The sequence below is a fragment of the Grampus griseus genome (genome assembly GCF_964374135.1).
Source record: "Grampus griseus genome assembly, chromosome: 11".
Lineage (NCBI taxonomy): Eukaryota > Metazoa > Chordata > Mammalia > Artiodactyla > Delphinidae > Grampus > Grampus griseus.
The window spans coordinates 7,455,817-7,594,476 of NC_139005.1; the positions used below are offsets into that span (position 1 = coordinate 7,455,817).

A 138,660-nucleotide genomic window follows, 5' to 3' on the forward strand; every position below is an offset into this window, starting at 1 on the left:
TCCATTTTTTGTTCTCAAGATTGCTGTGGCTATTCGGGGTCTTTTGTGTTTCCATACAAATTGTGAAATTTTTTGTTCTAGTTCCGTGGAAAATGCCAGTGGTAGTTTGATAGGGATTGCATTGAATCTGTAGATTGCTTTGGGTAGTACAGTCATTTTCACAATGTTGATTCTTCCAATCCAAGAACATGGTATATTTCTCCATCTATTTGTATCATCTTTAATTTGTTTCATCAGTGTCTTATAATTTTCTGCATACAGGTCTTTTGTCGCCTTAGGTAGGTTTATTCCTAGGTATTTTATTCTTTTGTTGCAATGGTAAATGGGAGTGTTTCCTTAATTTCTCTTTCAGATTTTTCAACATTAGTGTATAGGAATGCAAGAGATTTCTGTGCATTAATTTTGTATCCTGCTACTTTACCAAATTCATTGATTAGCTCTAGCAGTTTTCTGGTAGCATCTTTCACATTATCTCTGTATAGTATCATGTTATCTGCAAACAGTGACAGCTTTACTTCTTCTTTTCTGATTTGGATTCCTTTTATTTCTTTTTATTCTCTGATTGCTGTGGCTAAAACTTCCAAAACTATGTTGAATAATAGTGGTGAGAGTGGGAAATCTTGTCTTGTTCCTGAACTTAGTGGAAATGGTTTCAGTTTTTCACCATTGAGGACGATATTGGCTGTGGGTTTGTCATATATGGCCTTTATTATGTTGAGATAAGTTCCCTCTATGCCTGCTTTCTGGAGGGTTTTTATCATAAATGGGTGTTGAATTTTGTCAAAAGCTTTCTCTGCATCTATTGAGATGATCATATGGTTTTTCTCCTTCAATTTTTTAATATGGTTTATCACATTGATTGATTTGTGTATACTGAAGAAGCCTTGCATTCCTGGGGTAAACCCCACTTGATCATGGTGTAGGATCCTTTAATGTGCTGTTGGATTCTGTTTGCTAGTATTTTGTTGAGGATTTTTACATCTATGTTCATCAGTGATATTGGCCTGTAGTTTTCTTTCTTTGTGACATCTTTGTCTGGTTTTGGTATCAGGATGATGGTGGCCTCGTAGAATGAGTTTGGGAGTGTTCCTCCCTCTGCTATATTTTGGAAGAGTTTGAGAAGGATAGGTGTTAGCTCTTCTCTAAATGTTTGATAGAATTTTCCTGTGAAGCCATCTGGTCCTGGGCTTTTGTTTGTTGGAAGATTTTCAATCACAGTTTCAATTTCAGTGCTTGTGTTTGGTCTGTTCATATTTTCTGTTTCTTCCTGGTTTCAGTCTCGGAAGGTTGTGTATTTCTAAGAATTTGCCCATTTCTTCCAGGTTGTCCATTTTACTGGCGTACAATTGCTTGTAGTAATCTCTCATGATCCTTTGTTTTTCTGCAATGTCAGTTGTTACTTCTCCTCTTCCATTTCTAATTCTATTGATTTGAGTCTTCTCCCTTTTTTTGTTGATGAGTCTGGCTAATGGTTCATCAACTTTATCTTCTCAAAGAACCAGCTTTTAGTTTTATTGATCTTTGCGATTGTTTCCTTCATTTCTTTTTCATTTATTTCTGATCTGATCTTTATGATTTCTTTCCTTCTGCTAACTTTGGGGTTTTTTTGTTTTTCTTTCTGTAATTGTTTTGGGTGTAAGGTTAGGTTGTTTATTTGAGATGTTTCTTCTTTCTTAAGGTAGGATTGTATTGCTATAAACTTCCCTCTTAGAACTGCTTTTGCTGCATCCCATAGGTTTTGGGTCGTCGTGTTTTCATTGCCATTTGTTTCTAGGTATTTTTTGATTTCCTCTTTGATTTCTTCAGTGATCTCTTGGTTATTAAGTAGTGTATTGTTTAGCCTCTATGTGTTTGTATTTTTTACAGATTTTTTCCTGTAACTGATATCTAGTCTCATATCATTGTGGTCGGAAAAGGTACTTGATATGATTTCAATTTTCTTAAATTTCCCAAGGCTTGATTTGTGACCCAAGATATGATCTATCCTGGAGAATGTTCCATGAGCACTTGAGAAGAAAGTGTATTCTGTTGTTTTTGGATGGAATGTCCTATAAATATCAATTAAGTCCATCTTGTTTAATTTATCATTTAAAGCTAGTGTTTCCTTATTTATTTTCACTTTGGATGATCTGTCCAATGGTGAAAGTAGGATTGTGTGATTGTGTTATGTATGAAATGTATGAAAGTATGATTGGGTTACTGTCAATTTCTCCTTTTATGGCTGTTAGTATTTGCCTTATGTATTGAGGTGCTCTTATGTTGGGCGCATAAATATTTACAATTGTTATATCTTATTCTTGGATTCATCCCTTGATCATTATGTAGTGTCCTTCCTTGTCTCTTGTAATAGTCTTTGTTTTAAAGTCTGTTTTGTCTGATATGAGAATTGCTACTCCAGCTTTCTTTTGATTTCCATTTGCATGGAATATCTTTTTTCCATCCCCTCACTTTCAGTCTGTATGTGTCCCTAGGTCTGAAGTGGGTCTCTTGTAGACAGTATATATATGGGTCTTGTGTTTGTATCCATTCAGCCAGTCTATGTCTTTTGGTTGGAGCATTTAATCCATTTACATTTGAGGTAATTATCGATATGTATGTTCCTATTACCATTTTCTTAATTGTTTGGGGTTTGTCATCGTAGGTCTTTTTCTTCTCTTGTGTTTCCTGCCTAGAGAAGTTCCTTTAGTATTTGTGTAAAGCTGGTTTAGTGGTGCTGAGTTCTCTTAGTTTTTGCTTGTCTGTAAATGTTTTAATTTCTCCATCAAATCTGAATGAGATCCTTGCTGGGTAGAGTAATCTTGCTTGTAGGTTTTTCTCTTTCATCACTTTAAATATGTCCTGCCACTCCCTTCTGGCTTGCAGGGTTTCTGCTGAAAGATCACCTGTTAACCTTATGAGGATTCCCTTGTATGTTATTTGTTGTTTTTCCCTTGCTGCTTTTAGTATTTCTTCTTTGTATTTAATTTTTGATAGTTTGATTAATATGTGTCTTGGCGTTTTTCTCCTTGGATTTATCCTATATGGGACTCTCTGTGCTTCCTGGACTTGATTAACTATTTACTTTCACATATTAGGGAAGTTTTCAACTATAATCTCTTCAAATATTTTCTCAGTACCTTTCTTTTTCTCTTCTTCTTCTAGGACCCCTATAATTCGAATGTTGGTGCGTTTAATGTTATCCCAGAGGTCTCTGAGACTGTCCTCAGTTCTTTTCATTCTTTTTTCTTTAATCTGCTCTGCAGTAGTTATTTCCACTATTTTATCTTCCAGGTCACTTATCCGTTCTTCTGCCTCAGTTATTCTGCTATTGATCCGTTCTAGAGAATTTTTAATTTCATCTATTGCGTTCTCATTTTTTGTTTGCTCTTTAGTTCTTCTAGGTCCTTGTTAAACATTTCTTGTATTTTCTCCATTCTATTTCCAAGATTTTGGATCATCTTTACTATCATTATTCTGAATTGTTTTTCAGGTAGCATGCCTATTTCCTCTTTATGTGTTAGGTCTGGTGGGTTTTTACCTTGCCCCTTCATCTGCTGTGTTTCTCTGTCTTCTCATTTTGCTTAACTTACTGTGTTTGGGGTCTCCTTTTCGCAGGCTGCAGGTTCATAGTTCCCGTTGTTTTTGGTGTTTGCCCCGAGCGGCTAATGTTGGTTCAGTGGGTTGTGTAGGCTTCCTGGTGGAGGGGACTAGTGCCTGTGTTCTGGTGGATGAGGCTGGATCTTGTCTTTCTGGTGGGCAGGTCCAAGTCTGGTGGTGTGTTTTGGGGTGTCTGTGACCTTATTATTACTTTAGGCAGCCTCTCTGCTAATGGGCGGGTTTGTGTTCCTGTCTTGCTAGTTGTTTGGCAAAGGGTGTCCAGCAGTATACCTTGCTGGTCGTTGAGTGGAGCTGGGTCTTGGCTTTGAGATGGAAATCTCTGGGAGATTTTTGCCATTTGATATTACATGGAGCTGGGAGGTCTTTGGTATACCAATGTCCTGAACTTGGCTCTCCCACCTCAGAGGCACAGCCCAATGCCTCGGTGGAACACCAAGAGCCTGTCATCCACATGGCTCAGAATAAAAGGGAGAAAAAAAGAAAGAATGAAAAAGGTAAAATAAAATAAATTAAATTAAAGTTATTAAAATAAAAACCAATTATTAAAAACAATTTAAAAAGTAATAAAAAAAAAAAGAAAGAAGAGAGCAACCAAGCCAAAAAACAAATCCACCAGTGATAACAAGTGCTAAAAACTATACTAACAAAAAGAAAAAAAAGAAAAAAAAAACGGACAGAACACTAGGACAAATAGTAAAAGCAAAGCTATACAGACAAAATCTCACACAGAAGCATATGCATACACAGTCACAAAAAGAGAAAAAGGGAAAAAAAAAAATATATATATATATATATGCTCCCAAAGTCCACCTCCTCAATTTGGGATGATTCGTTATCTATTCAGGTATTCCACAGATGCAGGGTACGTCAGGTTGATTGTGGAGATTTAATCCGCTGCTCCTGAGGCTGCTGGGAGAGATTTCCCTTTCTCTTCTTTGTTCGCACAGCTCCTGGGGTTCAGCTTTGGATTTGGACCCGCCTCTGAGTGTAGGTCGCCTGAGGGTGTCTGTTCTTTGCTCAGACAGGACGGGGTTAAAGGAGCAGCTGCTTCGGGGGCTCTGGCTCACTCAGGCCGTGGGGAGGGAGGGGTACGGAGTGCTGGGCGAGCCTGCGGCGGCAGAGGCCAGCGTGACGTTGCACCAGCCTGAGGTGCGCCGTCTGGAACTGCCGAAGAGGCAAGAGACTTTTTCTTGCCTCTTTGTTTCCTGGTGCGCAAGGAGAGGGGATTCAGAGCGCCACTTAAAGGAGCTCCTGAGACGGTGCGAGCAGCAGCTATCAGCACGGACCCCAGAGACCGGCATGAGACGCTAAGGCCACTGCTGCTACCACCAAGAAGCCTGTGTGTGAGCACAGGTCACTATCCACACCGCCCCTCCTGGGAGCCTGTGCAGCCCGCCACTGCCAGGGTCCCGGGATCCAGGGACAACTTCCCCTGGATTTTTCAGTGTTTTAAAAAACACTGTGGGCAATTAGGAACCAAGATGGTGGAGTAGAAGGACGTGCTTTCACTTCTTCTTGTGAGAACACCAGAATCACAACTAGCTGCTGGACACTCATCAACAGGAAGACACTGGAACTCACCAAAAAAGATACCCCGTATCCAAAGACAAAGGAGAAGCCACAATGAGACGGTAGGAGGGGCACAATCACAGTAAAATAAATCCCATAACTGCTGGGTGGGTGACTCACAGACTGGAGAACACTTATACTACAGAAGTCCACCCACTGGAGTGAAGGTTCTGAGCCCCACGTCAGGTTCTCAACCTGGGGGTTTCGACAATGGGAGGAGGAATTCCCAGAGAATCAGACTTTGAAGGCTAGTGGGATTTGATTGCAGGACTTCAACAGGACTGGGGGAAACAGAGACTCCACTCTTGGAGGGCACACACAAAGTAATGTGCGTATTGGGACCCAGGGGAAGGAGCAGTGACCCCAGGGGAGACTGAACCAGACCTACCTGCTAGTGTTGGAGGGTCTCCTGCAGAGGTGGGTGGTGGCTGTGGCTCACCATGGGGATAAGGACATTGGCAGCAGAAGTTCTGGGAAGTACTCCTTTGGCCCTCCCAGAGTCTGCCATTAGCCCCATCAAAGAGCCCAGGTAGGCTCCAGTGTTGGGTTGCCTCAGGCCAAACAACCAAAAGGGAGGGAACCCAGCCCCACCCATCAGCAGTCAAGCGGATTGAAGTTTTACTGAGCTCTGCCCACCAGAGCAACAGTCAGCTCTACCCACCACCAGTCCCTCCCATCAGGAAACTTGCACAAGCCTCTTAGATAGCCACATACACCAGAGGGCAGACAGCAGAAGCAAGAAGAACTACAATCCTGCAGACTGTGGAACAAAAACCACGTTCACAGAAAGATAGACAAGATGAAAAGGCAGAGGGCTATGTACCAGATGAAGGAACAAGATAAAACCCCAGAAAAACAACTAAATGAAGTGGAGATAGGCAACCTTCCAGAAAAAGAATTCAGAATAATGATAGTGAAGATGATCCAGGACCTCGGAAAAAGAATGGAGGCAAAGATTGAGAAGATGCAAGAAATGTTTAGCAAAGACCTAGAAGAATTAAGGAACAAACAAACAGAGATGAACAATACAATAACTGAAATGAAAACTACACTAGAAGGAATAGCAGAATAACTGAGGCAGAAGAACGGATAAGTGACCTGGAAGACAGAATGGTGGAACTCATTGCCATGTAACAGAATAAAGAAAAAAGGATGAAAAGAACTGAAGACAGCCTAAGAGACCTCTGGGACAACACTAAATGCAACAACATTCGCATTATAGGGGTCCCAGAAGAAGAGACAGATTAAGGACCCAAGAAAATATTTGAAGAGATTATAGTCGAAAACTTCCCTAACATGGGACAGGAAATAGCCACCCAAGTCCAGGAAGCACAGAGAGTCCCATACAGGATAGACCCAAGGAGAAATACGCTGAGACACACAGTAATTAAACTGACAAAAATTAAAGACAAAGAAAAATTATTGAAAGCAGCAAGGGAAAAACGACAAATAACATACAAGGGAACTCCCATAAGGTTAACAGCTGATTTCTCAGCAGAAACTCTACAAGCCAGAAGGGAATGGCATGATATACTTAATGTGATGAAAGGGAAGAACCTACAACCAAGAAAAAACACTGTAGAGAATGGATATGTATTTCAGAAGGGAAATATAACATTGATAAAGAACAAAAGAAAAGACAGAGTTGTAAATGTCATAAATTTATTCGACACACAAATTTCATGTACTTCCAATTCCCGTCCCTTCTTTCTCCCACTATTTTCTCTCCTGATAAGTCTTTGTTCTTCATTTCTGGAAAAGTTCATCTGATGAAGTTTGTAAGTTTCCATCTTCAAGCATTTCCATGTTCAAATGCTAAACAGTAGAAGAAAAGTTAGAAATATTAGGGAAATTTTGTGATCTAATAAAGGAATAATTTTTCATATTTTAATTATAAATATTTGAACTTAATAAGTTTAATTATTTTTAATGATAAGGTTGTTCTCAGTTTTTTCATGTTTTAAAGTGGAAAGTGGAAGGTCTCACAGCAAGTGTTGTATTGTCAAAGATGAACACTGTCAATCAGCCTAAAGGAAGGTCTTGTAGATCACATCTCTTGTGCTGTGTTATATGGATAATTTATAGTGAACAGTTTCCTGACTTTAACTAGTATAAGTTTAGAAACATCCCAGAAAGGCTGTGGTTAATAAATATATCACCACTGAGTACAGAAACATAAACTAAATATTAGATGATTTCCCTTTTATATGTGGCAAATTCCTGGATTCATCTTCAAACAAGTCAACCCAGACACCAGTAATTATATTTTACTTGCATTTTTTTCTACTGTGAAATTCTATAATACATTTTAGATAGTTCAATTCATAAATGATTTACCAAGGAGTTTTATAATATGGTAAGGATATGCTCAAGAAGCAGCTTTACACAGACAACACATATTGTATTTATTTTCTTTTTGTTGGCATTAGATTTTACTGTTTATACTTTACCAGCACTGCAGGGAACACTGTACTCTTCAATGGTGAATTCCTCTGAAATGCAAAAATGATGAGACAGAGTGAAGACATTCAGTAATAGGCACATGAATGGTTACTTGTAAATAAAGTGTGTAAGCTACGAAAGAAAGTATAAAGCACAGTTACAGAGCCAATAAAAGGACTTACTTCTGTACTAAGCCTTTTGGGATTGGTTAGTGAGGAGCAAGAGAAAATTGGCCTTGGACATAAAGCTGAGGGGCAGATTTCACAAATGGATAACTGTCTTTCTATAGGACACTGTATAGCCCTTTTTCACAACTATGTTTTTCTTATTGGAGTTGTACGTTCCTCTCTGAACCTTTTCTTTTCTAAGAAAGAGTTAAAGTTTGAACACTACCAGTATGCTAAGATACTGGTAAGTTTCTACTTCAAAGTCATGAGCAAATGGAAGAATTTCCTGACATATTATACAAAGTTTCCCAAAATTTGTGAAACTATCTGAGGCCCAAATCAAAAACAGAACAAATTTTGGGTCTCATAGCACACATTTTTAGTTATTGCCACCCTTCTTTTCTTTCTGGAATAATTCAGTCCAGAAAAAACGTCATAGGGGAATTTAGAAAAAATTGATCCCCTTATTGCTTTATGATCAATTTATAAGAATGATTCTAATACTTGTTTGGGGGCATAAGACAGATTAATATACAGGAATATGCTTATCCTGTGATCATAAACTCAACTCTTTCTTCCAGTGAAAGATTGTGGAGTTTTCTTTCAGTTACGGTGACCCTGTCCTAGTTAGTCATCTTTTTCCTTTCAAGGCTCAGCATGTCTGAATCCCACTCACCTGTCTCATAATAATCATAGGCCTTTACGGTAGCTGGTTTTAAATTCTTTATTGGGATGTTTTGTTCCACTGAGAAGGAGAAACTCAAGCTTTGATGGGTTAGCTGGAGAGACAGGAAAACTGAATTGGAATCAAAGATTAACTCAGTTACTCTTTTCTTAAGATAGTATCAAACCCTGTACTTATGCTGTCCTCTGCACCAAAACCTGTGGAAAGAACGAGAGGTTTTAAGACTTGCATAATACACTCAATGACAGATAAAAGAAGGGCAAAAAGACGATTCAATGGACAGTCAAATGTAGTAAATTGAGCTTTGTTGACCTGGCCCAGCTTCGTTTCCCTCTGTAGCTATTTTCTTTCCCCACAATTCATAAATGCTATACCAGGGAGTTTTATAATACGATAAGTTGTGTAGGGAAATACACTCTTTGGAACCTGGGTTGGTTTGTTAGAATCTGTAGTGGTTCTTCCAGATCTAGCAGAATCACAGAGAATCTTACCTCTTCAAAGTAAATCAGGATGTGGTTGGTGCTCACTTCAGTCCTTTGAATCTGAGGCCTTTCTTGGAGCTGTTGACCAAGAGGAAAGGCCAAAGATATGGGATGAGGAACTTGCAGGCTGAGGCAGTTTTCAGGTATTTACGTTCTAAATGGCTTCTCAGAGACATCCAAACACTAATTTTGATTTCTTCAAGAATAATAGTAATAATAATAAAAATAATAAAAATAATATTTATTAAACCCTCCTTATCTATCTATCATCTATTTAGAGAGGGAATTATCTTCCAACTATATTAAAAAAAGGAGAATATATGTATATGCTTACATATGATATAGTCTCCCTTTTTCTTTTTGTACATAGTTGGAAGATAATTCAATGCACTACACATTCCTAGAAGTCTCAGGGCCTGCTGGAACATTATTAACCATGTTTATGATTTATATCTTATAGTTGAGACCACATAGCTAGGATGCCCACTTTTAAAATGATGGAAACACACACTAGAGAAACAAGTTTGAGGGAATAAACCTCTTGGAGAACTGAATCAACAAAATAAAATTGACAGCATTTGCCATGACTTTGCTATCTGTAAGAAACTTAGGGTTTACCTTTTTCACTGATGCTTTCACAGGTATGAAGCCTGATACCATCTTCACATCAACAATGACCATGTTGGAGCTGGGTCGTTCCCCAGTATAACTATGAAGTCAAGGCATAGGGACAAGGCAGTCAAACAAAATTCTTTGGAATTCATTCAAGACAGAAGTCTCTCCTCTTTTATTTCTACCGTTCCTTATCCCTGGCTACCACTCAGCTTTGCCATCTACTCTATTTTCTTCTGCTATAGTTGTTTGGAAAACTCATTATGAATGCATACTCTGCAGGTATGGTAACATCATATTCTCAGTGTTAAGGCTTTTCAGTAAGAGTGAAGAAAATTTTCTTTTAAATAACTATTGCAAGAATTTCTTGTTTATTATGTATGACCTTGGACAGTGAAGATCCCCTGCACAAGAAACTCTATTTCACTATATTCTACAAAATGTCTCATAGTGATTTAGGATTTACCTAATGTTGATGAGAATCTGGACTTTGCTGTGAGCATTGACTCCATCACAATTCTTGGGGAGAGTATCAACTTTCAGAGTAAAGGGAGATTTTCCTTCTTTCTTGGGCAGGATATTATATCTCAGGGATGTCTAAAACAAATTGAAAAAAAATCCTTTATTTTTACACTCAAATAGTTTATCTCTTCTACGTGATTTATACCTCCCCCTTAGGACATGTTTCTTTTTCTATTTTGAAGTTCAAATGGAATTCTTGAGACTTGTTCTCCCATTTGTGGCATCGCCTGAACCCTGGCAGTCTCACCTGGAGGTACACACATCCCGACCCTGACACTGCCATGCTGTACTCCCCTGGAACCTCTGGCAAAGCGACCTCCTGCAGCAATAGGCGATTGCCTTCATCTACTTGGAATTCTTCAGAGAAGGTCTCTGAAGACTTGATGGTGACTGTAGCCGCTTTCTCCCTTTTAGTGAAAGTTGCTGCTCCATACTTGGAGAGCGCTTGGAGAGCTACCACTGTATCCTGAAAAAAGATGGGTTCAGAAAGCACAGGAGAGGAAGGTAACAAAATCATACCAGATGTAAACCACATCAACACTGTTCTCAGAGTTATTTAGTCATAAACACAGTTCATTCACTGGATTTCAAGTCAATTCAGACCTGGTTATTAATCATGAACTATTCTAGGAACTTTGGGGGAAATGAAGTTTCCTTGTTCAAGCAGTTTACAGTGTACATATGGGAATGAGACTCAATATTTGACGTAGAGGATATTTCAATAATTATAAATTTATATAACAACATTTGTTGGAAAAATTCAGAGAATGGAGAAGAAATTGGAGCTAGCATAATAAGAAAATGCTGTGAAGAAGCTGTGAAGAAGGTGAGAATAATGAGGTCTGAATAATGAGAAAGGTCTGAATAATGAGAAAGGTTTATAAAGACAGAAGAGAGGCATCAGGCAGTACCAGGGACGGAAATGTTGTTGTAGTAAAGACATAGAAAAGAGTGAGCCAATTCCAGAAAAAGAGAAGGGATCAGCCTTTTGGCCATGCCACGCAGCATGAGGGATCTTAGTTCCTTGACCGGGGATCGAAGCTGCACCCCCTGCAGTGGAAGCATGGAGTCTTAACCACTGGACCGCCAGGGAAGTCCCCAAGGGAAGTAATCTTATGAAAACATTGCTCTAGAAAGGTTGATCGACATTAGGGATGAGGATCCACTAAGGAGAGAAAATATGAGAGATTGTGCAGAGGACAGAGAAATAATCCATATATAAAATAATGAGGCTGGAACCTTTCTGGTGATGGAGGAATAGACAAAGTATAAATTAGAAACATTATGCAATTATTCAACTCCTAGAATGTGGTTGTGTCTACATGGGTATTAGTATATTTATTTTTCTTCCTAGAGTCTCTTCACAGACCTGAGTGGAGGAGAAGCCCCCACTGGGGTTTTGTTGCTTGGTGATCCATTTCACAATCCGTGTAGCCACAGACAGGTCTTCTGAAGATGGGGCAGGCTGGGCAGTAAGATAGGCAAGGAGAGTGTAAGCTGTCATCTCCACTTCAACAGAAGGAGCCCGGGGTTGATAATAGAGTGCATTAACTTCTTGAGGTTTCCCAGGCCGTTGCCAGTGGATTGAGTCCTCTTTGAGATAAAAAAGGATACAATCTTAAGCTTAGAGAACATTTTCAAAACCTAATTCATTAATGATCATTATAATTAGAGCTCACCTAGTGAATGGACATACATGAAGTGAAAGTATTAAATAATCACCAATCAAGCTAATCTTTGCCATGAAAGTAAATTGAGGTTCTAGCAAATCACATTGTGTCTTTGTGTCTATTACATACTTGTGTGATATTAGAAGCTGGGCTGTTTAAAGTCTATAATGTGTGAATTAATAAAATGATCCATGTCACCCAGAGAACTTAAGTGTTAGGTCAATAATAAATCATCATCATCTTCTTATAATAATATAATGGATAGAATATAATATAAGCATGATATGTGTGAATTTAACAGGTCCTCTCCCTTTGATCACTGGTGATTTTTGGAAGTCACTTTTGCAGTAGCAGCTCTTACCTTCTTTTACAGCCTCTTTGTCTAGTGATTCAAGCAGCTCACTTCGTTTGGCCTGGTTTCCTGCTAGAGCAAAGGCATAGGCCAATAATGCCTTGGTATAGACAAGACTTCCTTGGGCCTCTGAAGTAGACTCCCAGGCCCTTTCCAGGCAGAATAGGGCACCGCGGACAACTGGGTGCTATAAAGAAGATGGACCTTAAGATAGAACCAGGCTAATGAACTGCCTCCAGGGTAACCCTAGATTCAATGCCCCGAAGTGCCTGTGCAACATCACAGTCTGACCAGAGGGTAATTTTCTTTGCAGCTTCCCAAAGGATCTGTCATCCTTTATGCTCTAGTGAAATATACTAATATTAAATAACATGAAAATCACAACTCATTTTCCTCAGACATTCATAGTTCCATGAGTTTTATTCCTTACATTTGTGAGGGAGGTCCAGGGAGTGTGGTAGTACATACAGTGACAGGCAGTGGCTTCTCCAGCAGAGCAATGGTGATGTAGGCAGAGAGCGTCACCTCATCGTCTACCCCACCCTGTAAGGATCAGAGGCAGAGACACTCAAACACTCCAGTATTCATCAGCCAGAATCAGCTAACTCTATTTTCCCCTTGGCCATCTCCACTAGAAAGCATCTTTCCTTGGGCAGTATTATTGATTTTTCCCCTTCTTCCTTCACCCTAAAATTCTTAAATCTGTCCCAAATCACTTTCCCTCACTTCTATTAATGTATTGGAGCTTTGGGGGCATGCTATTTTCTTTCAATACAAACAACTAATTTATTGCTAGGTTTCAGAAGCTTTAGAGTCTACTTTCCTTCTCAGAGCTATGTCACCAGGACTTGAGGAATCAATAGGAGCATCGTAGCTCCTACATGTCACTGTCCTCAGGGCCCAGAACAAATTTAAAGGCATCACCTTAATAGCATTGTTTAACAATGATCCAGAACGCTGGAAACAACCATTTTCCTTTTGCTTCTGTGAGAGCCAGGTAAGGGAGTTCATGATGTGCGAGTCCTCCACAAAGATGTATGACTGGGCTTGAGCGAAGGACTTGAATACAAATGCAGTGAGCCTGTCCAGCAAGGAAGAGGTGGAGACCTGAGGACCATCTCACTTTTAAAGCTCACTGTGTGCAGTTGCCTCCAGGTAGCTTCACAGTTCCGTGGAGAAAATTGGTGGCAAAATGATACTTGAATACTGAATATACTCTTATTTGTCCAGCAAACTTCTGAATCTGTTTTAAAATGTCTCAACTTGATGGGTTTCTCCAGAGTCGATACTTTTCACTTTTTTTTCTCATAAAATGTTTGTGAAATGTGGTGCCTTCCCACCACCAAAATTGCCATTTTCTGAATGATTTTACTACATCACAGTCTCTTTCTGTCCTTCCCCTCCTCTCCTCCCTTAATGTAGAAGCTTTTTCCTCTGTCATTTCACATTATGACATTTTCTGCCTTCTATTTCCGTTTTGGGGGATCCTTACTTTACTGCTATTTACTATACTGTCAGAACAGTGAGCTTTCATAGATGAAATGGTGAGATCCTCCACTAGTGATGACACACATAGGAGTTTTTAAAGGATAACAAAATGGGCAGAAGACCTAAATAGACATTTCCCCAAAGAAGATAAACTGATTGACAACAAACACATGAAAGAATGCTCAACATCACTAATAATTAGAGAAATGTAAATCAAAACTACAATGAGTTATCACCTCACACTGGTCAGAATGGCCATCATCAAAATATCTACAAACAATAAATGCTGGAGACGGTGTAGAGAAAAGGGAACCCTCTTGCACTGTTGGGAGGAATGTAAATTGATACAGCCACTATGGAGAACAGCATGGAGCTTCCTTAAAAAGCGACAAATAGAACTACCATACAACGCAGCTATCCCACTACTGGGCATATACCCTGAGAAAACCGTAATTCAAAGAGAATCATGTACCACATTGTTCATTGCAGCTTTATTTACAATAGCCAGGACATGGAAGCAACCTAAGTGCCCATCGACAGATAAATGCATAAAGAAGATGTGGCACATATATACAATGGAATATTACTCAGCCATAAAAAGAAACGAAATTGAGTTATTCGTAGTGAGGTGGATGGACCTAGAGTCTGTCATACAGAGTGAAGTAAGTCAGAAAGAGAAAAACAAATACCATATGCTAACACATATATATGGAATCTAAAAAAAAAAAAAGGCTCTGAAGAACCTAGGGGCAGGTAAGGAATAAAGATGCAGACGTAGAGAATGGACCTGGGGACACAGGGAGTGGGAAGGGTAAGCTGGGATGAAGTGAGAGAGTGGCATGGACATATATACACTACCAAATGTAAAATAGATAGCTAGTGGGAAGCAGCCTCATAGCACAGGGAGATCAGCTCCATGCTTTGTGACCACCTAGAGGGGTAGGATAGGGAGGGTGGGAGGGAGACTCAAGAGGGAGGAGATATGGGGATATATGTACATGTATAGTTGATTCACTTTGTTATAAAGCAGAAACGAACACACCATTGTAAAGCAATTATACTCCAATTAAGAAAAAAAAAAGGATAACAAATTTCTATGCATGAACTCCAGGTATCAGAGAATAGCTATTTCCAGAATTCTGAAATACTGTGGATCTACAGAGAACATATGGAAATAATTATCTTACCAAGTGTTCCCCTGACTTCTACTATGATGATCCCCAAAGGTGCTGTAAGAACCATCTCTGTGCTTATAATTCAACTGTCTTTGGTAACCTGAAGAGGAAGTTTGCATAGATTTATGAAATAGCAGAGACATTGGAGAATGAATCAGGGTTTTCCTCAAAACTGGTTGAGGTGTCACAGGGAAACTACTATGTTACTACGAAGTCTCCAAGACTTGATGATACCATCGAATTTCCTGGTTGTATAGTGGGACAACTTGTTGGATATCACAGCAACAATAATTATTAAATCTTAATCAAAGGGATGTTGACTTGAGTTCACTGGAGGAGATATTTAGGGAATCAGTTAATGTTTTTCCTTTTGGGGTAATCTCTCACCACTGATGAGGTGGCTGATGGCTGTGGACTTGATCTTCTCTGTCAGCAGCCCTGTCTCATTCAGATAGTTCAGAACATAGATGTTAGGGGCAAAAAGGACCATATTCTGCTCTCCACAACCATAGGGCATCTGGAGAAGATTCTGAAGATTTTGCATTGCAGAGCCTAGTATATCACCTGGGGAATGAAAGATATTAAAAAAAAACAGAGGAACTCAGAGCTGATTTATGTTGGGATAAGAAGATAGATTACTAACTAAGTGAGAAGTCAAATCATATATAAAGGGGTGGAAAAGAAAGCATAAGAGGTGAAGGAAAACAAGAAATAGAAAGGAAAGAGAAATGAGGGAACAATAAAGTAGATAGTTCAAGGACGGAAAAAACAGGAAAAAATCTGAATGGTAGGATACATCTTTCTGATGAGCCACAAATCTGGTAAAAAACAATTATTTTTCAATCTATTAGGAAGCATCACTACCTAGCCAGTCTCTTGAAGATGAGGGCACAAAGAGATGGCCCTTTTTACTTTTTAGAGTGTGTCAAGGTATAAGATGTAGCACAACATCTATTCAACAGTGCAGTCCTTAGCTTGGTGTTCTTTCTCTCAATCCAACGCCTAGACTCAGACAGTTCATTAGTAAGGGATGGTGAGGCCCCATGCACTAGAATTATGGGGATGGACAACTGCTTCTTTCGGGCTGGGAGACTCACCCAAAACTGAATGTGTTGCCCTGGCAGAGCCTTCAACCACATCTGAAGGAAGTTTTAGTGACAACTTTTCAGGTTCTCCGGTTTCTAATGAAACAAGACAAATATATATAAGGGAGGGAAAAATGAGAGAAATGTTCTAGATTTATTTGAATTTTTTTCATCTATATGATCAAGATCCAACATCTCATTTCTCTTGGTCATTATATAATCTCTTTGATGCAATCCAAGTTTCTCCTAAAGCCACAATTCATCTCACAGTGAAGTTCATATTAATCATATATATTTGTGTTAAATTTCTATAGATTTCCTTATAAGTGTATACCTTATGTTATATTTATTTCTTTCTCTTCATTGTTTATGTTAATTTCTACTATAGTTGTGGTTGTAAAAAAATCATATTCACTCCATAAATATGTATTAAGTGTGTACCATAATCTGTATTATGTACCAGATTCCGTTTTAAGTGCAATGATATAGCAATTTGCAAAAGAAATTTCCCGACATCCTAGAGTTTTCATTTTGATGGGAGTAATAAAATAACAAATAAATATTTAGTGTGATAGATACCGGTAAGTTCTATAGAAAAAAATGAAGCAGATTAAGTGCTTATATGGGTGAGCTAGTGAGGCAAGGCAAATCAGGAAGTACAGGGTGTGGGGAGAAGGTTCCCAATGATAAAGCTCATTGATTAAAAAATCATAGGTGACTGACAGTAAGTAAGTCAGGGAGTAAAATTTATAGATATCTAGGGGAAGAGACTTGCAGGAAGAAGGAACAAAATGTGAAAAGACTCCAGAGATGAGAGCATGCTGGGTGTGTTCTAAAATCAGATTAGAGGAGCAGGGTGAGTAGGGGAGAGGGTAACAGGATATGAAGTCATGAGGATAGAAAGGCTTTGTAGGTGATGCTGGAGACATAGTCTTTAACTTTGAGGGATATGGGAGACTCGTGGAAAACTTTGAACAAAGGAGGGACATGATCTGAAATATGCTTTAAATGATCCCTCTTGTTGTATAGGAACAGGGGGAGATGACCAGGAGTCCAGTTAGGAGGGGACTGAGTTGGTCCAAGAGAGAAAGGTCTAGAGTAAGAGTGGACATGATGAAAAGTGGACAGATTTCAGATATATTTAAAGGTTCAACCAGCTAGATTTGGGAATGGATTGGGTGTGGAGTAGAAGAGAAAGGACATAATAATGGATGACTCCAAAATTTTTTATCTCCAGCAAGTAGAAGAATGGAATTTCCATCATCTGAGATGGAGAAAATTGTAGGAGGAGCAGGCTTATGCGACTAAGCAGAGGTTCAGTTTTGAACATGCTAGTTTTGAGATACCTCTTAGACCTCCAGGCTTAGAAATGCAGATGATAAGTGAGCAGCTGAATACATGAGTCTGAGTTTAGGAAAGAGGTGTGGACCAAAGATGTATATTTTGTGGTCTCTGGTACAAAGTTGTTATTGAAGTTCTGTGACTAGATGAGATTATCAGGGGATACTTATATAGAGAAGACAAGAGATCTGTAGACTAAGTGCTGTTCTCTAGATGATTTTAGATAGTGCAGAGTTGAATATTTTAATACTAATTTTTTAATGACTGTGTGAATATTTAAATGGTAGTTTTAAGTGTAATAGAAAAAGATTGGTTTTCTGTATATGTTAATGACCTAAAGTTCTTCTTAAAATAACTTGTTTAAATAAAAACATGAGTACACTTCAACTATTAACAGAATAACCAATAGTACTAGTGCCACAAAGATATTTCAATAGTTTGAAAATTGTGTTGGAAGAAGTTTGGGAAGCACAGGCATATTTGGAAGGAATCCTGTCCTATGGTCATCAGCTTTAGTCTTCATTATTAGGTGAGTCTCTTAACTTCTCTATGTCTTTATCAGGAAAAGATTGTTCTCCATCAAATGTCCTTTGATTTGCACATGGGATAGTATACTTGTTTCCTCTTTTTCCCCCAGAGGAAACATGCCCCAAAGAGCATTTCACAACTATATACTTTGGCAAGTGGCTTAACAAAAGAATTTTATCTATTTTTTGACACTTACCTGAAGCACAAAGAAGTGTGTTGAAAGTTTCCTCCTTTTCTATTCCTTCAGGCTTTGTATTGAAAGAAAAAAAATCAAAAAGAAAAGTGATAGTGAATGTAGATAGTGATAGAGAAAAAGCAATCACTTTAGGAGAAAAACTGTTAGTGAAAACTTGAGTTGTGGACATATTCATATTCTTGGGAATGAAATGTCACTGTCGCATACCTATTAGATAATGTGATTTACATAATAAGGCCTCTGAGGCTCAGAGAAAGTAGACTCGCATACCTCAACAAATAAGGACTTGACTACAGTGTCCTTCTGTCCAGGTGCTGGGACGTGGGGCACCTCATTGTCACACAGTTCCTGAGACTGCAGGGCTTCTGCAGTAGCTGTGAAATTCACCTTTCCTGGGGAATAAGATTCTTAAGGAGTTAAACAGTGATTCTATATTGAATGGTTTCTTCTTTTTAAGCCTCTCCAATATTTATAACGGTTTTCTTTCAATCGATCATTGTCAAAGGAGGAGAAAAAAACATGCATCTGAGTGAGAATGGAAAGCAAATCATTACAACATAAGAAGTAGGATTTGTGAACAACTTTACCACTCACCCAGTGACTTTGGGGTAACAGCCCAGGACACAGTTTTCTGCTTATTTCCACAGACACAGTGAGATTCTTCATTCTTTTCTACTGGGATGGCCAAGAAGGCAGGAGAGACCTCCAGCTGCACGCTGACCTGTCCCCCATTCCCACCCACAAATTTGAGAAGGAACACAGGGAAAAGGTCAGTAACAGGGGGAAGAAGCTTAAAGGGACAATGCATACTAATTGAGAGGCTTTGAGAAACTGTTCAAACAAGGTAAATCCTGTCAAATATTTTGTAGTTTAGATGTTTGCCATTAGGACTTTGAAAAACTGTCAGGAATCAGGATAAATACTCAGGATTTAGGCTTGTGCCAACACAAGGAAGAGATATTTTCTTTAGTTAGAGTGAAAAAATAATCAGGGGGAAGTAATATCTGAATTTAGGAATACACAAATAATGCAGAGTCCTGAATAAATATAACCTTACCACCTCAGACCTGTTGGGGAGCTTTGTTCTTAGTACTTATTCCATTCTAAAATTAGGCTACATCATGTTCAATTATGACTTACTAGGAGATTACCTGGGAAATCTAGGTAATGAACGGTAATTTTGTTCCTTCCTTCTACTTTTGCTTACGTCGAGAAGTGCCCTTACCCGAATGCAATGGGACACATAGCTGAATGCAGTGGCTTTCAGTGTGAAGGCTTCTCCTCGAACCACAGAGTAGGGAAGAGTGAGTTCCAGGAAGAAGGGCTGGAAGGTTGTAAGAGAGATGGTGGGGGAGAGGCCAAGCCCTGCTGTTCCAGACAAGCAGAGTGCGCCAGCCTTCCACTCCGTGATGGTGTCAGGGACCTTCACTGCCAACTCACTTCTACCCGATATGCTAGGGAGGGGAAAAAGAGGAGGAGAGTCAATGAGTCCCCTTTAGCAAGCACCACAGCTGATCCTAGAGCATGAAAACTTAGTGTGCTAAATGTTAAACTTGATATAAGGTTTGGTGTTCATAATGAGGTCTCTGAAAGTTTTTTTTTTTTCTTTTTAGGGTCGAGGGTAGCTTCCTACTTTCTGTTATTTTAAGTATCTCAGGACCAAATTAGAAAAAGAAGATTGCATTGTTTAGCTATGAGATAAATGAACTGTGAATCTAAATAACTACCAGAAAAGAGCGGAGCAGAACGGAAAGGATCAGGAACCAATGATCACACCAGAATTATAGAGGAGGATTCAAATCCTTTTATGAACTCAATTCTGGGCAACACACAACTTACTCGAGTGCCACCAAGTCCCAGATCCAGGTCTCAGGGAAATACTTCCGGACTGTCTCTTTCACTTCCACAGCTGGAGGGTTTTCTCTCCCTACCATTGGATAAGCTATCCCTGCATTTCCACGTGCTAGAGCAGAGACTTCTGGGCCCATTGGACCCAATTGACCTGTCGAGAGAAAACACACAGGGCCCAACATAAGCCTCAATTTTATCAATTTCTTACAGCTGCCTTATTTATCAAGTAGAATAAGATCATATGCTCAGGGAATGTTTATTATTAGAACAATTTAACCTACCGGCTTCTTACTTCGTTCACTCATCTACGTGTCCTATTGGAAGGCTAAATCCTATTGCTTCATCAAATGGTTTAAAGGTAACTGTATTTTTCTCTAGAAGTGAAAACAAATGTAGCTCTCCCTAAGCTGAGTTTTCAACTGGTGAAGGCAAAAATAAAGAGTAATTTAAAACAACAAATACTGCTTATACCCTGACGGGATGATCATGTGTTCTCCATTTGCAGTGAGAATCAAACAAGAGGAATTGATAGTAGCTACAGCAAGAGGATTTCAGGAATTTTTTTTTAACAGTTAATAAGATATGAAGACATAAACAATGATATAGTAAAGTATGGGTTATAGACAACAGAGACTCAATAAAGGACAGAAAATAAACTTTAGATTGGCCAGAAAAGACTCTACAAAGCAGAACTTAAGAAGACCATGAAAGGATGAGAATCACAGGGGAATGAAGAAGGCATTCCAAGGAAACAGCTACACATGTATGTACACAGAGGTCAGAAGCAATGCTCCAAAGGGATAACAAAAAACCCCTCAGGAGTAGAATGTCTATCTCGGGGCAGGGTGGGGGCATTTAACATAGCTGAGTAAATAGTAGGTGTACTTATATAATAAAACACCATGAAGGTTAGGACAAATAAGTTAGATCTGTTAAGGAGGCAGGAGTTAGGTTGATTTTTAAAAGTGATAAAAGCAACTATACTCCAATAAAAATTAATTTTTTAAAAAACTGACCTGCCAGAGATCAGAAGACATATAAAGATAGTATGTATAAATATATAAATATAAACATACATAAAATAATAGCATTGAACATGCTCTTTTAAAACCTTAAATATGATGACCTATGAATTCTGGAAGTAGCGATTATGTCTGAGAAATAAATGACATGACAGAAGCAATGTTGAAGGGTGATGCAGCTTTCACGGTATAGAGGCTGGATTGAAGTGGAGAAAGATGGAAGGCAAGGAAGGTAAATTATAGTGGCTTTTTAGTACTTTGGTTATGAAACAATGAAGGACAGGACTAAGATGATGTAACTGAACAGGAAAAGGAAAGAATGGAGAGGTGACGAATACCAAATGTAAAATTTGTCTAGAGTGTTACAGAATATCTGTGATAAGAATGTAATGATGGTAGTTTGTTTTCAGGTTTTTCTGGATCATTCCACCTACATGTTTTCACTTAAGATTGAAAAGAAATACAGTTGGTATTAAGGGGGATGTGAAAATAAAGTAATAATAATGTTTTTTAGTTTTTTTTAACCAAAAAACACTGTTATATGGAATCATGATTATATTTTTTTTAATTTATGCTCATGATACCTCAGTGACTTTGGTGTTGTCATTCTGACTTTCAACTGAGCCTCAAAAATGTTAAATGAGTCTGCAAAATTTTTTTTTTTTTGCCACACCACGTGGCATGTGGGATCCTTAGCTCCCCAACCAGAGATCGAACCTGTGTCCCCTTCAGTGGAAGAGTCTTAATCACTGGACAGCCAGGAAAGTCCCTGAGTCTGCAAATTTTCAAAGTTATATGTGTCATACCAGATAAAGGTATGATGAAAACTTGTTTTTTTTTTACTACACGAATTTGTTTCTGTGGAGGGAATATTCTTATTCATTCCTCTACTTTCATAACTTTACTCTTTGTCTTCCTAGGCAAATAATTTCGTCTGTATTAAATGTGTTTAATTTATTTTTTAAAAACACTTTATACCACCAAATTTCTTATTACAAAATGGATTAGTAGCCATCCCAGCATGCCTCTAGACACTTCTCTAGGCCTGTTAGCAGCAGAAAAGAAAATAGTCAGAGCTAGAACCTTTTCAACTTTTCCTCTTTTCTAGGTGTACCTGAGACACACAAAGAGACTAAGTATATTCACCAAAAGCTGAATTATTCTATTTTGTTCAATATGTCAAAATCACTCTGATTTCCATAAAAGAATATGACAGAGGCAAACAATATCTATGTAATCCTTCACATTTCTCAGCATCCCTTGCAGCTAGGGCAATGAGATATATGCCACTTCCACTGCTGGCCATAAAAGTCATGTGCAAATCTATTCCTTCTTCCCCGTGGTAGTAACCTTGAAAGGCACATTGGAGATGGAGTCACAAGATGAAAGCCCAATGAACCTCCCTGACAATGACTGGTCAGGAGGTGTTCTGAACAGCTACTGGACTCACAAGCAGTGTTTGTGAAAGGAAAAAATAAACTGTTATATACTTAGCCTCTGAGACGTGGGGGTTTGTTTGTTACTGCAATATAATGTATCTTATCCTGACTAATTTAGGTATTGAAGCCACAGTGGGTAAAGAGGATTTAAAGTACCAAGACTATTGAAGACTATAACAGAAAAGTATTTGATTTGGATGAGAGACAGAGAGAGAGAGAGGGGGAAAGAAATAATAATGGCTTAAAAATTATTTTTTCTGGGGAAAAGTATTATATGAAGAAAATTTACCGAGAAGTTGCTGCGGAGTTACAACATTCAGTACTTTAAAAAATGGCTTTTTATCCCAACCCAACGCAGCAAAGCATCACTTTTCTTCTATTATTTTAGCAGATAAATAATTCTCACCCTTACCTCCTGCATAGATCATAGATGCTCCTGGATATGGCTGAAGCAGCTGACAAAAATGTGGCTTGTGGATTTTTGAGTTGGTAAAAATATTTAATCCTACAGACTGGAAGAAAAATAATTATTAAAGCATACTGGCAATCCAGTCTGGAGACTAGAATATTTCCTTACGTTTGTATTATACTCTTACTATTATTATACATATAGCTCATAGGATCATGAAAATTCCAAACAATGGAGAAGAGAGGTATTTTATAAGTATGAAAATGGGGTCAAAGAAAGTCCAGATCATCCAGTTAGTGAATGGGAGCTGGGATTAGGATCCACTTCTGATTCCTATTTCTGAATTTTGTCTCCTATGTGCTGATGCCTCTTTAATTATCTTTTGCCTCCAAGAAACTTGAGTATTTTAATTTTGGATGTTTTTCTTTCCTTCCTTCCCCCCCCCCCCCAAACCAAACATTAACTTTGTGGCAGACAGTAATTTTTTGTTTCTTTTCCATTGAACTTGTAGGGCTGCATATTGGAGATTTTTCTTTCTAAATAGATTTATTTATTTATTTATTTATTTTTGGCTGCAATGGGTCTTTGTTGCTGTGCGCAGACTTTCTCTAGTTGCAGAGAGCGAGGGCTACTCTTTGTTGCGGTGCGTGGGCTTCTCATTGCAGTGGCTTCTCTTGTTGTGGAGCACAGGCTCTAGGCATGCAGGCTTCAGTAGTTGTGGCACATGGGCTTAGTTGCTCCGTGGCATGTGGTATCTTCCCCTACCAGGGCTCGAACCCGTGTCTGCTGTGTTGACAGGCTGTGCCACTATGCCACCAGGGAAGTCCTGGGGATTTTTCTTCACAGTCAGTACACTTTGTTTTGTTTATGTTTATTGGAAAATATTGTTTTGTTTATGTTTTATTGGAAAATATTCCTTTGCCTGAGTATCTATGTTCAACTCATCCCTTTTGTGATTTATCCTTTCCTTTTTTCTTTCTCACTGTCTTTTAAGTATCTTGAATCTCTGCATGCAAAACACAATCGCAGATGTCCACAGTAGCCTGATTCCTAGAGCCCCCCTGTTCCAAGCTTCCTCTTTCTTTGATATTAGTCACAAATACTACTTGCTGTCCTATCTCAGAGTACTTGGGAAACTGTGGGACACTGAAGCACAGTTGTCAGTGGTGGCAGTGATATGGAATGGGGAGAAAGAAGTCAGAAAGAAATGTTTAAAGATGCTGCAGTTAGCTAATAAACCGAGTCTTGTTTTTCTCCCTCTACCACCGTCTGATTTATGATTCTGGAGGCTCCAGAAGAGGGAGGTTTAAATTGTTCTCAGCTAAGCTGCAGACCTCATCAGCTAAGCTGATGTATGCTTTCCTCAAGGTATAATGAGAGTTTTCAGTCATTTTTGGTAGAGATAAGATTTAATCTCACAACCTGGATAAACTTCCTTTTCATAACTCTGCCTGATTAAAGATACACATTTGAGCTAACGTACCTAAGGCAAGCTAACGTTTCTACTCCAAGTTTTATAAATCTTTTCTTTATGAACAGCTACTTTCAGTTTTCCTGAAATTTTACTGCACTGAAGGTGTTGGCTGAAGTAATGTACTTTGTGAATTTAGTCATTTACTCAATCATTTATTTTTGTGAAAATGACTATTATAATGGCTGCCAATAGGGTACTCACCTTTCCAAGGCTGTCAGAGGTGCTATGGGAAATATTTTGTTTTTCTCACATATTGGAATCTCTGAGAATCACTGAGAGGGGAATATGACAGTGATAACTAGTTTTGGGATCAACTTGGTTAAAGTTGTGACCCTAAAAGTATACCCCTTGCTGTTTAAAATGCCACAGAAATTCATGATTGACTCTCTGTGTGTATACAAAGTTCTCTATGCCTCTGAGATTTCAATATTTTTCTGTTAATCACAGGTTTTCTTTTTGGTGAATGAGAGGAAGATCAGATTTTAGAGCTTAGAAATCTATTTGTTCTCCATCTTAACAAAGACTTAGAAATCAAATTTGGTTATGTTTTTGGAAGAAGAATTACCTCAAAGATACTGTAAACATCATCATCACTCAGGACCTGCTTTGGTGTGTAAATGATTCCATTGTGAGTTATATCTTCTGCATTGATGCATTCTTCCCCATCTTCATTCATGGGACCTCCATATCTAACACTAAGGACGCTCTTTACTGGTAGCAAATCATAGACCTGCAAAATAGAGAGAACAAAGGAAAAACTCTTATTTATTTTATTTTATTTTATTTTGAGTGTGATAATGTTCAATCTGGAGTTTAAGAGATCACGGTGCTTATTTAACACTCCCATACCAACATTATAAAAAGTGACACAGAAATCATGGGGAGATATTAAGGGTTATGGATCCTAATGCTCTTCTTGTACAAAAGAAATTAATACATAAGATATCAAATTAATTGATCAAAGACTCACAGCGCATTTTGGCTGAGTAAGTATAAAACTCAAGTCTCTTTGTCTCCCAGCCCAAACGCCTACTTTTAAAAGAAAGCAAAAATGTGGACAGTACAGAGAAACATCATGAAAGAATAAAAGTCATTCATACCCATCACCCAGTAACAACCTCTGTAAATACTTAATTCATTCCCTTTTCCCATTTTATATGATTAAGTTCTTACCAAGTTTTTTTTTTTAAGTCTACTATTTTAAGACCAATTTTAACTTGGAAAAAAACTAGGTACAGGGGTAACCTAGAAATAAATCCATTCCAGTTCAGTTTTCACCCAGAGCCTAGCATAAGGCTACCTGCTCAGTCATATAGTGTTCATTAAACACACAGTGACTCCATGCGGACCTGCTGTCATCTCTTATCTAAGCTACTACAATAGCCTCCTAACTGTTTTCATTCTTGCTCCCATACTCTGAGTGGCAAACAAGATCTTCTTACCAAATAAATCTAAATCACTAAATCACTCTCCTGCTTAAAACTCCTCAGTGATTTACCACTACATTTGCTGTCAACTCCTAACTCCACTGCAAGCTCACAGTACTTGTCATGATCTTCTTTACTTTCCATCCCACCTACCACCTCTACCATCCTCTTCTCTCACCATTACGTATAAGGTCATTACCTTTTCCTCTTTGAACACTGCAGACTTATTCTGACCGCAAGACCTACAGGCACGCTGCTTTCATTCTTTGTAATGCCTGCCCCTACCCCCCATTATCTGACAATCTAAGAAGACACCACTAATGACTATATCAAAAATTGTTCAACTCTTTTCTTTAGCTCAACATCCTGTTTATTCCTTAAATGATACTTATCAAAATTTAGAACTATTATATGTTTATATGCTTTTGTTGCTTGCTTGTTTAATAACTCACAAGACTATACGTCTAAAATGGTCAAAGACCACATCTGATTGTTCACCATAAAAACTCCTATTCCTGGAGCAGTATCTATCCCGTAATCCAGACGCAGGGGATATTCGTTAAATAAATAAATGGACAATGAAGATTGTAAACTATTGGGCCTTTTTGGAAGTTCTTCATTATAAGAAACATCTTTAAAAGACAAGTTTGGTTGGAAACTCTCTTTTGTCCATACTTAAAACCAATGAGTAAGTGCCTGTTTTTTTAGAGAAGACTTAAAAACCTGGCATTTCACATACTATCTTGAATTGTGGTGTGTTAGACATGGCATTGAATAAAATTTGGTTCAAATCCCACCTTTCAAATATAATTTTGGGGCTTCCCTGGTGGCGCAGTGGTTGAGAGTGCGCCTGCCGATGCAGGGGACACGGGTTTGTGCCCCGGTCCGGGAAGATCCCACATGCCGCGGAGCGGCTGGGCCCGTGAGTCATGGCCGCTGAGCATGCGCGTCCGGAGCCTGTGCTCCGCGGCGGGAGAGGCCCCAGCAGTGAGAGGCCCGTGTACCGTAAAAAAAAAAAAAAAAAAAAAAAATATATATATATATATATATATATATATATATATATATATATATATATATAGTTTTGGCATGTTCTTTCTATAGTTGCTTAATTTATGCTGGCTGTGTTTTCTTCATTCATAAAATTAAGGTAATAATATCCACGTTAAGGAATTATTATTCATTTATTCGTTCATTAAAAATGTGTTGAGGGACTTCCCTGGTGGTCCAGTGGTTAGGACTCCACACTCTCACTACCGAGTGCGTGGGTTCAATCCCTGGTCAGGGAACTAGGATCCCGCAAGCCATGCAGTGTGGCCCTCCCCCACCGCCAAAAAACAAAAAAAAGAAATGTCTTTTACATGTAAGGACTGTGCTAGGCACAGGGAATGTAGTAGTGAACGAGACTGCTCACTCTTTGATATGTTATAGCAGAGAATGAAGTAAGATGATCTGTGTGAAGCACCCTGTGCAATGTCTTTTTTGGAACTGAATTGAATCCAAACTCATATGTGACTTACTACACTATGCCTGACACTGTGAAGAACTTGTCCTTTGCAGTTATAACTTCCAGCTTCCAAAAATGGTCATATCATGTGTGCATTTTCTGATATGCAAGACTGAAATGGGACTCACTGACTGAGGTGAGACCTCAGCTTCAGGCTTCATTAGCAGGACACTCTGGTCCACCGCACGGAGGGCACAGAGGGAGTAAGCAGCAGCTGTGACCTTCAGGTTGATATCTGAGGCTGGCAGTCCCCGGGCTGAAGAGAAGTTCAAATTTACCTGTAAAGAGGATATGATTATAGCCACACATTTTCTAATTGTTACAATCTTAAAACTCTCTCCTACCCCAGGGTAGGACTAGTCCTTTCCACACTTCCTTTCTCTTCATCCATGTTAGAGAAGGGTTAAGAGGTGAAGCTGCCTGACGACTACCAGTTAACCATCTCTGGAATAAACTGGAAATGTGGTTCGATTAACTCAGGTTTCCCACTCTCTTTATAACCAGTGAAATATAAATTGATGTTGATCACAGTAAAAGAGAATCTTGAGTGGGAATTGGAATGCACACGCTAACAAAGATACATACCTATCTCCATGCAGTGTTTTTGTGATGAATGTGTGCAGTTTGCACGGGGCTGTGAAAAATCCTATTCCACCTCTAAGACCAGCCAACGAAGTCTCCTTCAGTTGGCCCTCTTAATCACCTGGCATTCTATAGCGGTGTAGTACTGTTTATCAGGATCAGAAATTTACTCATTAATTTAAAAAACTAAACATCTAATATGCATCCTAAGAGTTAATTCATTGACAATATTCAAAGGACTGTGAATAAAGAATGAGAACTACAAAATAATGAAAAATGTGCGTAATTTTTTTCAGAGTTTTGACTGGTTTGGCCAGTAGAAATTCATCGGTAAGTGAATCTATTGGTTCCTTATGTTTATGTTAGAATTTTTTGAGTAGAATCTTGAGTAAATTATAAAATAATTTGGAATTTAGTTACTGCAGTAGCATCCATTAAGCTTCCAGGTTCTTGAACTGAAAGCTGATTTGGACTGCAATGAAATAGTACATTCCGTTAAATAATATTTGACTTGGATTGCTGGATTTAACTATGATAATCTGCTATGTGGTCTATTGAATTAATGTAACACTTTGGATTCATGTATATCATAAGACATATATGAAAAAAATTAATTGATTTATCCTCAAGGTGCAGTAGTATTCATCTCTATAGTTCAATATATTATGAAAACACCGCTTTTGGAGAATTCTATTTTAAATATGTTTGTTTTTATTTTTAGAAAATTTAAGTTCATTAAAATATGTTTGTGAATGTCCATACCAAATGAACAAGTGAGTTATTTGAGATTATAATCACTGAAAATACTCCTAACCAAGAAATGGATATGCTTGAAAATGTAACATGTTCTACTGATATGAGAACCAGAAAAGAACTTTAAGGCATATTTTGAGAGCCTGTACCTATCCATATTAATCAATGTTATCCTTAATGAATAATTATTTCCAGTTAGGAACAACAATTTAAACTGTTACATAGTATTTAATCTGTATAATAAACCTGTCATTATTAAAATAAGAAAGTGGTATATGGATGGTGAATAGAAAACAGGTTTCTTCTTTCCAACAAAGATCAAAAAATTATTTAAAGTATATTGGTTTAAAGAAACACAGGTCTCAGACAGACCTGGATCTTTCCTCACATTCTCAACCCACTTCTTACTCTGCTCATCATCCTGTCAGGATGTCTCACTTCTAGGGTCCTTAATTGTTAACTTTAGTAACTCTCTAACTTTTAAACACACAGTCAACTTTCTTCTGAATACTGCGAAAATCTTCATCTATATTTATCATAGCTTATCTCCATCTCTGATCAATGATAAGTGAAAAGATATTTGATGTGAAGTGATTGAATATAATGTCCATGGACTTTTGATTCTATGTGGAAGTTTTATGATATGACACAGAAGCTGTCATATGTTTTTGCACCAGAGTGAAGCCACTGCTGGGATGAGTGTGCTGAAAGCTGTGGCATAAGATGGGCATTCCAAGGTTTAACAAAAAACTAACTACCCATGATTAGCAATAAAGACATTGAAGCTTGAAGCAAAAGTCTCTTCTAGGTTTATATGAAACACACAGAACATCGAAACAGAACACAAATGATGCTATTGGACATCTGTCCAGGTTTAATAGCATTCTTTAGTAAGATGGAGTTGAAAATTTATTCAGAATCCACTGTGTATTTTCTTAGATCATTGTATGTTACAAAGGACAATCTAAATGTAATTCTCATTGCAGAAATGTTCACTTCCTGTAAATGCATATTGTTTTAATCTTCATAAAACTCATGTCAGAGTCCTTGTAGGTATATTTTAAAAAATATATCTGAAGTCTGTGGATCCTAGTTGATTGTTAATGTTAAGAATACCCAGAAAATTCTGTTGGGATAAAGCTTATTAATATCTCAGTAGGCTTCTCATTACAGCTATGCATTCTTTGGAAATATAAGAAGATCCCATATGCAACTTAGATTTTTATGCTATAGTCATTATTAGAGTGCCCAGGCTATGTTTCTCAAAATGGGATACACACATATACCCCTGTTCTGTTTCAAATTCAAAGTGAATTTAACTCACAATAAATTACTGATTTCTGCAGTAGTACATGGAGGCGTGTCAGGGGGATATGAGAGAATAAAACTGACATCACTGTGAAGCATCATTTTTAATTGAAAATTTGGGGAACAAACATTTCAAAATTAAAACTATTAAAGGTTAATTGTAGAATATATTTTGAATTCCACATGAATTTTCAGATAAAGCAAGAGAAAAAATTGTGCTAATGGCCACCTGCTTTGAACTACTCCTCTAGACCTCCCGGGGCTTAGCATCAATCTTTCCTTTAGAGGTCCTTTGGCAGAAAGTTTTAGGAGCACTACATGGCAGTTTTTAAATGTACATAAGGTCCTTATTTTCCATACTTCAAAAGGGGAGATGAAGAAAAGAACTGGACTTAAACAAAACACCCACCTTATTGGGAAAACAGTTTTCAATCTCGAGTTTCTCAGTATCTGCAATAACTTCTCCATTAGGTAAAATAGTATAAATAAGCAACTGGGCTGTAGGAGCAATGTCTGATTCCACTTGAAAGGAGAAGGAAAATACCCCTTTCACTGGAGAGTAAAGAAAGTTCAAGATCATAGATTAGGAAGAGGGAAGAGTTTCAATTTTATAAAGAAGAGGTTCTCAAATTATTTAACTTATTTACATTTGGAGCATATTGAAGTAAGACTTGCATTTATACCATTTTGTGTGCATTAGTATTCAATAAATATATGCTGAACTAATGACATTTTCCCTTAAAGATGTAGGTTAAATTGTTCATTTCCTCTGCGGAAGTAGAAAAGAACATTTAGTGAATGTCTCTATTTTTAAATTAAAAAAAAGACGTTAAGAATTCAAGAGAGAAGAACTTTTAGACACCTTTAATGATCTCTATCTATGATCCAGTCAGCACAGTTCTTGTCATATGCATGAGGCCAAGTCAAAGAATGCAGCATAGTCTCTACCTTCAGGCCATTTAAAACACAGCCGAGATACAGGTACAAATAATCACATACAAAACAGTATGCCTCCGATTTTTATAAAAGAATTCAATGCATTTATCTTAGTGGTTACTTTCTGTGTGAATTACATAGTGTTTAATTCATGCATCTGCTTAATCTTCTCAAAAATGTTCTGTTTTATCTTTGTAGCATAAATTTCTTTAAAAACTATAGCCTTCCTGTATCTATAGAAGATCTGAGGGCAGCTTGTGGTGAAAATACACAAAAACAGCAGGGTCAAAATAAATTTGAAACAATGATACTGAAACCATATGAAATTGGACTTCTCAAGCAGGGTTAAACAGAGGCAGGAATAAATTTTATTAAGAAGCTATAACAGGGCTTCCCTGGTGGCTCAGTGGTTAAGAATCCACCTGCCAATTCAGGGAACATGGGTTCGAGCCCTGATCCCGGAAGATCCCACATGCCGCAGAGCAACTAAGCCTGTGCGCCACCACTACTGAGCCTGCGCTCTAGAGCCCATGAGGCACAACTACTGAAGCCCGCGCGCCTAGAGCCCGTGCTCCACAGTAAGAGAAGCCACCGCAATGAGAAGCCCGCACACCGCAATGAAGAGTAGCCCCCGCTCACCGCAACTAGAGAAAGACCATGCGCAGCAATGAAGAACCAATGCAGCCAAAAATAAATAAATAAATAAAAATAAAGTTCCCTCTAAAAAAAAAAAAGCTATAACAGATGGTTAAACACTAGAGTGCTTAAATTTAACACTGAGTTTCCCAGAAATCAAAGACAAATGGAAAAGCAACCATTTACATAGTCATCATCAAATAAAATGAAGTGTATTTTTTCTTAGAGAGACACTTCCTTCTCCCCATTTCACCTCTCAAGATACTCAGTATACTATATAGAATTTAAACTCTATTACAGGAACTGATTTTGAAGAAATTGCCTTAGGAGGCAGTTTGATTTTTGATATGCTATTAGGAACAATCTTACCTGCTCTAGAAAAACCAATATAATGATCAATCCCATAAAAATCAATGATTAAATGGAGAATTAGAGGGACTGTCCATATTTGAGTGCCTGAATTCAATTTTTTTAAGCAATAAAAAAAACTTTTAGCAAGAGAGATTTTACAATACATATTCTTTATTTTTTCTTGGAAGTATTGACTCACCTTGGGTGAATGGGCTTTTTGATCTTTCTAAATATGCTTTGTTAATAAATATTGCTTTAGTAAAATGATAGCCTATAACTATTCAAATGAACAGAAAAAAGGAAGCTACTTATGAGATATAGCCTGGGGACATGTAACAAATAAAGAGACTAAATGTACTTATCTTTTCATAATAGATTATTTCTTGAAAAGTTAGTTATTCTTCCTGGGATAACAGATATCAATGGATATTTATGATTCAAGAAAATCTAGAAGGAGAGTATGATCTAAAAGAGAGAGGCAGGAGTATAAGAGAGATTTGAAGATGGTGTGTTGTTGGCATTGAAGATGGAAGAAGAGGCCATAAACCAAGGAATGCAGGAGGTCTTTGGAAGATGGAAAAGGTGAGGAAACAAGTAACCTCCTAGAGTTCCGGAAGGAATGTAGTTCTGCTCACAACTTGATGTTAGCCTGTAAGACTTCTGATCTACAGAATTATAAGATGATAAATTTGTGTGGTTTTTAGCCAGAGAGCTTCCTACAGAAGCAATAGGAAACTAATACAAAAACATACAGAGTAAAATTTTTCTTTGGAGATTTTCTGCATTTTTCTATTATTTTCTGCATTTAAAAAATTTAATAAAATGAATATATTTTACTTTAGAAATAAAATTTACAATATAGAAATGCTATAAAAAAGTTCTAAATGGACTAAAATGAACCTAGTATCCTTCTTTTATCAGCTTCCTCAACTTTGGTTGATGGAAGAAAGCTGGTGACCATTTCCTCCAATGTAAGAAATAGCTTCATCTTGCTAAAACGTTTAGGATTTGACAATTTGAGAGAAAAAATAGGAAAATAGGAAAAAAAAAATAGGAAATCCTGGAAGTACTTACTCTCTCCTTGTTTAATGGACAACACATGGGCTCCTGACTGAGCGATGCTTCCTCTTGCTTTGATCTGAAGGCAGAAGGAAATACATGTATTATCATTTTAAAGGGTACTTATTAAACTTACTTAAACATATGTATAATACACAAATAAATAATAACTCGCTACTTCAACCCAGAAGTTGTTTTTGTTCACTAAATTTCTCTTTCAATATTTTCCTATACATAGAGTTTAAATAATAAATTTTACTTCAAACAACATACTTTAAATAAGAAACATAAAATTTTACAATGCTTTAGAATTTTACTTAATGTTACTACTTATCTTGAATATTAATATTTTAAATTTATATATTCTTTCAACAAATATTTTAAGCATCTATTATGTGCAAAGCAATATATAGTGAAGGCAGGTATAAAATATATGTAAGTATTCTCTATTGTTGCCTCTATTTAAAAAAAAAAAAACTATGTGCCAGGTACTGAACTAAATAATTTAGTTTTAAGATTTTTATTTAGTTTTGACTATAACTCTATGAAGTAAGTATAAATACTATCTTCAGTATTCAGATGAGATGATTGACATTTCTCTTTACAAATGAGATTAAGTAAATTACCTGAGGTCCCATAACTAGGAAGCAATAAAGCTAAGATTCTAACTTACTGTCAATTTTTTCACTTTTTTATAGAATTAAAAAAATACTATTTATAGTTAATGTTCCTACACAGAATTTCCTACACATAAGTTTTTCTTCTTAAAAAGACTTACTTGGATAACTACCAGCTTTGAATATTTTAAATTTTTGTAGATCAGTAGGTATACTGACCTGAAAAGGATCATATCAATTTATAATATGCCTGTCAATGTACTTTTCCCTGCAGTTACACCAGTTCTTGAACTTTGTAAATTATTTAGAACCTTTATAGGAATAAAATACTACTGCTTTATTCTTTTAATTTTCACTTCTCCAATTAATGTTAAATTGACATTTTTCCAGAAGATTGTTTATAATTTTTATTTCCTATTGGCTAAGTTCTTGATTTTTATCCTTCGCTTATTTATCTACTGGGTTCTAGGAAAAACAATCTTTTTTGTCTAACAAGGCATTTGTCTTAAGCTCTTTCCTCTTCCATTCAATAATTTTCCATTGGAACTCAGAAAAAAAAAAAGTTTTTAAAAGTTTCAGTGGAGACCAGAATATAAATGAAAAATTAAAGCATTAATTTGTTAGGAAACAACTTCTCTTCACTCATAAAAACATTATATATAAAGAGCATTACTTAGATAGGAACTCTATCTTTTTAGGGTCTACATAATTAGGAAGCACTACACTGGCCTTTATTCTTACCAAATAATAGAAGGTTAATTCTTTTTCATCATTCAGAATCTGTCCATTCAGGATGTAGTGTGCCCAAATCTCCTGGGTTTGCCCACAGGCAATGGTACCAGCCACAGGTTCAAGGTGAACATAACTCTTGCTTGGGGAAAAAATATGCTTTACAGTGTGCTGTGCTGGTGTGTGAAATTCTTCAAGCCACCAGTTATCAAAACAGAGTTTATTTTGCTTGTAAGTGACCTAATGGATAGAATAAAGGTCTTAAGTAGGTTATTTGTTATTAACATATATTATGTATATATTGGTCACTCTGTCATTTACTGAAGATTTTATTAAGAATCATGCTTACTTGGTTTCATTATAGGCTGCCTTCCCAAATAAAGCATAATCTCTAAAAACTTTCCCTTAAATTTATTTAAGTTTACACCATACTGATTTAGTAGGTATTATTCACTCATAATCAAGATCAATTACTTTTTCTTCATACCCTTAACACAAAACAAAAATAGTGGTATAACAAGGAAACAAGGCAAAATCTAATTTGTAATAAAACTGTTGAATTTTCAAGAGACTATCAAGATGTTCTAATATTTAAATGTCTCCTGAAACTAGATCATGCTGTAAACAGAGTCTATCTAAAGTAAAAGTTTCTGACAGAGAATTTTTCATTTCTTATTGTTTAGTTCTCCACATTGCTTAATTTCTGCTTTAGTCTTATCACCTTTTCTTTTCTCTCTGGAGTTCACCTGCTTCCCATGTACCCTTAAATTCTGTGGCCCCAGTGATCTGTGTCTTTTTAGTCCCAGATGCCCCTTCCCACTTACCAAAACTGAAATGAAAGAAGATGTGAAATTACTGGTATCAATGGAAATGTTCACCAAACCATGCTCATTCGTAGTAAAGCTGGCATGGTATGCAAGTACATCCACGTCGACAACTACAGTTTTATTGGGGATTGGCTGATCCTTCTCATCAACTAGAAGAACCTAGAAATAGGAAAGTGATAGCTGGTTCCGGGTGTTATATAGCAATAACATTTTCTACTCTGTCGTATTCGCCTCTTGACGCCTTGGCCACTGTCACTTAACGAAGATCTTAGAATATGAAAATAAGATTTGTTTTCTGGGCTCTAAAATATTTTTCTTTTTGACATTTATATTTAGATAACTTATGAGCATTCAACTGAGAACAGCCAATAGTGGACTCATGATGTTACCTTCCCAAATTTTCTTCATCTCTGGTGTTCTCTATCTCAGTATATAGGGCTTCTATCCATCTGGTAATTTATGCAGGAATATGTAGGGCCTTATTTTTTTGGTCATGTTCTCTCTTTCACTGCCTATATATAACAGTGCCTATATCTAACCCCTTGCCAAATGCTAACCCTTCCCCTGCTAAACATCTTTTATTCCTATTTACTTCTCTCCAAATCTACTGCTTCCATTCCAGTTAAAACCACAATATTTTTTCCCATCCGGTTTCCTATATCTTTCTATTTAAGTTTATGCAGTCCCCCCTCTGCTGCTCTGTCCTTGCTTCAAACCATTCTCTATACAGTTTAAACTACACTGCTCATGTCATTCTCCCTAAAACTTTCAGTAACTTCTCAATCCAAAATTCTGAACATAACCTAAAACACACTTGGTTCTTTGATCCTGAAAAAGCTGTTGTACACCTACAGCCTTGGCTGTTCTCTCATCTTTCTTAAATTTCTGGCCAAGTCATATTTATCCTCCAAGTCTTCAGTTTTCTCATGCTTTTCTCTTGACCTGAAATGGTCTTGCCCCATTATTAATTTCTTGCCAATTTGATACAAAATACTGCAATACCTTAAGACAATATCAAATTCGTATACATCAATAAAATGAGGAAATTGCCTGTAAACTGTCAATTCAAAGATTAGTTACTACAAAATAAAATGTAAAATGCCTAGAAATCTTACATTTCCTTGATAGTTTACTAAATTGGATATCAGTCTTATAATTTAGCAATATTATTATGAATATTGAGCCTTGAAACTAAAAAAATTAAAAAACTAACAATAATAAAAACACTAAATGAAAATATCTTATTCTTTCTATAGAAAATTATATTATAAAATCAGTTTATAAAGAGGCAATCAAAGAGTATGCAGCCAAACTATACAGGAAAAGTGTATTATAAAGGTGTGTTAGGAAGTTAATTAGTAAGAATACGCTTTTTCGGGGGGATTCTGTGACAATATTTGCCTTTCAAATTTGTTATATTCTTTTCTTACTCTAAATAAATATTCATTTTTATAATAAATTTTGATTTTGTGATATAAAAATTTGTTTTCTTAAAAGCCACATCCCCCCAATTATGATTATATTGAAAAGATTACTTTACCTGCCCAAAGAAAGGGAGCCCACGTCTGTAATGTGAATCCACTTTAGTAAATTTCAGTTTGCTTAAGGTGTTTGTGATTTTACATGATCCATGTCCAGTTAATTCCAACCCTGAAAAATAATTCAGTGAAGCTGAACTGTTCCATATATTCAGCTCACCTCATACTTCCATCCCATTTTCACTCCATTATAACAAAATACCATCCATATACTCTTTCCTTAGTCTTTCCAGAATTTCTCATGCTTAGAAAATCATTGTTATCCATACTTCCTCAATTCTCTGTTTTCACAAATATTCTGCTTGTTCCACACATGTTCTTGAGAAGTTGTTCACCTCATCTCCTCTGGGATCTTGCTGTATCTTTGTGTCTATTTCACATCCACGTCTTCCCCCAACAACTTTCTGCATACATCTTGATTCTTCACATTGGCCTAAAAATATTCTTAAATTTCTATCACAAACTACTTCCCCAGCAAAAACATTCTTTTTACCACGTGGTGAAAAGTATAGCCAATACCCGGTGCTCTTCCATTCAGTGAAGTGTGATCTGTATTTTAACCCCATCATCTAAAGCACCGCTCTATCAAGTCTAAAAGATCCTTTATTTTCCCCCAATATGGTATTCTCATCTCAGACCTCATTAAAATGAACTCTCAGAATTACTTCATACATAAGTATCACTGAAACCCTACCAGTGGCATCTAAGAAATTGTCCTTATTTCCCCTAACCTTGTGACTTCTAGTTTTATTTTGCTGACTTATCTGATACTATTTCCTAACTGCAGTTGTTTCTGGTCTTGGGCCCCTCGTTTTCTGCCTCTAGCCTCAATTTAGCAATGCCAAGTGAGCTCACTTTCAGAACACTTGCATTTACTCTTAGGAGGATCTGGACACAATGAGAACGGTTTCAGATTTACATTTCTCGTTCTGATTTTGTTCTGGCTTCCTTCTGAAATTGTCAAAATGAATTTCATTTTGACATGAATGGAATGAATCAACTTCCATTTTGATATTCCAATCTGTGATGAATTATCTTTGACACATTCTCATCACCATAGCTCTTTCTCATCTTTTCCTTATCTTGGTTAATGACATTTCTCAATGGCCCCCAAGTTGTAGTCTTTGGGGTCACCTTTGAATAGTATTCTGATGTATCACATTGTAACACATTTTTCATCTAGCCTGTCCTTCTCATGCCTACTGGAATTAACTTTTTTTAAAAAATCAATTTATTTAGGTCATTCTCCTTAAATATATCTGAAGATATCCAATGTTTTTCATAATAAAGTCTGATCTCTTTAGTACATGATTTACTTTTCTAAACACCTTAGCACCAGCCTACTTTTTTAAGATTCCCCTGGGACTGAACGCATTTGTTTTATGCCTATTACGCTTTCCTGGTCCATCACTATCTTTCAAAATACTATCCATTCTATTCAAATCTGCTCAAATGTTACTTTTCAAAGCCTTCTTCAGCTCTATATTAGAATTAACTCTCTCCATGCTCATTTGGCCCTTATTGTTTACATTTCCTGTGGAAATTTTATTACGGTTATATATAATACATGCATACATATATATAATTTCTCTTTAGATTCCTAATTCCTTGAAGGCAGAGACCATGTCATTGTCATAGTCCCCAGAAACTATAAAGCATTTTACGTGGAATGGAAGTTTGATAAATGTTTAATAAATTAATAACTATTTAAAAATAATACAAACCTGTTCCCTCCTCTCTGACCTTGGCTTCCACTAGTAATTTCATGTCATATCCTTTTTGTCTCAGATGAAATATTTTACTTTTTACTAGTTGTGTGAAACAGCCTTCCTCGTCTGCCTGAAGAGAAAGGAAGAGAATTCCTGGGTCCTCTGATTTGTGATTTAAAAAGTCAGTTACCAACCTATGAACATTTTGTGTTGGCCACAGAAGGAAATTTTACAAATGTTCTGACCATCTTTTGGGTGCTTATCTTTTCCCAAGCCTCCAAATGATACAAAATTTCTTCATTAATCATTGAGTTAATCATTGCCAACCTTTGCCTTCTCCCCTCTCTTCCAAAAGCCTATCCAATTTCTGTCATATTAAACTTCCTAGAGTTTCCCCAATGTGCCATGGTATTTTGTAATTCTATCTCTTTGTGTGTGTGTGTATGTTGTTCCTCAAATAACATTCTTTCTTCCATTCCCAGCTTGGCCAACAGTTACTGCTCTCCTAAACTCAGCTCAGACATAACATGTTCTAAGGAGCCTCTGTAATGACCTCCACCTAAATATCAACTAGGGACTGTATTTTCTTAACTGTGATATCTAGGTCATTAAAAAAAAAACATATATTCATTGACTAGATGAATCATTATAGCAATTAGATCTCTAAACTAAACGTCGGGTTTCCTATTATAATAAAGATTTGTTTTCATTTTTGTACTTATTTACATGAAAATATTTATTGCATAATTAAATTTAATCTTATTTAATGTACTTATATGCAGATATCATGACTCATTTGAAAATAGAAATTAATCCTAGTCTCCCTGATAATAATAAGGATTTTGGCAGCTAGATTTCTCTCATGTTTATCTTGCTTATCGATGTTTATCTTTTTTTTTTTTTTTTTTTTTTTTTTGGCGGTACGCGGGCCTCTCCCTGTTGTGGCCTCTCCCGTTGCGGAGCACAGGCTCTGGACGCGCAGGCTCAGCGGCCATGGCTCACGGGCCCAGCCGCTCAGCGGCATGTGGGATCCTCCCGGACCGGGGCACGAACCCGTGTCCCCTGCATCGGCAGGCGGACTCTCAACCACTGTGCCACCAGGGAAGCTCTCGATGTTTATCTTGAACTTCATCATCATATTCACCACCCTAGCCTTTCATTTATTTGGTCTCTACAACTTTGATAACTTGCTTTTCCAAACCCTTATAGTGTCCGCTCACGTTGCCACACCCTGGACTTTTATATACTCTTCCCCTGAAATCAGTATTCATACACTTCATTTGTTAATACGTGTCCTACTGCTGTTTCCCTTAGTTATTCTTGCTCCACTTTTTCTCTGATGTACTCGAGGCCTCCAGTTCATCATGCCTCTCAGTCCCCCTCTCCTCAACCTGAGGCTGGTTTCAGTCTCCGCTACGCAGGGTAGATTCCATAGGGTGTCATTTGATTCTCCCACTAGCCCAATTCTTAGTATCTGTCACATTCTTCTTCTATTATATTTGATAAAAGCCAACTTTGGAGACTTCCACATCCTTTTATGCCCATATACCTGGCATGTCAATTGCGGTCAGAAGGAAATTACAAAACTGGCCAAATAAATACCAGTATAAATCCATGAGCCCCACCCTCAAGTTGGTTCCGATCATTGCCAGGCAATCTTAAAATGTGTCCCTTACTCCACACTTCTCCCAGGTGACTATTTCAAACACTACTCTCATATTGTATTGTATTGTAGTGTATTCTCTATTCTATTATCAGCCACAAGAAAACAAGATCTGGTGTTACTGTCCTGGGGAGAGTGATTTCCATATACCTGTTGACTAAATTCTTCACAGATACTTTGTGAATGTTTTCCATGGCAGGTAGAACTGTATCGTGAATATCTTCTGCACACGTTAATTGTCACCAGACCACGGACAGGCTTTCCATATGTGTATCTATAACAGTAAAGAGTCATACAAAAAATACGTAACATAAATAACTCAGATGTTCTTCACAGGATTTGATCCATTCATATACCCATCTTACTCATTGACAGCAATTGTATTTCCTTCCAAAGCATTTGTACTTTAGAAGCACTTATTCTGAAACTGTGTCTTAATTATCTACAACTCTAAGAGAAAATACTTACTGAATACTGAAATACTTTTTGAAACTCCTCCAAATGGAAAAGTAACAATGCAGTTTTTTCTCAGATCTTCCTTCCCTCTCAGCTGAAGTTTTACTTCAGCTGAGAGGGAAGGAAGATCTGAGAAAAAACTGCCTTATTTCCTTCTTTCTCTGCTGTCAGATTATCTAGGTTATGCTTCTACCTTTGCCAATACCTCCTAAGTTGTTTTAGGAAAAAAATTAGGGAAGCATACACAGTGTATTTCTAAGTCCTCCCTAACTCATGTATATTTTAAGAGGATAAATGAGGAATTAAATGGGAAAGCACTAGCTATAGAACAAAAACATTATAAGTGAACAGTATCATGATGACAGTCGGATTCTGCCAAATATGATGGAGGGATGTGATGTGGTATGGTCTGAATATTTATGTCCCCCCAAAATTCACTTGTTGAAATTCTAAACCCCCAAAGATTGATAGTATTAGGAGGTGAGGGCTTTGGGAGGAGGGTGAAGTTCTCATGCATGTGTTAGTGCCTTTATAAAAGAGGCTCCAGAGAGATCTCTTGTCCCTTCCTCTATGTAAGGACACAAGGAGAAGACACCAGTTATGAACCAGAAAGAGGACCTTCACCAGAACTTGACCATGTTGGCATCTTGATCTTGGATTTACCTGCCTCTAGAACTGTGAACAATAAATTTCTGTTGTTAATAAGCTCCCCAGTCTGTGGTATTTTGTTATGGCAGCCTGAACAGACTAAGACATGATGTGAAGCTGAACTTAGTCTATTGTTTCTTAAAGTATGCTTCATGGATCACCCACATTGAAATTCCCTGAGATATGCAGTGATAGTCAGAGTCCCAAATCCTTCCTCAGATTTATGACTGGACTCTCTAGAGGTGGAGCTGAGGAATCTACATTTTAACTAAGAACGTCCATAGATTCTGATGCAGACTTAGATTAGAGACTCATTGCCCAAACTGTGAAGCCCCAAGCTTCCTCTTTTTATAGTTTCCCCCTCCAAAAAAAAAGTGCTGATAAAGTAATAAATTATTTACTAAATTTAATCACTTTGTTGAATCTTATCTTTAAATCTGAATCAAAAGCCTTTCCCTTTGATGGAAAAATTTATAGCATCAGAGCTGGTGAGAAGAATGAAAACATGTTTTACATGCTGTTTTTAGAAGCAAGAAGTACAATCAACCTCCTTGGTGCATGTAGGGGGTACTCTACTGCACTAAAAGGTAATCAGGGAAGAAATAAATGACATGTAGTTTTAATTCTACCTTATATATCCAGCCTTTAAGATAGAGGGTCTACTGAGCTTCTTTCTAGCTTTCCATAGTTTAAGAAATTGGGAACTATAAAAGAATGGAGATAATAGGACATGGAATAACATGGAATCTATGAGCATGGGCTCCAGAGTTGGATGACCCAGGTTCAATTTAAACCAGTGTCTGGGATATAGAAATATAGAAATGCTTCATGAAGCTAGAATTTTTTTTTTTTTACTTTCAGAGGCAATATAGAATAGTGGTGAAGAGTTCAGGGTCTGGAGTGGACTGTTGGATTTAAATTCCAGTCTTCTGGAATTTACTGTCTGTAGGAACTTGAACAAGTTATTTTATCCTTTAAGTGTTGCAGTTTCCTCATTTGTAAAATGAGGATAATTATCCCCTTCTCATAGGGTTAGTGTAAGAAAAAAATGTAAGTAAGTGCAAGGCACTTAAAACATTGCCTGGCACATTTTAAGTGCTCAGTTAATAATTTTTATTATTAGCAGTAGAAGTGTTGTATGCCACCACCCCTACTCCCTAGTCTGAGTTCAGACAAGTTGGGGAGAGAGTCATTCCTTCGCTAATTAAAATACTTCAAAGTCCAGTGATCATTATGGGCAATACAAATAAAGTAGGGAAAAAGAAATGAGGTGAAAAAAATGTAACTCACAGACTGCAGACGGATACCACAAATTCATCATCTAGAAAACCAATAGTCTTAGGCATTTTCACTTGGACTTCAAATTTGGGCAAAACTGTTATCAACAAAAGAGAAAAAAAATGGTGAGAGTGGGCAGGAGGTCCTGTAAGCATTAGTAATGATTCTACTACAGAACCTTGTAACAAAGGGTCACATAAAGTGATTTCAATTACAATAAGGGGCAGCAGGGCCACTATTGGCAAAGGAGATGCCGTCATAACCATGGGCAGCTGGTACCATGTTAACTTGGTTAAGCTGGTATTATGGTTCCTAGAATCTCCTTCTCTGAATTTGTCCAAGATTTCAAAGGTGGGAGGAAAGTAGCATCATTAATCTCTGAAGATCCCTATGGTTAGACGTGGTTACAGGGACAGAGGGGCCAGCAGTTTCCAGTTTGTCCTTATTTTTTCCCTCTCTGTGTCCAGCTCTCTTCCTCCCAACTTCTAAACCCTGCTGACTCACAGAGACCCTAGGCCCACCATCAGCACCTGGTTATAGAAATACTGGAGTGGTAGGTAGGGAGAGGTAACAGTCTTCCATTGATTCTCCTGTCAGTTTCCCTTCGTGTTCCACTCTGGCATCTGAAGGTGCCCTTGTGAGTTCTGATCTGTCCATCCCCACCAATGCTTCAGGAGGACTGGTTAGTAATTTCCTCTGATCTACTATCTCCTCCTGTTGGACTCTGACTTTTCCAGCCTCTCTCACAGTTGTGTATAAGGCTTGTTATTTCTATAATGAATCCCTGTTCTATAATTCTCATGGCAGTTCTGGTGAGTTTTGGGAATCCTGTTTTTGTGATAGGTCTCCTTATCCATGGCATGATATATTTAACTTAAGTTAGAAAATCCGCATAACTGATAACTAATAAGATGGTTTCAATGTCTGATTACTATTATTAGAGTAGATTACATGTAGGTCACACAAAGCCAGGTTGTAATCCCAGGAAATACCTCCTGTTATAAGATATAGATCACGAGATGCATGTAGATAACATAATGTATTGGTTAACAATTGATGTTTGAATAGGGTCAGATGGAACTATTAAAATTTCTCTTGCTTCTTGTTGGCTCTGTGATTTTGGTAAATTAGTAACTTTTCTAGTATTAATATGTTCGTTTGTAAACTGGAGAAGGTATAGGATCTGCTTCAGAGGGCTACTTTAAGGATTAAATGAGATAGTGCATGAAACATGCTTAGCAAATAGTTAAATAAATAAAAAGCCTTGCTGATTTTCAACTATTATATGCTAGATTTTTGCTTGTCACCTACATGTAAAAATGATCCAACCTTTCATTCTCTAATGTCATAAATATCTTGGACACATGCAGAATTCTTACCATATTCATTCACCTCGAAAGAGTGCTCTATTTTTTTCCCTGACTCCTTCTGCAGTATGACCTTGTAGGGACCCAGCGTGGGCTCCACAGAGAGTGGGAAAGAGAGCTGCTTGAGTCCCCAGTGCAAATTGACACTATGCCATTGGAAAATCCGGTTCTTCTTGGGATTCTATAGGTAAAAACATCACAAGTTCATAGAAGCAACTGAAATATATAATTTTGAGTAGAGGAACAGCTTTTCAGGGAGAGTGACATTGGGAGGTGGACAGTTAGCTGATTGGTAAATTGGCACCAGAGGTATTAGCAAAGGTTTCTAGGAATTCTAGACTGAGCAAAGGACATCTTTCCCAGCTATGAGATATGACAGCTGATAGCACCTCTTTTTGAGATTATGCATCCCCATCTTGTTTAGAAATATTGGAAGAGCCACTAACTTGCATCATCTCAGGGAATTTTGTTCCTTCATTTACATCTTATCTACTCTCCCCAGGATTTAAGAGAGAGGGAAAACAAGTGTTTTATTTAGTTTTGGTGAACTGCCGGTGGGGAAGGTGGAGGTGGAGCGAGGCAAGTTAACACAACTGGCAGTGAGTCCTCATCCCAACTGAGATACACAATACATTACCTACCTCAATATAAACCACTGGGAACTGAAAAGAAAGAAAGAGTATGAGTGTGAGATAGAGTTTAGAAAGAGAACACCATGACATTAGCATTAATACAGTATCGGGACCAGAGGAAGTAAGCCTGTTCATTTCTTGTCCAAATGAGGAGATGTGGCTCCATTTCATTCACAATACTTTATATGTTTAGTTTGGGACATACGCCTCTTAAGAAGTCATGACTTCCCTTTAATGAAATAATGTACAATTGAGAAACCTACATTTAGGTAAAAAGGTCCTAATAATAGTTTATTTTGCAGACGATGTTTATCTCTGAGAAATTCTCCATTTCTCTAGGAGAGAAATGAAATGCACTTATTTTCTTCAGTTCAATGAAAATAATTGAGTCTTTAAGGGCATAATTTTAACTGAATATTTAATTTGTTTAAAAAATGTAGTTGATGAACTGATCTCCCTTATTCTCCAGCAGCGATACACTTTTGAGATCTTTCTGTGATAGATTTAAGAATCTCATATTGGTCTCGGTTCTCCGAAAGAATAGGTTTTACAATTTTGCCTGTTTCTGCCAATCTTACCCACTGTTGTGACACTCACCATTTCATTCAAAGGGTGAAAATTGACATCCACAGAGACAATGCGGAATCTCACTGAAACACAGAGATTTTTCTCATGAAACCCTCCAGTGGGAACTCAGGGTGGTAAGACAGATAACAACGTGCAAGGATTTCCATAAGTTAATAGAGAACCACACTTCCAACCCTTCAAATTGCTTTTGCTCATTTGGTTCTTTATACCTGTTTGTCCTGGTTTGTAGATGGGTTTGTCTGTCTGAACAAAGACAAGGCTTTCTGCTTTTGTTATGTGAATCCACTTCCTCTTTATGAAGTGCTGGGTCGGCCCTTTCACCTGCACAGTGATGAACGCTGAGGAAGATGATGACTCCGGAATCTGTAAAAACGAAATGAGCTGAAGAATCTGCCCAGATCCACTTCTGAATGTCTCAGCCTTTGTGATTTTCTCATTTCTCTGGTTAGTCCCGTGAAAATTAGTAAGGGATAGGGTCAAAGGTGATGTCCCCTCTTTTTATAGATTATTATGATCGTGTAACGTGACAGCAACGAATTGTTGATTTGACTAAAGGAAAAATGTCATTGCAATAAAATGAACTAATTCTTCAACCAGTTATGACAATGAAGGCAATAACAAGCTCACATTTTCACAGCAATATGGTAGTATTAAAATAATTATTAAATTTTATTTTTCAACGGTCAAAATAGCATTACATATTATTGTTGGCAGTAAGCTGGTATGATTAACTATTTAATACTTTAAGTTAATTAAAGGTTACAAGGACAATACATTAACCATCAACCATCTGCGAGATCATAGAGAAGTCACTTAACTTTATGAATCTATGTGTTTATATCTGTAATGGCATGAACATTATTTTCCTTAGAAGTTTACTTTAAGAGCAAAGATAATAATGGTTATAGAAGTCCTTCCTATAACCATTATTATCTTTTGTATGTTGCACCAGTTCTGTTTGTAAATATTATGTAAGTTTATTCAGTAGAACTTTTATTTTTAGACTCTAATTTGAAATTTGCTCTATACTCCTCATTTTTTTCTTCCTTTTGCTTTTTTATTGTTGGGGGTCAGAATGCAAGGCATCAACTAACATGCTCTCTCTTTAATGCTCTCCCTTTTCCCAAGGAGGGATACTGACCATGAAGGAGCTGCAGTAGAAGGAGTGCTTCGCCCCCAGGTCCGTGAGGAGATTCCTGCTCTGCATCTCATACTCCAGAGTTACTGTCAGTTCCACTGTCTCATTCAGGTGATTAAGCACGACACAGGCCTTCTCGGTAACCCCAGCATACAGCTGTGATGGGACCAGGACCAGGTACTGCCTGCGGAGAAGAGGGGTCTGGGTCAACCATGGAAGAGTTAAAAAGACATCATTACTGTGGTTGTTTTCTAGATGATCTTTGCTATCGTCACCAATCAGACAGCAGAGCCAGATTTCAACAGGAGTGGAGAGGAGTATATTCTTCAAAGACCAATCCAGAAGGCCTTAGAAACTCAGAAAGCCCCTGCCAAGTTAAACATCAGTATGCTTCTCCTATACTGTGGAAATATTCACTCTCGATACTAGTAAACCTATTCATAAGTTATGGATAAGCACTCCATGAGTTGTTATATATTTTGTATAGAAATAATTTTCAAATTTAGAAATTTTCAATGAATCAAGTAAATGTGATCATACACACGCATGCGCACACACACATGCACACACACAAATATTATTCAGAAACCCTGCTGTTCATGACAACATGAATGGGCCTTGAGGGCATTATGCTAAGTGAAATGAACCAGATAGAGAAAGACAAATACTGATGGTATCTCTTACAGCATGCAGAGTCTTTAAAAAAAAGTCAAACTCAGAGACATAGAGTAGAAAAATGGTTACCAGGGAATGGGAGATGGAGGAAAATAGGGATAGGTTAGTAAAAGGACACAAACTTTCATTTATAAGTTGAATAAGTTCTGTCTGAGGATGTACTATATAACATGGTGACTATAGTTGATAACACTGTATAATTGAAATTATATAATTGAAATTTGCTATGAGAACAGAACTTAAGTGTTCTCACCCCCCCAAATAAATATTTGAGAGATAGATGTGTTATTCGTTAGATTAATCTATGTGATAGATTAATTAAACTCAATGGGGAGAATCCTTTCACAATATATATGTGTGTACACTTTAAATCTCTTACAAGTTTAATTCTCAGTTATATGTAAATAAACCCCAAAAAAACTTTAAATTTTTTTTAGTAACAAACAATATTATTAATCAGTTAATGATCATTGAAACCAGTAAGAAAACCTATCCACATGTGGTCTTGGGTTTCAATGGATGATATCACAAACCTCTTTGTTCCAGGAAACATTGAGAGATAACGATAATACGTGGAGAGGAGCTGAATCGTTTTTCAGTACTGTTTCAGAAGCAACCTTAGCTCTTTTCTTTCTTCCACTCTCTAGAGATGGAAGAAAAACTAGGCTAATCATCAGACATATTACCATATACATGCAGAAGAAAATATTCTCCTGTTGCGGTTTGCCCATCGTTTACAATCACCTAAATGTGCTGCACTTTGTGATGTTCTGCTGGCCCATGACTCTCTTTCTGAAGTGTCCTGGTGTAGCTGGAAAACTTCTATTGGCTTCATAAGACTCATCTCAAAAGCAACTTTCTTATGTGGACTTTGGTGATGCCTCTTCCCTTGTATCAGTTCCCATGAAGAGTTAGGTTATCTCTGAGTATTCTCACAGAATCCTACAATGCCTGGTTCTGTTTTTGCATTTTATTTCATTCGCTGTGCACCATCTCTCTCTCTCTCTCTTTTTTATACTATGAGGTACTAAGGGCAGGGGCCACATTTTGTTAATCTGTATATTCTCAAATCTAATGCCAGCCCGTAAAGTTTTGCTGAAGGATTGAGTGAAATGACACACAAACCCTGGCTTGTCTGTAAGTCATGCATCCATCGTGGGAATACCTGCTTGGGGAAGATACAGACTGAGTCACTTGACAATGGCCAAGACACTGCAGCCTTTTGCACCAGTCAAAAAAGAATTTATCTTTTTTTGGTAGGAATTCTACATTCTTATTTGATGAATGTTGTAGAATTCTATAATCTTATTTGGTAAATGTTTCACAAATGTTACTACCCTATATCTCTGAGTTTTCTAGAACTGGAGTACGCCTTTTACCACCTGTGCACTAACAATTTATCAACACTTCTGAGCTTTTTCAACAACAGATAATTTCAGAAGGAATCAGGAAATAAATAAAAAGACAGACATCAAGAAGCTGATAACACAATGGGAAGAGGAGGGCAATAGACTTTTCTGGAAATGTTGCTTACGGTTTGGAGGTAGCTGAAGCATCTCTGGGAAGGAGCAAGGAAAGCAGAATCAAGACTGGATTAGGCAGCTGACATCCCCTCATGGTGGAGAGAGGAATAGGAAAGAATGGGGCTCTTGAGTCCTTGATTCCTTGAACTCTGTTCTTGTTCCAGAATCACTGGTTTTTATTTTGCCTAATGGGCAGTAAAAGTAAATGGCTAACCATTTATTTTTGTAACATATTAACTACTTCCAGTATAAAAAAATCAATTGCAGATCACGTTCATCCACTTGCTCAAATTTTCTAAGTGCCTGAAAAATAGTACGTTGAGGCTACATTAGCTCTGGTCATTAATCAACACGTTAAATGTCTTTAAGAAAAAACAAAGTAAATGACATGATTTGATGAAATCAATCAATACTCTTGATCTTTTTCTTTTTTAACAAGAGCTATTTATGTAAATACATATTCCAAATCTCTTCTTGGTAGACCAGGGAGCATCACATATTCTCCCAAGCTTCATCCAATACAGTTATTTAATGAAACAAAGAAATAAAATTTATCACAGATTTTAAACAAAGTAAGTATGAAGATAATCTCTCCTTTGTTTAAAAGCTTAGCTTTTGCTTTTTACAACTATCCTTATATTTGTTTGTTTATAAAGAAAATGAACCCAGGTAATGCATTTTTAGAGTTTCTTAGTTCATTTAACATCTAGAATATAAAGCCAATAAATTTATTTTATCCTCTAAGGAAATAATCTTTATGTGATGAACATTCTTATTTATTTTACTGTGAGAAATATAAACATTTTATCAATAGTGATCATCATCCTATTTGCTTTTCTAAGGAGATGGGATGTTAGAATCAATTTTTATGGAATTCTGAAAATTAAAAAGATCCACACTATTCCATTAGTATAACTAGGACTCCACAAAATTCAAATGTGTGTGTTTTGAATAGAGAACTGGTTTAAACTATAAAATGCAATATGAGGAGAAACAAGCACTCCCCTGGATGAGGTATATTTAGTTCTTGACATGCATTTTTGTATACGATCTGAAAGAGTGAGAAATGAAGATACCGTACATGACAGTCCTTAGTGAACTATAAAACTACAGATTTGTAAGATATTAAAATTCACTATTTACACTATTTACAATAGCCAGGACATGGAAGCAACCTAAATGTCCATCAACAGAGGAATGGATAAAGAAGATGTGGTACATATATACAATGGAGTATTAGCCATAAAAAAATAAATCGTGCCATTTGCAGCAACATGGATAGACCTAGAGATTGTCATACGGAGTGAAGTAAGTCAGAGAAAGACAAATATCATACGATATCACTTATATGTGGAATCTAAAAAAATGGTACAAACGAACTTACAAAACAGAAATAGAATCACAGCTGTAGAAAACAAACTTAAGGTTAAGGGGTGGGGGAGGGATAATTTGGGAGACTGGGGCTGACATATACACACTACTATATATAAAATAGATAACTAATAAGAACCTGCCGTATAGCACAGGGAACTCTACTCAGTGCTCCATAATGACCTATATGGGAAAAAAATCTAAAAAAGAGTGGATATATGTATATGTATGACTGAATCACTTTGCTGTGCACATGAAACTAACACAACATTGGAAATCAACTATACTCCAATAAAAATTAATTAAAAAATAAATAAAATGCCAATCATGATAATATTTATTTATTTTTTTTTTTTATGGCCGCGTTGGGTCTTAACTGCAGCACGCAGGATCTTCGTTGAGGCATGTGGGCTCTTTGTTGTGGTGAGTGGGCTTCTCTCTAGCTGTGGTGTGCAGGTTTTCTCTTCTCTAGTTGTGGCACGCGGGCTTCAGGGCGCGTGGGCTCTGTAGTTTGCAGCACACAGGCTCTAGTTGAGGCACAAGAGCTCAGTAGTTGCGGCATGCAGGCTTAGTTGCCCCGTGGGATCTTAATTCCCTGACTAGGGATCGAACCCATGTCGCCTGCAATCTAAGGCAGATTCTTTACCACTGGACCACCAGGGAAGTCCCCCAATCATGATGATAGACTATGAGTGATATAATGCCAGGTCAGAGTAAAATGTAATAATACATTGTGCGAGCCCTTGGTAGTTGGTAAGTGCTTGCTGAATGAATATAAAACTCTTCTGCTTCAATTTGGTTTCCTCTCTCGTTAGAAACTTTATGCTCTCTCCACTTCCATCCTGCACTCCCACACTGCCATAAATATCTTCATTCTCTGCCAGCTTAATATGGAATAAATTAATTTACAATAAATAATAAATGACTTTTAAGAAGTCTCTATGTTACTTTTCACAGGCATAATTATACTTTTTGGATATATACCAAGCCTATATTTTGGCCAAATGCCTAATGACTAAGTATAAAAATCCACATTTGGATGAAGCAAAATCACCATTGTAGTTTAAACTTCTGGAATAGAAGAATAAATCTGAAGTAGTATCAAAACTTTATTGTTGTGATTTTTGATTGAAAATATTAGTAGATACATTTAAAATATTTATTGTAGAACATAAACAATATGTTCTCAGAATTCTCAGCTAAGGCTTACATATTCCTGTGGTCTTCAACTCTTTTTTCCTTGTATTCCCTAAAAGAATTTTATTAAGCATGTAACCCTGCACACATACTTGATTTCTAAAACTTCTCTTCACCAGTAAGATAACAAAAAGTGTATTATAAATACTGACATTTAAAAAATAAACTGTAATACGATTTTTAAAATGTATCCAATGAAATGTAAATACTGCAGTCATTTATGCTTACCATCATCCATTTGAAACATACATGAAGTCTTCTTTTACAATTTGGAAATCTTACATCATTCGTGTTTTTCCTTGATCTTGGATTTCCATTCTAATTCCCCAGATAATTTTATCCTGGTATTTTATGCTTCAATATACTTTAAAGGTCACTCTATCATACATTACTGAAACTAAAGATAATCGAAACTGTAAAAGAGGTTCTTGTACCTGTACAGTTCTGAGTAGTAATAAACTTTACTGGATCAAGTTATCATTACAAGTATTGTTAATATATTCTTTATTTTAAATAAATTTATTTTATTTATTTATTTATTTTTGACTGCATTGGGTCTTCATTGCTGCGTGTGGGCTTTCTCTACTTGTGGTGAGCGGGGGCTACTCTTTGTTGTGGCATGCGGGCTTCTCATTGCGGTGGCTTCTCTTGCTGTGGAGTCCTGGCTCTAGGCACGTGGGCTCAGCAGTTGTGGCACGTGGGCTCAGTAGTTGTGGCTCACCAGCTCTAGAGCATAGGCTCAGTAGTTGTAGCACACAGGTTAGTTGCTCCGCAGCATGTGGCATCTTCCCAGACCAGGTCTTGAACCTGTGTCCCCTGCATTGGCAGGCATATTATTAGCCTCTGTGCCACCAGGGAAGTCCCTGTCAATATATTCTTTATCAAAACTGTATATATATATACACACACATATATATGTGTGTGTGTATATATATATATATATATACTATTATCTCAATGTATGTTAAACACAAGAAAAAATCTTATTTGACAATCATTTCTTAATGAAATTAAAGTATATTCCATCCTTCTGGCTCCCCCAATCAGACCATGTGTCTTTGGATGAATATTAATTGCTGCTAGATTGACACAAGTTTCAACTATCTATTTTTTTGCCATGTTTTCTATTCTACTCTATTTTATTCTAGAATATTCCTATCTACGTCCTATCCTATAGATGTAAGCACCAAGAAATCTTGTTCACATAAAGAGAGAGAAATGTGAGAAGTTCCGTTATAACATTATCATTTAAATATTTAGGTGTCTAATTTATAAGCCAAAGGTCACACTGTAATCATCATTAAAGAAGAATTTTAATTACCTATCAGCTGATAAATCAAATATGATCTCCTTAATTCTATTGAAAGCAAAGCACTGGAAGCTAGGTCAATTGCAAAAGGGTTTGGAATTCACTCACTAGAGTCATTCTCATTCTCAGTGCCTTGAAAGAATGCAAAAAAGGCTTACCAGCGCTTATAAATGGTTACTAATTGTTACTGTCTTACTTAAAGACATCTGATATACTCAAGAACTTTGGGGAGATTGAAATATTATTCATTTCAATATACTTTTGTCAATAGAAAACCTCATAACGTGTTTTCTATTATTGTCAAAACTATGACTTGCACATGTAGCCGATTAAATTTCTAGAAAGCATCTACCAATAATCTGATTTGCAAAGCCAGGTGTCATTGTCCAGATAATCAGTAAAATTAGTTTTATGACCGATAGGAAAAATATTATTTCATTTTTAATTGTAATAAACCCACAAATATATATTCTTATGATAATTATCCCATTTCTGAGTTCTAAGATAAGGTAAAGAATTTTACTGGGTATTTGTTACCTGGATTCAATGTTTCTTTCCATGCTCTCTATTTTATTATTATGCAACTCTCAGGGGCAATACAAACATTGACAAGAGTTGAGGAAGGAAGAGGTGAGGTTTAAAATGAAAATTTTTATTATTTCTGCCATCCACCACCACAATATGAATGAGTACAGAAAATTCCAAAATGAGCCGAAAGTACCCATTTTTAATGTCATGCTTTTTTTTATACCAGAAATATGTTTAAGACAGATGGATGTATGAGGCCTACAATGGGCTTATGATTCCTTGATTTAAGAGACTTTGTGCAAATAGCAATATTTTGAATGTCTTTTTGTAAAAGACAAGCAAGTTTTTCACTCCAAGATATATCTAAAATACATATTATAAGTAAATATTCATATATTAAAATAAATACACAAGTCATGTCTTGATTGAATTATCAACATTATAATAGTGATCTTATATTATCATTATCTACAAAGATCATAAGATTATTGATCATGCACAGTTTTAGGGATTCCAAAATGACGTTGAAATAGGTTGAGGCCAAAACTGAACCTTAACGGCAGATTCTAGCCGAATGTCAAAGATCAATGTTACAGTATTCCAACTTTTAATAGTAGGTAGCCACTTAACTCACATGAATGAAAATATAGTAATGAAATTCCAGTCATCGGTTTAATAGGCACTCAATAAATATTTGTTGAGTGAAAGAACAAATAAAACAAATTGGTATCATTTCTTGTCTAAAGTAATGTTCATATAATCAGGGAAAACATCTGGAAAAGAAACAATCTGAAATACAATATGGGAATATTCTAACTGACCTAAAAGCAGGATGACATAGCAGTTAAGAGAATAGACTCAATTGTCAAACTCCTGGGAATGGATCCCAGGTTCGTCACTTACTGTACCATCTTGGACAAATTACATAATCTCTCAGTGCTTCAGCTCATATATAAAGTTGACTTAAGAGTAGCTCTCCAAGGATTAGATTACATTAGTTAACACACTTAAAAGTACTTAGACAGTATCTGTCATAGAGTGAGTGCTATATAAATGTTCGTTACTGTTAGTAAAACTGGCTTTCCAGTTTTTTATCTTAGAAACTCTTTTTTTGTGCAGGGGACATTTGTTGTACATAACTGATGTGTAAGATTCATGGTTTTGAGCACCAAGTGTAAATGACTGAGCCAAGAAATTCCCACACAAAGAGTAAAATTGCACACACCAAATCATTCACTAAAGCAAAAATTAATAGTCATAAAACTTGAGATGAACTGAAATGCTTAATAAAAATGAAGACACATGCTGTATATTGCCTTGGTAGAATCTATCTTACACATCTATCAAAATAGGAAGACTTTATCACAACATCAAAAGCTTTAATACTTACTGCTGAATAAAAAGGAACAAAAGCTAAGCTTTGACTATAATAATAGCATTAAATTTTGACATAAACTAGGAAGAGAGGAGAATAAGTAAAAGTGAAAAGAGTTGACTTTGTAATTGCTGATAATGCTGATACAATTTTAATTGTGTAAAAAATTGATTTTTTAAAATCTCAAAATGAAGCTAATATTTAAAAAAAACTCTATGAAAGACATCATTACCTTTGGACATATTTCTAAACTGTTACTTCCAAAGGAAAATATGTTTACAGAGCATTGAGCAACCATGAGTGGGTGAGAATGGAGGTGTCCTTGTCACTTAGTGTACATTGGGGGAGGTACAGTTGGAATCACTGGCATAAGTAGAATGAAATTGAAAATCACAACACAAATGGGACATTCGTACCGATGTATTTAATGAATAAAAGAAGAAGGAATCTCCTGGCTGTGATAGCCCTCCATGATAACTTGCTGATTAACCCTGTGTATATTTCCAAGTATTTTTGTGAGTACTTGGTCTGGTAGAGACCAACTGGAAAATGCTGGGGCTTATATGACACATTTCCATGCTTCGAGGATTTCCCTGCACCAATTCTGAGAGGCAGGACAAATGATAAAAAGAATATAAGGAATGTGCTCTTTTTCTGTCTTATTAGAAAGACTCACGGTTAATACTAGCATGCTGATTCAGAGATCAGGCCAGTGGACTTGTCAGCCCAGCTGTGCTTCCTCCAGCCCGCTTTATTCAAGACTGTAGTATTATTTTCTTCAGTACGCATAATGAAAAACTGACCTAGTGGCAAAATAATGTTCCATCCAGCCCTGTCTTCTTCCTCTGAATCATCCGTGGAAGTTTTGTCCAGGAGAATGACATTTTCCATGCCTGCACACCCCTCCCAAACGCTGGTACTCCCCCATCCTCCACCCCTCCAACCTGCTGACTCCTCTTGTCTGTTTCAGTCCTACTGATGCCTCGCTCTCCCTCAGCGCTTGAGAACCCTCCTATCTTAACGACTTGTGCTTTTGTTCCCTTCTCCTCTATTTCTCTTCTCCCAGGTGTTCACACTGCTAACTTCCTTACAATAAATCTTTGCTCATCTATCAACTTCTCAATGAAAAGCAAGTATCATGTCTCATGGGAACATGATTCTTCATTCATTTATTCAACAGATAATTTCCGAGTGCTTGCTATTACTGGATATAGTTCTCATTGCCAAGGAACAGTGAGCAACAAGACGAAATCTCTGCCTTATATTCCAGCGAGAGGAGCCAGGCAATAAACACAATAGCAAGTGCATTATACAATATGTCAAAAATGACAAGTGCTATGGAAATAAATAGAGCAAGGGAGATCAGTAGTGCCCCAAAATAGAAAGTTTAGATGCTGTGGTCAGCGTAGCACTTGTCACTTTCTGATAGTAGAATATTTCTATATAATTATTTTTTGAGGTAGTATTAAAATAAAGATTTTGTAAGATGATAAAACTCTATTTTGAGTCCAGCTAGCTTATTCCATATCCAGTGAATGACCAGAGAGTCAAAGGTCAATTGAAGGTCAGTTTAAGTAGTAAACAGGTTTATGTTTTCATGACTGATTTTGCAAGAAAATGATAGTGGATAGTGATAATTAATAGTAAATAATAAAAATGTGAACTTGAGAGACGCTAATCTGAAATTTCCTAGAAAGAAAATAAGCAGACATTTTTAAGGAACCACTCAAAAAAATAAGTTTATTGTTTTGGGGGAATGCTGCCCTATTTTGAAAATCTAAAAGGGACCCCTCAGTTCCCAAGGTGACATAAAAGAGCTCCAAGCTAGAGAAGAGAGGAGATGTTGGGAGAACAGTAAGTTAGACATGGCCTTATGCTCCTTCCCCAACTACTGGGCTGACTCAACGGGGCACAAATGACATCATGGAGAGTGCACCTCCTTAGGGTGTGGAAAATCCAGGAAGAGTTGCTGCCTAACTTCTGATCTGGGGCTTCTGAGAACAGCAAGCCCACTGAAGCTCTTCGTGTCAGGAGGCAAGGCAAGGACAAGCGAGATGGTAGCTTTGATACAGGAAAGAAGAGCATCCCTTCCCCTCCTTCCACCCCTTACACACACCAGCTTTCCAAGGCAGATCTCAAGGAGTGCACAAGAATTCCAGACTTTGCACAGATTCCTGTGGGGATTTATTTGGACTCAAGATTTTGAGATGACAAAATGTTGCCATGTTTTAAGTGTTTAAAATAAATTTCAGAAGATCCTCTTAAGCATTTCATTTCACATCTTTCCCTTAGTAATCAATCTAACATTTATTATTATTATTATTAGACATACTCATCATATCAGAAGCAGAAAAAAGGTCTATTTGTCAAAAATGTAAAGTAACAAAAGTAGGTTTTATTTCCTTAATTTTCTGTTGACAAACCACCTGACAAATTTACTACAAGAATCAGAGGCAAGCAACTCTCGAGAGGCTCTTGGAAGCAAGCTGGCTACTGTTTACAGTTAAATCTGGGGTTTGTATTTAATGTTTTTCTGTAAACTGTAATCTCTCTCCTATTTTGCTGTAATACCTCTTCAGGATTTAATCAGTACTGAGTGATTGTACATATTAGATACCATGTATTTTATATTTCATTTGTTCTCTTAGAAGAATTAGATTATATATTATCTGAAAAAATAAAACTACAGTGCCCACTAATGTGAGATATTAAGGGGCAGTGGTGGAAATTTTGGATTGTAAGTGTTTAGAATTAACCATTAAAAATTTTAGCATTGGGATTGGAAAAGGAGAGGCTATAGGTGAGATAACAGAGTGACTATTAAGGAAATTAGAACTTTTTTGAGGCTGAAAGAAAAGTCCAGGAACCAAAACAATTGTACCTTTAGAGTAATGCTTCCTAATGCAAAACAAATAAATAATTTCATGAAAATGTAAAATAAACAAAAACACACGGTTAAAATAGTGTAATAAACTACTAAAATAATAAACCACTTAAAATGAAAAATAAAAAGAGAAGCAATAGAATAAGTTTTAGCTAAAGAAAAAAGTCACATAGGTGCTTTCCAATGTCATCAGGCTAGAAATGTTACTGTAGTTTCCCCATAAAACATCTTTTTTTTTTTAATTGGGGTATAGTTGCTTTACACTGTCGTGTTATTTTCTACTGTACAATGAAGTGAATCAGCTATATGTATACATATATCCTTTCCCTCTTGGATCTCCCTCCCACCTCCCCCACATCCCACCCATCTAGGTCACCACAGAGCACTGAGCTCCCTGCATTATACAGCATGTTCCCACTATCTGTTTTACACATGGTAGTGTATATATGTCAATCCCCATCTCCCAGTTCATCCCACCCCCCATTCCTCCCCGCCATGTCCACATGTCTGTTCTCTATGTCTGCATCTCTATTCCTACCCTACAAATAGGTTCATCTGTACCATTTTTCTAGATTCCACATATATGCGATAATATTTGTTTTTCTCTTTCTGACTCACTTCACTCTGTATGACAGACTCTAGGTCCATCCACGTCTCCACAAATGACCCAGTTTCATTCCTTTTCATGGCTGAGTAATATTCCATTGTCCATATGCACCACATCTTCTTTATCCATTCATCTGTCAATGGCCATTTAGGTTGCTTCTATATCCTGGCTATTATAAATAGTGTTGCAGTGAATATTGGGACACATGTGTCTTTTTGAATTATGGTTTTCTGGGTATATGACCAATAGTGGGATTGCTGGGTCATATGGTGGTTCTATTGTTAGTTTTTTAAGGAACCTCCATACTGCTCTCCATAGTGGCTGTACCAACTTACGTTCCCACCAACAGTGCAAGAAGGTTCCCTTTCGTCCACACCCTCTCCAGCATTTATTGTTTGTAGATTTTTTGATGATGGACGCTCTGACCAGTGTGAGGTGATACATCAACACTCTCTGACATAAATCACAGCAAGATCTTTTTTGACCCATTTGCTAGAATAATGGAAATAAAACCAAAAATAAACAAATGGGACCTAATTAAACTTAAAAGCTTTTGCACAGCAAAGGAAACTATAAACGAGATGAAAAGACAACCTTCAGAATGGGAGAAAATATCTGCAAATGAAGCAACTGACAAGGGATTAATCTCCAAAATATGCAAACAGCTCATGAAGCTCAATATTAAAAAAACAAACAACCCAATCAAAAAATGGGCGGGAGACCTAAATAGACATTTTTCCAAAGAAGACATACAGATGGCCAAGAGGCACATGAAAAGATGCTCAACATCACTAATTATTAGAGAAATGCAGATCAAAACTCCATAAAACATCTTGATTGAAACCGACAAGTTTGAAAATAATAGCTAAATAAAAGACAAAGCAAATCGTATCTCCTTCCACTGAATGCATGTCTGGTGGTGAGAGGTTTCCAAACAGATATAGCAGCTCCACCTACATGAAAAATGGCTGACAGACACTTTATTTTCGCCTCATTTCCTGCTCCACTGTTTACAGCCTCAGGGTTGTGTTAAATTGAACAGTTATCCCTAAACTGTGTATGCTGTCTATCGGAGGAAGACAGCAACTCCATTATTGCATTTGATAGCAGCCTTTGTAGAGGCCAGGGCTAGAAGGGGCTGGGGAGAGGGGAAGGGGAAATGTATCTGGGTATCGAAGGAAGTTTGATGACATCCTGATGTGTAACAAAATGCCTGCATCTGAAGGTGGATTTGAGTTTTGTTATGCTGTAATATTTCACAGGATTATAGAAACAAGCAGTGGGACTGTTAAGCACAGCAGATTCAGCCAAGATCAGTGCTCTTCAAACAATTTTAACTGTGACTGCAGTAAGAAATGCAGTTAACATACATACACGTGTATGTACATACAACGGAAGACAGTGATAGCTGAGCAATATTTCAACAGTTATGTGCAATGTGCACTGACATTGCTAGCTGGGATTTCCTAAACTGATTTCAAGATCTGTTAAGAGGCTGGAATCCCCAGTTTGAAAAACACCGCCCTAGATGAAAGACTGTGGGAGGAAAGCACTGGGAATTGAGATAAGTGCTAATGACCACAAATAGACCTATAGGCATAGGTCTTGGAAAAGTATTCAACCCACCTATGTGTATATCAAGTGAACAAAACCAAGGGAAATCTACAAGCCTTTTAGCAAGTGAGTCTGGAAAGATTGCTGTTTGTTTGAGGATAAAGATGCAAAAAAATGGAAATACAAAAAAAATCGAAATATCAAGAAAAAATGACCAGAAAATTTAAGACTCAGAGGAAGAGCTTAAAAGTTTTTAAAAATAATTTACTAGATAAATCAGACAGAAATTTAAACTTAAAACTTCATCACCAACAAGAATCAATACAACAATTACTCAAGTGCATGTTTATTTATAAAGTGGAATACAATAGAAAAGAAGATAAGAGAAATGAATATATTCAAATATACTGAGCTGAAATAACATCATTAAAATTATCAAATATTACTTTAAAATTAAAAATTGATAAATCTGGCTCAAGGTAGAACTACTGACATAGATAGTAAGTATGAGTTAAGATCAAAATGATAATGAGGTTAAAGGAATTTGAAAAGAAATGGTTTTGATGTTCACAGAAAGATGATCCCAAATAAATGTAACCTGTGTCTTCCACAGCATCCTAACGAATGGAAAAAGTATTATTAGGAATATAGATGTCACACTTTGCTTTTAAACTGATCCTTCCCAAACTCTTCCAAAAAATTGCAGAGGAAGGAACACTCCCAAACTCATTCTATGAGGCCACCATCACCCTGATACCAAACCAGACAAAGATACTACAAAAAAAGAAAATTACAGACCAATATTACTGGTGAATATAGACGCAAAAATCCTCAACAAAATACTAGCAAACAGAATCCAACTAGCAAACAAAATACTAGCAAACAGAATCCAACAGGACATTAAAAGGATCATACACCATCATCAAGTGGGGTTTACCCAGGAATGCAAGGATTCTTCAGTATATGCAAATCAATTAATGTGATACACCATATTAACAAATTGAAGGATAAAAACCATATGATCATCTCAATAGATGCAGAAAAAGCTTTTGACAAAATTCAACACCATTTATGAGAAAAACTCTCCAGAAAGTACGCATAGAGGGAACTTACCTCAACATAATAAAGGCCATATACGACAAACCCAGAGCAAACATCATTCTCAATGGTGAAAAACTGAAAGCATGTTCTCTAAGATCAGGAACAAGACAAGGATGTCCACTCTTGCCACTATTGTTCAACGTAGTTTTGGAAGTCCTAGCCACAGCAATCAGAGAAGAAAAAGAAAAAAAAGAATACAAATTGGAAAAGAAGAAGTAAAACTCACTGTTTGCAGATGACATGGTATTATACATAGAAAATCCTAAAGATGCCACGAGAAAACTTCTAGAGCTAATCAATGAATTCGGTAAAGCTACAAGGTACAAAATTAACACAAAGAAATCTCTTGCATTCCTATACACTAACAGATCAGAAAGAAAAATTAAGGAAACAATCCCATTTATCATTGCAACAAAATGAATAAAATACCTAGGAATAAACCTACCTGAGGAGGTAAAAACCTGTACTCAGAAAACTATAAGACACTGATGAAAGAAATCAAAGATGACACAAACAGATAAAGAGATATACCATGTTCTTGGATTGGAAGAATGAATATTGTGAAAATGACTATACTATCCAAAGCAAACTACAGATTCAATGCAATCCCTATCAAATTACCAATGGCATTTTTTACAGAACTAGAACAAAAAAATTTACAATCTGTATGGAGACACAGAAGACCCCGAATAGACCAAGCAATCTTGAGGGGAAAAAAAAATGGAGCTGGAGAAATCAGGCTCCCTGACTTCAGACTATACTGCAAAGCTACAGTAATCAAGACAGTATGGTACTGGCACAAAAACAGAAATATAGATCAATGGAACAGGATAGAAAGCCCAGAGATAAACCCACGCACATATGGTCACCTTATCTTTGACAAAGGAGGCAAAAATGTACAATGGAGAAAAGACAGCCTCTTCAATAAGTGGCGCTGGGAAAACTAGACAGCTACATATAAAAGAATGAAATTAGAACACTCCTTAACACCATACACAAAAATAAACTCAAAATGGATTAAAGACCTAAATGTAAGACCAGACACTATAAAACTCTTAGAGGAAAACATAGGAAGAACAGTCTTTGACATAAATCACAGCAAGATCTTTTTTGACCTGCCTCTTAGAGTAATGGAAATAAAAACAAAAATAAACAAATGAAACTTCAAAGCTTTTGCACAGCAAAGGAGACCATAAACAAGACAAAAAACAACCCTCAGAATGGGAGAAAATGTTTGCAAACGAATCAACAGACAAAGGATTAATCTCCAAAATATATAAACAGCTCATGCAGCTCAATATTAAAAAAACAAACAAGCCAATCAAAAAATGGGCAGAAGACCTAAATAGACCTTTCTCCAGAGAAGACATACGGATGGTCAAGAGGCACATGAAAAGCTGCTGGGCATCAGTAATTATTAGAGAAATGCAAATCAAAACTACAATGAGGTATCACCTCTCACTGGTTAGAAGGGCATCATCAGAAAAATCTACAAACAGCAAATGCTGGAGAGGGTGTGGAGAAAAGGAAACCCTCTTGTACTGTTGGTGGGAATGTAAATTGATACAGCCACTATGGGCAACAGTATGGAGGTTAGTTGAAAAACTAAAACAGAACTACCATATGACCCAGCAATCCCACTACTGGCCATATAACTGGAAAACCATAATTCAAAAAGATGTATGCACCCCAATGTTCACTGCAGCACTATTTACAATAGTCAGGTCATGGAAACAACCTAAATGCCCATCAACAGATGAATGGATAAAGAAGATATGGTACATATATACAATGGAATATTACTCAGCCATAGAAAGGAACGAAATTGTGTCATTTGTAGAGACGTGGACGGACCTAGAGAATGTCATACAGAGTGAAGTAAGTCAGAAAGAGAAAAACAAATATCGTATATTAATGCATATATGTGGAACCTAGAAAAATGGTACAGATGAACCAGTTTGCAAGGCAGAAATAGAGACACAGATGTAGAGAACAAACATGGACACCAAGGGTTGAAAGCGGGGGTGGGGGTGGGGTTGGTGGTGTGAATTGGGAGATTGGGATTGACATATATACAGTAATATGTATAAAACAGATAACTAATAAGAACATGCTGTATAAAAAATAAGTAAATTAAATTAAATTTAAAAAAGTAAATCACCTTCCCCATGACACCTGTAGCAGACACAGCCAAGGCTCTTCCCAGATACCTTCCATACTTTCACTAGTTCTTTGCACCCACCCCCAGCTTCATCGTGCTTTGCTTCTAAGTTTGCATCTGTGAACTTTTTCAGAGGTTTGTCTTGGGCTCCTTGACAAGTTCCTAGGGGTTTACCTCTGCCTTGGGTGTTGTCCATCACCAGCGACTCCCTGGTGCTGGAGTATGAAAGCTTAGCTTCCTTTCCTAAAAGTGGGACAAACTCTGAACTGTAATTGATGCTACGGATCTTCCTGCCAGATCAGGCTGAAGTTAAGGCTTTGTCCAAAATCAGTTGCTCCCTTGCCTGGCTTCTTCCCTTCTATGCCCTTCTTTCCCCAACTCCTTTTTTTTTTTGGTGCCTTCTGGAGGTACTTTCTTAATAACCCACTGGTTCATTTTTTCCTGTCTCAGGATCAGATTTTGGGGAAGGTGACCTAAGAGAATACCTCCCTTGATAACTAAAATATGAAGCAACCATAATGCTTTCGTTCACTCATTACGTAATTAACTTATTCACTCATTATATAATATTATTCACTCATTACATAATATTTTTCACTCATATAATTCACCCAGTCACTCATTATTACCCAGAACATAACAAGTTTTTTATTATATTGATTTTTTTCAACCTTATTAAAATATGAAGTTTCTACCGGATACATTACTACATCATTCACTATTGATTTGAAAGACGGGGATTTCCATGGAATCATGAATAAATGTTTTTAATAATGTCAAATAGTTTAAGTAAGTTTTAAATTTTATTATAAATAGTTTAATATAAAATAAACATACTCCTTAAAGAAAATTAAGGGAAAGACTCCTAAGATGAAAACAAGTTAGCGATAAACAAATTATAGAAATATTCTAAAACAGTGCATGGCTTGTGTGCTTGAAATCTGTGTATATATTTTCCAAGTAAACTCTCCTTATTGATTCTCCACTTTTTTCCTTCTTTTAAAACTTTACACAGGCTACAATAGGTGTTTTAGAATGTCAACGCCCTGGGAAATACTTCAGATAGTACATAATACTAGATCACACACTGTTAAGTTTTATTACTATTTTTTCAATCAGAGGACACCCTTATTATAAGAAATATGCTTTTGAAAATCTCAATTTAAAACTCATTTAATTCACACTTATCTTGTTAAAAGATGAAATGTGTTTTTGTGTACTATTAAGTATAGTCCCCATGTGGCCAGAGCATCACTAACTTATAGTATACTCAGTTTGCTAACTTTAAAACTATGAAAATGGAAATATTTTTGTCAGTTTAAAAATATGAGGAGATATTTTCATTAAAGTTATACACACAGAGTGAGATTTTTAAAAATATATGTATTTTCCCATCATACTCTTTCAAAATCACCTAATTCAATTTTATATGTCATAGATATTTCTAGTAAAATAATGACCAGATAGCACAAAATTATCAAATTGGACAAAAAACTTTCTTTATGGGATGACAGCGACTGTCAGTATAAACATAATACTCTTTTCTAGCCAGAGGAAGTGCTATCCTTTACTCTGGTTAGTAAAGGTAACTGCAAATAAGCTCCACTTCTAATGAAATGAAGTTTAGAGGTTTGTTTTAGGAGCTTAAAATGTCTTTCAAATTTTTGATGAAAAACTTTTTTCTCTATTCAGGTTCCCAATCTCTTTACAGATTTACCTGTGAGTAAATCTTTCAAGAAAGAAAATTGCTTATTGTCTTAAATTTTGTGTTCCAACAAGGATAAACACTTTAAACCAATGCAATGAAACTCCTACTGTAGAATTACAGGACTCAAGGACTATTACTGGTGATTTTCTTACAGGAGGGACCTCCTGCAACCCGAAATCATGCGAGGTAAACATCTACTCCCAATTTCTTAAGGCCCGCTTTGTTGCCACTGCCTATAAGCTAGCAGGCAAATAAATGGTTATCCTGTCCTTGTTTCTGATCTCTGAGTTAAATTTCATTGTTTGCTTTTTCTTTGGTCTTGGCAAATTTGGGCAGAAGTGATGACAACACTCAAACTAGGTCAGACTAGGTCCTGGAATAGCATTAATTCCAAATGTAGGATATTTCTGTGCAGGATAAATACCAAGTGTGAAGCTGGAACACATAAAGTCAAAAAATGCATCTAGATAATTTATGGTCCTCTCTTTAAAATAATCTAAATAGCTAACTTTGCATCAACTTAGCCATCAATAACTTCCCATAAAATGTTTAGCCTGGATTGATGCTGTATCTTTTGTAATTTCTCAGAGGGCCAGAGCGAGATGAAGGTCTAGATATCAAACTGCAGATCCTAGTCACATACGAAGCTACAACAATCTAAATGTGCTTTGCAATTCTAACACAATGCAATAGTTAATATCACAATATACTTTGTTTTCAAAAGCAACATGACACTGGGTAAGCTAAGAATATTTGAAGCATTATATCTCAAACACTAAAGGTCAATTTTTTTGAAAACTGTATATCCCCAATTGTGTAAGACTCATTATTCATCTTTTGTGCTACATTATAACCCAGCGTCTTAGGCCCTCTACTAGAAAATAGATGGGATGAGGAAAAAGAAACTCATTGTAATTAAATTTTTATGTTTCTGGGTTGTTGGAAGTAGGCGGAGGTTGAAAAGAATCAACCTTTTCAACCTCTGCCTTCTTCAGCTCTTAGCAAGAATCCCAGAAATCTTCCAATTTTGTCCCTAGCCTTATTTGTTGAAATATTTCCTATCAGGAAAGGAAGCATATTATCAGTTAATAATGTCAGCTGCTAAGGATAATCTTCTTCAGCCTGTTTTCATCATTGTATAATCCCCCCCGCCCCGCCCCCCCGCCCCCCCCCCCCCCCCCCCCCCCCCCCCCGGTCTACAGAAAATAGCTCTTCAGCTCCATAGCCCAGGCTCTCCTGTAACTCTTTTATTCACTTGAACTTGTTTTCCTCCCTTCTGGTTTTTTTTTCTTCACTGCAAATAAGTCTATCCAATTCTCGTCTTAAGGCACGATTTTGAATTAATTCTACCTCTGTGCTTTTTCATGCAGCATTCATCTCATCAGAAATGTCTTCTTTTGACTGTAGTAATCTGTGCCTAAGAACTTCTTCTAGACCAAGGAGATGAGAAAAGACTTCTCAGCTTATTTCCATGCCATGCTGATCATTCTATCACTGGGCAATTCTTTAAGCGCTAGAGTTCTCTTACCTGTTCTTGATACTCTTTTTTTGTTTTGTTTTTGGGGTTTTTTTTTTTGCGGTACGCAGGCCTCTCACTGTTGTGGCCTCTCCCGTTGCGGAGCACAGACTCCGGACACGCAGGCTCAGTGGCCATGGCTCACGGGCCCAGCCGCTCCACGGCATGTGGGATCTTCCCAGACCGGGGCACGAACCCGTGTCCCCTGCATCGGCAGGCGGACTCCCAACCACTGCGCCACCAGGGAAGCCCTGTTCTTGATACTCTTTATTGCTGTTTTACTTATAATTCAACTGTCAGCTTATAAATTTGTATACGCTGTCACTTAGTGATTCCAAAACTTGATTATTATTCCAATCAACCAAGGAACGCTTTAAAAATACAGTTTCCAAGGCTCCCCACCCCAGACTTATTGAAACTAAATCTCTAGCTTTTATGCTACATAATCTATATTTTCAAATCCCTTTGTTGAGTATGATTGACATGCAGAATGCCATATAGTTAATGTTCAGAAGACAAGTATATATCTATGGGAAAAAAAATTGAAATGTTTCATGATTTTGTGTATTCTCCTTATATAGGGGGCATGCTAATCTTCTCTGTATCGTTCTAATTTTAGTATATGTGCTGCTGAAGTGAAAACTTCAATCTATATTTTTATTTTATATTTCAAGCAAACTTTGTAATGGATTTTAAACGACCGATTTGCTAGGTATGTATTGTGTACCATCAATTTAGATATCCTATAAATTATATTAGTTGAGTTTAATGAAATTTAGATGCACTCACCTTTCTGTCCAGGCTTGTAGATGGGCATCTGTCTGAAAAAGACCATGTTTTCTTGGGGTCTGATTGCTACCAGTCTTCTCTCTTCCTGACTGAGCGTTGCTCCTTTAGCAGAGAATGTAATGAAAGCCAGTCTGGCCTGAGGAAACTAGGGAGCAAATAAATACAAGATTACTGTCTGTTTTATCAAAAAATCCCTCCCTTGGGCTTCCCTGGTGGCGCAGTGGTTGAGAGTCCGCCTGCCGATGCAGGGGACGCGTGTTCGTGCCCCGGTCCGGGAAGACCCCACATGCCGCGGAGTGGCTGGGCCCGTGAGCCATGGCCGCTGAGCCTGTGCGTCCGGAGCCTGTGCTCCGCAACGGGAGAGGCCACAACAGTGAGAGGCCCGCGTACCGCAAAAAAAAAAAAAAAAAAAAAAAAAAATCCCTCCCACTATGCGTTGGCATCACTAAAAGTTTTTTTGTTTGTTTGTTTGTTTTGGTTTTTTTGTATGATATATTTTTGCATGCCAAATATATTCCGAATATTCCAAATTAAGAGAAAATAAGTAACCTCGGACCTCAAATTTTTAATGTAATGAAGATAAGAAAAATAAAGATAATAACCAACACCATTTATTATTGTTGGAATTACCCTTTATTGCTCCAAATAGTTTATGAATGTAGCAAGGTACATAAAGTGACACTTATTCATTAATTTATTCAGCAAGGGAAACTGCCACCTTGAAGCTATTCTTAGACTGTTCCCTTGAAATGGAGACAGAACGTCACCTATGTAAACATAAGGCAAGCTGACACCCACTGCTGCTGAGCAAGAATGCAACACAATGTTCACTAGTTGCTTTTTTCTTACTTCCTGCCCTCCCCCCATTACTTTTTTTGAGGTTGCACCTCTTTTTATTCCTTGATAAACAGAGCTCAGGGAAGTGGTGCAGCAATTTGCTTTAGAAACTTAAGAGGACTTCTGGGAGATAAAGAAACCACCTTCCTGTTCACAGTTAGGGAAACTTGTTGAAATGGATTTGTGTGGACTTAAGTAAGCCTTTATCAAGGTCTAGTGATCTGTAAAATAAAGGTCTCCTGGCAGAACACCGAAGTATTACTCTTTTTTTTTTGCATTGCATTCTATTTTTTCCTTTTCCAAGAATATTGCCAAGTATTTTGTGTTACTTTATCCCTAGGAATTTGACTCAATACGAAACACTTGAAGACGATCTCATGCTTGCTGTGATTACATCGCATATCACAAAGAAATCTTCCGCTGAGCTCTTCTCTAATATGCCCTTTTACTGTAAATGGCAGGAAATCCATTCCACACTACCAATAGACCAACTCTTTTTTTCCCCTAAAATGCAAATTAACTATACATGTCCTCTTTAAAAACTTCTGAATGGTCCATAATTACCTACAGGATAAATCCCAAACTCATTAGTAAGTTTCTTCTTAAGAAAGTTCTTAAGGTTTCCAACTTTAGCATCCACCACTTCCCCACAGACACTTTTTGTCTTTTTTCCATGAAAACATTAGCATTTTCTTACGTGAGCCACACACGTATATACGTGTGTTAGATGTATATACCTGTGCTAAATACTCTGCCTAGAAAGTCTCTCTCCATCATGACCTTTCTGCCAGGAATATACCTCCTGCTTCATGATTCACTTCAAACTTTCATGAATACGCAGATGAAATTACTTTGTGCAGCTTTGAACTCCCGTAACTTAGGTACATATCTTTATTACAGAATTTCACGTTCCACTATAATTGTTTGTTTTGATGTTATACCTGCACTAAGCTGTGAGGATCTTAAAAGCACTGCTGGTATGTTTTATTATGGTTAACTTCCAATGGCTGGAATATTATAGGCCCTTAATGAATGCTAATGGTATTTGAAACCTTTAATAAATGCAAGCGTCTTTTGAATCCAGTCTGGCTTTTAGCCAATTTATGATGTGTTTGAACTAACCACTTTTTCTTCAGTTTTATTGAGATATAATTATTAACACTGTACAAGTTTAAGGTGTACAACACAATGTTGACATACATATTGTGGAATGAGTACCACAATAAGTTTAGCTAGCATCTATCATCTGATATAAATACAAAAAATAAGAAAAGTTTTTTTCTTTGTGATGAGAACTCTTAGGATTTATTCTCTGAACTTTCAAATATACCACACAACAGTGTTAACTGTAGTCATCATGTTGAATATTACATCCCTAGTATTACATCCCTTATAACTGGAAGCTTGTACTTTTTGACCACCTTCATCCAATTTACCTCCCCCGACTCCTGCCTCTGGTAACTACAAATCCAATCTCTTTTTCTATGAATTTGGCATTTTTGTGTTTGTTTTTAGATTTCACATATAAGTGAAATCATATGGTATTCATCTTTCTCTGTCTGACTTTTTTTCAGTTAGCATAATAATGTCCTCAAAGTCCATCCATTTTGTCACAAATGACATGGTTTCTTTCTTTCTTTGGCTGAAAAATGTTCCATTGTATGTATAAACCACAAAGAATGAAGTACTCTTGATCTCCAAACTTTTAAAGCAGAAACCCATTTCTTGGGGCGCTTTCTGTCCAAGAATCAGACACTGTTTTTTTGATGCAGAAAGATGCAACTTTCCAACCAATAATACCTTCTGCTGGGTCCCACTGTTGCACATTCCAGGTAATTAAAAGGAGTAAAGCTAAACATCATCTGATATTCAGAGTGTGGTCAACTTAATGAGGTGTTATTTTGGTTTTTTTTTCTGTTTAACATCTTTATTGGACTATAATTGCTTTACAATGGTGTGTTAGTTTCTGCTTTACAGGGAGATATGTTCCCATATCTCTTCCCTCTTGCGTCTCCCTCCCTCCCACCCTCCCTATCCCACCCCTCTAGGTGGTCACAAAGCACCGAGCTGATCTCCCTGTGCTATGCGGCTGCTTCCCACTAGCTATCTACCTTATGTTTGGTAGTGTATATATGTCCATGCCTCTCTCTCGCTTTGTCACACCTTCCCCTTCCCCCTCCCCATATCCTCAAGTCCATTCTCTAGTAGGTCTCTGTCTTTATTCCTGTCTTACCCCTAGGTTCTTCATGACATTTTTTTTCCTTAAATTCCATACATATGTGTTAGCATACGGTATTTGTCTCTCTCTTTCTGACTTATTTCACTCTGTATGACATACTCTAGGTCTATCCACCTCATGACTAATAGCTCAATTTCGTTTCTTTTTATGGCTGAGTAATATTCCATTGTATATATGTGCCACATCTTCTCTATCCATTCATCCGATGATGGACACTTAGGTTGTTTCCATCTCTGGGCTATTGTAAATAGAGCTGCAATGAACATTTTGGTACATGACTCTTTTTGAATTATGGTTTTCTCAGGGTATATGCCCAGTAGTGGGATTGCTGGGTCATATGGTACTTCTATTTTTAGTTTTTTAAGGAACCTCCATACTGTTCTCCACAGTGGCTGTATCAATTTACATTCCCACCAACAGTGCAAGAGGGTTCCCTTTTCTCCACACCCTCTCCAGCATTTATTGTTTCTAGATTTTTTGATGATGGCCATTCTGACTGGTGTGAGATGATATCTCATTGTAGTTTTGATTTGCATTTCTCTAATGATTAGTGATGTTGAACATTCTTTCATGTGTTTGTTGGCAGTCTGTATATCTTCTTTGGAGAAATGTCTATTTAGGTCTTCTGCCCAGTTTTGGATTGGGTTGTTTGTTTTTTTGTTATTAAGCTGCATGAGCTGCTTATAAATTTTGGAGATTAATCCTTTGTCAGTTGCTTCATTTGCAAATATTTTCTCCCATTCTGAGGGTTGTCTTTTGGTGTTATTTATGGTTTCCTTTGCTGTGCAAAAGCTGTTAAGTTTCATTAGGTCCCATTTATTTATTTTTGTTTTTATTTCCATTTCTCTAGGAGGTGGGTCAAAAAGGATCTTGCTGGGATTTATGTCATAGAGTGTTCTGCCTATGTTTTCCTCTAAGAGTTTGATAGTTTCTGGTCTTACATTTAGGTCTTTAATCAATTTTGAGCTTATTTTTGTGTATGGTGTTAGGGAGTGATCTAATCTCATACTTTTACATGTACCTGTCCAGTTTTCCCAGCACCACTTATTGAAGAGGCTGTTCTTTCTCCACTGTACACTCTTGCCTCCTTTATCAAAGATAAGGTGACCATATGTGCGTGGGTTTATCTCTGGGCTTTCTATCCTGTTCCATTGATCTATATTTCTGTTTTTGTGCCAGTACCATACTGTCTTGATTACTGTAGCTTTGTAGTATAGTCTGAAGTCAGGGAGCCTGATTCCTCCAGCTCCATTTTTTGTTCTCAAGATTGCTTTGGCTATTCGGGGTCTTTTGTGTTTCCATACAAATTGTGAAATTTTTTGTTCTAGTTCTGTGAAAAATGCCAGTGGTAGTTTGATAGGGATTGCATTGAATCTGTAGATTGCTTTGGGTAGTATAGTCATTTTCACAATGTTGATTCTTCCAATCCAAGAACATGGTATATCTCTCCATCTATATGTATCATCTTTAATTTCTTTCATCAGTGTCTTATAATTTTCTGCATACAGGTCTTTTGTCTCCTTAGGTAGGTTTATTCCTAGATATTTTATTATTTTTGTTGCAATGGTAAATGGGAGTGTTTTCTTGATTTCACTTTCAGATTTTTCATCATTAGTGTATAGGAATGCCAGAGATTTCTGTGCATTAATTTTGTATCCTGCTACTTTACCAAATTCATTGATTAGCTCTAGTAGTTTTCTGGTAGCATCTTTAGGATTCTCTATGTATAGTATCATGTCATCTGCAAACAGTGACAGCTTTACTTCTTCTTTTCTGATTTGGATTCCTTTTATTTCCTTTTCTTCTCTGATTGCTGTGGTTAAAACTTCCAAAACTATGTTGAATAAGAGTGGTGAGAGTGGGCAACCTTGTCTTGTCCCTGATCTTAGTGGAAATGGTTTCAGTTTTTCACCGTTGAGGACAATGTCGGCTGTGGCTTTGTCATATATGGCCTTTATTATGTTGAGGAAAATCCCCTCTATGCCTACTTTCTGCAGGGTTTTTATTATAAATCGGTGTTGAATTTTGTCGAAAGCTTTCTCTGCATCTATTGAGATGATCATATGGTTTTTCTCCTTCAATTTGTTAATATGGTGTATCACGTTGATTGATTTGCGTATATTGAAGAATCCTTGCATTCCTGGAATAAACCCCACTTGATCATGGTGTATGATCCGTTTAATGTGCTGTTGGATTCTGTTTGCTAGTATTTTGTTGAGGATTTTCGCATCTATGTTCATCAGTGATATTGGCCTGTAGTTTTCTTTCTTTGTGATATCCTTGTCTGGTTTTGGTATCAGGGTGATGGTGGCCTCGTAGAATGAGTTTGGGAGTATTCCTCCCTCTGCTATATTTTGGAAGAGTTTGAGAAGGATAGGTGTTAGCTCTTCTCTAAATGTTTGATAGAATTCGCCTGTGAAGCCATCTGGTCCTGGGCTTTTGTTTGTTGGAAGCTTTCAATCACAGTTTCAATTTCAGTGCTTGTAATTGGTCTGTTCATATTTTCTATTTCTTCCTGATTCAGTTTTGGCAGGTTGTGCATTTCTAAGAATTTGTCCATTTCTTCCAGGTTGTCCATTTTATTGGCATAGAGGTGCTTGTAGTAATCTCTCATGATCTTTTGTATTTCTGCAGTGTCAGTTGTTACTTCTCCTTTTTCATTTCTAATTCTATTGATTTGAGTCTTCTCCCTTTTTTTCTTGATGAGTCTGGCTAATGGTTTATCAATTTTGTTTATCTTCTCAAAGAACCAGCTTCTAGTTTTATTGAACTTTGCTATCGTTTCCTTCATTTATTTCTGATCTGATTTTTATGATTTCTTTCCTTCTGCTAACTTTGGGTTCTTTTTGTTCTTCTTTCTCTAATTGCTTTAGGTGCAAGGTTAGGTTGTTTATTTGAGATGCTTCCTGTTTCTTAAGGTAGGATTGTATTGCTATAAACTTCCCTCTTAGAACTGCTTTTGCTACATTCCATAGATTTTGGGTCGTCGTGTCTCCATTGTCACTTGTTTCTAGGTATTTTTTGATTTCCTCTTTGATTTCTTCAGTGATCACTTCGTTATTAAGTAGTGTATTGTTTAGCCTCCATGTGTTTCTATTTTTTACAGATCTTTTCCTGTAATTGATATCTAGTCTCATAGCGTTGTGGTCGGAAAAGATACTTGATACAATTTCAATTTTCTTAAATTTACCAATGCTTGATTTGTGACCCAAGATATGATCTATCCTAGAGAATGTTCCATGAGCACTTGAGAAGAAAGTGTATTCTGTTGTTTTTGGATGGAATGTCCTATAAATATCAATTAAATCCTTCTTGTTTAATGTATCATTTAAAGCTTGTGTTTCCTTGGTGAAAGTGGGGTGTTAAAGTCCCCTACTATGAATGTGTTACTGCTGATTTCCCCTTTTATGGCTGTTAGTATTTGCCTTATGTATTGAGGTGCTCCTATGTTGGGTGCATAAATATTTACAATTGTTATATCTTCTTCCTGGATCGATCCTTTGATCATTATGTAGTGTCCTTCTTTGTCTCTTCTAATAGTATTTATTTTAATGTCTATTTTGTCTGATATGAGAATTGCTACTCCAGCTTTCTTTTGATTTCCATTTGCATGAAATATCTTTTTCCATCCCCTTACTTTCAGTCTGTATGTGTCTCTAGGTCTGAAGTGGGTCTCTTGTAGACAGCAACTATATGGGTCTTGTTTTTGTATCCATTCAGCCAATCTGTGTCTTTTGGTGGGAGCATTTAGTCCATTTACATTTAAGGTAATTATTGATATGTATGTTCCTATTCCCATTTTCTTAATTGTTTTGGGTTCGTTATTGTAGGTCTTTCCCTTCTCTTGTGTTTCTTGCCTAGAGAAGTTCCTTTAGCAGTTGTTGTAGAGCTGGTTTGGTGGTGCTGAACTCTCTCAGCTTTTGCTTGTCTGTAAAGGTTTTAATTTCTCCGTCAAATCTGAATGAGATCCTTGCTGGGTAGAGTAATCTTGGTTGTAGGTTTTTCTCCTTCATCACTTTAAATATGTCCTGCCAGTCCCTTCTGGCTTGCAGAGTTTCTGCTGAAAGATCAGCTGTTAACCTTATGGGGATTCCCTTGTGTGTTATTTGTTGGTTTTCCCTTGCTGCTTTTAATATGTTTTCTTTGTATTTAATTTTTGACAGTTTGATTAATATGTGTCTTGGCGTGTTTCTCCTTGAATTTATCCTGTATGGGACTCTTTGTGCTTCCTGGACTTGATTAACTATTTCCTTTCCCATATTAGGGAAGTTTTCAACTATAATCTCTTCAAATATTTTCAGTCCCTTTCTTTTTCTCTTCTTCTTCTGGAACCCCTATAATTCGAATGTTGGTGTGTTTAATGTTGTCCCAGAGGCCTCTGAGACTGTCCTCAGTTCTTTTCATTCTTTTGTCTTTATTCTGCTCTGCAGTAGTTATTTCCACTATTTTATCTTCCAGGTCACTTATCCGTTCTTCTGCCTCAGTTATTCTGCTATTGATCCTATCTAGAGTAATTTTCATTTCATTTATTGTGTTGTTCATCATCGTTTTTTTCATCTTTAGTTCTTCTAGGTCCTTGTTAAATGTTTCCTGCATTTTGTCTATTCTATTTCCAAGATTTTGGATCATCTTTACTATCATTATTCTGAATTCTTTTTCAGGTAGACTGCCTATTTCCTCTTCATTTGTTTAGGTCTGGTGGGTTTTTACCTTGCTCCTTCACCTGCTGTGTGTTTTTCTGTCTTCTCATTTTGCTTACCTTACTGTGTTTGGAGTCTCCTTTTTGCAGGCTGCACGTTCGTAGTTCCCATTGTTTTTGGTGTCTGTCCCCAGTGGCTAAGGTTGGTTCAGTGGGTTCTGTAGGCTTCCTGGTGGAGGGCACTAGTGCCTGTGTTGTGGTGGATGAGGCTGGATCTTGTCTTTCTGGTGGGCAGGTCCACGTTTGGTGGTGTGTTTTGGGGTGTCTGTGGCCTTATTATGATTTTAGGCAGCCTCTCTGCTAATGGCTGGGGTTCTGTTCCTGTCTTGCTAGTTGTTTCGCATAGGATGTCCAGCACTGTAGCTTGCTGGTCGTTGAGTGAAGCTGGGTGCTAGTGTTGAGATGGAGATCTCTGGGAGATTTTCGCCATTTGATACTACGTGGAGCTGGGACGTCTCTTGTGGACCAGTGTCCTGAAGTTGGCTCTCCCACCTCAGATGCACAGCACTGACTCCTGGCTGCAGCACCAAGAGCCTTTCATCCACACGGCTCAGAATAAAAGGGAGAAAAAGTAGAAAGAAAGAATTAGTAGAAGTAGAAAGAAAAAAAGGAGGGAGGGAGGGAGGGAGGAAGGAAGGAAGGAGGGAAGGAAGGAAAAAAGAAAGAAGATAAAGTAAAATAAAGATAAAATATAATAAAGTTATTAAAATAAAATATAATTATTAAGAGAGAAAAAAAAAACGGATTGATAGAACCCTAGGACAAATGGTGGAAGCAAAGCTATACAGACAAAATCTCACACAGAAGCATATACATACACACTCACAAAAAGAGGAAAAGGGGAAAAAATCATAAATCTTGCTCTGAGTCCCCCTCCTCAATTTGGGATGATTCGTTGTCTATTCAGGTATTCCACAGATGCAGGTACATCAAGTTGATTGTGGAGCTTTAATCCGCTGCTCCTGAAGCTGCTGGGAGAGATTTCCCTTTCTCTTCTTTGTTCTCACAGCTCCAAGGGGCTCAGCTTTGAATTTGGAGCAGCCTCTGCGTGTAGGTCGCCAGAGGGCGTCTGTTCTTCGCTCAGACAGGACTGGGTTAAAGGAGCAGCTGCCTCGGGGCCTCTGGCTCAGTCAGGCTGGGGCGAGGGAGGGGTACGGAGTCCGGGGCGAGCCTGCGGCGGCAGAGGCCGGCGTGACGTTGCACCAGCCTGAGGCGCGCCGTGCGTTCTCCTGGGGGAGTTGTCCCTGGATCCCGGGACCCTGGCAGTGGCGGGCTGCACAGGCTCCCCGGAAGGGGGTTGTGGAGAGTGACCTGTGCTCGCACACAGGCTTCTTGGTGGCGGCAGCAGTGGCCTTAGCGTCTCATGCCCGTCTCTGGGGTCCGCGCTGTTAGCCGCGGCTCGCGGCCGTCTCTGGAGCTCCTTTAAGCGGCGCCCTGAATCCCCTCTCCTCGCGCACCAGGAAACAAAGAGGCAAGAAAATGTCTCTTGCCTCTTCAGCAGCTCCAGACTTTTCCCCGGACTCCCTCCCGGCCAGCCGTGGCGCACTAACCCCCTGCAGGCTGTGTTCACGCCGCCAACCCCAGTCCTCTCCCTGCTCCGACCGAAGCCCGAGCCTCAGCTCCCAGCCCCGCCCGCCCCGGCGGGTGAGCAGACAAGCCTCTCGGCCTGGTGAGTGCTGGTCGGCACTGATCCTCTGTGCGGGAATCTCCCCGCTTTGCCCTCCGCACCCCTGTTGCTGTGCTCTCCCCCGCGGCCCCGAAGCTCCCCCCCCTCCGCCACCCGCAGTCTCCGCCCGCGAAGGGGCTTCCTAGTGTGTGGAAACTTTTCCTCCTTCACAGCTCCCTCCCAGAGGTGCAGGTCCCGTCCCCATTCTTTTGTCTCTGTTTATTCTTTTTTTTTTTTGCCCTACCCAGGTACGTGGGGGGGGGGGTTCTTGCCTTTTGGGAGGTCTGAGGTCTTCTGCCAGCGCTCAGTAGGTGCTCTGCAGGAGTTGCTCCACGTGGAGATGTATTTCTGGTCTATCTGTGGGGAGGAAGGCGATCTCCGCGTCCTACTCCTCCGCCATCTTCCCAGAAGCCCCCGGTATTTTTTTTTCTTGTATTTTCACCCAGTCCTTTTTAAAAAGACAGCCTCGTACTGTATACTTCTTTACCACGAAGGTTTTGGCCAACTCTAAAGAAAATTGTCTCTATCACTTGACTATGTCTTCATACCTTTAACTAATACTTCTCTACATCACAGATGAGAAACAATTTCAGATCGGTGATCACTTACGTTATCCCTTATGAAAAGCAACACCAAATTCTACTTCTCTCCATGTTTTTCCTTTACTGGTTCTATGAAGTTTCTTTGCCCCTTTGTCATAACACTCACTCAAAGGTGTGACCCTAAAATAATCACTTAATATTTGAAGAATATTCAAATAGTCAGTTATGTATTTACATTTAGAACATCTTTGTTAACCAAGATGCAGAACGTAAATCACAGCAGCAGTGGGCATATCTGGAAGTCAAATGTTTTCTAAGACTTTAGTAACATGTTACAATTTGGAAGTCTAAATCTAACATCAACAACAGGAAATTTAACGCAAGGAATTTAAAAAACACAAATTAGTTGCTGTACATGTTTAAATTTGTTGAGTGGGAGAAGAAACTTGCATAACACTCCTTTTGAATAAGGTGAATTGAGTTTATATTTACACACAAACATTAATCTGATTTATCTAATTAGGTGGAGATAATCATAATTAAATATTTGAATACATACTCCTCTGATAAATATATATATATACTACTTTAAGTTCACAAAATTGACTCACCCATATGAGAATTCTCTAGATTGTCAATTAGCAAGTAAAATTTGTTGTATCTACTCTTAGAATTTTCTATCTGGGGTGCATGTTTGGAATTTATTTTGGTTTATTTTCTCTTTCCATGGAATTGTAATACTTAGAGAATGATTCTCTTAATATTATTTACACTTGCTTCTGATTGTAATTCAGTTGCATCTGACTGAGAGTGATCGTGCTGATTGCTGTGAGGTGTCCCCATAGGACTTCCAAAGTGGATTTTGCACAATAGACATCGTGTGTGTGTACGTGTGTGTGTGCATTTGTGTATCTCCTTAACACACCCTCAAAATTTGGAAAAGTCATCTAGCTTTTTACATGTTAAATTTAAATGAGAAATAAATAGTATTAACGACAGAAATATATATGTACACAAGAACACAGACATACACGTTTTTTAGGGTAAATCCTATGAATATGAATGTTATTTCCATAGAGAATGCAGAACAATTGTTTCTGATTCTGTTCATTGCATGAGGAATTCCCCTTCTAAGGTGGGAAAAGATTTTGCCATTTACTAGAAAGGAAGGATTTCATTAGTAAAGTTAGGGGTGTGGAGAAAGTGGATAAAAGGATGGCTTGGGTTTTCCATCAGACAAAATTGGTGTAACACTTCCAGCATATGGAAACCTCCCCCCCACCCTTTTCGATTCACATAAACACCAGCGTACATTTTTCCTCATCCTGTAAAGCAGAGATATATTTCATCATGAAGTATAAAAGTGTAATGTTGGGATAAGACCTCCTAACAGTTACTAGTAAGAAGAGGTCAAACAAAATCTAAATTAATGTACTTAATTTCAAAATCATTGCTCTAGTCAAAAATGCATTTCGGATGCCTTTTATGGAAAATGTTTTCAAAATATATCACCACTTCCCTTAATGAAATAATAAAAACAAGTCCAGTAACTATCAAGCTGAAATATAAATAAGACATAAATCCAAGTCTCTGTATCTTGTGAATATATTAGAGTAATATTTTTCGTGCTTTGATTTCCAGTTAATATTCACACATTTAATATATAGAGACATTTTATATCCAGATAATTTTGTCTACAGAGAAAAATGATTGAAGACTATATAGGCAATGTATACTCTTAAAAAGTAAATAGGTAATACTTACTGGTGAAAAGTAAAAATAAAAGAGAGAAAAAAATAAATTGTTTCCAGTCTTGTAAAAAAATATCCCAAGTTCCAAAGTCAAGTTTGGAGTATAACTTTTGTTCTGTCCTATATCCTTCTCATCTTTCAGGCTTCACTTTCTTTAAGGTATGGTTTCTTAGGTAGTATTTATAATTTTTAATATTAAGAAGATAGAAAATTTCTGGAAAGAACTCTAATCATTTTGCAACCTTTGGTGATAATCACTTTGATGATAGAGATATTGCTTTGCACAACATTCAGTGTTATGCAATTGTTTCCTCTTGGATAAAGGCTAAAGGGCAAAGGGAAAATGTGCCTGGAATTGATCATGGGTTGTGTAATGAATGAGAGCGTGTCCTTCCCTCTGTGGAACATGTTCTTACGAGAATTCTACCCACAACCCCAGCAGGAAGACACATCCTGCAGCAACTGGTAAGCAATGCGCCTCTGTCTTCTCCCTTCAAACCGCTCTTTGTGTGAACATCCACAGGAGTATGTACCTGCGTGGGGCTCTGGAGCAAGCTCACAGTGTTCTCTTTGGAATTACCTTTACCTAAAAGAATAAGGTTTCTGTAAACTTGTTTTGATTTTGGCATCAAAGTTGTCACAGCAAGTTATAAAAATTTCCAGAATCTTTTTGCCAGCAGAGGCCGACTTACTCTTCCAGGCGGAGTGAGGTTGGGAACGAACGCACCCTGCCGGGAAAGCACTGCAGCAAATGCCACCCCTTTGCATCAAAAGTTATAATTTTGTTGTAGCCAAAGGAACTACATTTACTCACCCTGTATTTTAAATATTAGTATATTAAGAATGTAGTTTGTGTGTAGAATTTTCCTTCCTTTCCCTGCATGGAACCTCACCGCCTGTTTTTCGATTCTGGTTCTATGACTTACCAGACTAATGGCCTCGGAGGAGGCATGTAAATTCCCTGTGCTTCTCTTTCTTTGTCTATGAATGGAAATCATTATAATAGCAATGATTTATAAGTTTATTGTGGGGATTAAATAAATTAATATACTTAAAGTGATTAGCACAGTGTCTGACACGTAGAAAACATTGGATATGTCCCTTTTGAGATGGAATATTACACACACACACACACACACACACACACACACACACAGCCCAAAGTCCCAGTCATGGAGAGCATTACTGTGAGCAATGGATGGTCATGTCAGCCAGGCATCTGTACCGGCCCCTCTCCAAATGATTTCCCAGGATTAGTAATTAGAAAGAACTTTAAAAAGGAGATATCGTGGGTTCTATGTGAAGATAAGATAGGAAAACAGAAGCAAGGAATTGGGGAAAAAAATGAACGATAAAGAAAACTTTACCAGCTGTAAGTAAAAGAATGCCTAACTAACAGAGATTTTAAAATACCAAACATTTATTATCTCATTTAGCACAAATTCTGAGGAAGGTAGCACCAGCATTAGCTCAGCAGCTCACCAATGCCATCCAGAAGTTTCTCCCATTCTTTTTGCTCTACTTCTTTCGTATATCAGTATTATTTGTCTTTTTGGCCACAAAAAGCACCAAATATTATTTTCTTCCCAACAATATCCCAATATGGAAGAAAAGGAGTCAGTAAGAAAAGAATATTTTGCTCCTGAATCTCTCTCTCTCTCTGTCACCCTCTCTACCAGGGAGCAAAATCCCTCTGGGTGCTGTACCAGGAGACACACACCTGTGTAGGTCCTTCGCGAGATTTGGTTTATATTTTCTCATTGTTAGACCAAAGTAGTGATCTGGGGCGTGTCCTTTAGAAATTTCCCTCCAAGGCTGAAGTACTTGAAACCCCAGTTGCCGGGAATCTTGGTGGCTGCTGGCTCTGATGAATTCAGCTCCGAGAATTGCCCTCAGTATCAGAAAGACTTTTCACCCAAGTTCCCTCCTCTTCCTTAGAGGCCTGAGCCATGGCCGCTGAGCCTGCGCTCCGCAACAGGAGAGGCCACAACAGTGAGAGGCATCACGGGGCCCAGCCGCTCCGCGGCATGTGGGATCTTCCCGGACCGGGGCACGAACCCGTGTCCCCTGCGTCGGCAGGCGGACTCTCAACCACTGCGCCACCAGGGAAGCCCCTCCCACCACTATATTTTTTATCACCCATGGCACCACCTATGATTTCTCCTTCATATTGAATTGTATTTGAAATTGATGATGCAGTATTTGTCTTCTCTACTTAAATATAACCTTCATGAGGGAAGAAACTGAAAATCTATATTTTCTTTTGATTGTATTTTCTGTACCTAGGACCATATAACATATGGTAGTTGCTCAATAAACATTTTTTAACGAATAAATTATATTATGGCAGAACTGACCAAGCATCATTTATTTAATTAATAATTGTGAATTTTATTTATTTTTTCTAATAATTACTTTACCTTCTTTGATGAGAATAGGTTTAGGGAGCCAAAAAGAGAAGCAGGGAGACCACTAAGAAGGCTGTAAGGGAAATACACATCCAGGTAATGGTAGCTTTGTACTAGGATGGTAGCTGGGAAGATTGAATGAAGAGGAGATATTTAGAATATGTTATGAAAGTGAAGTAGCCTGGAGTTGCTGTGAAGAATGAAAGAAATTGAGGAATGAAGAACGAATCCTTTATTTTTGCTAGTGCTATTGAATGAATAGTTAAAACAATTTCTGAGATGGAGTGTGAATGAGCAGAGAATTAAGAGTTCGACTTTACACATGTTGTGTATAAAATACAAATGCTTTTTTTTTTTTTCCAGATATAATGTACAGATGTCAAGTAGGCAATTGGATAAACTGGTCTGGAGTACAGGGGAAGGATGGGAGCTGAAGATATACATTTGTAAAATGTGTGCCTCACTGGCATATAGTTAATATTCATATCAAATATTGGCCCAGCTGAGCCAGATTCTTTTAATAAAATTAAATAAATTTAAAAAATTAAAATATAAAATTATTTTAAGCCAATATTTTCTCTTATTGGAAAAAAAATGGGTTTTTTTTTTGAGCCTATTAGGGCTTAAGCACACTAATATTTATATATCTCAGAGGACTATATACTATGCTTTGACCATAAGAATCTGTACCTCCCCTTTTCTTTTCAGATTATATTAAATAAAAAAATATTATAGATCATCAGATATGTTCCAAGAACTGGCCAGAATGCTTGAAGCACAAAGATGATTACAATGTGATCCCAGTCTGTATTAGCATCAGCCATTGTGTTTTTTGTTATTGCAGTTACATAATCTTCTTGTGTTATTGTAGCAATTCCCATTATATAACCAAAGTACCATGCTCTAAGCACAGTGTTATCTTAATAAATGTTCTAATCAAATTGAATTACATGTTAACAAAACTCACTAACATTGTCGTTGTATATTCAATTCTACCTCTTCTGCCCAGGTCAACCAATATAAACTCATGGATGAATTACATCTAGAAGTGATCAGTCCTATCCTAAATAGTTAAATGAGTAACATGAGATTTTTAAGCCAAAGTTTCATTTTGATGGGTCTATTTTTTTTTAATGTGCTTGCAAGACTGTCAGTCTACACTACAGCTGTACTAGCATGTTCCAGAAGTAACCTCAAGAGGAAAATAATCCTGTTAGATTATGTATAGATGAATAGTTCAATATAAATTTTGCCAGAATGATATATTAAGTTTAGGCAAATAAACATACACAAGTTATCATAAGAAATTAACTTAACAACTATTTTAGGATTAATTTATCCTGGAGGATCCATAATAAGTTATTTTTATATGCAGATGAATGTGTGTTTTGAGAGTGTGTATGTCTTATTCCAGAGGCATAAACAAGGGAATCTCCAAATGGCCAGATAACAGCTTCCAATTCAGTGGAATTCATAAGTGAATAATAAAAATATATTTCACTCCTGGGTTCTAAAACATCTAAACCAGAAAGGCCCATATTCCTGAAAATGGAAAATAAGTTCTTTGCAATAGCCACTGCCAAATCTACATGTTGGCTCCCAGAGTCATGTGTTCCATCTCTGGAAGGAAGAGGGGCAAGTCCTTCAATATAACTCATTCCTAAACCTCCATCCCCCAAAATATCTTTTTCTAAATCAAAAATCATCTTGCCACACATTTGTTAAGCTTCATAAAACAGTGTAAATCCTTATCGCAGGCCATTTGGTGGATGTTTTCATATACTTAGGTAATTTTCCCACATATGTGTTTCACTTCGAAGAATTTCGAAAACTCCATTCCCAGATTATCTTGACACCAAGAAACAGCTAAGTGATGTAGGTTCAATCAATCCCATGCATTGTTATGAGACTTGGAATCAGAAGTGAGTGAAAGGAGGAGGTGGTGGGGGAAAGTGTGAGTGCAAGTGGGAACTTCTAATTCATTGAAGATAAGATAAGCAGAACTTTTCCCATCTAGTCCAGTGTGTTCATTCCACCAATCAGGAAGCCAAGGGTGGGGATTCTGATCATGGCCAGGCATTATCAATTATAACCAGACACCTGGGAACTGGATAAATAAAGAGGAGACAGATCTGGGCTCCATCATTTCTACTACGAAGCCAACTTGGAACAAATCTCCAGTTGTCCTTGATACTCACAATTCTCCACTCTTATCTCAGGTATTATTAAAGAGGTAGGGGCTTCCCTGGTGACACAGTGGTTGGGAGTCCGCCTGCTGATGCAGGGGACACGGGTTCATGCCCCAGTCCGGGAAGATCCCACATGTCGCGGAGCAGCTGGGCCCGTGAGCCATGGCCGCTGAGCCTGCGCGTCCGGAGCCTGTGCTCCGCAACGGGAGAGGCCACGACAGTGAGAAGCCTACATACTGCAAAAAAAAAAAAAAAAAAATCCCTCAGTGGATTAACCTCTGTTAGAAAATTATCTGTATTTTTGTAAATTCCCTTGTATAATCCTGATTTAATTTTGTTTTACAATAGTTTACACCTAAAAACAAAAACTTGAAATTATCAAGCAAGTCATACAATTACAGATTCAAACTCAATCATGGAGTATGAACCTCTCCCTGAATTTAAATCAGTCCATATGACTGAGTCAATTTTCTTCATCTGGGCCTTCCAGGTAAAAAGAGATAAAGGTCAACATTTAAGCAAATAGTAATCACGTTCCAGTATGCTTGGTCATTGCTTGTTTTGAGAGCTACATTTCACTGAGAATGTCATGAAATAACTTTGTAAGTGTTTACTTTTTACTTAAAAACTTCATTGTTCCTATCTTCAATCTTCAGTGAAAAGTACAGAGAATGAATGGAATTCAAAAACTGAAAATTGGCAAAGCCCCCAGAGACTTTAGATCTTCCATGGTCTAAGGCATTGGCTGTAAGCCTTGATGATATGGACCCTCTCTGATGGATTAAGTACCCCATGCATTAGGATACTTCTCTATTCAAACAGATACAACTAGCTACAACCAGTCTTATTAAACAGCAGACAGCTTTGTAAAAATAATCACTCAAGCACATCCCTTCATAACTCAAACACGGAAACTTAGTCTTCTCGAAGAAACACCATAAAAAATCCACCCCTAGCCTTTGAAGGAAAGGATCTTGACAGGCACTGTAACAACTAACATAGCAGTAAAACTCCAAGGTGTTGATCCTTGGATTCGTGTCTTCCAATTAAGAAGACACACACACCATCTTCTCTTGATCAGTGGTTATTATCTTCTTCTGATTGCTGAGTGTCTATTCCTTTTGGAGACTTTAAATTGAGGATTCTTCAGTGTCCTGTAAAAGCAGATAGTTGCACGGAGTAGAAAACTTCTGCCCAAGATGATAGAACAAAATTAATTTTCTGGTTCCTCATTATCCTATTTCTTTATTTCCTCTTCTCTAATCTTGCCTACTACTGTATTTTAGCACCTCATATTGACCAAATGAATGATTTCTCAACAAGTTCCCTAAGGGAGCTTTTCTTTGTCTTCTTACTGTTGCCGCCCTATGGTCTTCTGTCACTCAAGGAAAAATAAAATGATACTGTGCATTATATTCAGACAATAGCTTGTAATTATCAGATTGGCAGGTCTGTTATCTCCTGTCTGTTCCTGCTGTAAACCATCTGATAGCTGTTCCTTTAAAATGTGCATTCTCAAATAAAGAAGATGTAGTATATATATATATATATATATATATATATATATATATATATATAATGGAATATTACTCAGCCATAAGAAAGAATGAAATAATGCCATTTGCAACAACATGGATGGACCTACAGATTATCATACTAAGTGAAGTAAGTCAGACAGAGAAAGACAAATACCATATGGTATCACATATATGTGGAAACTAAAATACAACACAAATGAACATATCTATGGAACAGACTCACAGACATAGAAAACAGACTTGTGGTTGCCAAGGGAGAAGGCTGGGGAGAGGGAAGAATTGGGAGTTTGGCATCAGTAGATGCAAACTATTATACATAATAGATAAACAACAAGGTCCTAATATAGCACAGGGAAATATATTCAATAACCTGTGATAAACCACAATGGAAAAGAATACAAAAAAGAATATATATACATATAACCGAATCACTTTGCTGTATAGCAGAAATTAACACAACATTGTAAATCAACTATATTACAATAAAATTAAGAAGAAAAAGGCAAAAAAAAAACCCAAAAATGCATTCTCAACAGGGGTGACATCACCCCCAAGGGGGCAAAAATTAGTTCTTATAGGTTGAAAATATCTTATGCTTTTTATGTATAAGCATGTTTATAAACTCAAGATATAAACAGGTACACAGCAATCTATACCTACAGTAATAAAATCTCTTGGGTATGGCCATTAGAAACAAAATGTCTAAAAAGGTTAGTCAAAGACCAAATTGAAAAAACATTGAGAAACCTGCTAAAATATTTTAGAAGGTAGATTTTCTTAACAGGTCTCATGTGGTACTTAAATTACCCTTACGTTGTTAATCCCAACTGTTAATCTTATAAAAATTAAACCTTTAAACCATCTGCCCCCCACCAACAAAATATTTCTATGTATCCTTTTTTTTTTCCTTTTGGCCTTTTTTTTTTTTCTTTTCACTGTGCAGCTTGAGGGATCTTAGTTTCCTGACCAGGGATTGAACCCCGGGCCATAGCAGTGAAAGTTCTGAGTCGTAAATACTGGACTGCCATGGAATTCCCAAAGTCATTGTATCCTTATCAACTGTGCAGGAAGTATTTAACTACTCAGAAAATCTGGCCACCTTAAGGGACCAATGATGGATTCCCTCCTATTAAAGTGAAGGATCCTTATACTACCAGTTAGGGCTGTGCCCATCCCGGGTACCACTGTTTGTGTGGACATCATTTTTACTCTTAAAACCCAACAATTCATCTTTTAAAATTAAAAATATATATATTGAAATATAGTTGATTTACAATGTTATGTTAGTTTCAGGCGTACAGCAAAGTGATGGTTATCCATATATATCTACTCTTTTTTAGATTCTTTTCCCTTATAGATTATTACAAGATACTGAGTATTGTTCCCTGTGCTATACAGTAGCATTTGTTATTGGTGCAACAAATCATTTTAAATCCTTTAGCCAAAGTTAGCATAGCTCATGATTTTTACCTTAAGGAATTCTCAAGGGGGTGGTTGTGTTATAGCAAACACTTCTTTCTGTACTTCATGAAAAAATACAAACAATCAAGTAAACAGCCCATGACTAAGCTAAAAGAAAAAGCCACCTGGCTCTCTGAAATGAACCTAGAAGGATAATCAGACATGTTTTATCCGTCTGGGTTTAATGATCTCGGTTCTGGGCTTTGTGGTCTATTTCAAGTACTAAAACAATTTTGTTGCTGGTAGTTGTCTGTGTTGCCCTTGACTCTTTGCATCTTATCCAAAGTCTTAGGTGCGATTGCACATCCATGATTACATCACATGATTCAACAACTTGTAACAGCATCATGAAAGACTAATTCTAACTACAGACAAAGTTCTCGGGAAAATCTCCTGATTCACAGAATTTTAGCAATGGCTAAGATCTGGATATCACAGATTAACGTCCTATAACTTGTGTTCATCTGCCTTTAACCAAAAGCAGGAATTAAGACAGAAAAATATGATCCTGAGAGCTCTTAGCTGGTGTTCTCTGCTGAACATAATTTCACAGAATACAAACATTACACAAGGTCACTCTGGGACCACGATAGAGTGAGACAAAAACAAGGTCACTCATTAATCATCTCTAAGCACAGACAGAAATCAGAACACTGTGTAACTGCAAAAATGACCAAATATTTCCCTCTCTTAGCTCACATCAGTGACTGCTGCTTCTTTTCCACTTATGGCTTAAGTCTCGGTATGTTATTCTTGTCCCTGGTATTAAAGCTATTAAGAAAACTTCAGTGACTACACAGGGGTGTGCATGTAAAAAGAATTTTAAAACTCCAAAAAGTATACTTAAATGGAAGTTTTAATAAAGGCAAAAGATCTGATACCACAGGAGAAAGTAAACACAGGCAAATATCAGGAAGGTCCTAGACCTACAGGCACATCTTCCAGGGTCCTCTTTCCATCACACAGGACAAGCTTTGTCTCTAAAACATGAACCGCCAAGATGTGTGTGTAATATCTCAGCCTCTGGGAAATCAAGGCACAAGTTTGTTAGAGATTTTTATTTCCCCACTGGTCACACAGCCAAAACCTGTCTATGTAACCAGGTTTACCTGGTACAGAACATCAATCCATACATTTTCAGCAAAAAATGTAGTCAAACTGATATAGGGAACAGGCATGTATTTTTGACACATTAAACCTCACCTTATAAATCATTAGTTCATCCATCCCTATCCTGCCCATGTTTTCTGGCGTCCCTGGAGATAATCACAGAGTTACCATAAAATAGCTGCAAGTTAGCACTATCCCTATACAGTACTCAAAAACCCCATGAACCAAGTTGCCCAGTGAACCAAAATGCTGGTTTCTGGCATCATCCAATCCAGAGCAAGCCCCACTTTAACAAACTCTCCCCAAACTTCCCAGCACAGGGCCAAATCCTGTAACAGATCCTTCCTAATCCCTTCCTACTGATACACTCTGCCGTGTGAGATAAAGTTGACTTACAGCTGAACTGAACCAGAAGAGCTGCAGCCTTATCCCTGGTAATTCATGGTGGTCCGACTTTGACTCTTGGCTAAAAAAGGGCAATAGAATTTATAAGGTACTGTTCAAAGTGTGAAACTCCTATGTGACCCTTAGGCCAGTTTGTTAATGGATGGTTTCCAACTGGCAAAACCAGTTAGACAGCCTGACTTGACAATGTGACTGTGGGAATAAGAACCCAGATGGGAACTTCCATCTCAAGCTTTCCCAGAGCTATGATTCCTTGCATAGATCTTGGTAGTTCAATTCAGAGGCAGAACACAGACCACGTGTGAAAAAGAACCCTGGGTGATTGCCCCTGGAAATCTCTAGCCTATCAAATATTTGCCTACATTTTTTTTCTCATGCTGCACTGTATCCATGGCCTTTAGATAGAGGCTTTACGTAAGTATGCCCTATGGAGTCTTGCGATTGCTTTCAAATATCCAAACTGGCAAAAACCTTGCACCCGTGGATCCCCATGGTGTGTAGTATCCCTTGCTATACAGCACATAGTAAACGCAGATTTAACTCAGACCTGTTTATTTATTTATTTATTTTAAAACATCTATTGGAGTATAATTGCTTTACAATGGTGTGTTAGTTTCTGCTTTATAACAAAGTGAATCAGTTATACATATACATATGCCCCCATATCTCTTCCCTCTTGCATCTCCTACCCTCCCACCCTCCCTATCCCACCCCTCCATGTGGTCACAAAGCACCAAGCTGATCTCCCTGTGCTATGCGGCTGCTTCCCACTAGCTATCTACCTTACGCTTGGTAGTGTATATATGTACACGCCACTCGCTCGCTTTGTCACAGCTTACCCTTCCCCCTCCCCGTGTCCTCAAGTCCATTCTCTAGTAGGTCTGTGTCTTTATTCTCGTCTTGCCCCTAGGGTTTTCATGACCATTTTTTTTAAGATTCCATATATATATGTGTTAGCATACGGTATTTTTTTTTTCTCTTTCTGACTTACTTCACTCTGTATGACAGACTCGTACCTTCCAGGACATGGAAGCAACCTAAGTGCCCATCAACAAATGAATGGCTAAAGAAGATGTGGCACATATATACAATGGAATGTTACTCAGCCATAAAAAGAAACGAAATTGAGTTATTTGTAGTGAGGTGGATGAACCCATTTGTTTTCTCATTGCCTGAACTCTTGTTTAGAAAGTACTTTTAGAAAAATAATAGCAGCTAACCAACAGCTTCTCGGAGATTCTGTCTCATTTTATTATTATTCTAAAGAATGAAAAATAAGAAATGAATTGGCGCTGATATTAAGTCATATAGTGTTCCCATACACACTGAGACAAGATTTCACAGATTGACATGTTTTGTTGAAAACGTAAGTACTATAATCACTTAAACAATGAGGATAGGAGCCCCTCTAGACCAGGAAGTTCTTTGTTTTGTTTTAGGAAAACGAAGACGGGTGGTGATAAGGAGGTATTAGTGGCAACCGCCTCATGATCTGAAGTTGGAGATGGAGGAACAATGTAAATTACACTATCCCAGTTATCTATAGCTGAATAACAAATTAGTTAGTGGCTTAAAACAACCACAGTTATTATTATTATTTTAATAAATTTATTTATTTATTTTTGGCTGCATTGTTGGGTCTGTTGCTGCGGGCGGGCTTCTCATTGCGGTGGCTTCTCTGTGGAGCATGGGCTCTAGGAGCATGGGCTTCAGTAGTTGTGGCTCCCTGGCTTTAGTAGTTGTGGCTCACGTACTCTAGAGCGCAGGCTCAGTAGTTGTGACTCACGGGCTTAGTTGCTCCACAGGATGTGGGATCTTCCTGGACCAGGGATCGAATCCGTGTCCCCTGCATTGGCAGGCGGATTCTTAACCACTGCACCACCAGGGAAGCCCACACAATTATTTTTTATTGAATATATTTGACATATAACATTGTAAATTTAAGGTATACAACGTATTACTTTGATACATTTATATATTGTAATATAATTGCCATTGTGACAATATTTATTACATTACCTAATTCTGGGACATTATTGTTGTCTATATTCACCATAGATCACTGTGTCTCGTTTACTATTCGTCATAAGTTTGTACCTTAAACATCATCAGTCTTACCCCCCACCTCCCGTTCCCTGGTAACCACTATTCTGCGTTTTTCTCTTTTTTTTCAAGTTTAACTTTCTTAGATTGCACACGTGAGATCCTACGGTACTTGTCATTCTCTGTCTGACTTATCTCACTTAGCACAATGTGCTCAAGTTCCATCCGTGTCGTTGCAGATGGCAGGACCTCCTCCTGTATCGTGGCTGAATGATGTTCCAACCACAATGACTGTGTTATCTCTTACAACGCTGACAGGGCTCACCCAGGGGATTCTCCCTTTGGGTTTCTAGTGCAGTTGCAATCTGATGATGGCCCTGGGTCTGGAGTCGTTGCAAAGCCTTCCCACTTACACGTTTAACAGTTGAGGATGGCTGTTGCCTGGAACTTCAGCTTGGGCGGTTGTCCAGAATACCGCTCTGTGGTGTTGTAACCGAAAGTGGGTTCCGGCTGCTCCCATTTCCTTGAGACCAGTTCTCAGAATTGTGGCAGTTTATGTCATGGCTATAGTCTGGTCATCATGTAGTTAACTTCTTCCACCTAGTGGGAGTTTCAATATCTACAATAGCCACTCAAAGGTTATGGCTCAGAATATTATCTATAGCCCTTGAGGAGGAAGTAAAGGTCCTTGACTTTGCTTAATGACTAAACTATTATTGTTTGGTCTCCTTTGACTATTTTCATTTGTTTCTGCACTTTCTTACTTCTCTGATTAAACTTATTCTTTGGCTAAAATTTTTCCACAGACAAAAGGCAGGCTGAGGACGTGGTGGTCGGGAGGACCATAGAGGGTCCTGCTCTGTTTCAGCTGCACTTCTTCTCAGCTTAGAGGCTGAGTTCCAAAAGCAAGTGTCCCAAGAGCTTCTCAATGTAGACGGAAGGTACACTGATTTTTACGATGTAGCAAGAGATGTCACATTGGTTGAAATCATGTTCAAGGACGGTGGGCACAGACCTTTATTCTCAATGGCAAATGTCAAAGAAATTCAAGGTCACGTTTTTAAATTGACGCTAAAATTTTGAGGGAATGAGCAAATCACTATCTGTAATGCGGTACATTCTATAGTAAAATTGGCCTAGACTCTTCAATAAATGAATGCCACAGGGAATGAAAAAGAGCAGACGGACAATTCTTTAATAAAAGACACCAAACTAATGTTGAAAACCAGACAACAGGCCCCAAATAGATTCACTTGTGCTAAGCTCCATGTCGCCAAACCAAGACTTAATTAAGACTTAATTACAGTTTTGGCTCTCCCAGAATTGGAATCTTTTTTTTAAGATGTTAGGGGTAGGAGTTTATTAATTAATTAATTTATTTTTGCTGTGTTGGGTCTTCGTTTCTGTGTGAGGGCTTTCTCTAGTTGTGGCAGGCGGGGGCCACTCTTCATCGCGATGCGCGGGCCCCTCACTGTCGCAGCCTCTTGTGTTGCGGAGTACAAGCTCCAGACACACAGGCTCAGTAGTTGTGGCCCACGGGTCCAGTTGCTCCGTTGCATATGGGATCTTCCCAGACCAGGGCTCGAACCCGTGTCCCCTGCATTAGCAGGCTGATTCTCAACCACTGCACCACCAGGGAAGCCCCGGAATTGGAATCTTAAACCAGTCAATTAGGAATTGTCTGATAAGAACTAGTTAGGTCATCTGCCTGATAGATTCCTACAATCCCTTAAAGGAAAGTAAATTTGCAATAACCAATCTACTTTTTTTTTGCCTACAACAACTCCCTTGTTCCTGCTCCTTTCTGCATATAAAAGTCTCATATTTTATAAATCTCCTTGGCACTCCTCTCTATCTGCTAGATTGGATACTGGTTTGAATCAGTTTTTGCTCACACTCTTAAGATTTTTCATATTCCTCAGTTTATCTTTAAAGAGTGACAGTCACCAAATGCAAAGTGTAAACTTTGATTAGATCCAGAATTGAGGAGGCCAGGGTTTCTAAAGGACATTTTGGAAAGATTTGGATGTAAAATATATCTTAGAATATATATTAAATTATTTTGACTTTCTTAGATTTATTTATATATGCAACTTACTATTCAATGCATTCAGAAAAAAAGGTAATAGAAAGCAAGAGAGAGAGGGTAAAGGATATGTAGGAAAATTGTAATAATTGTTAGATCTAGGTGAGGAAAATACTGGTGTTGAACGAACTGTTCTGGAACCTTTTTGTAAATGTGAAACTTTCCCCCATAACTGCATTTTAAAGTTGCAGCTTCACATTATAGTCACAAGGTGGCGATAGACTCACTTTTGAATTTGTATAAGGACACTCCTGTGAAAGGAGCGTCCAGAAAAAAATATTTCATAACATAACATCCTCAAATGCTGGCTCTAGGAGGAAAAATGTAAAAATCCCAGAAGGCAAAAATCACTGAGAAAATTCACACCACAGCTGAGTAGTTAAGATTCAAATAAAAACGCTGGAAATTGGAAGAAACACTGAAGTAGGAAGAAGCAAGGACTGATCCTTGCTTCAGGGAAAAACCTAGTTCTAGCCCTGGCTTCATCAAGGTCTAATTTTGTGACCTTACTCAACTTGGCTATGAGTAGCTCTCACATGTAAAATGAGGAAAATATCTGAAGAAAAACTTGGAGAGCAATTTCAGTCAGAATTGGAATTCCATTTAGAGATTATGCCTATTAGAGGTCTTCGCTTAGAAATTTTTAGCCAGGTAGAAGTTACATAATTCCTGAAGTAGAACACTGAAAATTTCCCATGAAGCACAAAGGATAAATGCAAAGCACATTCTGATTATGCAGCATTCAAAGTTTATTTTGAAAGGACCCTAATAGATTGTCTTGATAGAGAATGCACTTTGATTCATATACCTGGGTGATCATATCTGGGTTCTAGCCCTATTAGTGGATCACCTTTTAAATGTTGACAAATCATTCTATGCTGCTTATAGTATCATTTGAAAATGGTCTTTTTAGAAAAACTGCTCCTGTAACTCAGCCACCTTGCTGAGGTTCCAGGCAATCAGCAAACACATACAAGAGTGACAAAGGCTTTGAGCTAACCCGAGTCCCAGTCAGCATCTCATTCCAACTGCACTAGAGACCGCCAGCAAGAGCCACCTAGGTAAGCTCATTCAGTAAACAAATTTAATTTTATAATTAGTTGTTTATTTTTCAGGAAATATTTATTGAGCATCTACTATGTGCCAGAACCATGCATTGGCTAAAAATACTAAGAAGGTTTTGATCTCATGGAGCTCATATTCCCACGGAAAGGGCCTAATAATAATAATAGCAATCGTGGTAATCAAATAATAACAATAATAAAATGATAAGTAGATAAATAATTATCTAATTTCATATATTATGAAGGAAATAAATAAGGTGTTGCAAAGGGACAAAATGGATAAATCTGATTGATATACAACTTTCTTTTGTTCTGTTTTGCTTGGTCGGAAGGGAACAAGTGTAGCCACAAGAACACACACACACACACACACACACACACACACCCCAAGTAAGTCCACAAGAGGGCAGAATGGAGTTAATCGCAAACAATTGCAGATGTAAACTTTCTGCTGCTGCCAAGGGGTAAACTAAAGGCTATGACCACCAGATCAGGTTACTTCATGAGTTTATAGGTGTTTAGAACTTAAAATTCTTTTATAATTATCTTTTTACTTGCACTTCTTGGATTTTCCTTTCCCACACTGCTTGGTATGAAAGTCAAAAGTTCTTCCTTTTTACCCATACTAGCATTATAAAGGAAAAGAATCTGATTGCTGGCTACCTAAACATCTGTGGATCAGAAAAAAATGGTTAAACAAACCCCTAGGCTTATGCATCAAGCATGCTTTATTTCTAAATTTTTCCCACCATAAGTGTTTTTCCATGATACTTGCTTTTTTTAAAACTTGAAGTACAGTTGATTTAGAATGTCATGTTAGTTTTGAGTGTACAGCAAAGTGATTCAGTTATACATATATATATTATTTTTAAGATTCTTTTCTATTATAAATTATTACAAGATATTGAGTATAGTTCCCTGTGCTATACAGTAGGTCCTCGTCGTTTATCTATTCTATATATAGTAGTGTGTATATGTTAACCATGATACCTGCTTTTTAGCCCACACTGTGTATATTGAAGAGCTCTGTGGAATGGGTGGAGCAGGAAGGTAAAACAGAAGGAAATGAACTTCAAATTCAAACACATGGCATAGGAAATAAACAGAAGGAATCTCACTGGTCCAGTCTGGCATGTGTTTTTAAAAAGTGAACACGCAAGAGATCTATCGGAATAAACACATCTCTTCTGTAACTTCAGCTTCCCCAACTGCAGAATTGAAAAATATATCACATTTTCCATTAGAATAATGAAAAATTTGATTACATATTTCCTACAGTGTGAGCCATAGAAAGAAGGAAACATAGAAGGAAAATAAAAAAGCAATGAGGAAATTAAAATGGAAAGAGTTAGGGTCCCTTCCCAAACTCCTTTAGTAATGCGTCTCTGATAGGAGTCAAGAGAATGGATTTTAATCAGTGTTCTGCCACAACCCAATTGTGTGATGGTATTGAAAAAAAAAAGCATAGGCTGTGGGAGAAGCAGAGGACTTCAGAAATCATTTACTAAAATTTTTCTGGAGGTGAGCGAAGGCATAGAGGGGATGGATGAAGTCTACAGGATTAGAAACCATTTCTCTTAGCTGGTCTGGGCTTTGTTCCATAGAGAATCACTGTCTCTTAAAATGAGGTGTTTTCTTTCTGTATCTGTTTTCCCATTTATTTATTTATTTATTTTGTTTGTTTTTTTGTTGTTGTTGTTGTTGTTGTTTTTGCGGTACACAGGCCTCTCACTGTTGTGGCCTCTCCAGTTGCGGGGCACAGGCTCCGGACGCGCAGGCTCAGCGGCCATGGCTCACGGGTCCAGCCGCTCCGCGGCATGTGGGATCTTCCCAGACCGGGGCACGAACCCGTGTCCCCTGCATCGGCAGGCGGACCCCCAACCACTGCGCCACCAGGGAAGCGCTGTTTTCCCATTTATTGAATGAGGAGATTAAACTTGAATGTCTGTAAGACTAACAACAGTTAAAATTCTCAGTGTTTGTTCCACTTTGTACCACAAAATGCACATTAGGCCATGCTAAGAGTATATACAGTTAAAATGAGAGAGACCTGAAATGGAAATTAAAGAATTGGAGAGAGGGGACCTCCCTGGTGGCGCAGTGGGTAAGACTCCATGCTCCCAATGCAGGGAGCCCAGGTTTGATCCCCGGTCAGGGAACTAGATCCCACATGCATGCCTCAACTAAGAGTTCCGCCTAATAAATAAAGATTAAAAAAGAAATGGAGAGGAGATGTGTAGTCAAGTGGCAGAACATACTTTATTTTTGACAGGTTTTAGTTCTTTTTGACAAATCCATTTATTATCTGTAGCACAGTTCTCGGAAGTAATATGTGTCCTTGAGATGTAAACACAACTGTTTTCTTTAGCGTCACCAGTAATTTGTAACCTGTGGAGCAGAAGAAAAGCCTCTCTTTAGTGTTTGTGATTTTCTCACATAATTCTCCTCATCCAGCCAGTATGTTCTGTAATTTTCAGCAAACAACAAGGTGCTGGTTATTAAGCATGGAATAAGTACCCAGTCACAAATATAATGATATAAGCTTTTAATAGAAAGCTAATATAAACCTCTGGAACTTGCAAGCTCATCTTCACTGGAAAAGAATAGTTCTGAAAAGAAATGTCATAATGATACAAACAAAGGAGAAGCTTTGGAAACTGGGAATTGAATCTCCTATTAACATGTTATATGAAAATTTCCTACCTTCACTGAGCCTCGATTTTCTTAAATATATAGTGTATAGATATTTGGGGAGACATTGAGATCATGTATATGAAAGGGTGATCATGCTTAAACAAAGAATGTGTTCAGTAAATGTAATAAGTACGTAGATACTCAGTGTCTACAGAATTTGAATATATCAATAGTGAGAAAAGGAGGCTCAGTACGTATTGGATGTAGTAGGAGGTTCCCTTTTTTTCCATTCCAAACAGGTTGGTGAGTGTCTGCTACAATATATGTACTGTTAGTTCCAAAGAAGCAGAGTCTTATGGCTCATTGCAGGTGGGGCATGAGTAGAAGTTAAACAGTGGGATGGCAAGATAGAGCTGGGGTGCCAGGATGGGGTGTGTGCAAGACATTCACCTATTTGTCTCAAATAGAAAGTGAAGTGGTGGCAGTGGGCAGGGCTCCATCACAGTTTTAATTTGTTCCTTTGTTCCATTTCTCCTTGGAGCCCCTTGGCCCTGAGAAGCCAACCTGATTCTCTCCTAGTGCCTGACACCCTAGTCAAATCAGAATTTCTCTTGACCAAGCTATTGCAAAGGTCCCCTGTATTTTATCTCTTCCACCCTTCCGGTCCTTCCTTTGAATTTCAAGATAACTTTTTTACCGCTCATCTGGCCAAGTGCCCTTCTAAAAGGCCCTAGGTGACTTCCCAGGCCTTCTTTGACCAGATCTCTGCCTAGTTGTCTAACATTATCTCATTTAATCCCCAAAACAGTCTTGCGAAAAAAATTAATTTCACAAAAAACTTAATTTCACAAAAAACTTAATTTCACAAAAATTATTTTCACAAAAAACTAAAAAATTAGTTTTTTTAGTTTTTTATATTATGTTATGATAATATAACTAACACATAAAGGGTGTTAGTTTCACAAAACACCCTTTATGTTTTTCTTTACCTGAAAACCAAGGTAGAGAACTAAAATAAAAGCAGAGTCTAACTGACGTTCTTTCTACTATAATATGATACCTTCCAGGTTTACCTGATCACTATCTTAACCAAATCATCATTTTTATCCTCAGAATAAAGTAGAGTGTTCAATCGAATTTAATCCATCATCTTTGCCTATATTTCTGCTCATAGACACTTCAGAGTTTTCCAGTTTTATTATAAACCTTAATAAAATAAACGTAATGTCCCAATAAGAAGCATACACACACACAAACCAAAATTAACCTTTACTATGTACAAAAAAAAAATAAGTTAATATAAAAGTTGCACTTATGTGTAAATAAAATATAGAAAATAATCCCTAGAAAAACAAAAAAATCAGAGTGTAGTTTATTTACCAAAATATGTTTGCCTTTTCATACATTTATTCTAGTCCAGAACACTTTATTTTAAAATAATCTTCATTTTAAAGTATGGCATCTAAAAAAATATTTTAGAACATGGGTCAAACAATGTCAAAATGTGCTAATTAAATCAACATTTCTTTTAATGTCTAATAATTTCCCACACAATAAATTATCACTATATTTTAGATAAACTTGAACATGCTCCTGTGTCTTGAATTTTAACCTCTTGTTTTTTGAATGATAAAAAAATCCATTTTAACTGTTATTTATACAAATGTGAATAAAGCATTCACAGACTCAAAAAATGTAACACAATATCATCTGTTCTGAAAAACTCATCAGATTTCTTTTCAGAAACTTGGTTGAATGTCTGCACACTTTCACTTTCTAGGGAAAAAAATGTCCTGCCCTTTGTTGTACAAATAACGATGAGGTCCATTAAAAATTTATAATTTAACTGTGTAACATCAATCCTCCTATAACACCGATGGTTAACTTGACCATCTCACACAAGAAACTATGAGACAACCAAAAAAACGTCAAATAGCTCTTTTGTGGTTTATGCAGATTGACTACATCTCTTCAAACAACCCTCCTTTCACACCGCTGGTTGAAATAAGCTACAATACTTGTTACAATGTGGGTAGTTTCTCTCAAATGTCTGGATACCCCACGCTGATATTTACTATATTTTTTCCTCTTGTACTCATTGTGCCAATGCTGGTTGTGACCCACTAAGGTATGTGGTCCCACAGTTTGAAAAACACTACTTCAACAATTCTTCATGCCGATAGCTTCCAGCTAGAAATTTCTTAATTTTTAAATGTTGTTATTTTAAAAACTGTTTCATGTGCCCCCACCCAAAGGAGTTAGTCTCTTCCTTGTCTCCTAAAACTCCATTGCTGGTAAAAATATATATTGTTGCAAAGGGTTGATGTCTTTTCATATGTGAAACTTTTCAACCAACTTCAGAATCATTCTTCTTCTCAGACTATTCTGATCCTCCTGAACATTTCTAAACTAAATTAAAATGATAAATCTCAATCTTCAATAACAATGTTACTATCTTGCCATGTAAACCTGATGTAAATTGAATATTCAAATTAGCTTATCCCAATACTCACATATTAGAATTTAAAAAGGATCCATTTATCCACTTCCAGTTCTTTTCTGGTAATGTAAAATTTAATCCAATCCAAAACATAATTGCTCCTTTGTCTATCCGGTTTTGTATGAGCCTCTATAAATAAAACAGAAGAAATGACTGAATATTGAATCTGTTTATCTATTACTGGTTTGCATCCTTCTACCCATCCTCTGAAACCCAGTTCAAGTATCACCTCCTCTCTGAAGCCTTTCCTAACTCCCCATCGGAGTTAATTATTCCTTATTTGTGATATTTCTGTCTGCATACTTATATATATCCAAATATTTGTATTAATGTTGTTGTATTCATTAAATTATATTTATTTTGCTTACATGTCCGTTTAGTGTCTCAGATTGTGAGCTTCTTGAAGTCAAAATTGATACTTCCATCTGCATAGAACCCTCCGGGCTAAAGCACGAAGATCTCGATATGGTTAGAAGCAAGGGCTAAGCCGTATTAAAGTATTTTACTTAATTATTTACCAATTCTTCCTGATCTTGAATAAGCAGCAGACGGGATTCTTTTGTGAAACAGTCGGCTAGACTGTCATTCCAAGGTTTGTAAGTGTCATAAAAAAGCAAGCATTTATCTCCAATAAGTTGCCAATTTGTTGGGCACTTTAACAGAACTGGTCTCTCTAAAGTAAGAAAGAGGAAGAAGAATAAATGTTATGTTTCTAACCTGCCCCCCACCCCACTAACATTAATCACACATGCACAAGTCATTATAAATTCAGGGAAGTCGTTGATCATCACAGTGAGAACAATTCATGAATTTAATATAACTTTGAGGGTTTTGAGACATAGTTCATTCTGGTACTAAGAGTTGAAAATTAGTGACAAATTAAAACACTGACAGAATAACTTGTTCAAGTCCACACAAAGCAGATGCTGGTAGAGTCAAAACTCTTTCTGAGATTCTGTAAATCCATTACAAGAGTTCTTTCTACTCCATGATGACAATATCAAACTTCTCTAAAAAATGGCTCCTTTAAACAACATGTAAAATGAAAAGCAAATAACAATTCATTTCCATAAGTTAATGGCAAATACCATGAAGAAAAATTATAAGAAAATTTCTAATTGCTGAATTATATATTTGCCTATTAATGGAATCTATTGGATAGCATTTTCCAGAAGGATTTTCATAGTTTCTTAAAATTTCTGTTATGTACGAATGTATATAATAAATGGTCACATTCTGCTACAGTCACTCAACAATAGTGTCTTTATTAACACACACTACTGAATAAGTACATGGACGAGATCAATGTCTTAATGTTTAATACAATAAATATTAAATTATTCATTTTATGTCGTGTTCCATTAATTAACTTCAGACCAGAGTTAGCTGCTTGACATATTCATTAAAATCATCAAATATCCCACTTCAATGCATATTTTACTTTATAGCTTGGGTTTTGACTATTAATTATTGAATATCCTAGCAGCAGCTTCTCATAAGGCAGTGTTATCTGTTGGTTAAGATCGTAGGCTCTGAAGTTAGACCACTGAAGTACAATTCCCAGTGTCACCACTTAGTACCTGTATGACCCTGGATGAGTTGCTTAGCCTTTCCATGCCTCAGTTTTGTCAAACATAAAATCAGAGCGATCATACTATCTTAATGTGTGGGTTGTTATGAACCTTAATTAAGATAATGCATGATACCTATCAAATTTTAGCCATTATTCTTAGGAAAGTCAAGCCACAAAATATACCTGTTGTTTCCTTCCTGTTCTCTTGAACATCCATGCTGCTTTTCTCTGTTGATTTTTGTCTCAAGAATATCACTAATAAATCAGGAGAAATCATTAAGAAGATTAATGCTGAATGGTGCAGTGAAATGGATATGTTATATTTATCACTTCACGAAATTTTTATCTCAACAAGCTTGAAATGCACAGAAGATAAGAGCAATAGCAGTGTAGTAACAAAGGGTCTACTTAGAAGACAACATAAACAAACACACACATAACAAGTGAACGCACACAGACATTGAGTTAGCGGTTTCAACTATATAAGTAAGCTCCCAGGTGTTACTTAAACTCTTAAATTGCTTCCACTCCTTGCCTAATGTTCCATCTTCAGAATAAGTATAATTGTGCCTATACCCCACGGGAGAGATTGCCTAGGACAATCTGGAATTTAGTAGGCACTTAAGGAACTGTAAATAATTGGACATTTTTATTTTCTTTGTTATTGTCACGGTTTTATCATAATTGTGACTTTTTAAATGTCCTTGGAGCACATGTGAAATCCCCCGTGAAGCCTATCAGAACAGTTAAGAAGAGAAATATGACAAAGGATGACATTTGCTTAGTAGGTACCGGCTGAGCACTGTTAGAGCACTGTTTCATAGTTGTTTTTGTTTCATGGGTCTTCCACTAAATTTGGGGTGGCCAAATGTTAACATACTTTAATATTTATGGTAAAGTAGAATAAGTAGAACAAGAAATCAATGATCTTGCATCACTTACCTGAAACACTCAACCCAATCACAGTCAAGGCAAGAAGAATAATCCCGGCACAACAAAGTTTCAGAGCAAATTTATGCCAAGGTGGACCCTGACAAACATCTGAGACATTAAGAAAATATACTTGATTAACTCAGTTGAGTTCATCTAATACAAAAAGCAGAGGTTGTTTGGATCACATAAGAAAGAGCTAGATTCATGTTGGGGGTAGGGGCAGGAAAGGACATTTATCAGTCATCTTAAAGTAGGGTCCCACAAGATGGAATCTCAGATCCAACTGAGAGTTGCTTATAGATAAAATAGAAATATTTATGCCTGTCTTGTGTACGAAGGATTGGTATAAGAATCAAATGAGATAGATGTGACGGTGTTTTGAAACATGCCAAATGCTATACAAAAATGAAACATATACCCTACCGTACAAAGTAAGTCCAAGAATTTTGTCCAACAAGGAAAGCCTTCATTCATTCAAGGTATATTTGTTGAGGCTCTGTTTTATGCCAAACAACATGTTAGGTGCTGGTGGTATAAGACAATTCTATTCCTAGACGTGGATTTCTCTGCTTTACTGTTGCCTGGAACAATCATCTCCAATTTGGACCAAATGGATGGAATTCAAGGAAGAGTATTTTACGAGCTTGCATGTTATTTTCAGTATTTCAATGAATATAACATAACATGAACCTGTGTTGCATAGTCTAAAAAATGTCAAATACCTTTGTTTTTCTCTGTATCATGTCAATAACGATGTACTGTATATCTCATGTTCATCAAAAGTTGTGATTGTATTAATTAAAGTGGGATCATAATAACCTTATCAATGGATTTTATAGGGAAAAATAATCAAAGAGGAACTTATTAATGTAAAAAATTCTTGTAAAAGACTGAGCAACCGCTTCCAAAATTATATCAGCTCTGACAGGAATTATTCTGGTAATCTGTACTTCGGTTATTCTACTTGAAGTTGTGCTTAGACAACTTCTATACCTGACTTATTTATAAGACCCCTTTTATTCCCATTTGGTTTATAATATGTTATATATATTACAATTATAAATTATTTTCTAAATTGTATTATTAGAGCCAAGGGCCTTTACAAGTAAAGGTTTACTAATTTAACTATATCTATCATTTATTTATGTTATCTATTCCTTTTTATATTTTTTCTAATATTCCTCAATATAAAGGAATACATGCTTTTAGTCACTTGTTAAAAACGTTAGCATCAGATATGTTAAAATGTTGTCTTTATTCTCATTAAATGTTCCAGAGTGACCCACAAATCCATTTCTACTTTAGTTTTTTACACTCTCCCTGGCGATTAAGTTGTGCAACCCAGTTTTCAGACAACTGCTCATGGTCTCTTCATTAGGATGTGGACATTCATAAGAGTTAGCTCTTTCTAAAATGTCCCTGGGGAGATGGAATTTAAGATAACTAAATGTGATAAAAGATTATGGGAGGAAACAGATAATAGATTAGATTTCAGGTAGTGACACCTGGATTATCATCTGGAGGGGAGAGACAAGAGTAGACAATTAGAGGAGCTCCAAGGTCCTGGGTGTACATCCGAAAATGGGAGAACCAGACTGGAGAATATTAACCTAGAACTTCTAAGGCGAGCTCGTGTGACACAGAGCAACTAAACTTAGTGAACCTAAGACTAGTCCTACGTGACGTTTCCTCACAGTTGTATCTACTATTCTACCATTTTTTCTTCCTCAGCCTTTCCTCCCTTGAAATTTTGAAAAATGGAGAAAGCCCTATATAGTCACTATTTTAACATTTAGTACTGAAGGATAGCAGTGGTTAAGAGCAGAGCTCTCAAATCTAGCAGATTTGTAGTAGAGCATGTTACTTCGGGCAACGTAACCTTCATAAACTACAAATTTCCTCACCTGTGAAATGTAAACTAATACTACTTCATGAGGTTTTGGAAAGGGTTGTATGAAATAGTTCTTCTAGACATGGTGTGTGATACATAATAACCGTGCATCTAAAATTTAAAGAACTGAGTGGAGGGTTCTGTGTTGTTTTTCTGCTGCACTACATTAGAACTAATAACTGTAACAATAGAGTTATTGTAACAATAGAGTTACAATAACAAATTGAAGAGGCCAGGTAAACTTTAGTCATCTGGAAATACCCACATAAGGCTAGTTTTTTGTTTGGATATAAACAGTATGCCAAATCATCTCACTTTTTTTCTCTAAACCTTTCCATAGCTTTCTCTCAAGCAGATCTAAGTCTGTACGTCTGTAGAATAGCCTACAAATCCCTATTCATTCCGGCTTCCCTTTATATCTCTAACTTTATCTCCTGCTGCTTTCCATGCAGACATGCTCTGTCATTTCACACTAACCTATGAGCTCTTTCTACAAGATGACAGGCATGTTCTCATCCCACGGATCTTGCATCTGCACTGGTCCATCTTTTAAAAGGCTCTTCTCCCAGGAAGCATACCTTTGTCTCTCAATTCTTTCAGGTCTTGACTCAAATGTCATCTTGTCAGGCAGGCTTCTATGATTATTCCATTTGATATCATACCCTCTCCAAAAGCTAACTCTCAATTCCATTTTTTAAAAAATATTTTCTCTATTGCACTTAATATTATCTAACACATATATGTATACATATATGTTCTTAGTTATTCATTTATTTGTAAGCCTTCCTAGTAGTATAATATAAACGCAATAAAGGAAACTATTTTTTCACTATTTTGTTCACTGTTGTATTCTCAGCACCTAGCGCATGCCTGACACAGGTGTTTATTTTTGGATGAATAAATAAACTCTAGAGGCATTTTTGCCAACACCTATCTACTTTTCTAAGAGACCAAATCCTGGGCCATAAACGAGATTCGTCACTACTCACATCTCTCTCTGGTTTTCCTGACTGCTTTTGATATAATCACTATTCTGCAGTTACCATTTTGGCTAAACTGTTTAGCCAAAGAGCTTATTGGTAGTTTCACAATAATTGTAATACCAGATCAATGTGTGGCGAAAGAAGGTCACCTGCCATTTCAGTAGACAAAGGATGTTGCGACCTTAAAGCCACCAGCCAGTGCAGCTGCCCGGATAGTATAACTTGAGGGGAATTCAGGATGGAGAAAAACAGGATACTGGCCCTAGATAGTTAAGATGCATGTCAAAGGAATTATTTCAATGAGCCCAGACTTTTGCATCTTCCCACATATAGAAAAACACTAAAATCATTAACTTGAGGTGTCTGTTTCTGTGTTTAGCAGTAATCTTTTGATGTTTTACTACATTTTTTTTTTAGCAAAATCTCCTATATATCCCAGCTCCTCCCTTACCTCTTGGGGACATTTCCTCAGAACTATCAGAGAGGCTGCCTTCTCAGCTATAGTCCTCTGTAAAGCCACCAAATACATAATTCTCAACTTTTAGGTTAGGCATTTTTTCAGTTGACAAGCGTTTTGTAGTCACACATTTTATTCTGACTTTATTCTATGTTTTCTCAGATTTACTTTTAGAATGATATTTTGTGGAATAATGACGACAATTAGAATAGACAGATTTTCTGGCCTCATTGATTTGGGATCACAGACAGTAGCTTTTAAGGAAAATCTCGCTGTCTTTCTCTATTTTCATTCTCCAATATCTTCCAACACCATCCTCCTTTCTCTCCACTTCTGCTAGATCTGAATAGGGAACAGAAAGTCTTTCTCTTTCGCATCAAAAAATAACCATGGCTTGACAAATTCTCACTGTAGTTATCAAAATTCTCCAATTTCTTGTAACCCCCAAATGAAGGGTATCATGAAACTATTTGATAACCCTAAGACTTTTCAATCTCCAATTTAGAACATTGATAACTTAATACTTTCAAATTATACCAAACCATCCTAAAAAGATACAACCCACTTGCCAAGCACACTATGGAATGAATATCAGGTTGGATAAAAATTGCAATATCATTGATGTTTAGTAAGTTTGGTTTGACTTCAGAATGTAATACTATGTCCTGATGATTTTATACATTTTTTTTCTGCTTAATTTGTAGTTTCTCTTCATCTATCTCCAGGCCATGGAATCCATCACCTATGACCTCACATTAGAATACCCCATCTCTTTCACTCAGAATACTAACTCCTCTGACATACAGAAAATTGCCAACTTCAACAAGTATGAAATAAGTGCATCAGTGGTATTCTCCTGTGGTTTGTGCCTTAAATCCTTCTAAACTGTTATACTTTTCAATTTAAAAAAACATCAGATTGTTATTATATTCAAGTTTTTGATCTTGAATATAATTTTCTTTCAGAACATTTTTTTCCCTTCCCTTTGAAGGGTGAACGATGTTAATCATTGAGCCTACACTTTGTATTCTGAAAGGAATGCCACGGATGCAAATGCATTGGAACTTAATCACAGTATTTTATAGAGGGATTTGAAATAAGGTAGGTTACTATTACAGCAAGGTAGTAAAAAATCTCTAAAAATATTCATTTGTTAAAAAAAAAACAAAAGCAAAAACAACAAAAAAGGGACTTCTCTGGTGGTCCAGTGGTTAAGATTCTGTGCTTCCATTGCAGGGGGCACGGATTCTATCCCCAGTCAGGGAGCAAAGATCCCACATCCCTCATGGTGTGGCAAAAAAAAAAACAAATAAAAAAATCAAAATATTCCCTTGTTAATGCATGTAAAATATTTCTTCAGGATCCTTTAGCCAAGGCTCAGTAATAGGAACTATATTCATTTTCCACAAAAGTATCTTGATAAAAAAGAAATCTATAAAGTATGTGATTTTTCCCACATTTGTGATTACCTACCGACAGACCATGCTGTATCTGTTTAACATTAATATAGCTGCTGCTCATCTTCAAAGCCATGATTTAAAGCTACAAATTCAAAAGAAAAATCTAACTATGGAAGATATACAAATGCCAAAAGGAAAATTAAAGCCACTTACTCTGAGGAAGAGATGGGGGTGACGAGCTTTCAAGGCCAGCATTCCTGGATATGTTTAAATCAGCATATATCACAGGTTTGTCCATTGCAAAGAGAAGAATGAGGCACTAGACTTGCGTAAAAGAAAAAACTACAGTTCTATGAGGCAAGAGAAGCAAAAGGAAGTGCTCAGCCTTGAAAAGCTTTATTATCTTTCTTACCTACCCACACTTCTAGCAGTGGGTTTTCTCTATAAATCAGTGAGAAAATCCACTTACTGGCTGTCCAGTATACTTAGATATGTAATATCTACTTTGTTTAATTAATTGGCCTGTTTGACAGAATTCTGGGAAGGTTTGCTTGTTGTCTTTGTAACCATCCTCTTTGAGTACTTTTCTCAGGGCCAGGACCAGCGCGAGGGAAATGAAGCACTCTCATTTCCCTCCAAAAAAGTCAGGAGTCAAGATAAACAATATTAAATGTAATGCTGTAAAAAGTAAACACTAATGCAAAAAAACTGCCAGATGCCTTTCCAAAGCTCTAAAGTCTTCCTGAAATATTTGTGCTCCCCCCAAAAGAGGCAAAATGTGGAAAATGGAGTCGTAAATGTGGAAAAGGCTGCTGAATAATACAACAGAGAAAGCAAAGAGCTAAAGATCAAAACGACTCTTCGCTTAAAATAATGTTTTTAGTGAACTGAAGTTTAATTTCAAGTTATGAAGCATGACTGTGACCACTAGGAATCCACAGTGGCCATGTTAGAAACGATTGAGGAAAAAGTGTTCCCTTCAACCAGAAGCTTGCAAAACTTTGTGAGCTCCAAAAGTATAAACTGGCTAGAAATATAAACCAAAGAAGAGCCTTCACTTGTCCATATGTAGTATGAAATAGATTGATGGACCCTTTTCTTTGTTACAACTATCTTCACAATGATCTTCTATCACAAAAGATCCTTACTATGAAATCGAGATTGTATACATATAAAATAAATCGTTCATGAGAATTCACACCTGGAGAATTTTTCTCATTATGTTAATGCATTCATCGATCATCTAATTCCCTACATGACACTTTCTAAACACAACATATCAGAATTCAGAAATTTACTGTCACTATTATAGATAGATAATAGACAGAGAGATAGATACAGAATATACACACACACATACACATGTGCATGGGATATATATGTTATTAAAGTTTTCAGAGGGTAAATGATTATAAGTAACTGAGATTTAGGATGTGGCAATAGTAGCTATAATATTGAATAGCTCAAGGAACAATAAAGATAGATTACTTTTTTTTTTTTTTGCGGTACGCGGGCCTCTCACTGTTGTGACCTCTCCCGTTGCGGAGCACAGGCTCCGGACGCGCAGGCTCAGCGGTCATGGCTCACGGGCCCAGCTGCTCCGCGGCATGTGGGATCTTCCTGGACTGGGGCACGCACCCGTGTCCCCTGCATCGGTAGGGGGACTCTCAACCACTGCGCCACCAGGGAAGCCCAAGATAGATTACTTTTAAATTTTATTTTATTTATTTATTTTTGGCTGCATTGGGTCTTCGTTGCTGCGTGGGCTTTCTCTAGTTGTGGCGAGCGGGGGTTACTCTTTGTTGCGGTACACAGGCGTCTCATTGCGGTGGCTTCTCTTGTGATGGAGCATGGGCTGTAGGCATGTGGGCTTCAGTAGTTGTGGCACATGGGCTCAGTAGTTGTAGCTCGCAGGCTCTAGAGCACAGGCTCAGTAGTTGTGGCACACGGGCTTAGTTGCTCCATGGCATGTGGGATCCTCCTGGACCAGGGCTTGAACCTGTGTCCCACTGCACCACCAGGGAAGCCCCAATAAAGATAGATTTTTGATTTTGCCTATGTCATCTATCTTGACATTGAGATTTGCTGAGTTAATAGTGGGAGTTTGAGTGGATAGGAAAATAGAGTAAAATAAAAACAAAGTTAATTTTGAATATGAATAAGTACAATAGAGGCTATATTATGGCTACGACATGGAGAAAAGAGTGATAAGAGAATCATTTGTGCAAGAAGGTGAAAATACAAAAGGCAACAAGTGGTGATCGTAAAACAAGATAATCCACTCTAGACTTAGAAAATGGTGACTTTAGTAAGATGGCCGACTAGGAAGCTACGCCCTCTTTATCCCACAGAGACGCTGAGTTAACAACAGTATGTGGACAGAATACCTTTGTGAGAGCTCTAGAGACCAGTTGAAAAATTACAGCACCCAGGCCTTTGCAAAACCAAGAAGAGATTCCAACAAAAGGGGTAGGAATCTCAGCATTTGGTGTGGAGGCACCAAGAAGAAACCCTGTATAGCAGGGATCCTTCTTTGAGATTAAAACAAGAGTGGACTGTATATCCAACAGCCTGGATTGTCCGGTGGCTACTCAAGGGACTGGTTTCTGTCTTGCCTGACACAGAGTGCTTATAGGACCAGAAGAAGTTTGGAAGCTAGTGAAAGCTGAAGCAAGGAGATGCAGAGCTGTAGTTCTGCAGGCAGACATGAGGAAAGCAAGAGGTGAGAAAAGGTTTGATAAGTTCAGGAACCTCCAGCTGGGCTAACTGGTGAAAGGTCTTAATCTTCACAAAGGCTCTATACAAAGCCTAGGAGTGCTAATCCCAGAAAAAAAAAAATACACACACACACACACACACACACACAACACACAGAAACATGGCCCAATCAAAGGAACAAACAAAAACCCCAAAAACTGAAACTGATTTAAAAAAAAAAAGTCAGATCTATGAACTGCCCGACAAAGAATTTAAAGTAATTAGTGAGAACACAGAGAAACAACTTAATGAAGAGAATACTATGAATAATTGTATACCAACAAGTTGGATAACCTAGAGGAAATGGATAAATCCCTAGAAATGTACTAAGACTGAATCATGAAGAAGCAGAAAATCTGAACAATTCAACAATGGGTAAGATTTAAATAGTATTAAAAAACCTCCTAACAAAGAAAAGCCCAGGACCAGACGAATTCATTGGAGAATTCTACTTGATATTTAAATAAAAATTAACACTAATTCTTCTGAAAATCTTCCAAAAATCTGAAGAGGATGGAACACTTCTAAGTTCTTTGAGACCAGCATTACCCTGATACCAAAGAGAGATAAAGACATGACAAGAAAAGAAGACTATAGACTAGTATTCCTGATGAATATTAAAACAAAAATTTTCAACAAAATACTAACAAACTGAATTCAACGGCACATTAGAAAGCTTATACATGATGACAAAGTGGATTTATTTCTGGAATAGATGACTGGTTAGCATAGGAAAATCACCAATGTACTACACCACATTAATAGAATGAAAGACAAAAACCACATGATTATCTTAACTGATGGAGAAAAACCATTTGACAAAATTCCACACCCTTTTATGATAAAAATACTCAACAAACTAGGAATAGAAGGAAACTACCTCAACATAATAAAGGTCACTTATGAAAAGCCCACAGCTAACAGCACAATCAATGGTAAAAAACTGAAAGCTTTTCCTCTAAGGTCAAGAACAAGACAAGGACGCCTGCTCTCACCACTTCTATTCAACATAGTATTGGAAATCCTAGTCAAACCAGTTAGACAAAAAAAAGAAATAAAGACATCTAAGTTGGGAAAAAAAAAAGAGAAGTAAAATTATCTCTGTTCAGAGAGGACATAATCTTATATGTAGAAAATTGTCAAGACTCCACACATGCAAAAATCTGTTAGACTAATAGATGAATTTGGCTAAGTTTCAGAATAAAAAGTCAATACACAGAAATCAGTTGCATTTTTATACACTAATTAATGATCTGGAAAGGAAATGAAATTAACTAATTTGCAATAGTATCAAAAAGAATAAAATACTCAGAAGAAACCTAATTAAGGAGGTTAAAGACTTGTACACAGAAAAGTACAAAATATTGCTGAAAGAAATTAAAGAAGACATAGATACATGAAGAGTCATCCCGTGTTCATGGATTGGAAGACTTAACATTGTTAACATGTGCATACTAGAACTACCATATGATCCAGCAATTCCACTCCTGGGTATATATATTTAAAAAAAATGAAAACACTAATTTGAAAAGATACATGCACTCCAGTGTTTATAGCATCATTAATTACAGTTGCCAAGGTATGGAATTAAACTTTACAGTTGCCAAGATATGGAATTAACCTAAGTGTACATCAGTAGATGAATGGATAAAGAAGATGTGGTGTATATATACAATGGAATACTACTCAGACATAAAAAGAATGAAATTTTGCCATTTGCAACAACATGAATGGACTTGGAAGGTATTATGCTGAGTGAAATAAGTCAGAGAAAGACAAATACTGTATGATATCACTTATAAGTGGAATCTAGAAAATATAATGAACTAGTGAATACAACAAAAAAGAAACAGACTCATAGAGAACAAACTAGTGGTTACTAGTAGCGAGAGGGAAGGCAAGAGGGGCAAGGTAGGGGTAGGGGATTAAGAGGTACAAACTACTATGTAAAAAATAAACAAGCTACAAGGATATATTGTACAACACAGGGAATATAGCCAATATTTTATAACTATACATGGAGTATAACCTTTAAAAATTGTGAATCACTGTGTTGTACACCTGAAACATACAAAAATTATTTTTGTTGTTTTTTTTTGTTTTTCTGCAGTATGCGGGCCTCTCACTGTTGTGGCCTCTCCCACTGTGGAGCACAGGCTCCGGACGCGCAGGCTCAGCGGCCATGGCTCACGGGCCCAGCTGCTCCGCGGCATGTGGGACCTTCCCAGACCGGAGAACAAACCCATGTCCCCCACATCAGCAGGCGGACTCTCAACAACTGAGCCACCAGGGAAGCCCTGAAACATACAAAATTTTATGTCAGCTATACCTCAATTTAAAAAAAAATGTGTATACTATCCACAGTGATGTTCAACACAATCCCTATCAAAATCCCAATGGCATTTTTTTTCAGAAATAGAAAAAAAGTCATTCTAAAAGTCACATGGAATCTCTAAGGAACCTCAAATAAACAATTCTGTAAAAGAAGAACAAAGTTGGAGGACTCAACTTCCTGATTTCAAAACATATTACAAAGTGACAGTAACCAAAACAGTGTAGTAGTGGCATAAAAACAAATAAACCAATGAAATAGAATAAAGAGCCCAGAAATAAACCTCCAGGTTTATGACCATTGGATCTTCAACAGCAGTGCCAAGACAACTCAATGGGCAAAAGACCATCTCTTCAACAAAGGATGTTGGGAAAACTAGATGTTTACATGCCAGATAATGAAGTTGACCCTTATCTTACATTATATACAACAATTAACTCAAAATGGATTAAAGACCTATAAGAAAGTAATACCTATAACTAAAAAACTCCTAGAAGAAAACATACAGGAAAAGCTTCATGACTTGGTAATACTTTCTTTTATATAATACCAGAACCACAGAAAACAAAAGTGTAAATTGATGAATGGGACAGCATCAAACTTAAAAAATTTTGTGCATCAAAGAACACAATCAACAGAGTAAAAAGGTAACCTACAAAATGGGAGAAAATATTTGCAAATCATATGATAAGGGGTTAATATCCAACATATATAAAGAACTTCTATGACTCATCAACAAAAATCAAAAAGCCTGATTAAAAAATGAGCAAAGGATTTGAATAGATATTTCTCCAAATTGATATCCAAATGGTCAACAAACATATTAAAAGATGATCATCATCACTAACCATCTGAGAAAAGCAAATCAAAACCACAATGTGATATCAGCTCACACATGTTAAGATGATTAATATTTTAAAAATTACAGAAAGTAACAAGTGTTGGCAAGATGTGGAGAACTTGGAACCCTTGTATCTTGTTGGTTGGATAGCAAAATGGTGCAACCACTATGGTAGTGGTATGGTATTTTTAAACATAGTTTCTTAAAGTTTAAAAATAGAACTATTAAATGATCCAGTAATCCAACTTCTAGGAATATATTCAAAAGAATTGAAAACAGGGTCTCAAAGAAATATACTCATGTTCATAACAACACTATTCACAATAGCCAAGAGTTGAAGCAATCCAAATGTCTATCAACAGATAAATGGTTAAAGAAAATGTGGTATATACATGCAATGGAATATTATTCATCCTTAAAGCAGAAGGAAATTCTGTCATATATTGCAATATTAATGAATCTTGAGGCTACTATGTTATGTGAAATAAGTCAGTTATAAAAAGACAGTATATTATTCCACTTATAAGAGGTATCTAAAGTAATAAAATTCACAGAAACAGAAAGTAGACTACTGGCTGGAGGGAGGGAGAAAAGGGAGTTACTTAATGGGTATAGAGTTTCAGATTTGCAAGATGAAAAAATTCTGGAGCTCTGTCTTACAACAATAAGAATATAGTTAATACTGTTTAACTGTATGTTAAAAATTATTAAGAAGGTAAATTTTACATTATGTGCTTTTACCACAATAGAAAAAAGAAAAAAATACAAAAGAAAACTTTCATAGCTGATGGAAAACTAGCGTTCAGTAATGATAAATAAGGGAAGGGAGGGTATATTGTCTAAAAATATTCGAGACGTAAGGGCAGTGTTTTCGATAGGATCTCTTCCCTCTCCCCTACCAGAGGATAGGAAATGGTCAATTGTTGGAGGAATGCAATGGGACAATGGAGATGGGAGATGGAGTAAAAGCCTCTAAGGGTTAAAGTGTACAGCAGGGTCACTGCATTTATGTCCTAGATTGACACATTAACCTGTGTGCACCATGAACTAGCTTATTCAGATATGGAATCATAAACAAAATGATTCCTGCTAAATTCAAACAATTAAACAATACTTAACGCCTTCTAAGAAAATTTTTAAATATTAGAAAATTAGATGTGGTTTTAGAGAAGATAGATAAATTCTAACCACTGAAGAATTCATCATGTAGCTATAGATTATCACTTTGCATGACCCGCTCACTCATTAACATCTAGCTGTACTGCTTAAGAATCAAATTTTGGTTTAAGTCTCAGTACTTCATTGTAAAATCAAATACATTTTATCCCTACTTCTTCTGTGTTCCTGCAGATCTGGCACACAAAACATATTTGTAATTTATTTGCAATGTGGTAATATCAACTTTTGTCGGTTTTGGGGGTTTTTTTTTTGCGGTACGCGGGCCTCTCACTGCTGTGGCCTCTCCCGTTGCGGAGCACAGGCTCCGGACACGCAGGCTCAGTGGCCATGGCTCATGGGCCTAGCCGCTCCGCAGCATGTGGGATCTTCCCGGACCAGGGCACGAACCCGTGTCCCCTGCATCGGCAGGCGGACTCTCAACCCCTGTGCCACCAGGGAAGCCCAACTTTTGTCTGTTTTGCTATTAAAGGGAAATTTTCCCTTGAATCATGACTGTTTTCTCATGCCAGAGAATAATTGTAACAGAGAAGAATAAACCTGACTTCATATTGGATCTATTCCTTTAGCTCTCACCATTATGTCCTGTTGCCTGTGCTTAGTCGTGCTGGCTCTGCACCTTTGAAAAAGAATGTTGCCTGAAGTATACAGAATATCCCTTTCTCAAGGCTCTGCCTCCCAGGCTTGACCTTTAAAGCCATAACATTTTTCATTGGTATAGAGATTAAAAGTTACAAAACAGAAAATAACATTCGTCTTGTTGGAGGTTTATGGGAACATCATGACCAGACCTATGTGGACAGCTGCAAAAACAAAGGATTATCACATTGTCTCTGGGGTCTGGCCAGCACCAACAAGTCTGCAACAAACAGCTACCCCCCTCCCCTTTTTTGTATAAAAGAAGCCTGATATCCAATTCGGGTAAGATGGTTCTTTGAGACGTTAGTCCACCATCTTCTCAGGCTGCTGGTTTTCCAAATAAAGTCACTATTCCTTGCCCCAATACCTTATCTCTCGACTTACTGGCCTGTTGTGCAGCAAGCAGTACAAGCTTGGACTCAGTAACATAATTACATGGATATGTATTGAAGGAATAAATGAATGTGAGATGTATTCTATGCTCCACATTTGCAGTGGGGAGCAGATCATACTGCAAAAATTGAAGACTTCTGAACACCAACTGAACCTACTGATTAACACCAGACCAAATACAAACTCTTCCAAAGAGTAAATGTACTTTCTCTAGCTTGTTCCATAATGGATTATACCAATATTCAGAACATTTTCAACATTTTGATGAGAAAAAGATACTGCACAGAAATTTTTTGTGTTTAAGGTTCAGAAATTTCCACTGCAAACAAAATTAGGTCAGTTGACTTTATGCACAGGAAATACTTACCACAAATATCTCCCTAGAGACATTTAAGTATTTACATCTATGGTCAATAAGTGTGTCAGCTAGCAGAATGCCAATTTAGCATTTGCCTGAAGTTCAGTCACTAAAATGTGTATCAATAGTGTTAAAACTAACTTTTATAATCTAAGAATTGCATTTATTTTTAGAGTACACAGTTCTCCTATTGTTTCTGTGTTGTTAAATACAGAGCATGTAAATGGAAGATAAGGCAGCTGCTAGAAGTTAAATTCTCAAAGTCCTTTTATAAAGTGATATGATCACCTTCTCACGAGGTTACTCATACAGTCATTCAGTCTGTGTTCATAAAACATCTACTAGGTTACACTCCATATTATTTGTTGGGAGGGTTTTGTAAGTAAAATTCAAATATAAAGTACATATACACAATACAAACTTAGCAACAAAAAATGTAAAGTACAATCTAGGTCTTCAGAAAATAATAAAAGGGTGGGGTGAATTTCCAGCTAATATCGTGTGGCTGCTGTGTTGGGGATGGTGGTAAAAATAAGAGAATTTATCTAAAGTGGAAAAACAAAAGTCTTACAGCTAGAGGCCAAGAGACTTGGGTTTTGAGCATCATGCAATGTCAAAAATTACATAAAACAATTCTCTGTGTTATCAATAAATATTTATAGTGAATGCATAAAAAGAATGCATGTAAGGTATCTGTACCAATCTCAGATTAGATGTTACTTCTGGGAGAGAAGAAAGGAGAAAAATGGCTTTAGTTGTATCTGTGAATTTTATTTGTTTATTTTTTAACTTGATATGAAGAAACTATGGGCAAAATTGTCAATATATGTTATATGTGAGTCACATTGTTTTGAATCACTTTATCTGATTTTTTTCATTTTAAGTCTCAAATATGCTCTTGGCCATAATTTTATTTTCAATATCTTTAGTCATTTTGGTTACATGAATTTCATGATCAGCAATTTTTATTTTATACAAACATCAACTTCAACTAATGTGATTTTATCCCATTTATTTTAGTTGTATAACATATTACCCATTATTTTATCTCCTTATGTGTGTGTGTTAGACTTAACTTTTGCTATATGATCTATATTTTCTTTGTGTACTATATAGGTGTGCATTCTTCTTTTGGAAATTTGAAAGTTTTATAATCTTATTAAGGTCTTTAGTGGTAACTATTTATTTACTTATTTACATTTTGGATGAACATTTACATTGTTTTTATTCTGAGTGAGGTTGAGTATCTGTTCAATGCTTTAGAGCCATTTGTAGATCATTCTGGTAAATTTTCTGCTTTTGTCGTTTGACTATTTTTATATTGAATTTTAGAGGAGTTCTTAATGAATTTAGTCCAAATGTATTTCTAAGAGTTTTTTGGTATGTACTCAAAACTGTTGAGTGTTATTACTCAAGCTCATACGGCACCTTTCTCCCAATTTATAACCTTTACATCAGGAATCAGCAAATATAGAACAGTGGATTAAATCTATCCTGTTACCTGCTTTTTTGTAGTCTGCAAACCAAAACATATTTTTAAAATTTTTACATTTTTAATTGTTGAAAAAATCAAAAAAGTACCTTGTGATATAAGAAATCTAAATGCAATTCAAACTTATATGCAATTCAAACTTAAATGTTTGCAAATAAAGTTTTTTTGTTAGAGTTTAATTGAGGTAACACTGGTTTATAACGTTATATATGTTTCACATGTACATTATATTTTGACTTCTATATATATTAACAGTGTGCTCACCACCAAAAGTTTAGTTTCCATCCATCACCATACAGTTGACTCACTTTACCCATTTTTGCCCTCCCCCTCCACACCCCTTTACCTCTGGTAACTATTATTCTGCTCTCTGTATCCATGTGTTTGTCTTGTTTGGTTTGGTTTGTTCACTTATTTTTATATTCTACATATGAATGAAACCATATGGTATTTGTCTTTCTCTGTTCGACTTACTTCACTTGGTTTAATACCCTCAAGGTTCATCCATGTCATTGCAAATGGCAAGGTTTCATCTTTTTTATGGCTGAGTAATATTCCATTTTGTGTGTGTGTGTGTGTGTGTGTGTGTGTGTGTGTGTACCATATCTTTAACCATTCATCTATTGTTGGGCAGTTAGGTTGTTTCCATACCTTGGCTATTGTAAATAATGTTGCAATGAACGTAGGAGTACATATATCTTTTTGAATTAGTGTTTTAGTATTCTTTGGATAAATATCCTGAAATGGATTAGTTGTATCATATGGTAGTTCTATTCTTAATTTTTAAAGAAATCTCCATACTGTTATCCATAAAGATTAAATCAATTTACCTTTTCACCAACAGTGTATGAGCATTTCCTTTTCTCCACATCCCTGCCAGCATTTGTTATTTCTGCCTTTTTGGTAATAGCCATCCTAATGATTGTGAGATGATATCACACTGTGGTTTTGATTTGCATTTTCCTAATAATGAGTGATGTTGAACATCTTTTCATGTACCTATTGGTCATCTATATGTCTTCTTGGGAAAAATGTCCATTCAGTTCCTCTGCCCATTTTTTAATTGGGTTGTTTGTTTTTTTGTTGTTGAGTTGTATGAATTCTTTATATATTTTGGATATTAACCATGCATCAGATATAACATTTGCAAATGTCTTCAATTCAGTAGGTTTTCTTTTTTTTTTTTAATTTTTGTGGATGGTTTCCTTTGATGTTCAGAAGCATTTTAGTTTGATGTAGTCCCAATTGTTTAGTTTTTCTTTTGTTTCCCTTGCTTGAGAAGACCTATCCAGAAAGATATTGCTAAAAGTGATGCCAAAGAACATACTGCCTATGTTTCTTCTATGGTTTTATGTTTTTGAGTCTTACATTCAAGTCTTTAATTAATTTTTAGTTGATTTTTGTGTATGGTGTAAGATAAGGTCTAGTTTCATTCTTTTGCATGTGGCTGTCCAATTTTCCCAACACCATTTATTGAGGAGACTATCCTTTTCCATTGTATGTTCTTTGCTTCTTTATTGTAAATTAATTATCCATATACCTGTGGATTTATTTCTGGGTTCTCAATTCTGTTCCATTGGTCTGTGAGTCTGTTCTTCTGCCAATACTATGCTGTTTTGATTACTATAGTTTTGTAGTATAATTTGAAATCAGGTCATGTGTTGCCTAAAGGTTTGTTCTGTTTTCTTTCCATGAGCATGCTATATCTTTCCATTTCTTTGTGTCTTCTTCAATTTCTTTCAACAATGTCACAGTTTTTTTTCTTTTCTTTTTCTTTTCTTTTTTTTTTTTTTGACCATGCAGCACGACCTGTGGGATCTTAGTTCCCTGACCAGGGATTGAACTCGGGCCCTCGGAAGTGAGAGTGTGGAGTCCTAACCACTGGACCACCAGGGAATTCCCAATGTCACAGTTTTCAATGTACAGGTATTTTACCTCCTTGGTTAAGTTTCTTCCTAGGTATTTTATTTTTTGTTGCAATTGTAAATGGGATTGTTTTCTCTTTCCACTTCATTGTTAAGTATAGAAACACAACAGATTTTTGCATATTGATTTTGTACACTGCAACTTTACTGTAGGCATTTATTATTTCTAATAGTTTTTAGGTAGATTCTTTAGGGTTTTCTATCTATAAAATATTTCTTCCACTAATAGTGACAGTTTTACATCTTTCCTTATCAGTTTGGATGACTTTTTTTTTTTTTGCGGTATTCGGGCCTCTCACCACCGCGGCCTCTCCCGTTGCGGAGCACAGGCTCCGGACGCGCAGGCCCAGCGGCCATGGCTCACGGGCCCAGCCGCTCCACGGCATGCGGGATCTTCCCAGACTGGGGCACGAACCCGTGTCCCCTGCGTCGGCAGGCAGACTGTCAACCACTGCGCCACAAGGGAAGCCCAGTTTGGATGACTTTTATTTCTTTTTCTTGCCTAATTTCTCTACCTAGGGCTCCCAATATGATGTTAATTAAAAGTGGTGAGACTGGACATGCTTGTCTTATTCCTAATCTTAGAGAGATAACTTTCAGTTTTTCACTGTTGAGTATGATGTTAGCTGTGGGTTTGTCATATATGGCCTATATTATGTTGAGTTATATTTCTTCTATACCCATCTTATTGTTAGTTTTCATCATATATGGGTGTCAAATAATTTTCATTGATCTTTTCTATTGTTTTTCTAGTCTCTATTTCATTTATTTCTGCTCTTATTTGTTATTTCCTTTTTTTCTGCTAACCTTGGGCTTAGTTTGTCTTTCTTTTTCTAGCTCCTTGAGCTTTGAAGTTGGGTTGTTTGTTTGAGATCTTTCTTCTGTCTTAATACATGCATTTATCACTAAAATGTCTCTCTAAGAACAGTTTTTGCAGCATCCCATTGATTTTTGTGTGTTGTTTCCATCTTCATTTTTTCAAGATACTTTAAAATTTCCCTTTGAGTTCTTTTCTCATTCATTGTTTGTTTGGGAGTGTTGTTTAACTCCCAAATGTTTGTAATTTTTCCAGCTTTCCTCATGTTGTTGACTTCTCTTTTCACACTCTTGTTGTTGGAAAAGAAACTTGGTATGATTTCAGTCTTTTTAAATTTGCTAAGACTTGTTTGGTGACCTGTCATATGATCTGTCCTGGAGAATGTTCCATGTGCATTTGAGAAGAATGTGTATTCTGCTGCTTTTGCATGGAATGCTCTGTAAGTGTCTGTTAGGTCCGTTTGGTCTAAAGTATTGTTCAAGTTCAGCTTTTCCCTGTTGATTCAGCAATCTGTCCATTGTTGAAAGTGGGGTTTGAAGTCCCCTACTATTATTGTATTGCCCCTGTTTCTCCCTTCAGATCTGGTATTTGCTTAATATATTAAGTGCTATTGATGTTTTCTACTGCATTCTTCTTTTTATTCATTGAAATCTTCAGGTTCAGAATTTCTGTTTGATTTTGTGGTTTCTACCTCTTTGTTAAATTTCTCATTTTGTTCATATATTGTTTTTCTGATTTCACTGAATTTCCTTTCTGTGCTTTCTTGTAGCTCACTGAATTTCTTCAAAACAGCTATTTTGAATTTTTTATCTGGTAAATAATAAATCTCTGTGTCTTTGACTTTTATTATTGAAGGATTACTATGACTTTTGCTGATGTCATGTGTCTTTGATTCTTTTTTTTTTAATAAGAAAATAAGAGTTATTAGCTTGTGTTCTGAAGATGCAAGCCAAAATCTGTTAAATGTTATAAAACAAGTTTAAAGATTCCCAAAGGAGACATAAGCTTTTATTCTTTTAAATTGTTCGGTATACATCCTTACATGAAAAAAAGAAAAACTTCTATAATTGTGCAGTATCCATAATCTACTCATAAACACCCAATATAATTTACAAAAATAATGCTTTTGAAACAAATAACCAAATCTTACTTAAGATACTCAACAGTAAATCTCTAATAAAAACTCTCAGCTTAATTAAGTGGCTATATCACCAAGGAACTCTTTCCATTACCAAATTATACCCAATTCTACAATTTGCCCTCTGTATTAAATAATAATCTTAAACAAGGAGAATCATAGGACATTGAAAAAACAAAACAAAACAGAACAAAAATCCTCTGTGAAACATCTTAACATGTTAATGCTGCATTTGGAGATATAATCATCTATCTTGAACTATGACGAGTAAACTAACACCTTCTAAATGTCTTTACACTTCTTAAAATCAAAGGCATAATTCACAATTAAGTATTTTTCCAAATTTGCAACTCACTGTTTCAGGCAGAGTTGCATTGATTAGGCTGGTAGAAGTACTGTTTTTTTGCATGGACTGGTTCCTTGGCCACAACCAGACATAAAGATCTAATGGTTTGTTCTAACAATGCAGTTGCTTGCTGTTGGGAAATGTCCTGACCCAGTGGTAAGTATGTGATTAATAGCCAATATTTGGTCATTTTCCTTCAACCTTTGATCCCTGCCAGCTATACTCCCTGGCTGCACTTCCTTCACGAAGATATCAGCTTCTCCCAGATTTTGACCTCTGAGCATCACCACACTGAATCCAAGGCCTCCAGTTGAGGGCTGTTCTATATCTATATATTCAATTTGCTGGCCCTGAGCCATCTGTTGCATGATTGAGTTAATATCATCATTTCCCGACTTTGGGGTCCAAGGAAATAACCCAGACACAGTCAAGTTATTAGAGGACCTTTGGGCATTCCCATTAGTAATGGCACCATCCATGATCATCAGTAAGCCTTTCCTAGAAAAATCAAAGTTGGCTGAACAAGCTGAGGGTATATGGCTGAGCTGCCCCTTCAGTTGCTTGATGGACTGTTGAAGTGTGCGTATCTGGATGAAGAGAGGACTGGCGTTTTATAAAACATAGATAGCTTCTCATTCTGCAAAGTGTCACCCTTCTCCTGTAATTTCATTTTCAAGCGATCAAGAACTTGTAGGACCTGCAGTTTACCTGTAGCAGGATTTTCAGGCACCTTGAATTACTGGCTTCAATCACTTTTAAAGAAACCTGGTCGGGCGGAGGCACCGGTGAGAGGGCAGGTGGGCGGGTTCAGCGTAGTCCTCCCTCCTGTCTTTGATTCTATGTTCCTCGGAGGTTTGCATTAGTGTTTTCACATTTGAAGTAGCAGTTATCCTCTCCAATCTTTGCTAGCTGCCTTCAAGTGAGAGATACTTTTGGTTGGTCCTGCTTATATGCTGAGGCTTTCTTCCATCTTGTATGGACACACTTCCTGCACACTTCCTGCTCCCTCTTTTGGCAGAATTCTTGAGCTTCTATGCCTTCTCTCCACCTTACAACACACCAGGCTGACTGTTGGTAACCTCCTTTTTCTCTTCTAGAAGCTGGTGCTGTAGCTCAAGATTGTGGTTTCTCACTTGTGTTCAGACCATGCCCTATTTTCTGTGCGTCCTCTCTGTCTATACAAGCTTGCTTCCAACACCGCCCTCAGGAACACACACAAAGAAAGAAGCACAGAGTGAGAGAAGGTGTAGGTTTGGCACTTGGGGCATTGAGGGCGCCCACAGGCAGTTGGGGGCATCCTCAAGTGAAGACCCACCCTGGGTGGGTCTCCTGCTCGAGTCTAGACCACAGTCAGTAGGCATCTCTTTAATGCCCTCTGATATTCTTATCTGCCTCTTTCTTTCATACTCTGTAGTCGAGAGCCATCACGGCTGGGGAATCCCGGTGTTCACTCACCGCTGTCTCTTTTCCCCTTCGGAGGGATTCTCAGCCTCCTTCTTATCTAAGCTATGCCACCTTGAGGGAGGGGTGATGCTTGTAAAATTCCTCTTACCCATTTCAGTGGTTTTTGTTGTTGTTGTTTGTTTTTTTCTCCTACGGAGTTCTAGAACTTCTTTAGAAACCTGAACATCTATAAAGGCTCTCTTGTCCAGATGTATCTGTGCAAGCCAGCATTTTGCAGAGGTTCCACAGTTTTATTGGGGTATATCTGCCTGTTACCCAATGCAGAGGTACTCTTCCTGAGTACCTTGGTGTGTGGTGCTGCGTACCACAGCTCCCACAGAGGCACTTTTGCTCGCGGATAGATGCCAAATTTTAGAAGTTAAAGAGGGGACAGAGATCACGGGTGTCTTATGGAACCAAAATATTACTCTGTAAGTTTTATAATTTAAATTAATAGTCTTAATTTTTATATTTGTTGGTTGATCAAAAGTCTATCAAATGAATTCCTGCTTTTGTCAGAGGAAGAACTTAGTCACATTTATATTTCTTATATTTGCATCCCTTTTTGGGGGGTAATAATAATTTCAACTGTGGTTTAGCCTCAGGTCTATACTTCATCATATACAGTGTAATATTAATTATGTGTTTACTTAAACTTCAGTATTAAGTAGAGTCATTAGCCCCAGTGGAGAATCTATAGTTCCAGTCATTTTGTACAATGTCTTCACATCTTTTTGAGATTCTTATTTCCAACTATCCATTGGTTGTCTGGATTTCTTTGTTAAGTAGTTTATTTTCAGAAAGAGTCTATATATGTTGCATTCAGTAAGTTCCTAATGTCAGGTTTTGATTTTACATTTGCATGAGAACAGGAGGGTGTAAGAGCTCGGCTCATTTGCTGTGTTCCTCGGACAGGGTAGACATTATTCTTTTATTTTCAGTCATTGATGGGGCTGTGACAAAGTCTAAGGTGAGCAGGATACTTTTTCTTTATACCTAAAAATAAGGGACATCACCAGGATGTGCTTTTTTTCTATTAATGCTCAGACTTAGTTGTCCTCTTATTTGGGTAGAGTTATCTTCTATTAATGCTTAACTTTTTTTCTGTGGTGTTCTAGTCTTCAGAAATACTGATTTTAGACTTGTCAGATCTCCTTATTCCTTCTTTCGTAACAATCACCTTTTAAAGTGCTTTTACTTGTTTGGCAGAGTCAATTCTACTTCATGGCGTTTCTACAGAATATCAGAAGGCATTCCTTTGTTTCTGATAAGGAAACACCTTTCACCTTCCTTTTCTGTGCTGAGAGATGCCAGCTCATTTTTTTTTTTTTAATAAATGTATTTATTTATTTGGCTGTGTTGGGTCTTCGTTTCTGTGCGAGGGCTTTCTCTAGTTGTGGCAAGCGGGGGCTACTCTTCATCGCGGTGCGTGGGCCTCTCACTGTCGCGGCCTCTCTTGTTGCGGAGCACAGGCTCCAGACGCGCAGGCTCAGTAGTTGTGGCTCACGGGCCTAGTTGCTCCGCAGCATGTGGGATCCTCCCAGATCAGGGCTCGAACCCGTGTTCCCTGCATTGGCAGGCAGATTCTCAACCACTGCGCCACCAGGGAAGCCCTGCCAGCTCATTTTTCATCTCTGTATTATGTCTTATCCTTTTAATTTCATCTGTTATAAACATTTTTTTCAGTCTAAGTTGTCCATGATTTCTTAAAGAATGAAGAAGTATTTTTATGAAATTATCTTATTTTTCCCGAAACATTTATTCAAATACAAATTCTTGATCTGCTTTTGGATTCTTTTTATCCTAATTGTGGTGGGGATGGCAGTAAAACGGTGCAAAGGGAGCATCTATGCATAGGTCCCCTGTAAATTATTTCTGGAAATTTGCTGTGTGTGGGGGAAGCTCTCTAAGCCAGTCATTTGTTCAAAGATAGTTTTGGAAGTGATGGGTATAGTAATATGGGTGGATCAGGAATTTTCAATTTTACACCAGGTATAACATGAAACTGTCAAAGGATTTTGAGGAATAGGTAAACTCTATATGCACACGTGAAGAACAATGCAAGTAGAATCTGGGTGGAATACGAAAGAAGAGATTATATAAATAAATGTAATAGCATTTTCAAATAATTGATAAGAAGAATCATTTGTCTGCTCTAAACACCCATGTAGAATGCTTTAATAGCAGCTGATTGTCAGAAGATATTTTTCCGATGGTATTTAAACAGACTCCACCTTCAGATCCCTGAGTGAATTTTTAAAATACATAATATATCATTTATGAGAAAAATATTTTAAGCACTAACAATAATAATATTCTAATTCAGAAATTTCAGCAGTCTAGCTCAGTATTATCTACGTTTAATCCTCTCCTAACCGCACTCTACATTTTCCCTGTATTTGTTGACACATGTTTGATGGTTTTATTGGCTTTATTACTGTTTCAAAATTTCACAGCTTAAAACAACAAGCATTTATTATATCACAGCATCTGTGGCTCAGGAACCTGGGTGCAACTTAGCTGGACACTCTGATGTAAGGTTTCTCAATCAAGGTGCCGGCCAGGGATGCAGTCATTTCAAGGCTTAACTGGAGGAAAATCTGCTTCCAACCTCACTCACACGGCTGTTAGTTAGCCTCAGGCCCCTGATGGTTGTTGGCTGTAGACAGCAGTTGTTTCACACATGGACTTCTTCATAAAGTTACAGGAAATAAAGAGTAAGAGAGTTCACACAAGACAGGATTCACAGTTTTTTTGGTAACTTAATCTCAAAAGTGGCATGTATTCATTTTGCTGCATTATATTCATCAGAAATTAGTTACTAGGACCAGCACAGACTCAAGTAGAGGAGATTACACAAAGGCATGAACATAAGGATGCAGGATCATTGGGGGCCCCTAGAGGCTGTCTAGTGCAATTCACTCTTGACGTGCAATAATTCACATCTCTCCTACATGCAAAGTACATTCACCCTCCCAAGATTCCCAAGCATCTAATCCCACTAAAACATTAGCTCAAAGTGCAGAATTTTATCAAATAAATCAGATTCATAAGTGGATGTTCCTTTGGATGTAGTTCTCTGAGCACAGTTTCTGTAGAAATATAGATCAGAGAAACTAAAGAGACAAGCTATTTGCTCCCCACACACTCCACATACAAGGGTGGGATATAGAATAAGAACTATAGACATTCTTGTTGAAAAAGGGATCAAGTGGTAGGCACACAGGAGTGACTGGTCCATAGCAATTCTAATATCCAGCCAGACAAACACCTGAAGCTCTTTGATTATGTTTCAAGATGTGGGAATAATGCTCTGTGTCTCTCAGCTCCACCCTCTGTGTTCTTTGTTCACCTGCTATGTCATCTTTCTTTTATCACAAAAGGTAGCACATATTTGTAGCTGAGAAATGTTCTCAGCCTACTTCACCAGAGTAGAAATTTGGGGGTCCACCTTTATTGTCAAGAGGCAATAAAATGCCTCTTTCATTTTATATTGTCTCTGACCTTTCGATCCAAATTGGCAGTGTTTCTGCTGATATGATTCTGTCAAAAACCTTGTGCATCCCCTGTGACTTTCATTAGGGCAATTGCCACTAAACAACAACAACAACTCAAACCTTTTTCTAACTTGGACCCCTGCTGATACACTGAGGGACAATGCTGTAAGCATCCTGTTGTTTGGTTGGGAATATCTGTGGGTTATAGCCTTAAGCTCATTGAAGGACCTTTAGCGTGACTATAGTTCTCTCGGCATTAGTTTCAATTTTTCTGAAATCTAAACAATAGTTTTTACAGTAATAGCCTAGGCTTCATTGTTAGACCACAGTACTCCTGGTATTACCATTGACTTGGTCTTTGTGAAGAAACCATTTGTTCATGTTACCATCCTGTGCCCTATGGAGAGGCTGGCAGTTTTAAAATCCATAAAGCCCTGGCTCCATTTTATTTAAAACATGCCTTCCTCCATTTCTGTCTCTCTTCTCTCATTTCACTCAAAACAGCAAGAAGGAATGAGATTGTGCCTTCAACATTTTGCCTGGAAATCCCCTTAGCTCGATCGACCCATTCAATTTAGGAGATTCTCTGCTTTCCACATAACTGCAGATAACAGGATTGCTAAACTTTCTGACAGTATTTAACAAGAATCTTCTTTCCCCCAGTTTCCAATAACATGTTCTTCACTTTCTTTTAAACCCTCACTAACAGCATCCCCAAAATCCTGATTTCTATTAAAAATCTGTTCAAGGGGGCTTCCCTGGTGGCGCAGTGGTTGGGAGTCCGCCTGCCGATGCAGGGGACACGGGTTCGTGCCCCGGTCCGGGAGGATCCCACGTGCCGCGGAGCGGCTGGGCCCGTGAGCCATGGCCGCTGAGCCTGCGCGTCCGGAGCCTGTTCTCCGCAACGGGAGAGGCCGCAACAGTGAGAGGCCCGCGTACAGCAAAAAAAAAAAAAAAAAAAAAAAAAAAAAAATCTGTTCAAGGGAATCTGGACATTCTCTACTGCATCCCTCAAAATCCTTCCCGTTTCTGTTCATTCCCAGTTCTCAAACCACTCCCACATTTTTAGGTCTTTGTTATGGCAACACATCCTGCTGCATACCAAAATATGTATAAATTGCCAACTGCCGCCTCACCAATTACCCCAACCACAGCATAACAAAACAAACATTTAGCGTCTCAGTCTCTATGGCTCAGGAATCTGGGCACAGAGTTATTAGGTGCCTCCGGCTCTTTTATAAGTCTGGTTGACCGGGGTTAGTGATCTCAAGGTTGGCTGGAAAAGGATTTGCTGCCCAGCTCACTCATCTGGAAGTCGGGAGCCGTCAGGTGGCCAGAAACATCAATTCCTTGCCAGTGGGACACTCCATACAGCTATTCACAACATGGCATCTTGCGGCCCCTAGAGTAAGGGCTCCTATAGTGTTATGGGTTGAATTGTGTCCCCCTATAAGATATGTTGAATTCCTAACCCCCACCACCTCAGAATTTAATCTCATTCAGGAATGGGAGCATTGTAGATATAATTCATTAAGACAAGGTCATCCTGGAGTAGGCTGGGCCCTTAATCCAAAATGACTGGTATCCATATAAGAAGAGGGAAAACTGGACACTGACACAGACACAGAGAGAAGAATACCATGTGAGGAATTACACTGGTACAGGCCAAGGAATGCCAAGGATTCCTGGTGATATCAGAAGTTAAGGGAAAGGCAGGGAACAGACTCTCCTTGATAGACTTCAATAGAGCATCATCTTCCTGACAACTTGATCTCAGAATTTTAACCTCCATAACTGTGTGAAAATAAATTTCTGCTGCCACCCAGTTTGTGGTAATTTGTTATGGCAGGCCTAGGGGGAAAATAAAAAGAGAAAAAGAAAAAACAATAAAAACAACAAGAAACCCAGCAATCCCACTCCTGGGCATATACCCAGAGAAAACCATAATTCAAAAAGATACACGTGCCCCAATGTTCATTGCAACACTATTTACAATAGGCAGGAGGTGGAAACAACCTAAATGTCCATCGACAGAGGAATGGATAAGAAGATGTGGTACATATATACAATGGAATATCACTCAGCCATAAAAAGGAACGAAATAGTGCCATTTACAGAGACATGGATGGACCTAGAGACTGTTATACAGAGTGAAGTCAGAAAGAGAAACACAAATATCGTATAATATCACTTATATGTGGAATCTAGAAAAATGGTACAGATGAACTTATTTGCAAAGCAGAAATAGAGACACAGATGTAGAGAACAAACTTATGGGTACTAAGGGGAGAAGGGGGGCGTGGGATGACTTGGGAGATTGGGATTGACATATGTACACTACTATGTATAAAACAGATAACTAATGAGAACCTACTGTACAGCACAGGGAACCCTACTCAGTGCTCTGTGGTGACCTAAAGGGAAGGAAATCTTAAAAAGAGGAGACATATGTATACGTATAACTGATTCACTTTGCTGTACAGCAGAAACTAACACATTGTAAAGCAAATATAATCCAACAAAAATTAATTAAAAAAAAAAACAAGAAAAAAAACATAGTCATCTAACCTAATCTCAGAAGTGACATTCAAGATTTTTGCCCACAGCTTCTCGCTGGTGAAAAGCTCACTCTATGGTAGTCCTAATATGTGTTGCCTACACTCTGTGTTACAGCCACTATAAAATAAATAATAAATAACACATACAAAGTATGTATATAGCATTCTTTAGTCATTCAAAAATCATTGAAAAAAGTGTTATTATTTATTTTAAGTAATTGGTGAAGTAGGAAGAAAAATCATTATTCCTTATGTCGGAGTTTTGACCTGGAAGGGATTCTTATTTTTAGTTTTGCACAGGAAACACTAAGCTTTATCACAGTGTATAAGGCCTGATCTGCTCAGTCAACAAGTTGGTTTTTGTCTGTATGATGTAAAGGTAGGTGGTTAAGTGGACTTGTTACCTTGGCCACTAAAATTCCTACCTTCTCCTGTGACCTGCTCTCTGCAGACATTGTCTTATTGTTAAAAGTTAAAATGAGGAATATTAAAAATTTAAAGAGTTTATTTGAGCAAACATTGATTCAAACTGGGCAGCATCCAATCTAGCAGACAGAAAGGAGCTCCAAGGGGCTGTACAAAATGAAAAACTTTCAGACAGAGGGGAATAGCATCAAGGAAATTATACCAGGCAAAGAAAGTGGGTTAGTTAATGCAAAGTTACTTTCCTTTAGGTGACGGCAAGATTACATAGCTATTGCTGGTCAGGTAATTCTTGATCAACTGGTGTAAGATTCCATTTCTGGGGGAACCAAAACTATAGTTAAGCCTCAGTTTGGTGAAATGGTTGCTAGTGACTTAGCACAAGTGACCGCGTTTTGGGCTCATCTTGTTTTTAACACCATGAACACCATTCCAAGAACCCCTAATTCCCTCCACCTACTCCTGAAGTGCATTTCCCTTTATTCACCTCCCAGATACATCAGAGGCAGGAGGGAAGTACCCAGAGCATGTAGCCATCCCTTTCCAAATCAAGGAAGTCACTTCCCGGGTCTCCCTAAGTCACTTTCAAAGCCACTAAGTTGTTCCTCTCCCCTTTCCACAAGGGCAGGCTCAGAAGAAGTGGAGTTTTAGGAAGAATAATTCCTTGGGCTTTGAAGAAGTCTGAGTAGAAATTCTGAAATCTGTCCCAGGTGAGTGGTCTGCCTCCCTTCTTTTTTTTTTTTTTTTTTCCTGTACGCGGGCCTCTCACTGTTGTGGCCTCTCCCGTTGCGGGCGCACAGGCTCAGCGGCCATGGCTCACGGGCCCAGCCACTCCGCGGCATGTGGGATCTTCCCAGACCGGGGCACGAACCCATGTCCCCTGTATCGGCAGGCGGATTCTCAACCACTGCGCCACCAGGGAAGCCCACTGCCTCCCTTCTTGAACCTGAGTTTTGCAAAATAAGGGTGGGGGAGGGGTGGATGTGATGATACCTGAAAACAAGATCTGCTTGCTCCGGGGGGCTGGTCCCCTCTTTATGTTGTGTGGCACCCTCTTCTTTACCCGAAGCAAACTTCCCCTGATCACCTCCACAGCCTCCTGCTCTGGGAGGGGATTCTTCTAAGGACTTCACGAACCTGCTCCTTTTACTGACCTGGCAGTGAGTGTTTCTGCCTGCACAGATGCCAGGGCTGGAAGTTGTTGGATGTCCCATTACCAGCAGCAGAGGCCTTGCCTGGGAGATTGTTAAAAATACAGGACCTCAGGTCCTACCTCGGACCCAGTGAATTCAAATCTGCAGTTAACAGGATCTCCAGATGATTCTCAGGCACCACAGCAAAGTGTTTAAACCACGGCTGTAAATGACACAGCCAGAATCAGTTATTTCGAGGATTTTATTCCAAAGCCCCCCTTGGTGTGTGTGTGTGTCTGTGTGTGTGTGCATGTGCACAGGCTGTGGGAGTGGGAAAGGGAAGGAGGTGAACATTGGCGCTGCTCATTAAGAGTTTGCATTTGATGTTTGTCCGCACCTCTGAGGGTATTTGTACATAAAGAAATGGAGTAGTGATTGCTAGAGTGAAACTTGTGTAGCTGCTCCAAAAACCCAAGGGTTTTTTTGGTTTGCGTTTTTTCTGTTTTGTTTTGTTGTTGTTTGTCTGTTTGTTTGCTTTACCTGAGTTCATTTACTAAGAGTTCGTACCAGGGGGCGCTGCAGGCCTTTCTTTTTTTTTGTCCTTAAAACTTCTGTATACTGAAGTCAGAAAGCTCAAATTATTGGTAAATGCTTCAATCCACATTATTTCATTTGATACATCAATACCTGCATTATCCAGGTATTGGGTCTTTTGACTTTATGGATGAGTAAAGAGCAAGACTGACCATCTGTTTCCAATCTCCAAAACCCAGGCTCCTTTTGCAGCCTACCGCACCACTTGTTGCTCTTATGATAACTTCAGTATGAAGTTATACAGAGAAAGAACTAAAATAAAATTTTGCCCAAGGCTGGGTAAGTAGTCTGTCTAAATTCGAGTAGATGAAAACAATATTTATTGTGTTGCTTTGCTAAGAGTCTTTTAATTGTTTGCAACACAAAATGCAACCCATATTGCAAATTCATATAAAATATTCTGTTAGGTCTTCTGCTAGAAATTTAAAGGGTATCACGGTACCTCTGAACAAGATTGATGCATGTATATGATGACCTGGACAGCCCTGATATTTCCCTAAACTTGTATAAACTTTAGACAGGTGTCTACCTAACTATAGATCCCTCACTTCCCTTTTCTTAGAGCATTTACCTTAGAAAACTTGCAATTGTACAATTGTAAATTCTTTCTTTCGGCCTGTTTGAGAGGTAAATCTCATAGCCTCTTGCCTGGGTCTTTGGGAAAGACCCAAGAATGTCTTTCCCAACGACTTGGGAGCCATCTCTTTGAAATATAATCATCAAGAGAGACAGTTTCCCTTTCACCCCAGTCTCAGTTGGAGAATAGGAGTCTGGTTTCCATAAAACATAAAAGAGCTATATATATATATCTTTTGTTTTTTCCTGTAATGATAAAGTTTTGTTTGCTTTATCAAGTGCAATAATCTGGATGGTCAGGACACTATTGTTACCTCTAATTAGGTACCTTCAAGAAAAGGAAGTCAATTTTCTTTGCTTATGAAGATAATCTGTTCATTCTTCTCCTGACCTTCTCCTTCATGTTCTCTGTTGTCAGGGAACAGCCATGTTGGTGCTCCTTCTGCTGCTGCTTTTTTGTTTACCCCACAGGTAATTCTGATACACTGCTTTGTAAGCTGGGCCTGTGTTGTAAAATAAACATCTTTAAAATTATATTTACCCTTCAGCAAGTGTAGATGGATGGGTAAAAATTCTCTTTCAAAAGTTACTATGGTCATAGCCAAGCAAAAATACAGATTTCAGCCTCAATCTTTTTCTCTTGATGGGTTAGTGCTTTAATTTGTTTAGCAGTGTCTCCAGCAGTTTCTAAAGTGCCTTTTTCAGGGACTTCCCTCATGGTGCAGTGGTTAAGAATCTGCCTGCCAATGCAGGGGACACGGGTTCGATCCCTGGTCCAGGAAGATCGCACATGCCGTGGAGCAACTAAACCCATGTGCCACAACTACTGAGCCCACGCACTGCAACCACTGAAGCTCGTGAACCTAGAGCCCATGCTCCACGACAAGAGAAGCCACTGCAATGAGAAGCCCGCGCACCGCAATGAAGAGTAGCGCCCCCTGCTTGCTGCAACTAGAGAAAGCCTGCACTCAGCAATGAAGATCCAATGCAGCCAAAAATAAATAACTTTAAAAAGTAAAAAAATAAAGTGCCTTTTTCTGATTTTCGTTTAAAGAATTGTGGCAGCAAATGATCTTTGACCCTTAACTTATGTCACGTGTACAGAGCACACTCACTGGAGCTCTGTACATGTAACATGTATAACTTTCAGTTCTAGGTTAAGGATGAGTGTGGGTTCTTAGGTCACTGTGCTAAAAACAGTTATAATGCTGACTAAAAGTCACCTGCTTTTTAAAATTAACAGACTTCATTTTAGCTTTATGAGAAAAAAAGCAGTTTAGGTCTGCAGAAAATTTTAGCAGAAAATACAGAGTTCCCGTATGCGTTTCTTCCTCTTATGCATCTTCCCCTATTTTTAACACCTTCCATTATTGTGTTACACTGGTTACAGCTGATGAACAAATTTCGCTACATTATTATTAACTGAAGTCCATAGTCTAAATGAGGGTTCACTCTTTGTGTTCTATATGCTATGGATTTTGAAAAATGTATAATGACATGAATCTGAAAGGGACACAGTCAAGGGACAAAGTCGGTAATTAAATAGTTAACCCCACTAGGGGATTGTAAGTAAGAAAAGTATGGGAGACCCCTGTAAGTTAACGATCACTTAAGAAAGCAGGTTTGCTTAACCACAAAATGAAGCAGGCTTGTGTATCAACAAAGCCATGCAACCGAAGCATGAGACGTGCCCCAAAACAATAAAACAATGGTGGCATGAGACCCACATCCTGCTCAGTGAGCTCAGTAAGTTAATGACCCCTAGGACATGCTCTCTGCACATAAAAAACAATAATTTATGGAAAGGTGACATTGCATTGCAAAGTGAAAGACCCTCATGGTACTGAGACCTGAAATAATTTTTCCATAGTGCCATGACAGTCCTGGATTAACCACGTAGGGACAAGAAAACTCCCCAGCTGGACCTGGAGGAGGAGCTGATGATGGAAGCTTGACGTCTACTCAACAATGAGGAAGGGCTTCCCTGGTGGCGCAGTGGTTGAGAGTCCGCCTGCCGATGCAGGGGACGCGGGTTCGTGCCCCAGTCAGGGAGGATCCCACATGCCGCGGAGCGGCTGGGCCCGTGAGCCATGGCCGCTGCGCCTGCGCGTCCGGAACCTGTGCTCCGCAACGGGAGAAGCCACAACAGTGAGAGGCCTGCGTACCGCAAAAAAAAAACCCAAAAAACCCCTGGGGTCCACCTATTCATCCCTCCCAACCTTCCCACCTTGGCCCCTTAGACAGACCTTTTCACTGTCTGCATAGTTTTGCCTTTTCCTGAATGTCAAATCGTTGGAATTTTACAGTCCGTAGCCTTTTCAGATTGCCTTCTTTCACTTAGTAACCTGCATTAAAGGTTCTTTTATGTCTTTTCTTGATTCGAGAACGTTTTTTTAAGTCTGTTTTGCCAAAAGTTTTACTTTTGTTTTAGTTTCGAAGAATTCGTTAAGGAAGAGACACCGCCCGTCACACAAATAGACAATTTCAACTTAACTTTAATAGAAAATCATTAAAAAGAAAGAAATAGAAATGAAAAGGGAGAGAACAGTAAAAGCGTGTACCTCACCAAACTGGGCCGACACCTACGTCCAGACTCGAACGGCGCTGGGAAGTCCCAAAAACAGCAATCTGGAGTCCCAACTGGGCAAGGTCCCGGGCAGTGCGTCCACTCCACGGACGCAAATTGCAGTTTAGGGGAGTCCCGCTGATAATACCAGGCCGCAAACTGGTATCATCAGTGTGCCTGCAAATACGCAGCTTGGGGTTTCTTCAACGATGCTGTTTATCTCATTTCGTGTATCATAAGAATTTCTAGATCCCCGGGAACTGGCCAGGTCCCTGAGGCTCATGGAACTGCACGATCCTCTCCCTTCTTTATCTTAAGTGCCGCCGGCCTTGCTGGCCACAGCTCCCAAACAGGCACGTGGTCCAGGCAAGATCACAAATCAGTTAGCGGCCTAATATCGCCTCTGAAGCCTGAACAAGGCGACTTCCATTTCAGTCCTCCTAACAAAGTCCCTGAATATGATGCCATTGTTTGGAGCGTCTACAGTGTGTTTAGCCGTGTATATATTGACAGGCATCTTGGTTGCTTCCAAGTTTTGGCAGTCATGAATATAGCTGCTATAAACACACCTGTGTAGGTTTGGCATAAACTTCAGGTTTTTGTTTTTGTTTTTGTTTTTGCAGTACGCGGGCCTCTCACTGCTGCGGCCTCTCCCGTTGCGGAGCACAGGCTCCGGACGCGCAGGCTCAGTGGCCATGGCTCACGGGCCCAACCGCTCTGCGGCACGTGGGATCTTCCCGGACCGGGGCACGAACCTGCGTCCCCTGCATCGGCAGGCAGACTCTCAACCACTGCGCCACCAGGGAAGCCCCTAAACTTCAGTTTTCAACTCATTCATGTAAATGCCAAAAAGTGAGATTGTTGGATCATATGATGAGTGTATTCACTTCTTAAGAGACTGCCAAGCTGTCTTCTAAAGAGTCATCTGCTTTTTATTATCACCCCTTGATGAAACTTCTAAATCATTTCAGGGATGAAAATAAGCCACCAGAAAAAAAAAATCTGTTGATCAAAGACCGATGTTTGCAGTTATGGTATTGTTTTGAGAACATGTTCCTAAACTCCTTTCCACCTGGACCAATCTCACTGTGGACAGATCCTCAGCTTTGAGATCTGATAACCCCAAGGAAGTCCGACAAAGTGTGATGGAGACAGGTGATGCTATATTTAAGATCATTTAAAAATCAAAATGGAGTAACTATGGTTCACACATCCAGAATGGAGCCAGGTGGCCATCGGTGGATGTGGTTTCAGATGCATTCTTGCATCACTGAGGACTTGAACTTTCGGAACTGTATCTAATTTAAGAACACCACCAGCCATTTTCACGATATTTGCAAGCAGCTGCCGGCTGCAGACACTGTTTCCAAGTGCCCCCCTCCCTGCCCTGCAACTGTATAACCATTTTGAACCCCAACACATTCTTGTTTAAACAAGCACCCTTATTTCTTGCCAGCTCCAATCCGAATTCTTGACAATTTATGTAAGCTTGCAGTTTTTTGCCTCTGTGAGCTTTCCCCATTTTGTAGTCCTGGAACGCGTGCAACTCAATGCTTTTTGATCTGTGCCCCCTGAGACCTGAGCTCCTAACCACACATCAACACCTTTCGGGTGTGTGTGTGTGTGTGTGTGTGTGTGTGTGTGTGTGTGGTCACAAGCAGGGTTTTCTGTTCTCAAAAGTCTTGGTTAACACAGGTTAGACAGCCTCGTCCCCACCTCTGGTAGGCCAGCGTGGCAACCAGCCTGTGGCCTGCTGCAGACTTTCCCCTGCTTTGCCAGGAAGGGACCCGGTTTGGGAGACAGCCTGAGCAGCGGGCAGTCTTCTTTGATCCACTGTTAACCCACCAGGACCCCATCAGGCGCTCCGCAAGTTTCAGTGTCCTCAGGCGACTTTGGAAAGGAACCAAAGACCCCTAACCTGAAGGCATCCTGTTTACAACGGTTCTGACTTTCTCTTTTGCCTCGAAGCCCTGGCAAATGAAAAACAGGAAGCAAAACTGGGTTAAAAAAAGCTGGGTGTGACATCCGGCCGTGGGATATCTACTGCCCTCTGGTCTACTGCCAGTGCCTGCTTCCTGGCCTGCCCCAGGCGGTGGCAAAAGGTTGAGGCCTGGAAGCCAGAGACCGTCCAGGAGGGGCCGCGGATGGGGAGGGATGTGGGCGCAGACCCCGAAGCTGGAGCCCCCTGGAGAGCGCGTGGGGGGGGGGGGCAGAGAGTTCATAGCCCTGAGACCAGCCATCCCCACAGGGCCGCCACCACTCCAGCACCATGTCACAGTGAAAAGAGGAGCCGCCAACGGGAGAACCGAGAAGAGGAAGAAGAAAACGCCTTCCTTGGTTTCACCCAGGCTGTGAACTCTCCAGGGCTTTCCCAACAGAGGTGAGGGTCTGGCCTAGACAGATGATTTCAAGAAATGTGACCTGATTTCTCCCCAGATGCCTGGGCCCCTAAGCCGCCCTCTTCATGGGAGTTTGCGCAACTTTAGGGAGTGAGTGGGAGATTCCTTAGGACAGGCCCTGTGGTCTGGGGATTAAGGGCTTTGAAAGGCTGGGAGACTGCGGCAGGCATTCCTAGTGACCTGGTTCAGGGCCCCTCCCTCTTTTTATGTCTCAGTGCACCCCAACCCCAGGTTGGTATCTTAATTGGAAAATAGAGATCCCTTTGGAACTGGCATGGCCCCCTCTGGAACTGGCCCCCTCCATTCCAGGAACACAGATCTCCCAACTTTCTTGGGGAGAATTGCCTTTAAGCTGGGTCTGAATACCCTCAAGCTCCCTCTGGCAGAATACCGTATGTTAAAACAGAAAGTTCCCATCCAGGTGTCACACAGGTTAATTGTGCCACTGGCTTCTTAACATACTGCTCTTATTAACTGAAATTTCAGAAACAAAGACCTGGTTGAGATAAAGAGGCATTTATTGGGGAATTCTTAGAGCTAAAGCCTGGAGACACAGATTCAGGAAGCTCTGGAGTTGTGACCTCCCAGGCCAAAAAAATGGAGGAAGTTTATAAGAGACAAAAGCAAGAAGCCCTGGTTAGTTTTAAACCTTGTCAAGAGCTATCATTGGAGAAGCTGAGGGTGCTTGTTAAGCAAGGATTGGTTGAATTTGAAATAGTTGCATAACCACAAGGCCACAAGGCAGGAGGGGGAAACTTGAAACCAAAAGGAAGCAAGGCGGGAGGCGGGGGGCGGGGGCGGGGGGTGCCTTGAAACCAAAAGAGGTGGCAGATGTTCTGTCCTTGGATCTGGTACAATACAAACAAAGTTCAAGTTCTTTAGTTCTGAAATCAGGCCCTCACTGGCCTCCCAACTCCATTTTTGTATGCTGAACTGTGATTACTCCATGATAATTTCTTTTCTTTTTTTTTACATAAATTTATTTATTTACTTTTGGCTGCATGTTCTTCTTTGCTGCGTGCGGGCTTTCTCTAGTTGTGGCGAGCGGGCTTTCTCTAGTTGTGGCGAGTAGGGCTACTCTGTTGTGTTGCGTGATTTGATGATAAATGATTAGGAATACAAAAAACATGAAGAAATGGGGCTGCCACTCTAACTAGATGTGTTACACAGCTGCTGCAGTAAATAACTCCCTAAATTTCATTGATAGCACAGTATATATTTACTTATAACTCAGGTAGCTGTGGAATTACTGGTCACAGGAATTACTGGTCAGAGCGCAGCTTTCTTTCCTGGAAATTCAGGGACATAAGTTTCTTTTATCTTGAGGCTGTGCCGCCACCTCTAAGGTCTCCTTGATATTTTCACCTAAATAGAGAAAGGGGAAAGCTTTTGTGAAGACATGTCTGAGCTTGGGTGTCCTCAGCCTGAAGCAGCTTGAAGCAGGATTTTGGTTCCTGACCAGAGATTGAAGTCAGGTCGTGGCAGTGAGAGGGCTGAATCCTAACCACTAGACCAGTGGCCAGCGACAAGGCCCTGGTCAGTACGGCTTTGCAGAAAATGAATTTCCACAAAGAAACGGAAAGTAGTGAAACACGTAAAGTGTTTATTAGGGAGAAAAAGAGTACGTGTGAATAGGCACACGTGGGCAGGCTCAAGAGAGAGTTGCGCCCTCATGGTAGTTTGAATCACTTTTATGGGGCATTTCTTCTGGGTTTCCTTTGGCCAATCATCTTGCTTTGCCTGGTTCTGAGTCCATATTTGGTACATCTCAGGGTTCTCCCGTGTGTGTGTGCATCTCTTAGCCAAGATGGATTCTGGCCAAGAGGTCTATGGGTAGGTTGACATCACTCCCCTTTTTGACCTCCAAAGAGCCTCTCTGAGCATGTATAGTCGGGAAGGTCTCCTTGACCTTGAAAATGAGAAATATATGGTCTCTTATCTGGGCAGGGCTTAGCTTCTCCTCTTCATCTTGGAGTATCTGTCCACAGGGGACAAACTCCAGCTCTTCAGCCTGGGGCCCATCTATCTCCTGCCTCAAGTCCATTTCTGGAAGGTCTGTGCCCAGTGACATAGCGACATACCTCACCTTGATTCATATTCACATTAGTGAGAATTATTTCTGTGGCCACATCTAGATGAAAGGGTTGGTGGAAATGTATATTTATAATATAGAAAAAATCCTCAAAACCCAACAGCAAAAATGCAAAGACTCTAATTACAAAATGGGCAAAAATCATAAAGATACATTTCACTGAAGAGGATAAAGAGAACAAATAAACACATGAAAAGATGCTCAACATCTTTAGCCATTACGGAAATGCTAATTAAAACCACAGTGAGAGACTACTCCACAAACCTCAGTACAGCTAAATTAAGAAACACTGACAGGGCTTCCCTGGTGGCGCAGTGGTTGGGAGTCCGCCTGCCGATGCAGGGGACACGGGTTCATGCCCTGGTCTGGGAGGATCCCACGTGCCGCGAAGCGGCTGGGCCCATGAGCCATGGCCGCTGAGCCTGCGCGTCCGGAGCCTGTGCTCTGCGGTGGGAGAGGCCACCACAGTGAGAGGCCCGCATACCGCAAAAAACAAAACAAAACAAAAAAACCCTGACATCAAATGCAGGGAAGATGTGGAGAACCTGATTCACTCATACGTTGCTGGTGGGAATGTAAAATAGAATAGTGACTCTGGAAAAGTTTGGCTTTTTTTTTTAAAGTAAATGTACAATTACCATACAACCCAATCATAATTCTGAGTATTTATCCCAGAGAAATGAACATGTATTTCACACAAATACCTCTGCACAAATGTTTATAGCCATTTTATTCATGATAATCCAAAACTGGAAAAAAAGAAAGAGATGTTCTTTAATAGAGGAATGGTTAAACAAACTAGCATACATCCACACCATGGAATACTACTCAGCAATAAAAAGGAGTGAAGTCCATTGCTTCCCTGGTGGCGCAGTGGTTGAGAATCTGCCTGCCAATGCAGGGGACACGGGTTCGAGCCCTGGTCTGGGAGGATCCCACATGCCGCGGAGCAACTAGGCCCGTGAGCCACAACTACTGAGCCTGCGCATCTGGAGCATGTGCTCCGCAACAAGAGAGGCCGCGACAGTGAGAGGCTCGCGCACCGCGATGAAGAGTGGCCCCAGCTCGCCGCAACTAGAGAAAGTCCTCGCGCAGAAACGAAGACCCAACATAGCCAAAAGTAAATTAATTAATTAATTAATTTTTTTAAAAAAAGGAGTGAAGTCTTAATACACATAACAATTTGGATGAATTGCCAGAGAACTATGCTGAGTTAAAAAAAGCTAATCACAATTTTCTATTCTCTTACCTTTCAGAGCTGCTTTCTACTGGCAGTCATCAGAATGACCAGCATTCCAAGTGTAAACGCCAAAAGAAAAACTGGGCTTGAGAAGTTTAAAACTTAAAATATAGAAAAAGAAAAGAACATACGAAAAAATATTTTTTTTACAAATGAAGTATGCTTTCATTAACTTACATCTAATTTCTTCCACCTCTCTGCCATCTTACAAGCCACTGCCATACTAGATCTCAAAGCACCATTCTGATTATTGATGCCCTATTGCATGGTCCCCAGTGGCTATATCCATGGCCATTTACTGTCTCTAATCTACCTTTATAGCACCAAACACCATTGTTTTCAATATTTAAACTTCCCTTATTGATGCACTCTACACCAGCGGTTCCCAGTATAGGCTCCCTTTTAGAATCATTTTGGTCGGGCCGGGGTTGGGGGGGGGCGGTGGTGGGGGAACATCTCAGAAAATATGGACGCTCAAATACCACCTCCCAGAGATCCTGATTTAATTAGGCTCTCCTGGTGCGTTAGAATCATTTTTTAAAAGCCTCCTAGTGATTCAAATGTGTAAGCAGGGTATAGAATCATAATTCTACCTCGTTCCCTATAGCTGAAATAACAAGTTCAACTTTGTCTAAATCCTATCTTTCCTTTAAGCTTCAGTGTAAGTGCCGTCAACCCCCATGAAGTCTTTTCCCAAAGAGAAACACTCCCTGGCCCTTGGGCCACAAGCAGTATAGTTGGTAAGTTAGTTGCAGACCAAGTTGATGTCACACTATCATTATGGACCGTTTAAAGCCTCTCCTGTTTCACTTATCCTCCTTTAAGTCCCATTTTTGCCCCTCCATAGGCACCTATTCTTGCGCATTTGATGTGCACTATTTTTTTTAAACAGATATTGTTTCTCACACAGATATATTTAATAAATATTATTATTTTAGTATAGTGAACAGTTACGTATCACAAGATTATACTTAATTTTCATGTAACTATAACCACCACCCTAATCGTTAAATAGGATATTACCGGCCGCACTCAAGCCTTCTTGTTCTCCTGCAAATCACTATTCCCTTCTTGCCGCCAAAAGAATCTTCTTAACCTCAGAGATTACTTTTGCTTGTTTCAGAGCTTTTTATAACTTGAACAGTTCAAGGTGTATTCTATTGTGCCTGTTTTCTTGTATTGAACATTATGTTTTTGAGATTCACCCATGTCGTTGCCTATAGCAAGAGTTTGTTCATGCTCATTGCTGAATAGTATCCCATTGTATTAATATACCACAATATTTTTCCATTCTCCTATTAATGGGCATCTGAGTTTTCAGTTGTTGGCTATTACAAATAATTCTGCTATAGCGATTTTGTGT

The 138,660-nt window shown here is 37.9% G+C and overlaps 2 protein-coding genes across 2 annotated transcripts; both read right to left on the bottom strand.

The window, feature by feature from the left end:
• Positions 1 to 6,818: 6,818 nt before the first annotated feature.
• LOC309829431 (pregnancy zone protein-like) lies at positions 6,819 to 48,195 on the bottom strand. The gene is made up of 36 exons (XM_082665317.1): positions 48,065 to 48,195; positions 45,859 to 46,039; positions 44,927 to 45,080; positions 44,727 to 44,779; positions 44,139 to 44,159; positions 43,510 to 43,678; positions 42,143 to 42,227; positions 39,899 to 40,022; positions 38,101 to 38,215; positions 36,379 to 36,488; positions 34,836 to 34,997; positions 34,024 to 34,251; positions 32,681 to 32,744; positions 30,093 to 30,235; positions 27,169 to 27,318; positions 24,672 to 24,836; positions 22,636 to 22,735; positions 19,751 to 19,913; positions 19,137 to 19,365; positions 18,506 to 18,632; positions 18,182 to 18,303; positions 17,912 to 17,963; positions 15,859 to 15,942; positions 15,149 to 15,325; positions 14,774 to 14,861; positions 13,023 to 13,179; positions 12,567 to 12,641; positions 12,108 to 12,285; positions 11,446 to 11,669; positions 10,324 to 10,542; positions 10,021 to 10,151; positions 9,561 to 9,651; positions 8,952 to 9,020; positions 8,452 to 8,554; positions 7,617 to 7,658; positions 6,819 to 6,981 (listed from the first exon to the last, which is right to left on the bottom strand). The coding sequence occupies exons 1-36, from the start codon at positions 48,145 to 48,147 to the stop codon at positions 6,959 to 6,961; spliced, it is 4,461 nt and encodes a 1,486-aa protein (XP_082521443.1). The 5' UTR covers positions 48,148 to 48,195; the 3' UTR covers positions 6,819 to 6,958.
• Positions 48,196 to 94,431: 46,236 nt separating this feature from the next.
• KLRB1 (killer cell lectin like receptor B1) lies at positions 94,432 to 104,915 on the bottom strand (the record flags this gene model as incomplete). The annotated part of the gene is made up of 6 exons (XM_082665531.1): positions 104,776 to 104,915; positions 99,841 to 99,939; positions 99,082 to 99,153; positions 97,844 to 97,998; positions 97,339 to 97,454; positions 94,432 to 94,579 (listed from the first exon to the last, which is right to left on the bottom strand). Exons 1-6 carry the CDS (start codon positions 104,858 to 104,860, stop codon positions 94,432 to 94,434), a joined length of 675 nt encoding a protein of 224 aa, XP_082521657.1. The 5' UTR covers positions 104,861 to 104,915.
• Positions 104,916 to 138,660: the final 33,745 nt, after the last annotated feature.

Excerpts from the sequence above, each read along its gene's own strand:
- LOC309829431 (XM_082665317.1), bottom strand. The coding sequence starts at position 48,147 with ATGAGGGGATGTCAGCTGCCTAATCCAGTCTTGATTCTGCTTTCCTTG. Across the intron at positions 34,998-36,378 it reads GGCTCCCTTTCTTTGGGCAG|GTTCTTCTAGTTGATGAGAA; the intron begins GTAAAGTAATCT and ends TCCTATTTCTAG. Across the intron at positions 9,652-10,020 it reads CAGATTCTCATCAACATTAG|TTATACTGGGGAACGACCCA; the intron begins GTAAATCCTAAA and ends TTGACTTCATAG.